We start from the raw sequence: 144,179 nt of genomic DNA on the forward strand, positions 1-144,179 counted from the left end.
ACAGTACAAAATTTCACTCATCAAAACCAGACTTGATGCCTCCTCCCTCACCCCTGCTTATGGACTTTATAGTCTGCTTGGTCAAGAAGGTGAGACTGAGGGGCTAGCCCCGTGGCCCAGTGGTTAAGTTCACGCGCTCCGCTGCAGGCGGCCCAGTGTTTCATTGGTTCGAATCCTGGGCGCGGACATGGCACTGCTCATCAAACCACGCTGAGGCAGCGTCCCTCATACCACAACTAGAAGAACCCACAACGAAGAATATACAACTATGTACCGGGGGGCTTTGGGGAGAAAAAGGAAAAAATAAAATCTTTAAAAAAAAAAAAAGAAGGTGAGACTGAAAACAACAGCTCTTCCCACCCTTGTCTCCTGGGGGAAATATACCTTGAGTATGTTTCATCCATCTGCGTCCTTTCAGCATTCCCTCCTTTCCTAGGAAAAGATTTCCTCTTTCTGTTTAAAGCTCTCTCTCCTTTGAATTCCAATCCTCCTCAGGAACCTTGTTCTATCAGTAAACTTCCTCCTCTTCCTCCTCCGCCTTCTTCTTCCCCTTTTTCCTCTCTCTCTCCTTCCCCCATCATCTTCTTTCTCACTCTCTTCCCTTCTCTCTTTTCCTGGCTCCCCTGGATATTTCCCTGAAATTGATGTGCACGTTTATGTATATATCGAGAGTTAAGTCTCTCCAATCTTGAATAAAGAAATACCTCTTGGGGCCAGCCACATGGTGCAGCAGTTAAGTTCTCACATTCCACTTTGGCTGCCCGGGGTTCGCCGGTTCGGATCCCAGGTGCAGACATGGCACCACTTGGCACGTTACGCTGTGGTAGGCGTCCCACATATAAAGTGGAGGAAGATGGGCATGGATGTTAGCTCAGGGACAGTCTTCCTCAGCGAAAAGAGGAGGACTGGCAGCAGTTAGCTCAGGGCTAATCTTCCTCAAATAAAGAAAAGAAAAGACAAGAAATGCTTCTCTGTGACCTCATACTCCCCTTTACCTCGAATTTTTTACCGTCAAACTCCTTGAAGAATTTCCTGCTACTTGCTATCTCTACCTCCTAATAAGAAATTTATTCTTCACTCTGCTGTGATCTGGTTTGTGGTCCCTGCCTCCACTGGAAATGCTCTTGCCAAGGTCACCAAGGACTTTTGTATTTCCAAAGACAATGGATCATTCTCGGTTCTTATCTGACATGACTGTCTGCAGCATTTGATCCATTTGACTAGTCTCTCCTCGTTCTGGAAATTTTGTCCTTTCTATGTCTCTGAAAAACCATACCTCTTGGTGCTTTGTACCTTCATAGATGCCAGGCCCTCCTGGCTTTCATTTGCCTTGATTTTCTTCTCCCACCTTGGTTTGACTGGTGCTCTGGTTCCAGAATACATGGAATAGAACTTAATTCCATTTTGTGCTTCCACCAGAGCTACCAATATATTCAACGTTCTTCTGTTACAACTGCTGTGTTCTGAACTCCTGCCTTTAAAAAAGGAATAGGAATAATGCAAACCAGACCCCTAGCCAGGGAGAGATATGGAAAAGAATGTAGGAATTGATCTATGTTCTGTAACGACTGGTGTAGAATTAAGTCTGAGCTATGAGTAATCAAGATGTTCTACTTGTTTGGCTCTTGATTCAAGGTCAGTAGCTGCAAAACGATGAGCAAGTATGGTGCAAATAAAGGCCCTTATAACATGGAGTTCGGCATACGGAGTTAAAAACAAAGAGTAATGAGAGGTAAATGTGGGCAGGTAGAAAGCAGCCTAACCATGAAGAGCCTTGTATGTTATGCCAAGACAGTAGCTCTGTGCATTATAAACAATGAAACAATGTATGGAAGTTGTTTAAAGACATATGGCAGACCTCATGCCCAGAGATTTTGAATCATTGGGTCTGAGTTGAGGGTCAGGAAAAAGCTCTCATGTAATTCTGAGGAAGATCTTTAGTTGAGAAACATTATGCTAAAGAGTTTGGATTTTAGGAGAAAAATTATGTAACTAAAATAATTGGCATAATTAAAAATTCATGATTACCAACATCAACAGGGCTCTCAGCACCACTTAGCAATCTAACCACCTCTCTCCAGATAGCTCCTACGCTCGCTCTCTACAAGCTGCAGCCATCAGATACAGACTCATGTTCCCCCGACCAAATTCAAGAAGTTTCTTCTCTGGATCCAGCTTTCCTTTTTTCCTTCCTGTAGCTATAGAATCAGTGTCCCTGTCTAAGACTCATCTCTCCATTTATGTTGTGAATGCCATTCCCTGCCACTCTTTCAGGGACTTCTTTGGTAATAACCTCCAATGCTTGATTCTTTAGATTATTTCTCTTTTTTCTAGTGGATATTTCTTATTGGTATTCAAATGTGCTAGCAGCTCTAGAAACCTTGAAGAAGAATAAGAAGGAGGAGGAAGAGGAAGAAGAGGAGGAGAGGTCCCATGACCTATAACTCTCTCCAATTACTGTCCTTTCTCTTACCTGTTTGTCAAAGCCAAATGACTTGAAAAGTTGCCTGCTTCCTACCTCCCATTCTAACTTCTCTCAGCACACAACTAAAACTTCTCTTGCTAAGCTCAAAATGACCAATTGTGGCTAAACATAATAGATACTTCCCAGACCACTTGGACCTCTCAGCAGAATTCGACACAACTGACCACTGCTTCCTCTTTGAAAGAATCTCTTCTCTTGGCATTTAGGACTCCACCTTCTCCTAGATGCCATCCTATTTCTTTAGTCCCTCCTTCTCAAGATCCTTTTTTTTTTTTGTTCATCATTCCCTACTTAACCTCTAATTGTTGGAATTACCCATGGCACCACCCTGAGCATTTTTTCTTTTTATTCTACATTTTTGTTCTTTCTATCTATGAGTTTGTTTCTGTTTTGTTTTGTTTGTTTGTTTGTTTTGTTTTTTAGGTTCCACATATAAGTGAAATCATATGATGTTTGTCTTTCTCTGGCTGAATTATTTGACTTAGCATAATACCCTCTAAGTCTATCCATGGTGTCACAAATGGCAAGATTTCAATGTTTTTATGGCTAAGTAATATTCTATTGTACATATGCCACATCTTCTTTATCCATTCTCCCATCAATGGACACTTAGGTTGCTTCTATATCTTGGCTGTTGTAAATAATGCTGCAACAGATAGGGGTTGATATATCTTTTTGAGTTAGTGTTTTCATTTTCTTTGAATAAATATCCAGAAGTGGAATTGTTGGATCATATGGTAGTTCTAGTTTTAATTAGTTGAAGAACCTCCATATTGTTTTCCACAGTGACTGTACCAATTTACATTCCCACCAACAGTGCACAAGGGTTCCCTTTCTCCACATCCTCACCAACACTTGTTATTTCTTGTCTTTTTGATAATAGCTATTCTGATAGGTGTGAAGTGATATCTCCTTGTAGTTTTGATTTGCATTTCCTTATTAGTGATGCTGAAGCTTCTTTTCACATGTCTGTTGGCCATTGGATATATTCTTTGGGAAAATGTCTATTGAGGTCCTCTGCCCATTATTTAATTGTTTTTTTTTTTTGATACAGAATTGTATGCGTTTTTATATATTTTGGATATTAACCCCTTATGTGCTATCATTTTCAAATAGCTTCTTTTATTCAATAGATTATCTTTTCATTTTGTTGATAGCTTCCTTCACTGTGCAAAATCGTTTTTGTTTAATGCAGTCCAGTTTGTTTATTTTTGCTTTTGTTGCCTTTTCCTGAGAGGACAGATCCAAAACAATATTGCTAAGGCCAATGTCAAAGTGCTAACTGCCTATGTTTTCTTCTAGGAGTTTTATGGTTTCACGTCTTATATTTAAGTCTTTAATCCGTTTGGAGTTTATTTTTGTATCTGGTATAAGAAAGCGGTTCAGTTTCATTCCTTTGCACTCTTTAGAGACAGAAAATAGAATAGTAGTAGTTCCCCAGTCGGTGGGCTGGGGAACAAGAATAAAGAATGATTGCTAATGGATACGAGTTGGGGTTTCTTTGGGGGTTTTGTAAATGTTCTAAAATTAGACTGTGAGGATGGTTGTATGACTCTGAATAAACTGAAAACCACTGAACTGTGAGACAAGCAAACAAACCCAGTTTGTAGTAAACAATAATAGAGACAATAACAAATATTTCAAAAACTCAACCCAATACCACGATATTTTAAACAGCTGAGAAAAAGGCAGAAACTGTATTTCAGGGCATGGAGGGTGAATACAAGCACCCATGGAGTGTCCAGGAAATCTAAATTGCTGATTCCAAGTTCCTTGATCTGGCAAGCTTCTCCCAAGAGCGTAATGTTTATCCCTCTGGCGCGTAAAATCAAGCCCAGACAAGCAGGCCATTTTCAGGGCTGCGTTTAAAGTCAAACAAAAAATACAGTTTCACAGCATCTTTGGGTTGTGGTTCCTGGATCTGGGTAGGATGCTGAGTGTCAGGGGCAAGAGTTTCTTTTCTGAGCCTTTAGTATCATAGTATTGAGCACTCTCAGAAGCGGCTGTTGGTAGGAGATGGTAGTAGGACAATAGAGGAGAAAGAGTACAGCTAAATGCTTCAGAGGAGAGCATTCAAGATGGTGAGCAAGATTAGAAGAAGCAGGAAAGAGAGAGTAAAGCCAACAGGATGCAGAAAGAATACTGGGACAGGAGACAATGAAGATAGAATAGTGACAGAAGGATAACAGGATACGTTAGAGAAATTTTGATAAGGTTGAAAAGTTTAGAGGAGAGGAAAAGTAGGAAAAAAATGGAAAAAAGACAACAAAGAGGTTTTTTTCTTTTAACCCTCCTACATTTTTTTCCTCCCCAAAATTGATAAATGTGGAGACAAACAAGACATTTGGCCCTGCCTTTTGCTCTTTGCTCCACCAATAGAAGAGGCACTTTATGCAATGCTCAAAGTGTTGGAAAAATACGCAGAAGAATTGGGTTAGCAATACAGCGGTCCAATCTTCTATAATACAGCAATTCTGGAAGAGCAGAGGGGAATTCATGAATTAGCTAAGAAATAAATACAAACTATTTTCTTCTACAAATACTTATTATTTATAATAAGTATTAACAGCAAAAATAATCATACAAAATAAAAATTACATATAGAAAAATTTGTTGACTAAAAGTTGACAGAAGCAAACTTTTTGATAAAATTTCTATCTGCAAAATTTGATTTGGAATAAATGAACTTGGTAGATATAATGTCCATCAAACAAAATTTCCAATCTGGTAGATGTTATCATTGTTGATATGACTAAAAAACTTGATTAGAATTATTTCATTTTCATTGAAAATTTTACGTGGAAATTAGTGACTCTGATGAGAATAATTTCAGCAAAATAAAAATCAACATTAAAAAATTGGGTATGATTTGAGTGCTAGGTAGGAAACTGATTAAGGAAGTAAATTGGCTTAACGGGGAAAAAAATCTTTTCAGTCTAGATTTCTTTTGTTCAAGTACATGCTTTTCTATGTGCTCTGGGGACACTCCTGGATGTGTGTATGCTGACACAGAATGAGCCCCTGGGTGCCTATTTTCTAAGGAAGCTTGATCTAGTTGCCCTTCTTATGAGCAGCGTAAATTCAAGAGAATATGCAGCCCGTATTCCCTGGGTTTGGCATGAGAAAGCAGCAGATGATCTAATAGATTTCGTTGCCTCTAATTTTTGTGACTAATATAGAGGTTCTGTTTTGAAAACACCCAGATCTGGCTCCATGCTTGTTGAGCTAAGAACAAATCTGGAACAAAATGTACTCTCTCCCAAGAGCCAGGCCATCAGAACCATCCTAAGGATAATTTTGAAAGGCATAGCAGACCAAGAATAGTTCAGAGTGGCCGTGAAGCTTGCCAAAGGCCTTAAGCAACTCGAAGTGGTCTTATTAAATTCAGGCAGCAGGGCTAAGAGAGTCCTTAAATGTTAAGATGAGGGGCTCCTCCTGTTCCCTGACTTGAGGTTTCCCTACAGAGAGACCATCACTAGACAAATAGTCCTGTCTCTTGCCTATGCGCTCTCTTATTCTTCCTCACATGACTAGTAAATTGAAAGAAGGAACTGGGAAAGCTCCTCTCATCTCCCTCCTCTGACTCTCTTTGGAAGTCAGTCTACTCTCAAGGAAGAAGCAATCTGTGTTTCTTGTCACCATAAAGTTTACAGCGGCATAGACTCCTCCTGCCACTATTTCCATGTTAAGAACACCATGATTTTCCTACCTCTGCCTGGTGAACAGATGGAGAAATCCGTCCCATTCTGGGATAGAGAATTAGGGAATCCATTTGCCACAAATGTAAGCCACACTCTCCAACAGACCTTTGTCTAAAATAAAGATATTGTGGTGATCATCCTGACTCCCATTTTTTAGATAGTTGAAAACTCAGATAGGAAGAGAGGATTGTTATTTATTGACTTTATTATTAAAGGTCCAACATAAACTCCATTTGCCCGCTTCTCCCTTTTTGGCTATTTTCTGTAATGGAAACCTGTGGAATTTTTGTTCACGGTGTGTGTACGCGTGTATTTTGTTTGTTTTTCCCTTTATTTTTAGGCAAAGGAAATAAAAGTAGGAATTTGGGATGCAGTTAGAGTTTCGGAGACTTTACAGAACTTACAAGCCACAGCTTCTTTAAATCTCAAGGACCACAAAAGTTCTAAGGAAAAAAAGAAGGATATGGGCTATGACAAGAAGCTGAAACAGGTGATACAGGGAGACATGTGTTTACCAGAAACTGGCTTATTTCATGTAGGAAGGACATTTAAAACAAATAGGACATATTTTAACATCTAATCTGTGGGTAACATCAAATAAACAACATTTTCTTGAATAAATCTCCTCTTCAAAGCTCAGAGCACACCCATATGTTTTTTGTGAAATTGATTTCAGATTTGGAAAATGCGTTTGAATATCATGAGGCTTAACTTTTAAATAAAATGGGCATTTACTAGTAGTATTATTACTTTGCAAACAGACTGGGAGGTTTCCCTGTAATTCCAGACCATAATTTATTCAATAATAAAATGAAAATACTCGACAAGGGAATTGTATGTACCGCAGGGATTAAATTTCTGTTTATGGTTGTATTTGCCATTAACATCAATAAACACCAAAAATTGTTACTGCAATTAAATGCAGAAAACAATAAAAAAAGATCTTTGAGAAACAAGTAGAAAAGCTCTGAGACATGAAAACGAAGGGTGCTCCTGTGACTACATGGAGTGGCCCCAGAGGAAACTGTAAAGTGGATGGATTTTGTCTTTCATCTTTTTCTTCCTCTGGTTCCTCTCCTTAGGCACTTTATAATCTCATGCCCCCTTTCAGGACTTTGAACTCTGCCTTTCTTGGCTGAGACAAGAAGAAGAAAGCACCCCTACCCACTTTTCCCCAAACACTCCAGTCCATTGGCTTACTTCTACACGTTCTTCAAGAATTAGTTGAAATGTTCCCTTCTCTGAGTTAGAGAATCTTCTCTCTTTCTACAGTTTCCTGCACATACCCAATAGGGAAGAATAGAAGTGATGTCTTAGCCCAAAGGGTAAAATGTGAGTGTAGGAAAAGTCTGAGCAGATAAGGCTTCTCATAACCCCACGGTCGCCACAGACACATTTTTCTGCTCTGCCTTCACCAGGCCTTACTAGCTCTATCACTCCATTCCAAGATGAGGGAAATGGAGAGATAGAAGCCCTCTCCATGGGTATTCCTACTGGTAAGAGAGGATCCCTATTCAGAGCTTCAACATGGAGATTGTCTAACTCATCGTCTGCCTTAAGGACAAGGCAGTAGGTGCACAGAGAAAATCCTCCAATCGTTTTAACCTACAACCTAACACAAAGTTTCATTGAGGTTACTAACAAGTGCAAAGCCAATTAACTGATTTAAATTTTATCATCATCATCGGCATTGTCAACAGACACTTAATGAGCATCCCCAGAGCACTGCACATTGCACTCGATGCTAAGAGCTCATCTTCTTTCCCCCTGGAGGACGTTTTAATGAACAATGAAATAGCTAAAATATTGACATGAAGAAGAAAAAGCCACAGAAATAAAAGGAATTAATAATTGGTCCCTAAGTAAAGAGCTGCCTGGACTTTCTTCATTCCTCCTTGATATCAACAGTCATAAGTCATCAAATATATAAAGAGATATATCTATACACACAAAATGAATATATATAGAGAGATGATGCTTTAGATTGAATGTTTGGGTGCCCCCCAAATTTGTATCTTGAAAACCTGATGCCCAAGGAAATGATATTAGGAAGTGAGGCCTTTGAGAAGTGACTAGATCAAGAGGGTGGAACCCTCATCCATGGAATTAGTGCCCTTATAAAAGATCCCAGAGAAGGGCCATCCTGGTGGTGCAGTAGTTAAGTTTGCTCATTCCACTTCGGCAGCCTGGGTTTCACCAGTTCGCATCCCAGGTGCAGACCTATGCACCGCTTGGCAAGCCATGCTGTGGCAGGCATCCCACATATAAAGTAGAGGAAGGTGGGCACAGATGTTAGCTCAGGGCCAGTCTTCCTCAGCAAAAAGAGGAGGATTGGTGGCAGATGTTAGCTCAGGGCTAATCTTCCTCAAAAAAAAAAAAAAGGAGAAAAGATCCCAGAGGGATCCCTCAATCCTTTTACCATGTAAAAACACAGTGAGAACTCACTGTCTAGGAACCAAAAATCAGACCCTCACCAGACACTGAATCTGCTGGCACCAGGATCTTGGATTTCCTAGCCTCTAGAGCTATGAGAAATAAATGTTGCTCATAAGTGACCCATTCTATTGTATTTTTGTTTTAGCAGCCCAAATGTATTAAGACAAATGATGATGATGATGGTGATGATGATGTTGATGATAGATACGGACAGATGTAAAGAACAAGCAAATCTACATGAAGCTCTATAGTCTAGACAGAGATATATAGGACATACCCATGTTCATAGATCTCTATCTAGATTTATATATGGACACAAATGTAAAAAAAAATTCTTATTAGCAGCTCTTAATATATTTAATAGGAGAAGCAGATAATACTTTTGATTTTATTGATTAAAATTGATTGGGTAGCATTAAGGATTTTCCTCAAATATCACTTGAATTTTCTAACTCAAATGTGAGCTCTATGGTTAGAAAGAGTGCAGCGATCTTGGATAAAATCCAGACAAGAGCAATAACCTTGATTGAGGAACTGAGTGAAGAAATTTCAAGGCTAAATTTAAATAGCTAAGGAAAGAGGCAAGCTTAGACCTAATTTGATTTGTAAGCTCCAGAGCAGTATGGGATTAGTTAACCTCGTGTAAATGAGTTCTCCAAGAGGGCTTTATCTTTAGCCTGAATAATGGGAGGTGAGTAAGTCCAGAACATGTAGAGATCTGAAACACTGGTTAATGAAAGAGTTTTTCCAAGCAGTATGTTAACACTGAGCACATTTTAAACAAAATTAAATATTGACACAGACCACATTCCTGGGATGCAACCCAATGTTACCTGGGTAGTGTATTGGATAACTAAAAAAGCTTCATACTTAATGTGTGATATATTTGTCTATTCATTTAAATGGTATACTGTTTTGTTTAAGGTGGGGTCTACTCAAAGACTGTCCAAAGGACAGGAGTGTTGCCTAAAGGTGGGGGTAGGTCATAGGAGACCTTTCAAGATATACATGTTTAAACTGGTTCTTGAAGAGAAAGGCGTTAAGAGGAGAACTGGAAGGGTGCTCCTAATTATAGGAGAGAAAAATATTTTAGACAAGGGGAATGGAATTAACAAATGCCCTGAGGCAGGAGAGAGCATGGCTTGTTTGAGAAACGTAGAAAAGTTAAGAGTGGGTAGATTATAGAACGCATGAGGGTGCATAAGATTGTACTCTGAAACATTATCCATTCCGTCCTAAAGAACTAGAATATCCACAGGCCTAAGAATCTCATCTTGGTGTTAGAAATCATGGGACTGTAGAGTATTTAATGTCTATATTTTCACCTCTGTTTACAATAGAATGTTCATCAAACCTGAGTGCCAGTTGGTAGACAAAACACTGTCTTGGTTGTAAAATTACCTAAAGGTTTTAACTGAGAAGACTTTAAGTAAAAAAAATATATATATATTTATCCCCCAAGAAGGTTACCTTCCATTTTTACCAAATTCTCTTCTCTGCCTATTAAAGGGCTAACCTCCTTACAAGCCCTAGGAGCATTCTATCTTTCCCACAAAAGAGGAAGGGGAGAAAGATAAATTTCCAGGGATGGTTTTGCACACAAATGACAGACCAAGGTTTCTAAAGGACGCTTTCCAACCTGTTAATAGTTTTCAATACACAACAGCTGCAATCCATGAAAGAGATAAATATTCATGGCACAAAGCATTTATATGTATCAAATGTATATTCATGAACAAATGGCTTCCCCTGCCTTTAATAGTGTTTGCTGTGCAGTCAGTAAAGAATGGACCAAGCTTCCCTTGACCGCTGTTGCTGAGTCTCTACCGCTCCATCTCTTGAATGTCAGTTCTGCAGTGGTTACAGACAGGACAATAGCTGTGAAAAAACAAAAATGCGCCCAGAATCACTCCCCACTCATTCCAGATTGCATAGCAGCACCTCCCTACATCAAATATTAACAGCGGGTTTTATATGGCTGCCAACTTATTTTTCAGGAGAAGCATTATATATTCAAGCCTTGTGTGGCCATATGTGCACTGTAATATCCATGGTTGATCCTCCTCTTTCAAATATGCTTTGTCACAGCATTGCCCTCCCAATGGGCTTTACTAAGAATGCTGGAAGGGGCATTTGCATACGCTGAATAGCATTCTCAGGTGATCCTCAGCATCCAGTTGTCATGGCCTCGATCAGAATGTTCTGTGCAGCATGGAAGCAAAAGAATGACAGTGCAAACGATTCAAGAAAAGTCTTTGTAATTTAGTAAGGTTTGGTGGGTGGTATGTGCTTTTGAAAATTGGCATATTGTTTGATCAAAGTGTTGTTTGCTCCATTAACTTCTCCAGGAGGGAGGCGAGAATAGAATCAGGTAAAGAAATGCACCTTTTGTTGAACAAGAATAAGGAATCATTATAAGGTTTTAGGGCACTGAACAAAGTCTGTTAAAAATAAAAATAATAATAATAAAGTCAAATCATTTACATTTTAATACGCGGGCAAAGGAATTCGGCAGCTCTGCCGACAGGGCCTCTTGGCTCCGTCTCTCAATTCTTCTTGGTCAGTTCCCAGCCCCCCTTTAGAGTCTCAAGGAAATAATTCCGACTCTATCAGAAATGCCAACTTTCCGCTTTCTCTCTCTTGGTATTTGCTGTCGATTCACTCTAAGAGATGTGCTTTTTATGACCATTGTCATAATATAATATAATATAAACTGAAACTAGAGTTTGATATCATTCCCTCCTACACATTTATGAGGATATCTACCTGTATCTGAATTTTAGTTTGCAAATTAAATTACACCTGATCCCTCTTGGTAGTCTATACAATATGTTGCATCAGAATCTAAGCTGTAACCTACTACAAAATATGTGCTGTGATACTGAGATTACCTATAATCATCCATGAGGAGGAAGCACCTTGCTTGGTATGCCAAGGTTCCAGAAATATCATGAATTGTAGCTGCACTTGGCTGGGATGAAGTCATTCCTCTCTATAAATGAAATGGTTTCATTATTTAAAAGCAAGCTAATTTTGCCTTGAATTGTACTATGAAAATTAAACCTTCCATAAGGAAATGTTCCTGAAATTTCCATAAATAAGTAGAAGAGGTTTTCTGGAGGGTCTACAATTCATTCCCTGGATCCCTCTCTCTTCCGATTATACAATTTGAGGTATGCTGCTATCATCGTTTTTCCCCTGTATCAATGAAGCACTTGGTATATGTGTCAGATTCCTGTGTCAACTTTGTACTAGCCCTACTAATGAAGAGCAGTCCATATTGCCATCCAATAGGCTACCACAATTGTCAGGTACGTTATCAGAAGTAAAATAATATAAAAGGCATAGGAATTGATTTCATCTAATACATTCATTTATTTGAATTATTTCTTCCATGTCTATCGTGTTTCAGTACTGTGCTCTTTGCTGTAGACACAGCATCTTCTCTCAGGATGGTTTTAGTCTGACAGAGGAACCCAATGAAGTAGCAATACAGTTAGAATGCATTGTACTAAGCGCCCCGGTGGAGGAAGTATAGGATGTTATAGGATTCGAAGAGTTGAAGACACTTGCCCAAGGTCCCAGCAATAAAGTCTGGATTTGAACCCAAATTTTTCAGGATCTTAACACTATACATACTGCTTATATGAAATACTGATTTAGCTGTACCCAACCTCCCTTATATAGGGGCAGACACTTAAGAACAGGCACAGGAAATACTCTTTCCCACTCTTAGGTAGGATTGATTACAATTACGTCACCTGTGGCTGATCTTAGCCACAGAGGAGACCAAAGCCGGGAAGCAGAAAACAGGAATCTCATGACTCATTGGGTGAGGGTTCCATTAGGAATCAGAAATGGCATAAAGCCTCTGGCTGCAGGTGGGATCTGTTCCTGTTCCCACTGAGTTCTTGAATCTCCTTCGGTCTTGGGGCCAGTCTAACTGCTCCCAACACGAATCCAAGGGCTGGAATGGGGCTCCCTCCACCGATTCGCTGACCCGTGGAAAAACTGCTGCCCACGGCTCTCCATTTCTGTACTTGATAGGAAGCTATTGTCTTGGGGAGAGAGGGGTGGTGGGCCAGACTCAAACTCCCAGTGGCTCCATTGCTTTGTGTTCCCCATGCTAATGTCTTTGGAATCCTTGCTGGAATCCCTGTCATTCCTTTCCCCACCCTCCCCAATTCCCATGGGTAGTGGTTAGATTCTCCATCAGTTTTTAGTCTAGTACCAACCATGATCGCCTCAGGTAAGGTAATCATGACAAGGAAACTAACCACAACACCTCACAATGGTTCACAATTGTGGCCAGCCTCCTAACCATCTCCCAAAACCTTGGATGTGGGGGATGACTTCTCCCATTGCCCAGAATTTCAGAATTAAGAGGAGAGCCGGGAAGGAATAGAAACTAGGATGGGGAGAGAAATGAGACTACCTCTAAGTCAAATACTGTGCTGGGCACTTTCTAATACTTTACTTCATCAACAACTCAAAATAACCCTTGCAGGCAGGTGTTATTGATTGAGAAAAGAAATAGTGAGGTTAAATATTATTTCTGAGGTCACATAGCCAATAAGTGCCAGATCCAAGATTTAAACTCAGTCATCGGCCCTTTTCATTACCGGCGCTTGCTCCTCAAGACAGATGTGTCCTGGCACTCAGGCTGAAAGAGAGGATGAATTCGCCTTTCCACAGAAACTGAATAGCATCTTGATGAATCTTTTCTGCTCCACATAGAGGACAATGAGAGATCAAATATTGAAAAAAGAAAAGCAAAAAAAGATATAAAGTACATTGAAAAACCACTCACGTACCACAAGGAGTTCAGTACTTCCAAGTCACCAGGACTAGCAGTCTTCTGGAGAGTCTGGAACTAGACTACCTGTCCCCAGCCCCGGGGAAAACTGCTGCCCACTGCTCCCTGGAGCTATGACTATGAGAGGAGCTGTTGACTTGGGGAAGGAGGGGTGGTGGCCAGACCCAGCCTGCACTGGCTCTGTAACTGGATTTACTACTTCCCAAATATCACCCCAGCACAAGATCCCTTTGTAAGCGCTGGTTCTGGACTGGGACCCCAGGGGGTTGGGGGTGGCATCAGCTAAGGCCTACTGGGGAGAGGTGAGCACAAAGAGAAAGGAAAGAAAAATACTGAAATGTGTGGTTAGCTTCTGTGATTAGTTCAGTGCGATTACCTTGCCCTGGGACATCATGGGCTGTTGACTGAGAATCCAACCATTAACACATTCTGAGTTCTAAAAATCTACCTCTATTACCGACTTTTAGAACTTAACCCTCTTGCTATTTAAGAATTTTATAGGTCTTTCATTTGGTATATATATATGTACATAATGAGCTAGCCTTGGAGAAATTCTAGAGAGAATTTGCAATTGAGAAGGTGTGAAGCAACTTAAGACCATTCATACTGGGAAATTTGCCACTTACAGTTCTCAGCAACCGTCTACAGGCATAGGCGAATATCATAGTTTTTCATTGTTTGGCCAAGAAAAGTTGGCTATTGAATTTAGGACAATTCAAAAACTATTAACAACATTGCAGCTTCCGTACTGATACCCTGAGTCAGTGTTCACTGTTTATGTTCTACTGACCACCACCCAAGCATCAGGCTTTCTGTGAAAGATGGGCCTTGATTCTTCTGTGCAGTGGAAGCAAAGCTTCCACATGCAAGGTGTATTAGTCATGGTTCTTCAGAGAAATAGAATCAATAGGACATAAATAGCTATATAGAAAAAGATATTATGAGGGACTGGCTCACATGATTATCAAGGCTGAGGAGTCCGAGATCCGCCCTCCAGAAGCTAGAGACCTAGGAAAGCCAATGGTGTAGTTCCAGTCCAAACCAAGGGCCTGAGAACCAGGGAGCCTCTAGCATAAGCCCCAGTCACATCTAAAGGTCCAAGAACCAGGATCGCCACCATCTGAGGGCAGAAGGTGGACATCTCAGCTCAGGTAGAGAACAGATCTACCCCTCCTCTGCCTTTTTATTCTATTCAGGCCCTCAACTGTTGGATAATGCCCACTCACACTGGTGGGGGTGATCTGCTTTATTCAGCTTACCAATTCAAATGCTGCTCTCTTTCAGAAACACTCACAGACACACCCAAAAATAATATTTTACCAGCTACCTGGGCATCCTTTAGCCCAGTAAAGTTGACACATAAAATTAACCGTCACACAGGGAAAATTTACTTTTTTAAATGTAAATCCTCACATGGCTATAAGTTACCTGATTGTAGTATATTTATACACCCATTTCAAATAAGCAATGGGGTTACTCAGAGCTGCCATCTTGAGCTCAGGCTTCCTTTATGTTGAAAATTCATCTCCATAGGAACGATCTGCCATAGGTCACCTAGGCTCAAGCCTTATCAATTTCTTGCTGACACATACCTCTGGCGTGTTAGGACTCTGGGTTTACTGTGGGCAGAATGATTTAAAATATGATTTTTGCTTCATTGAAAGAAGTGACTCAGGAGATATGGGAAAACTGCTCTGAGTCAATGCAACCTGACAAGGATCTTGTTCCCATAACGAAGAATCTGAAAGCAAGAATGTCTATATGCTTTTCCCATATCTTAAAACTCCATAAAGTATGCAAAAACAAGCAAACAAAGCCAAACACGATAACAAAAATAGGTGTTAATTGATTAATTGGGGTTAATTAATTAATCCTGTAAGTATTAATTACATACAACGCCATGATTGTTCACCAGTCTTGTGCAGGCGTGTGTCTTTGGAACAAAAGATTTCCTGATGAAGACTGCATAGGTGGTTGTCCACGATGGATGTGACTATGACCTTTTAGAATTAGTGGCTACGAAGCGCTGAGGGAACTGATATCAACCTCCACATCCAGCCCTGCCACTCGCCATTTTGAAAATTCCATTATTAGAAAAGCACAGTAAGCAAGCATTTCTTCAGGTGACTCCTGTCTTGGTAGGAAGCCCAACTGGGGCAGACGTGTGAGGTAAACCCTCTGAGCTCTGTGGAGGAAGCTCATCCTCCTCCGTCTGTTTCCTAAGGGGGGTTAGAGGCCCCGTCTCTGAGGCAGACAGGCAGCAGGCGTCAGAGCAAGGATGTTGATACAACAATATTGGTACAGCATAAACACTGTTTATTATACACATTACAGCTTTTGTACACTCAAGGTGAAGCAAAATAAAACCAGTTAACTTATCCATGTTATGGCCCTCTAAGAAATACAGAAAAATTCCCACTTCTTCCTAGGTTATATAGAATTCACAAAATCAATAAACCTAAGGGGGCTACCATTCAGGATTCAACACCTTCCCCCCGCCTCACATTCTCGGGTGAGTGAGTGCTTCCTTTATGTCTCTGTTAGTTTTCAGCATCAGCAAACTCTATTTTCATTTATATAAATGCACCCTTTACAACAGGATGTAGGGCAGTCTCAAAGTTTCCATCCACCATTATTTGAAGTAGATGTCTTCCCCTTTAATGATTTTTGTCAGAAAAAAAAAAGCTAATATGCTTTTTTCCTTCATAAAGCATGAGCCACTTTGGGGTGAATGTAGCCAAGTTATTCCCCAATATATAAATTACACATATATAGTACTTTTTGAAAGCCTAAGAGTGGAAAGTGGCTGAAGTGTATATACGGGTGCTATACTTCTAGTGGTTTTTTCACATGACTTTATTTATTCCTCACTAAATCCCATAGGTCACATTATTAGTCCCATTTTAATAATGAAGAAACTAAAGCACAGGCAGCCAAGTCATGTTACCACCTAGTCAGTGTTGTACCTGGAGTTGAAACCCTCCTGATCCCAAAACCAATGTTCCTTTCATAGTACCACGCTCTTTTCTTCCATTATAACACCTGCATTTATTTCTTCTTCTCGCACTCCTGCGCTATCCCACATCCATATAGGGTTAAGTAGACGATGGAGGCAGTAATTTAAAAGGGCACACAGAGCAAGAAGTGCTGAATAAGACACAAGTCCCCAAGATTTAAAAAAAGAAAAATTATAGTTAGCTGGGAAACTTGTAAAACAGGAACAAGAATAAGAGTGGGGAGAGACGGGATGAAGACGAGGCAAAGGGTGATGCTCGAAGCACTGAGGGCTGGTTCCAATTTACTTTGAAATGAAAGTCAATGGGAACTAATACCATTTCTTTTCAGATTTCTTGTAACTTCCCCACTGGTTGTGTTTTTGTGTTATCCTAGTCTTGTAGCTACTCGAAGAGGGAAAAAAAAATCTTTTCAAAGATTAAAGAATTCTGCCGTGGCCCTGCTGAGCCGAGGAAATATTGGAAATTGAATTAGGGGTGTAGTGGATCTGGCATCTGGAGAAGGCACCTAAATGGAACAGCAGTTAGTAACAATGGAAAGGGACAAATTTAATGATCCCTGAGACTTTGGGATAAGTAGAAAAGAGTGACTCCATTTCTCCTTCAATTATATAATAATAGTAGACATTTTTGAGTACTTTGCATGTTCCCCAAACTGCTTTAAACATATGAGAGCTGTTAATTTATTTAATTCTCACAAAACCCTATGGAATATGTACTGTTATTACACCATTTTATAGAGAGAGAAACTGAGATCCAGAGAAATAACTTGCCCAAAATTATACAAGCCATCTTTTCATTCCCTTTTTTCTCTTCTCTCCTCCATTTTTTAAGCTATTTCTTAAAGGAGAGACCTGAATTTACTTATCTGCCACTTACTTTTTTTTTTTTTTAAGATTTTATTCTTCCTTTTTCTCCCCAAAGCCCCCCGGTACATAGTTGTGTATTTTTAGTTGTGGGTCCTTCTAGTTGTGGCATGTGGGACGCCTCCTCAGCATGGCTTGATGAGTGGTGCCATGTCCGCGCCCAGGATCCGAACTGGCGAAAGCCTGTGCCTCCGAAGCAGAGCGGGTGAACTCAACCACTCGGCCATGGGGCCAGCCCCAAGCCACTTACTTTTTGACCCAATAAAATTTGGCTTCCATCCTCTCCACATCCCCCCACACACACCCCTCCACAACAATACACACAAATGGACCCACGGAAGTGTCAACAATGACCTCTTGGCTTCCAGCTCCAGTGACCTGCTTTTACTCCACATCCGACTTCACTTCTCTGAAGCATTTAATAATGTTAACACTCCCCTTCTTTTTGAATGCGCAGGAGCCTTCTGTTCCGGTTTTTCTCCTGTTTTGCTAGACACCTACCCTCAATCCTATTAGTTGTTTCAGCCACTTCTTACATGTCTGCACAGCTCCAGGCTCTGTCCTCTACCCTCCTCTCTTCTGGTTCCAACAAGCGGGTCTCATAAGATCTAGGAGTGTCGGTAGGAGGACATCAGAATCACCTGGGAGATTTTTTTAACTATTCATGCCCTCTTCCAAGATCCTAGGTATTCTGATACATCCCACATCTTTTTGGGGAGAAGTATGTTACCCGCTACTTTAAAGCCTAGTGAATTTAATCAAATAGATATTTGAAAAGGAGGAGCTCATTCTTCCTTTTTTTTCCCAAAAGATTGTACCTCCCTCATTTCCACCTCCTAATGGATACTACTCCTAAGAATCACTTTTGCCTGCCTTTCCCTGAATTTTAGAAATCTTTTCAATGGCATACACGGAAAATAATGAAAAGAGGGAACTAGAGGTGGGGAAGAGAAAAGAGAGGAGGGTGTGGCCCAGGCAATGTGTGTTTCATTGGGAAAGAGACATAAAGGAAGCTGCAGACTTGGAAGCCACGTGTGTTTGTTATGGGGAAATGGGCTGGGATGGGCAGCCAGGTCTGAGCGGTCTAGGATGTTCTGGTGCCAGGGCAGGAGGTCCCCAAGGGAAGATAGCCTGGGCTATGCCATATGTTGAAGTCAAAGGGATGTTTGGGATTGTGGCCTTTGTGTATACAAGAGATTCCCTCTTTTAATCCCCCCCATCTAAAAATAACAAATCACCTACTTGACTATTTCTGTGTCAATAAGCATAGTTCATTAAATAATCTTAATAGATAGTAAAACTGCTCTTTACTGGGCCTTGTGCTTTGCTAAGAACTCTATATATATTTTATCACTTAATCTTTACAACAACTCTGTGAAGAAGATACTAGAATTAAATTCCTTTTGCAAAGAAGTCAAAAGTCTTGCCGGGCAAGAAGCAGAGCAAGGATTTGAACCAGGGTCAATCTAACACTAAAACCAATGCTCTTAAGCACTGTTACTCTACATCTAAATGTGATTATCCAATAACATTAGTCATCAGGGAAATACAAATTAAAACCACAATGAGACACGAGTGTACCTCCATCAGAATGACTGAAATTAAGGGTGCGATATCAAGTGTGGAGAGGATAACTGTCCACATTCTAGTGGAAGCATAAAAGGCTATAAACACTTTGGAAGACAGGTTATTATCTCATTTTACAGGTAAAAGCATTTATACAATTATGGACCCAAGGCTAGAGGAATGAGAAGCAGCAGGGCCTGGAGAAAATTCAATTTTGGACTCCTTCTTCAGTTTTTTCTCTGCCAATCATTATACTTCCTCTGTGATAGGAAGAATTCTAAGACAGCCAGCAAGATTCCAACCCCCTGTGCATAACCCTGTTGTAATACCCTCCTCTTCAGTGTGGCAGGGCCAATGAATACACTGGGATATCTCTGGTTACAAATCATTTGACTTTGAGGTAATCAGAAGGGAGAACATCCTGGGTGGGCCTGACCTAATCAGGTAAGTGTCTTAAGAGAAGGTGAAGTATCAGATGGATGCTCTCTTGTAGGTCTCAAAGATGAGGCAAACTGCCATGTTGTGGCAGGTCCTATGGAGGAACCATGTGGCAAGGACCTGAGGGTGACCCCTAGGAGCTTAGAGCGGTCTCCAATTGACAACCTGCAAAAAAAAGTTCCTTAATCACACAGCCTCAAAGAACTGAATCCTGCCAACAACTATGTGAGCTTGGATGAGACCCCAGCAAACTCCATGATTTCAGTCTGGTGAGACCCCGAGCAGAGGCCTCAGTTAACTAACCCCTAGAAACCCTGAGATAATAAATATGCATTGTTTAAGCCACTAAATTTCTGGTGATTTCTTATGCTGCAATAGAAAATGAATACACCCTTCTTTCTTCTCTCCCTACTCCTCTCAATGCTCCGGGCCCTCTGAACTTTTCTTAGTTTCCTAATTAAAACATTGCTTCTATGACTGTGGTTTTGCAAGGAACATTCTTTTTTGTCTGGAATGCCCTTTTCTGCTTTTCTGCTTCTTGAACACTGCTCATCCTTCAGGATCCAGATGAGTTGTCATCCTCTCCTGGAAACCTTGACTGCTCCGTTCAGAGTTCCTTCCTCTCTGCTCTCTGCACTTCCGCCACACCCTGTTACTTCTCTCTCCCTCTCTGGCATATGACTCAGTTGAGAACAAGAACTTGTATTATTCACATTCACATCTCTTAGAACTAGGCCAGTGCTTACAGCTTAGCAGCCACTCAGTAAATAGTTAATGAGTTAATGTATTTATTGCTTTCCGTTCAAACGCTTCTGTAGTTTACTCAATTTAACAAATATTTCTCTTCAGGACCTCTTATAGCTGCCATGGACAATAAAAAGATTAGTGGGTCGTGTTTCGTATTTCAAACAGGACTAAGATTTGCACACAAACCATAATTATGAGAGGCAGAAGATGACCTACATCACCTAGGAAACTGAATCTGGTCTGTGGGGGTCTCAGGGAGGGTGAGATCAGCGTCTGCAGGGGGGAGGCGAGCATACCTATGTCTTCCAGCCCCCTCTGTATGTTTGAGAGAACAACGCTTTTCCATAATTATCAAGGAAGTTGGAACAAGGAAGGACAAAAATGGCTGCTCTTATCATCTTTCCAGTAGCTAGATGGGGAGCCTGCCCTCCCCCAGCAATCCACTGTTCTTTCTGAGCAGATTGGGCCATGACAGCTGGGAAATGCTTAGAGGAAAAGGCAGGTCATGGGAGGGGAGAGGGTTGTTGAGGGACCTCAGCTTTCCCCAAGAGCCTGTGGACAGCAGGACCATGAGAGACGCCGAGCCACAGAGTCTTGTTTGATGCTGTGTGTGGTGCTACTCACAGGAGCGGCTTCAGTTGCTGTTGGTGTGAAACCCAAGGAAAATGTCCCTGCAGCTGCTGAAGTCAACAGCCGCATCATGTGGCCTGCTTGCGTTGTGAGTCAGACACCCACATCCTCTTGCCTTACAATCACACAAATCTCCCTTTAAATGATAGATCAAAGAGGGTGGGTTTACTTTGGTTTTTTCCCAGGAGATGTCTATTTCAGCAGAAAGGAGATGTGTATATGGGTTCTACAGAAGTCCTCTGAATGTGGGTCAGTCTTATTTCCTCCATAGTGCTCTGAAGCTTGTGCCACACTCAACACACTTCCACATTTGACATCAATTACGCACTCTCTTCTTTCAGAAATTCTCGTCTACTTCGTTCACACCACTCAAATAAACTTGCAGAAAATTAAGTAGAACAACCCTAATATTAAAATCCACTGAAACTTTAAACCAATTCAACATTTTGATCCAGTTACTTCTCTGAGTTTACAAAATGCTGGGGATATAAAGCTTGATTATGTTTAATTCAGTTCCACGTTTTTGAACCTTATCCACTTAGTTAACCATGCTGAAATAAGCATCAGATCAATGGGTCAGTGTAGACACTCATATTCTTTATTACAAATTGAACATTTTTAGCTCTGGAGGAGAAGGGAGGAAGGAAAAAGAGTTCAAGATTTATTGGAAGTAAACCAAGGCTGTGGAGAAACTTACTCTGATTTTTCTAGTTTGGAATATTCCCTCTGTTCATACTGCTTTGAAACATTTATGGGCTAACTGTGATAGTACCCTGATTACCTGGGGTAAGGGTCACAGAGAAACAGCTCCCTTGGCAGCCACCTCACTGTGGGACTTTCCAACACTGTTCCCAGCCTCTAACACACTCACTACAGTGAGGATGACACATGTTTTGGCAAATGTCTCCATGTTCCGAAGTAGAACAGCTCAATGTTCTTGATTCTATTTTAGACTTGTACTAAAGTTATCTGCTCGCCACAGTCTAATTTCTTTAAACCTCATCTAATTTTTTTCAGACTTGGTTTGGTCAGCCACACTGATTTCCCAGACAAAGAGATAACATTGCCTTCTAGAGTTGGCGCTAGATATCAAAGACCATATTGTTTTAAGCCATAAATTTCCAAACACGGTGGTCTCATTTAACTTGATAGATGCTTATGAGGCTATCATTGGTTTTATCACCAAATGACATGTGAAACATAGTTTATGAAAATATGCTCATGACTTGGAAGGTATCAAGGAGTGCTTATGAAACGTTCTACATCTTTCTCCTGTTTATTAACTGGCTTTAACTTTCCTCAGTGGGATTTGTAATGAACCATGGGTTCGCCAAAGTAAATTCCAAAAGTCTGAAAGATAATTTGTGATGGGAAGCAGGACAAATAAAATAGATATTATGAAAAACAAACAATCCTTAACTTTTACAAGTTAATCTCTCAAAAAAAATGCCAACATACTTTCATTCACTATACATGAACAACTCTTTTGGAAGTATGTACATCATCTGATAAATGGAGAAATATTTTGAATTCTCCAGATGTGGTACTTGTTCACTTGTCAACAGTTCAGGTTTAAAAACACTTATTTTTGTTTGTATAGCTGGGTTCATTTTATCATACTCTGTGCCTATTATTTTATTAAATAAATGAAAACAATAGTATTTGTAAATTCAATATGAATGAAACAGAGATAAAATTATTATGACAAAATAGCATTGGATAGTTATTGTACTAAATCAAGTCAACAGTTCATTCAACTACTAAAGCAAAGTACAGAATTAAAGAATAGCATAAAATAATGGAAATAGATCACCAAAAATTATTCTAATAGCAGAGATTTACTTTGGAATATCATAATATTTATTTTAATCTCTGAAAATAGACTCATGTCTTCATTTTTCATGCTTTAGATGGTTGTGCTTATTTTCAGGAGCCCATAATATACAAAAGAGGGTATTAACTGTAGTTGTTTAAAAGAAGAAGTTTGAAATCAGACAGATCTGGTTTGAAATCCCAGCTCCTATACTTACGTAATTCAAGTTACTAATTATCATTGAGTCTTAGTTTCCTCACCTGAAAAATAAAGATCACAAAATTTTATTTCTTAGAGTTGTTTTTGAGGGGCAGAAAGATAATATATCTTTTTGGATGCAGAAGGGACCTATCATGGTACCTGGTATGCAATAGGCTTTCGTGAAATGTTAATTTTCTGTAAGAAGCTATATATCACATATGGACTAACTGTGAACTAATTTCTGAATACATTCCCAAGATAAACTGGATGGTATTTACTAAATACTAAATAACGTGACCTTCTTATGCTGGTAAACCAGGGAAAAGAAGTATAGTCATGCACTGGAGGAAAAGAGAGCTATCTGCTCTCAGCTGCCACACCAACACCCTTGAGAAAGGGTACCCTTGCTCATGGAGACCCTTCAGGCCCACCCAGATTCCATGACCTACAGAGTCACACCAGGCAAGCATACTCTGACTCATCTCTCAGCCAACTCACCTGAATGAAGAGGAGGAAGCATCCTGTATTAGTCAGGGTCTCCAGAGAAACAGAACCAGTGGGATATGTATTTATAGAAAGAGAGATTTATTTTAAGGAATTGCTTCATGTGATTACAAAGGCTGGCAAATCTAAAATCTGCAGAGTGGGCTGGCAAGCTGGAGGCTCAGGGAGCAGTCAGTGTTGCGTTTCAAGTCAGAAGTCCGTCTGTTGGCAGAATTTCTTCTTCTTCTAGGACTTCAGTTTTTGTTCTATTAAGGCCTTCAACTGATAGGATGAGGCCCACTTACCCTATGGAACGTAATTGGTTTTACTCAATGTCCACTGATTTAAATGTTAATTTCATCTAAAAGCGCTTGACCAAATATCTGGGTATCATGGCCTAGTCACATAAAATTAACCATCACACACCCCATGAACATCGTCCTCAACAGATGTTGACAAGTGCAGTGGTTAAGATTACAAGTTTCAGAGCCACGCAGAAATGTGTTCAAACTCTGACTTTTCAATTTGTCAGCTCTATGAAAACTATGAAAATTCTCTAAACTTTATCTGTAAAATAGGAACCAAGATACTCACAGCAAAGGATTGCTAGGATTGTTGTAGGAGAAAATTGAATCACGATGCAGTTGACATGTTGAGAATTGTACCTGGTATACACTATGCATTCAATACCTAATAGCATCTTTTCCTGCTGAAAACAAAACAAGAACTTTGTTTAAGAGAGGACGAGTCCAGAAGATTCTTTGATGGTTCTGGCTTAGTTGGCTCCAGACCCACATCAAATTGCATTTCCTCTAAGTAACGCATTTTTCCGTTGTTAAAATAAAATGAATAAAACACTCCATTTCATACTTTGTAATGTGCACTTTGCACCAGTACTTTCCCTTCCTGTACTTTTCCCTCTTTTCTGTCTGCTCTCAACTATTCTCTTCTGCACATTTTTGTCACAGAGAATTGCCAGGTATAGGTCAGTAGATGTCATGCAGATAACAAAGGAAAAGAAAAGCTTTCTGCACTTCTATCCTTGTAAACCCAAAATTGATTGCACTTTCTTTCTCAGTAAAGAGACCAAATAAGTCAGCCCCACACTTGACCTTATTCACCCCAAATAAATACTTGAGATAGGAATGTCGATTAATGTATTTGAACAGAAATGTATTAGTGTAGCTTTCGAAAGAGGACTGCTATTTCCATTTCTATAAAATTAGACCCACAAATATTCACACACGTACACGCACACACACACACACACACACTCATAGTTCATACCAGTGTTGCAGGATATCCTAGGAGTGGCACATTTCTACACAAAAGAAGAAGCAGCTTTCACATACATGCTAATCCTCAGATTAACTTTGCAAGGATCCATTTCCTAAACCAACCTACCTTTTCAGAAAATCTGCAAAGTGCGAATGACAAACAGAGTGAAAAATGCATTGACTTTAGACTTTACCCAAGTTTACTCTAATTTTATATGAATGCAGACATTGCTCCTAGATTAGGTAGTTCAGATAACAAATCACGATTATTCTTATCACCCTTGTAGTTTAAAATAACAAAAGCGATGACATCAGCAAAGTCTCCTAGAAGATCTTATAAAGACAACAAACAGCATCTGGGGTATGAGCCATCAGATTAATTGTGTTGCAAATGTATTATTATGTTTGTGTGGCTGAAAGAACCCTGGTCTCGGTGATGGAGAAGAGGGTTCCAGTTCTTGATCCGCCATCAACAGTTCCTCTTAAATAAGTCAACTCACATTTCTGGGCCTCACTGTTCATCCTGGTGTCAGGCTCCTTGCGAAGGTGCATTGAAATATTCTAAGTGAAAGGATTTTTATAAACTTAATTTATAGACTAGTAAAAATGGCTAGTAATAGTAGCTAATATTTATTGAGCACAGAGTATGTGTCACATTTTTTTCTTAATGCGTTGTGTGTGTCTTTCTCACTTAATTTTCAGAACAACACTGTGAAGGAAGAATTATTATTAGGCCCATACCTCAGATGAGGAAATGGAGGCTTCATAAAGAGAAAGTCACTGGACAAATTCACAGGAATAGTAGGTGCTAGAAACAGGCTTCAAAGCCAGGCATTTGAGCTGCAGGAGTCCAGGCACTAATTCCTCTCCTCTCGTCTTCGGGTTAGGACTTGAACAGTTGCCATTGGAGAACCCAGCCTGGCTCATTTTGCAGAAGGTGTCGCTGAGGCAAAGTGAACGTAAAATTCACACTAACAGGCTAGACACACGCACAACATTTCTCCTACTGTCAGTGTTCTCTGAAGGGAGACAATAGCCCGGAGAATAACACTTAGGAAATTGTTAACCTGAGTGGGATGTCAGACCCAGATAGGAAGATTAAAAGCTTCAAATGGGAGTGTTACAAAGATAGACTGTGGGGTTGATGGGGAAAAGAACATGAAGGATATAGCTAAGAAAAGCATATAGAAGCTTAGAGAGGTGAAGACTTGATTTCTTGGTTTGCTTTCTCTCTGTGTTATTCTAGAAGGGACAGCCAAAAGTTGGAAAGTTCAGTGTGAGCTTTGGAGTCAGGCCTGACCCCAAATCCCTGGTTTATGTGGATGATGAAGCAAGACATAATCAACGTGGAGAATTTCCACTCCATGCTTACATTAATAAATGGGCCTTTTTTTTCTTTCTGGATATACTGTTTTGAGCCCTTTCATACATATCTGCTACCATAAATACAAAGAGAAATAATGAGAAAATTAATGAAACAATGCTTCTAAGATTTTCCTGACAAGTTTCTAAAGCACACCTAACTGGAGATGCTTATCTGGGACGAACTGTTGAACCCTGGAGAGTATAACTGGTTGAACATTGCATACTGTGAACAGCAGCTATGGTGACCCAACCTATGACCTGTGGTGATCCACGGAAGTCACATGACGGTGGTTAAGGAGTAGCTTTCATTCCAGATAATCTATTTTGGTTTTAGCCAATTTATTTTGGAAATTTCTGTATTTTATGCCTAGGTCAGTAAAACATAACTCTTGAAAATTTAGAGAAATAGATATTGGTTTCATTTTAAAACTTCAGAGGTACATATTGGGGTGATAATTTTACATTATATACACATATCAAACCATGCTGTACACTTGAAACTAATATGATGTTATATGTCAATTATATCTCAAAAAAAACACTTCAGAGGATGGAAATTTGACTAACATGATGTGCTAAGTACAGAGAAAAAAATCAGGAGAAATAATTTAATCACTTATAATATTAAAAATCTACCTTTTCAGTTTTGTTCCAAATATCACAATGCAGGGAAGGATAAATCACTTGTGTTCGGTTATTCATTCAATTTTTAAAATAATGCCTTTTTCAGGACTATCCCCAGCCGTAAGTATAAAAAAAAGAAAGAAAGAAAAGAAAATATTAATTAAATTGTGTAATTGCCAATACTGTTATAATTTTACAGCTTAAAATAGTACATGAAAAAGCTTATTAAAATACTACCATATCAGAAGTTCCCTTCTTTTGGAGAATTCTAATTTTTAAAAGGTACTAAGCATTAGGCTCTGATGACCAGAAACTGGATTTAAGTCAAACTGACCCAGAGCTATAATCTTACTTCTGACAGAGAAGAATAAGAGCATGGTAATCATTGGGGTTATTTCACCAAGAACAGCAGAGCTGCACCTATTACCATCTTAATGGAGAGGCATTTTGTGAGCAGTATTGTTTATTTCTTTGCCGGCTTGGCTCCCTGGGGAAGGAGTTCCACCTGATCCCATCAGATCTCTCTCAAAGTGACAAAAGTCCTATGCAACGTAAGGCATAATACTAATAAGAATAACTATCGTTCATTAAGCACCTACTATGGGCCTGTAATTACATGCATTTCTCATTTAATCCTCATAAAAACATTTTAAGAGGGGCATTATTATCCTTATTGTACAGATGGGTAGACTGAGGCCTCAAGAACTTATATAACTTGCCTAATGGTGGTCTCTATCCCATAACTATTACAGTAATCAGGCCTATCATCATTATTACTAAATAATGAGATGGCTTGATCCTGGAATTGTGCTCTGATTTTGCAGAAGGTGGAAAACAGTTCTGGTAACCCAAGCAGGAATCCTGATATTTAGCGTTTCAAATATATAGTTTGATATGTTTCCTGGGAATAATAAACCTCAAAACTGTGCTTTAAAGAAAAATATCCATCCATGATATCAATAAAAAATTGCTCTCAAATATGAACTTTGCATTCATAAATAATCATTGTTCACTGTGTCTAAAAAGGAACTCTTCTAAGTGAACATGTTTTGCAATCAGAACTGAACAATGGCCCAGACTGTGCAGTGGTCAGGACCTACTTTCCACAGAAAGCTGGATGGGGTAGGTTACCAGTGAATAATGGAATCTGTGCCTCCGACATAATTTGGCTATTTAAGTCCTCATGCTCACACCTCCATGCCTTTCCCTGGAGGTCCGTCAAGAGATGGGATATTTTCTCCCTTTGAGAAAACGCAAAGAAAAATGAACTTAATTGAGAATGAGAATGGAAGTAAAATGCTTCCCAATGAACCACATGCCATTTTAAAATAATGTCTTTGACCAGTTTGACACGAAATATATGACATGTCACATGTGCTTCTTTCCTAATGACAAATGCAACACCCTCCGCCACGTCCCTGGGTCCATTCCTTTCTTCCTTTTCTTTCCTAGCTTTTATCTCCTTTGTGTCGAAGCTCTCATTGAGCAGTGTTAGTCTCGCTAACGTCATTGGTGCTTATTGTTGGTTTTTTACCATTTAAATAAAGCATTATGAAAAGCAAACATGTTTTTAAAAACCTAAGATCACTGATACTCACGTACACACACACACACAGCAAATGAAAAAGCGTTTAATCAAAGCTATGCTCTTTGCTGCTTAGTGTTAGATTGGCTGACGAAAGACTATTTTGTAATTTTATCTAATGCTTTTTATAGAAGATTTTTAAAACTCCATTCTTTTCTAATTCTTAGGAATGAATGATTATACTTTTTTGGAAAAGCAGAACTTAAACACAAATCTCTTGAAAGGAAAAACTATAGAAACATTTCAATCCCATTTCTAGATCACATTTCAAAACTAGTTTAAGAATGTTCTACTTCGTATCTTAGACTTGAATGCGCATTTTAATATCTCAATCTCTGAAAAGGAAATGTCATATTTAAATCTTCACCAATAGTTGAGAAATTATTCAGAAATACACTAAGTTCTAGAAGTGCCAGATCAACTATACCCATTCCTAACAAATCATTTCATAGGATTTAGCAATATATTCGCAGAAAAGCCATTTTAATTGTCTGATAGGGCCTCTCTAACTTCTCAGATTCCCATGCTATTTTTATTTCAGTCAAGGCAAAATTGAGCCTGGAACAGCACAGACATCAGGCACCACTCCATTTTTCCCTGGAACAGATGTTTTGGAATTCACGTAATGACAGATAGACTTCTTTTATGATAGGTTTCTAGAATGAGGGCTTTGGTCAAACTGGTCATGCCTGTATTAAAACCTTTCACTCATCAGGACAATGTTTGCATTTTTGCTTTTATCTCCTCTGGCAATCTCATCTCAAGAAAAAATTCAAGTTTCTTTTAACTTAGTTGTATACTCCATTTTTTTTCAAATTACATTCCTAACATTTGGGATGTTAAGTCATCAAGATTGAATGTAAGGTTTAATTTTTTTTTTTGAGTTATCATCTCAGATAATTGGCAAATGAGGAAATAGTGTCAATTGAAATCCATTATAAAATAAAGGCCTTTGAATAATTGGCACCCAGCAAATGACACAAATAGGGCCCTTTCCCGGGTTAAATTCCAGATGGCTCCTGGAGGGCACCATGGCATAAAAGGATCCATGTTTATTGCGTGCTCCTAAGAAAGTAAGACAAGTCATTACCTCAGTGTTTAAGACTGATGCCCACACGCTTCCTCACCAACCATGCAGCCAATCCCACCCGGATCTCTTGACCTGGATTGTTGATGAGATTGTTGAGAGTTTGGATGTTTTTTGTAATCAACTGATTTTGCTAATGTTTACTTAGCCTGATCCCTCTGGTCCCTGGGTGTGAGGTATTTTCAGAGGCACACTGACTCATTCAAGCACTAAAGTGCCATTTAGGACATTGCAGCAGTAATCTACTAAATGCCACCTGGGTCTGTGCTGAGCCAAGTAAACATCCCTGGTTCCCATCTTTGATTTCACTGAACTGGACGAGGGGAAACACATGGCTTTTACCATAAAGAGATCTGTATTCAGTCTTGTTTGAAGGTTGGAACTCAAAATTTTCCGGAAGTTTCTATTACCTAACTTTAACTTCCATTACCTAGTGGACTCAATACATTATTCTCTGACTTTACACCATTCCAAGGAGCAAATGTATAGCGCTCTGCTCTTGAAGCTAAATACACATATATATAACAAGATTTGCCAAAGGAAATTTGCTACTTTTAACTCTTCTCAGGTGATAAATAGCTAATCATTGAAACCTGCTTGTACGGTACTGGTATCCTTGAAGTTTTGCCATTTATCATTTCAGAGAATGGGCTGTAGATTTGACTGCTGGCGTCTAGAGTTTTCTCCAACAAATTTTTACAAATACGCATATTGTATAATTGTCATATTTGCATAATATCTGAGATGCAGGAAATCAATTGCAAAGAAGGCACAGTCCCTGTTTCTTAAAGAGGTGACAATTTAATTGGAGACAATTTAACTCCACGTCATAGTTATCATCAGCATGCCACTGGAGCCCCAAAGTTGCATCTCATTCAATCTTAGGGGATTTCAAGTGGAGAGAATTCCAGAAGAGTACTTCCTGATTAGTAAAATGATGCTTAAGATAACTTTTACTGTAGACAGCGTGACCACATGAAAAAGAGTGTTTATGTCATGCAGGTTAATTACTCAGATACTCGCTTCAGGCTTTACAGGGAATTTCTAGTTGGGTAAGCAGTCCTTGGTGGCAGATTTTCCTGTCAAAACCAAATTTAACCTTTATAAGCGAAGGGAAATCTTAAAACAATACAAATCAATCTTGACTTTCTAATGTAAATGTATAAAGCATAGAGTAATAAAGAATATAATAATAACAAAAAGAGGGAATGCTGGGTGTGACCTTGGGTAAGTCACTAGACCTCCTTGTTATCAGTTTTTGAGGGGAAATTACAAAGACTTTGCAATCAAACAAATCTAAATTTGAATCTGCTTTCTGTCCTGTATTAACAGGGCAAATTTAAATAAGTTAGAAATGTGTCTGTCTGCTTTCTAAATTTTTACCACGGAGGTAACAGGAACTATCTGAAAAAGTTGTTTTGTGAATGAAAATGAGATAACATATAAGCTTCCTTACATCACTAGCACTTGTAGGGGAGGAGGACATTTCCTCTCCCCAAATGGGGGTTCGTCTGGCTGGAGAACGAATTAAATTCACATGAGACAGAATAGCAAGAGAAAATTAAACAAAGCTTTATGAGGAACCACGGCCCGGGGCCTTTCTTCCCGAAGGAAGAAAGGGCACCGAAGAAGTGGGGTGCAGACAGTGGTTATATAGCCCCCAAACGGGGTGTTTCACATGTGATTGAAACGTCCCTCCAACAATAGTCAAAAGATTGCCCTGTCGGCACTGTGCTTGATGGACACAGCAGGTAATGGTCTGCTATCTCGGTGGGCGTAGCAGGAGGCAAGTCTATGTCCGGAGCTGGGAGGTCACAGGTGAGCGCAGCAGCAATTGGTTCCTAACCTAAGGAAAGATGCTTAATCCCTAAGGAATGCCAACGTTGGGAGGGGGAGGGAAGTCAGTTACAGGAGGTTACCAGACTAGCACAATAAAATGCAGATTTTAAGTCCTTGCCTTTGGTATTGATTAAGACTTTTTAGAGAGAAGGTCATCTCCTTTCTTCTTCCTGGTACAGAGAGGGAGGCACCTTTTACAGATAGAGATTTACCTTACAAATGTAAACGTGTCCTAACAAAGGGCAAGTTTCATTCCTCAGAGCCTCCTTGCCTGTCCCAGTTTATCAAAAGCAATCAGCCTCAAATAATCCTGATACCAAAGAGACATATCTTGGGGTGGCCAATTCCAGGTCCTCACACACTCTAAATAAATGTTAATTTCCCCTAGAAAAAAATCTAGATGAAAATATTTTGAAGAATTTATAAGCTCTACTCAAATGTAAGAGATTGCCATTAATGTTTACAGCCTATGCTTAATAACTAAAAATTAATAACAATGGAGAAGAACGTTTTTAGCCAAGAAGTATTAATAATTTTATGGCTGGGAATATAGCCTCAATATGTATTACCAAGCTTAGTCACCTGTTTACTTTTAAATGAGATGTTTTACCTTGATTAAAACAGCCATGCGTAATTCCAGTTAGTCTACATTTCAGAAAATGTCAAAATTCCACACCTTGCAATTCTCAACATGAAATCAGTCTCAGACAACATAAATGCCAGAATTACGTGCCTACATTTGCAGCAAGTTTTTAAATTTTACTTTAAGAAATGATTAGCTTAAACATAGACATTTGGATGTAATTCTAATCATTAATTGTTACATGCCCTGCTATGGACCATGGGTAGTATTTGGTTTTAGGGATGACTTTCATAAGATCCTGACTATGAAACCTTAAGATTCCATATTTTTTTTTAAAGATTTTATTTTTTTCCTTTTTCTCCCCAAAGCCCCCCGGTACATAGATGTATATTCTTCGTTGTGGGTCCTTCTAGTTGTGGCATGTGGGACACCGCGTCAGCGTGGCTTGATGAGCAGTGCCATGTCCGCACCCAGGATTCGAACCAATGAAACACTGGGCTGCCTGCAGCAGAGTGCGCGAACTCAACCACTCGGCAACGGGCCGGCCCCAAGATTCCATATTTTTGTATAATTTTGATTCGTCCCTGACCTAACTGCTTCTGCTCCTGAGTGTTCCAACTCCATTCTTCTCATTACCAGCTATTGCAGCCCACAAAAGCTCTGAAAATCTTCCTATCACTAAAAACGAGCAGAAATTACAAAGTATTACAGTCTTAGTAGTATCTAATAAATGTTTTCCCTCCTAGATGAATGGAAAGAAAACTCTTAAAAAAGGGAAAACTTTAGCAATGAATATTGGCAGCGTTCCCAAGCAGTTTGTGCTAGCAACTGAAGCATAACTAAGTCCCTAATTGTGGGCATCCCCAACTATCAACTCTTTAATATATGGGACAGTATCCTAAGTACGTCATTTGTAATACATTTTATTAAAAATGAAATTGTTGGTAAGGTTGTTGGATGTGGCTCAGTGAGCAGTCACAATGGCAGCATGTTCAAATCTCTGTTGAGTACCTATGAGCAAGTCTCTATTCTAGGTGTTATAAGACATACAAAGATGAGTAAGTCAAGGATTTTCCACCCAAGGAATGATAGACTTCGTCACAATTCACTATTATACTAGGTACCAAGTATCACTCAATAAGTGTTCTTTTAATGAATGCATGATTGCCAGTATTCTGATAGAAATATGGACACTACACTAAGAGAAAAAGGAAAAGTGAGACCTATGTACTGGAAGATCAGGGCAGAGGTGGCATTTGGACCCAGCCTTGGAGAACCAGTAAAATTTTCACAGGGAAAGATTGAATGGGAATATTATTCAGCTATAAAAAAGAATGAAATCTTACCGTTTGTGACAACAGGGATGGACCTTGTGGGAAATATGCTGAGTGAAATAAGTTAGAGAAAGAGAAAAACAAGTACCATATGATCTCACTTACACGTAGAAAGTTAAAAAAAAAAAAACCCAAGCTCGTAGATACAGAAAACAGATTGGTGGTTGTCAGAGGCAGGGGTTTAGGGGGTGGGTGAAATGCATGAAGGTGGCTAAACGGTACTGACTTTCAGTTGTAAAATAAATAAGTCCTGGGGCTGTAATGTACAGCATGGTGACTATAGTTAATAATACTATATTGCATATTTGAAAGTTGCTAAGAGAGTAGGTCTTAGAAGTTATCAAAAGAAAAAAATTTGTAACTATATATGGTGACAGATGTTAACTAGACTTATTGTGGTGATCGTTTTGCAATGCATACAAATATAGAATCATTATGTTATACACCTGAAACTCATGTAATGTTACATGTCAATTACACCTCAATAAAAAAAAAAAAGACAGACAGAATGGAGGGAAGATGTGCAGAGGCAGGAAGATGAGAGAGAGAGTCCCTTTAAATGGTGGTTTAACCCTGCTGCTTTACTTTACAAGCTCCGTGTGTCCTTCACTCATTAGGAAAAAATCTACCCTCATCTGATTGTTAAAACTGAGGATGATTAGTCTGCTGATTTGATCAAGCCTCTTTGAGTTCCAGTTTCCTTATGCATAAACTAAGGACCATAACCCACATTATTAAAGTGTGTCAGAGCGATAACTGAGACGACATGCTTATGACAGTGTCCTGCACCTACCAGCCTCCCAACAGGCTGTAACAATGGCCATTTCAGCAATGGCAGCTGTAGATTACTTGAAAGATTAGATTTGCTTCCAAAGAATAATTGTGGGAATGCTTAGACATAATCAAAGCAGCTATTTTTTCTTTGAATACAGCTTAGCTGTACTCTCATGGTTATTTTTAATTTTTCTCTTTTTTTTCTAGCCCTTCTAGATTTCCCATCAAGTTAAGAGGACGCATCACGTTCAGTTTTGTCCTCTCAGAGTCTTACATGCATGTTCTATCTTAGACCAACGGACACACATCTTAAAGATTAAACTCATGTCCTCATGATTCATGTAACGCAAAGATGGCTTCCTCTGATATTAACACATACTGGAATATTCTTCCATGGCGTTAACATTTTAGAGAACTTGCAGTGAAAGCTTTTCAGGTACAAGTATTTATGGTATACGTTAGAGAATGGCATAATATCTTTAAAATATATTTATAGCAAACTTATATCTAGACTCCAGGCTTGGCTAGACTGTTAAAGTATGAAATATATAACCTCAAAATGGCACGAATAGTATTGCCAAGGCATTCTCTGATTCATTGTTTAGCATAAAACAGCACTTTCATTATTAAATGCTTACAACACAATAAGCCATAGATCAATTGTTTCCTATGCATTAAAGTATATAAACCAAAATGGATTGTTTTGAAAATCATTACATTTATTTGTCAAGCAAAAGCGTATTTAGATTTCGGCCTAGAAATTGGAAAACATAAATCAAATGTAGTAGCTAAGAGTGGGACATTTAAATATAGAAACTTTAATAGGTGACCATAATAAAAAAATTTCCTTCCCTATTAAAAATATTCTTTGGGTTGGATGGGAGAAACTGAAAATTCGCTTAGACTTTCCCTAAGTACGGAAAATAAGAGGAGGGGCGCATATCCCCCACCCTTTGGAATAATTTACTGTCATTTGGGACCGACTTGACCTACACCCTTATACAACAGCAGGAAAAAAAAGAGATAGTTAACTGAAATTATTAGCGCCCCCATAAGTAAAAACAATAATGCTTACTGTGGGTAAGGAATCTTGACTAAATGTGGTGATTTTCTCTGTTTTTCTCAGTCTTTAACTTCCGCAGATTGAAGATGCCGCTTGCCCTGAAGGCTTTGGCCAAAGGACAGATTACAAAACAAGATACTGGGTGAGTCATGAGAAATGCAGGGAAAAGCTTATCATGCTTTTTCTGAAATATCTTTTTATTATAAAAACAGAAGAGGGAAATCTTAACTTAAAGAGCCTTAGTCAGAAAAGAAAGGCATATATATTAAGACTTAGTCTTCTAGACAATATTGCTTTGTTTAAATGTGGAGTCCACTAGCACACACACAGATATTTCTGGGGGTGAATATGAAAGCAAACCCCACCACGGTTAGCAGTAAAATTTCGCCCTTTTTCAGAATGACTTTACAATAAAAGGTGAAGACAGTGGTTCCTCCCCACTGTGGCTGATGCTCGCAATGAATTATTTTGGAAGGATTACAGAGTGATAATAATAGTGATTAAAATTTCAACAACAACTATCATCCGCATAGTATTTGACACAGCAATTGCTTCTATTTTGCCTCATTTAATCCCAGAATCCGTGTGGGATAGTTTGGGTAGATGTTGCTATCATTCCATATGTACAGATGAGGAACCAGAAATTCGGAGAGATTAAGTGACTTACCCGACGTCACGCGCTACCACTGGCTCTGGAACTCGGGACTCTGTCCCTGGCTCCAGCCTCTTCTAAGCCTTCAACGAGCTCCCACATAAAGTATAAATTCCTTCCCCTCATACATACAACACAACTTTAGAAGGTTTTTGAAAAATATTTGGAATATATGGATTATACTTAGGGATTCCTTTTCTTTTTCAGCAACTAGTCATTTTCTCCTCTCAAAAAGTTTATCAAGGGCCTGCCGGTGGTGCAGCAGGTAAGTTTGCACATTCTGCTTAGGGCGGCCTGGGGTTGGCCGGTTTGGATCCTGGGTGCAGACATGGCACCATTTGGCAAGCCATGCTGTGGTAGGTGTCCCACATATAAGGTAGAGGAAGATGGGCACGGATGTTAGCTCAGGGCCAGACTTCCTCAGCAAAAAGAGGAGGATTGGCAGCAGATGTTAGCTCAAGGCTAAACTTCCTCAAAAAAAAAGAAACCACACACAGAAAAATGTTTATCAAGCTTTCAGGGTACCCCAAGAATTGTTGTCAAGGTTGATCTCAAGTGGAAAACTTATGGAGAGGTATTCTAATAAAACAAAATTAATTTTTTTACTTTTAATTTTAATAAATAATTAATTTATACTAGTAAATACAATAATATGTATGTTATTTAATAAATAACATATAAATACTAATTTAATAGTAACTAAATTAACAATTTGCTTATGTTTTTTGTCTATCATTAAACATCAAATAGTAAGAGTGATATAAACCCCTATATTGAAATAATGAGAGCAGATGCTCTAAATTTGTGTTGTCTGATACAGTAGCCACTAACTATATGTGGCTATTAAAATTTAAATTAATTTTAATGTCAATGACATAAAAATGGTAGTTTTCAGTGACACTAACCATAGTTCAAGGGCTCTCTAGCCACAAGGGGCTAGTAACTATTGTATTGGATACCACAGACATAGAACATTTCCATCAGTGCAAAAAGTTCTATAGGACATGAGGTCGGCCTGGTGGCACAAAGGCTAAGTTCGCATATTCTGTTTTGGTGGCCTGGGGTTTGCTGTTTCAGATCCCAGGTGCGGACATGGCACCGCTTGGCAAGCCATGCTGTGGTAGGCATCCCACAAACAAAGTAGAGGAAGATGGGCACGGATGTTAGCTCGGGGCCAGTCTTCTTCAGCAAAAAAAAGAAGAAGATTGGTGCCAAATGTTAGCTCAGGGCTAATCTTCCTCAAAAAAAAAAAGTTCTATAGGACAGCACTGGTCTAAATTCAAGATGTTGTTATCAGCTTCCTTCTCAAGCAACTCTAACTCTATGCAGTTGTCTTCTAGGGTGAGTGGTATTGGGGCGGGGGGAGGCGCATGTATGTGTGTGTGTGTATAAAATGAATGGAGTCCATTCTTGCAAGCAATTCTGGGAAAACCAACAAGTCACAAATAAGTGGCCTCTATTTAAGTGGCCCCTCTTGATGTGGGAAGAGACCCAAATCTCTGTGTTGGTATCAGTCAATCCTTAGGAACATTTCAGTGATCTGCTGGTATATTAACAGTTCTCTGTGATAGAAAGAGGGCTGAGTAGAGCATCTCCCATTTCTGGAATGAATAGAGAGATCAAATGAGAGGGATTGGCCTTTGGAGATGGGGTAGTTGGGACAGGGACAAGAAGAGATCCTTCCCATGAGAGAGGCCCACGCAGAAAAGCACTGAGGAAATACATTCCATGAGCTGCACTGGATGATTTTCTTAAGGAACGAGATGGTTGTCGTGGCTGAGAGGGTGAAGATAAGGGAAAAGATGAAGAATTCAGGAGAAAGGATAGAATAATGTTCTTACTGCACTGCCTGCCGCAGATGGCCAGGCATTCCTAAACTCCTGAAGTAGGTTAATCTGAAGAGGCTGTGGTTCGGGGAACTGGCAAGCATGCAGACCAGAATCCTCCATCTGCCACTTTCTACCTCTCTAGCTTTGGTCACATTTACCCTCTATGAACCTTAGTTTCGAATCTTATTCATTCTATTGAAGGCTGACTATGTAAAATCCATGCTGATTAGGGAGGGTGACGCAGATGATTAAATACAAAGAACTCACACAAATGGAGAATTATCATATAATTCCACGAATTCAATGACAGACATATGCACAGAGACAGCATAGACAGGGGAGGTTTCAAAGTCTTGAAAGACTTTGTGTTGAAGGAAGTGGTATCGGGGCTAAGTCATCAAAGATGAAGAGTGTTGAGGAAGGAATAGGTACTTCGTGGAGAGAAGGGAATCTGAATAAAAGAGCAGAGGAAAAAATACACATATGAAAAACATTTAATATATACAACATTTATATATAAAACAATTTATATATAAAAAAACAGATCCTGTCCCAGTGTGAAAAAAAGAGAGATAGTTATAAAACGGGAAAACACTCTATGCCTGAATAGGTAAAGAGTTAAGGAGAGTAGAGAGAAATCTTTGCTTGAAAGGGAAAGAAAAGAAGGAATGGCTGGCCATACCAAATAGTCCTTTTCCACCAAGAAAGACCTTTTCTTTCTTTACATGCTTCCTCTGTGTTAGTGGTTTATTTGCACCTGCACGAGACAGTTGAGCAGCTGTGTTCACAGAAACCCCCTCTCCCTTCCGATCAGAGAAGTTGCACCAGTGAATCCATGAAAACAAACACAGGAGGCAGGCAACTGTCTCAGATCCCAGCAGCAACCAGCACTCCCCGACATGGAGCTTCTCGCTGCCCTGCGTGCTGGATCATCTTCCACCTGCCCTGGGAATCCCTCTCCCATTGCTCTTAAAATTAAAGTTGGACAATGTTTGGCCCCTCTCTGGTATGGCCAGTTCAACTGATTGAGAGAGAAGCTTCCCTTGGATGCCCTTAGATTTAAATACTAATCAGAACCTACAGACCCGTTAGTTACTTCCTTCTGATTCCAGAAGTCTCATGAGTCTCCAGTCTGTGGTGTCTAGACATCTCTTATCTGGAAACTTAGGGTTCCTGGGCAATGTTCGGAAAACAGAAACTCACTATCTGATCCCCTGGAGAGGCTACCATGTGAGTCATTGACTCTCACGGAGAGTTGCCCCACCCTGTGATCTTCACTTAATTTTTTATTAACAAGAAAACTGAAAAACACTAAATCATTTCCGACACTATTTGCTACTGGTTATTTTTGATGCTTGAACAGCAACACTTAAGGCTGCCTGAGACTGTCAGCAAGTTTGGGCATTAAAAGGAAGATATGCGTATTCTCCCTGGGATTGTTGGTGGAAAGGGAATTGTGGAGAGAGAAGGTCTATATTCGCCATCACAGCTCTCTCTACTCTCCCCACCACCGCTGCCACCCAAAAGCAGCAGGGACAGACCAGCACCACGTTCACATTTTGGGAGGGGACTTGTGTCTATGGCAAATGTTAGCGAACTTTGGCCTGCAGGCGAGATCCAGCCCATCACCTGTTTTTGTAAATAAAGTTTTGTTGCAACACAGCCATCCTTATTTGTTTACATACCATCTATGGCTATTACCATGCTGGTAACATTGAACAATTGCAACAGAAACCATATGGCCCACAAAGCCTAAAATAGTTACTATCTGGTCCTTTACAAAAAACATTTGACTTGATCCAGGGTAAAGCAGAGACATACATAGGAAACAGTTTGCACAATATTTGTCATGCTTTAGTTCATTAGACAAATACTTGTGGAACACTCCCAGGGTGCTAGGCTCTGAGGAGACAGCAGGGAACAGAACGAATATAGCCCTTTGCTGCAAAAAGTGTACAATTTTCTCAGGCTTTATTGCAATGGTCTCTATCCAACTTTTCTTTCTTCTATGTTTGTTAGAGACACAGAGAGGTGCCGTAAGATTGTAATCGGCATAGACCAGGGTATCAGCAAGGGTCCCCAAATAAAATACAGGGCACCCAGGTAAATTGAGCAAATATGTACTAAAATGCAATAGCAAATATGAATGAAGCCAAATGCTGTAAGATTATTCTCTCCCTGAATGATGCATCAAGAGAGGGCCAAAGAGAAGCGTTGAGTGGATTAGAGTATTTTTATCTCATCATCAAGGCAACGTAGGTTAGTATTGGATGGAGACGATGGACTGGAAGCATTAGGACAAAGCTATCTCTGGTGTGAGATGTCTGTGTCAAGCTATTTAAAAATGATGTTAACAAACATTCCTTTTTTTAAATAATAATAATAATAAAAAGAGTAGATATATACAAAAAAAAGAGAGAGAACGCTCTCTCCTCTTTTCTGATAGAAGAGAGAAAAGGAGAATCTGCACCTATTGCACAGAGGAAAAATCCAAGTTGAATAATTCATGAGTGTTGAGAAATGGGAGGAGTGCTCATGTGTACATGTATATATTTCACACTAAAATGCCTGGCTTAACAAATCCGGGTTCTTAGTCTTGTGATAACAAGCAAAGAGAACGGGAGGGTGAAAATCCGGTAGTGGCTGAATTTGTCACATATGTGCAAAATCTATACCCAGAGTATTCACATGGGCAGAATGGAAATCCTTGTGCAGTGTAACAGCGAGTCCTGCACAGCCAGTTCCCAGAGACGGAGAGGCATGCCAAAGGAGGCATGGTGCTTGCTGTCTAAAATAGATGAAAGCATTAATCCTTCTCATCGAACTAGCGTTTGTGTTTACGGCAGCAGCAAATATTTAACTCATGTTCAGAGATGATGTATAAAACCAAACACAGAGAAGGATTTTGTTGTGGGTGTTTTAAAAATCGAACCTGGACTATATTAGCTAAATCTTAAGCAATCCCTAAATTTAAAACATAAATGAGAAGTGGCTTGTTTTCAGGTCACCCCTGAAGCGCCTTCATCGGGTCTTTAGTTTGTCACAGTAGCAGACTGCAGACTTCTCCACCCAAGCATTCCCAAGAAGGGTTTTCTGATTTGTCACACATGTTCCCATTCATTGGTCCAGTGCCCTGGCAGAACCAGAGATGCTAAACTTGTCCAGAAATGGGGTTTCATAATTCATCATGCATACCACTCTGCTTGGTGCCAAGAGCCGTGGCCTGATCCAAGTACATGCTCTTAGACGTTCACGGTTGACTAAAGGGACCAGATTTTTGATAAGCTAATGTAGGACAAAGGGGAAGATAGCACAGACCCTGTGGCTGAGACGGACGAGGGAGGAAGAGAGGGAGAAAGAGAGTGAGGCTGCAGTGAGTTGAGGGGTGGGGTCTCCCCTTTATGGGTGTCTCATGAAGCAAATATGTGATGCACTGGCTGAGAAAGGTTGCTCCCTGCAGCAAGAGGGGTTTGTGCTAGAAGAATGGTGAGAGCCTACGAAGGCTAAGAGAGGGGAGGACAGGAAAAAGAGAAAAGGAAAGCCTGGTGAGAGAGCAACTGTTCTAGGACAGATCATTTTGGAAAACATGGTGCCTGCCAGCCAGCCCGGGAAGTTCATGTTGAGGCCCATCCTCTATTTAGGCTATCCATTAACTTTTGCTTTCATAAGGCTGGGGAGGGAGAAAGAAGGTGATGGAAATGACGCACGGGGCCCACATCATGCTAATGTTCTTTGAAAGTGCTGATTTGTCTACAGAGGTAAAATATTCTGAAAAGTTTTTTGTTTCCACTGTGTTCATAATAATTTCAACAGTGAGCTATCTGAATTCAAAATTAAGATTTACTTTGTTTGAAATGTTTCACCTTAGAAAGATGGAGCGGAATCATAAGAAAGGAATATGTTTAACTATTGTTGTTAAATCTAAGTATTCAGTCAGCCTGGTTCTGCTGCGGAATATTCAAATTAGAAAGCCACATAGGACAAAGAGAAAAATAAATGCATTTCTGATTAGAAAATGCAAATTAATGCCTGCATTCTGCCTAAATTCCTCCAATATATCCTTGCAGTTGTTTTCTTTCATTACCATCTAACTAGAAGACTTATGTAATTTTCTTTTGGTAGGTAGGTGAGTAGGAGTCTATTTGTAAATTTCCTGGTTTAAAAAAATTGCACTGGTAATTAAAGAAATGCAAATTAACACTACAGAATAACAATTCCCCTATCAAAATAGCGAAGCTCCAAAATCTTCACAGTTCCCCAGGTTGGTATAGTTGTGACAAAACAGAAACTCCAAATAGTTTTGATGGCCTTATTAACTGATATCACAGTTTGCAAGGACAATTTCAAAATTGATCTACACTTTAAGTTTTTTGTCCCAAGAATTTTACGTCAGTGGATCTACTCTACTGAGATAGTTGCCCAATTGATCAGACATATATGAACAAGGATGATCACTACTGAATATTTCATAGGAACAAAGAACTGGAAATGATGAAAATGTCCACCACAAGAGAACTGGCTTATTAAGTTGGGGTACATCCTCTCAACAAAAATCCTGAACAGCTTTTAAAGGAAGGAGCCATAGTTTCACAGTTTAGCATATATCATATATCCTTTCAATATACTAGATTCAGGGAATAAAGAGTCACAGAACACCATTATAATACGATGATTCTAATCTTATTTTTTAAAATGTGTCATTGGATAGATTTCATGAATATTTTATAGGATTATTATGCAAAGGAAACATCTGGAAGGATTCACAACAAAGTATAATCAGTGGCTACTTCTGGAATGCAGCAGGTTGAGTTTGGCAGAGAGAAGGGACTTTTACTTTTTGTTCCTACTATGCTGTATTTTTTACTTTGTTTTTACAGGCCTGTATTCTTTCATAATTCAAAAAATATCAATGTATTTACAGTCATGCGTCACTTAACGACGGGGGTATGAGAAATGCATTGTTAGGCGACCATAGAGTGTACTTATAGAGTGTATATCATAGAGTGCAAACATCGTAGAGTGTACTTACACAAAGCTAGATGCTATATCCTACTACACACTTAGGCTCCATGGTACTAATCTGATGGGACCACTGTCGTGTACGTGGTTCGTCGTTGACTGAAACGTCGTTATATGGCGCATGACTGTACTCAGATATTTTAGTTCACTTCTTTTCAGGAAAATTCTAGGATTTACAGATTCCTCCAGTTAAGTGTCATCATATCTGAAAAGTATAAGGCTTACCATTCAGTACTGATCCTGTCACTTTCTTGCAGTGATTTTCACTCCAGGCCCCCAAAGGTCCCTGGAATCCATGACACCCTCTCAAGTCAGCTCTGCCATCACTGCTCCTTCCCTTCACCAGGGGTCCTTCTACCAATTTCACATACAAGGTTTTAGGGATTCTCATATAAAAAGTAGGGTGAAATTCCAATCCTCACTTCCAAACTCTCATCATGGTCAAACTCTGCAAATTTCATCTCCAATAATAAAAGTTGATGATCGACCATTATATAAGAAACATTGTTGAACCTTAAAATAGCATAGCTAGAAGTCTAACCTTATCCAGTTGGGTGGTTCTCAGCCTTCACTGCACGATAGACTCACCCAAGGAGCTTTGAAAGCATAGAGATGCTCGGGCTGTCCCCAGACCAACTGAAATCAAGTCTATTTTGGGTGCTTAGCAATGATTGAGAAACTTGTCTAACCTTTTATCAGAAAGTTAAGGACACTGAGTAGCAGCGAGGATGAAGGACCTGCCAAAGGTCATCCATGTGCAGGTTGAAGATGTGCTCTTGACAAAATTTTAATTGCTTGTCTAGGCTGCATGGTAATGAATAACCCAGAGAGTGGAATTAAGCATAAACTTATTAAAACTAGAAAATCAAAGGGTATTTTTTTCTATTCCAAGACATGTGTTGCTAAAAAGTAACATTATTGATGACATTTGTTCTCGTTAGTCCAATATGAGAAAAATAGATCTCATGCTGCATTGATTGTAAGTAAATAATTTCTCAGAACATTGTGTCTAGCAGAGTTTAATTGCCTTAATTGCTTACATCATAACTCATCAGCCCTTCAAACACATTGATAGGAAGGTTCAACTGCAGATTTAAATGTCTTAATAAAAGAATATTATAACAATCTGTATTATCTCTGGTCATAGCTCAGCATAAATTAGGTCAGAAAAGTAATTTTTAAAATTATCCCCTTATGTTTAAATCTAGGAAACCATATAAAATGTATCAAATTCCTACAGGAATTAATACACAAGTCTTAAGTTTTGAATTGTTCTGCAAACAAATCCCAGGGCATGCCTAATTACTAGGAATATTTTTTAGAAGGTATTTTACTCTCAGAAATTATATTCATATTTCAACCTTTTAATCAATGAAGAATTTGAATTCTCTTCAAGTTTTCATGCCAAAGGTAAGGCACCTCTCCCTCCCAAGCCACACATATATTCACGTCATTGTTGCACAGACCAGAAATTATAGTTATTCAGCTTTCCCCATAAAGGAGTTTGGGAGCCAGAGGTTGCCATTTGAGTGTTTTCAGGCAAAATTCTAAAATGTCCCCTGTAGCAATCCCAGCTTCAAAATTTCTGGTCCCTGCTCCATGAAGCCTGTGCCGTAAGTATATTCCCAGTTGACTCCTGAGAGACTTACAGAATATAGAGGAAAACTTCTAACCCTTTCTAACTCTTTGGGCTATCTTGCATCAAATACATCTTAATCTAAACATGGCTTGAGCTAGAACAAAGGGTAATAACACAAGAAAGGATGAAAAGTGCATAGTGGAATCATAACACACTTAGATGCACACAGAGATCTGAAAGTCAATTTCTAGCACTTGCCTTAACATGTAGGAATCAGCGATTCTAGAAATACAGGAAATGTCTTTGATCTGCTGCTCCTTTTTGTTTTTTCAGAGGAGACATCAATCCTAATGAACTTTTCAAAATTCTCCATGAACAATGTAAATAAAGCTAGATTCTAGCTGTAAGCCAGAAGTACTTAGAGTTTCCCCTTCTTTGAATGGGGCAACTTTAGTCAACACCCTGGCAGAGTCCCTGACTTAGCTGCTGTTTTGTATTAAAAATTCATTGTTTTCATTTATCTTTGTTTTTGTTTGTTGTTTTCCCACATGAGGAAACAGTTCATTTAAAAATGAGCTTCTCTTGGTGTACTTGGGGCAGCCTCACTAAATCTTGCAGAATATTAAATTCTCCATCTTTTATTTTCCTTTCAATAATGTGATAAATCCTTTGGGTTTTTGCCTGAGCTCCACAATGTGGCATTTATTTATTCAACAACATTTCCCAAGAACCACCTAAAAAGTTTCTAAATTCCTTAATAATATTCTCCTAATCCATCATGTTGCCTGCTATTTGCATAGTCATTTCATTGGATAGTTTATGATAAATGGAAGTAAAAGGATTTTCTTACACAGCCATTTTTCATGAGACTCGCTTTCTTAGTAGAACAACGTTAGATGCAGTTTCCTCCTGAGACCCCCTTCAGTTGGTCCCAACTTCCTGAAGAGCCGCAGGGCTGTCCCCGCAGCCTGCTGATCTCATATACTGATCTCTGCTCAGCGCCCCTCCCACACTAACTCCCTGAAGATGGTCCTCTGGAAAAAATGGTCATGAGAGCTTCCATTCAAGTCTGTGCAGCCAAGGCCACAAGTGCTCAAGATTTTGTCATACTCCAAGCTTCTATGAGTCATTGAATTTTTTTGTCACCTTTTTTGCCACCTCTTCTTGAGTACCTTATGACTTTAATGTGGCCTGTCCAAACTTCACAAAGAAGATTCCTCAATGGCTAAAGAATATTGTTGTTATGGACTGAATTGTGTCCCTCCAAAATTTGTGTGTTGTAGTCGTATTCCCCAGTACCTCAGAATGTGACTGTATTTGGAGATGATGTCTTTAAAGGTAATTAAGGTACAACGCGGTCATGAGGTAGGCCCTAATCCAATGTGACTATTGTCTTTATAAAAGGAGATTAGGACACAGACACAGAGGGAAGACCTCGTGAGGACACAAAGAGAAGACAGCCATCTACAAGTCAAGGAGAGAGGCCTCAGAAGAAATGCTGCCAACACCTTGATCTCAGACATCTAGCCTCCAGAACTGTGAGAAAATAAATTTTTGAGTCCCTCAGTCTGTGGTACTTTGTTATAGCAATTCTAACAAACTAATACAACAATTTTTCCCTAATTCAAGTGTGAGCACCTATTAGAGTCCAAAGGGAAGTGTAGCAAAAAGTAAGAATTAGAGGGGCCGGCCTGGTGGCACAGCGGTTAAGTTTGCATGTTCCAATTCTAGGCGGCCCGGGGTTCACCGGTTTGGATCCCGGGTGCAGACATGGCACCACTTGGCAAAAGCCATGCTGTGGTAAGCATCCAACATATAAAGTAGAGGAAGATGGGCATGGATGTTAGCTCAGGGCCAGTCTTACTCAGCAAAAAGAGGAGGATTGGCAGTAGTTAGCTCAGGGCTCATCTTCCTCAAAAAAAAAAAAAAAAGAACTGGAGAGAAAGCCTGGGTCAGGATCCCATATAGTCTTAAAAGTATGGGAAGGAATTAGAATTTTTATTCTAAATGAGCTGTAAGGGGGCTATGGAATTCACTAGTAAGGACAAACTCCTTTGAGAAGGTAAGGTTTGAGCGGTGTTGACAGAGAAGTCATGATGTCAGCCAGATGTGCTGGGGGTTAAAACTAAGTGGGTAGGAAGAACAAGACCTCAGGGAAGGTGGGTGATGAAAGTGCTGTGTCTCCCCTCCAACAATAACCCAGGTAATGATGGCTGGTATTTAATATGAGAAATGAAATACAAGTTTAATGTTGCGATCTGATACAAACATTTCTGCTTCTTCAGTAGAAAAGAAACAGCAGTGACCTGAGAGAGACTTACATCTATTACCTGAGTAGGCGCATTCTTTTCTCTTGTAAAGTTGCCTATTCATAGAACAAATTATAATTTCTCCACATCTTATATTTAGGATAATTAAAAAATATGTTTTCCCTGGAGACTGCTCTTTATGGACTTGCACCATTATGCTATATAGACGTAGAAAGTTAGGAAACAGTAGGTGAGGAGATTTTTTTTCTGTTTCCATAATGCATTGGCTACCATTAGCCTTATATCACTAGTCATTGATGTTTCACAAGTGAAAGCGAAAAATCATATTTGCGCTCCCTTGTGACTTTTCTTGCTCACATCAAAATTCTCCAGTGAATATGTGAGACCTTATGTAGGTCATAATGGCCAGAGATTATCATCTGCTCCGCAGTGCGATGTTGGAAGATAGCACTCCACTTTATAAATAGGAACTTTTGCTTCAGCTCACCTAGCTGAGAGTGGTCAGAAAACAATTGGGATTTCGCTTGAAAATTCGCAGTGATAGACAGAATCAATTCTCCAGGTTTCCCTGAGATGCTGTCAGAGTATAAGCATTGTTTTGCTATTTCATGGTTGGTTGTGGTTTAGACTTCTAATTAAAATTCAGTGAGACAAAGTATGCAAAACATTCAGCGCAATGTCTGGTAAACACTCAAAAACTTTATAGTGAATGAGTTATTAAATGAGTCAATGAATGTACCACAGTTAGAGCAGGAATGCAGGTGGTTATCAAGGAGCCTAGAACCATGTCCTAGAAAGTTGTCAGGAACTCAAGTTACACCTTTATGTCTACTTCAATGCTGTCCTTCTCCGCTAACTGACTTTCTCTGCTGCTCTGTCCCCTTGGGTGTCTCAGTGCTCCTGAGCTTTAAATCTTTTTAACACATTAATATGTTATTATTTATCCACTCCTCAGAGACTATCTTTTGTTCCCAGTTCAAATCTCTGGGATGATTGGTTCAGCTTAAACCATGCGTCCACCCAAAGTCCAATTGGCCTTCAACAAGAGGACAGGCTTACACGTGAAAAACACGACTCCTGAATACATTCTCTAGGTAAATGGAAGGCCAGTTCCCAGAGGAAAAGGAATTGTTGTAAGTTGGGCAAATAACCAAAAAGTGTCTTCTGATGATTGGGTGAAGGTGAAATTTTACTGAAAGATAAATAAATGAAAGGATAGCAGGAGAAGATACAAAGAAAGATAAGAAAATCATGACTTTTCATCAAAATCGAAGAGAGGTTTGGAGTCAATATCACAGAAAAATAGTTATAATTTAGTGGGTCATCTCTCTGATCACGGTCCCACCTGGACTTTGATTGTATTTTGCCAAATATATACATTTCAAAATAATTGTATTTTGGATATTCTCTTATATTCATCTCATTAAGATACATAAGTGGTTTGTTTTCAAGAAATTTATACACATAGTATATACCGACATGAGGATTAGAAAACATGTAAATTCAACCTGTGAATATTCTCACATTTTCTGTTACTTTTTGTGCATTTATAAATCAAGAGTTGCACAAAAATCCACTTCAGAATACATTGTTGACATTCTTTCATCATTGAATGGAGAGTAGCTTATATTTTTTTTTAAAACAGCTAAACTTGGGTTTCTGCTGAAGCAGCTGAGGATCTAAGATGCTCAAGGCTACAGGCTGAAGTTTGGAAAAAATTCAACCTGCTGATTTTTATCCCCTCTTTTGGACAAGATGGCTGTGGGTAATTTGGGCCTCTGGCTATGAAACATGAACCTGTCTATCTGCATTATTAATGGATGTTTGATGGGATGAGCTAACAGTGACTTTGGTTTCATTGCAAAAAGACTAAAAGGAAATTTCCTGAGATGGAAAAAGTCAAATGGACAGAAATATGATGATATTAACTAACATTTATAGATTGCTTATGATGTGCTAGGCATTGTGTTGAGTACTTTAAATGGTTTATTTGATTTAATACTTATGGTTAACTGATGGCACAGACACTATCATTACCCCATTTTAAAGATTAGAAAACCAAAGTTTGAGGAAGTTAAGTAACTACTCAAGGTCACAGCAGCTAGGAATTGGGTGGAACTGAAATTTCATCCCATGTTACTTTAAAACCGTCATTCTCCCATAGGGCTTAACTTGTACTTCACTGCATCCTTCATGTTTAGGATTAAATGCTAGGCAAAGCCAACAAGTCATGGAACTATTGGGCTGAAATTCCTCTCTCTGGACTGAACCATTCCCTGATTCTTTTAAGCATGAGATGAGGAAAAGGTCATAGGAAAAATGATGCTGGATATAGATAGAATTAAAACCACTTTATAAAATCACCCAAACGAAAATGTTTTATGTGCATGTGTTCCTTGGTTAATATAACGCACAAACAGCATTCAGATATTACTTGTACTTCAGCTGTTTGAATTGTTCTGAGCCCAAAAGCTGAAATTTCTCATTCATAGTAGGGAGAGAAGCTGATGAAGGGGTTATGCCAAGACTATAATTAATTCTCTGCAGGAAACACCAAGTTTCCATTCCATAAGAGGGGAAGACATTTCTGACCTTTCTTCCTCCCTTACTCTGCAAGAGGGGAAGAGTGTTCTGGGTAGATTGTAAACCCAGATGAAATTTACTTACAACCTCCAACCATTTACGGTAAAATCCAACTATGACTTCTGTCCATGGTGAAATGATATTATAACTTTATTTTGCTTTGTTTTGGTTGGAAATAGGCACATTTCTGCTTCATCTATGTGTATAAATATAGATATGTATATATAAAGATACAGATATATCAAAAATATGATAAACAAAAAAGGAATTTGCATACGCTATTCATTACCCCTCATGAGATAGGCAAATATCTTACAGATGAGATCTCAGTGACCTTGATTGTCATACCTTGTTTAAAGTAATGATTGTAATTTATTATTTTCATCTATTTGCATGAGAAGAAAAAATTAATACATGGGTTTTCCAGGAATTTCAGGCCCATTTGTTTATTTTCCCAGTGATAACCATATACTTTCCTCCCACAAACTTCCAGATTCACTCCTTGTGTGTGACTGGGAATAAAGGGGAGACAGAAATCTTCTCCCAGGGGCACGTTAAATATGGGACAAAGGAAACAAGGTCAAAGAGATTTTCATGGGAAAGAGCAGATGGTTTTAGCAGTTAAAACCAAAATCCTGAACCACAGAGTCTTTTAACCCCACTATAGAAGTCTTCATCAAGAATACTCTGTTTGGTCTTAAAGTAAACAGCACTCATCCTAAACCTTCTTGAAATGCATATTTTTTCTAGATTAATGTATAGATTCAGAATTGGAAAGCATAATTAAATTGTACTGTATCAAGTATTTTCGAGGATCTCAGAATCCAAATTTGAAGAGAATTTGAATCTATTTATTGGCTTTTTAGCTTCTTTGTATTATTTTTTAGTGAATGCTTTTGACTTATAATATACGCCTTTAACCTTTCACAGGTCTTCTTAAAGTTAATATTTTGCCACTCCACAAAAAATACAGAAAATTTTACCCATATAGGTCCATTAATCCCTTTCTCCTGTCCTTTATATTGTAATTGTCATATATATTACATCTTCATACAGTAAAAACCACATAAACAATATTAGAACTTTTCCTTTAAACAGCCATATATATTATAAAGAAATTAAGAATACAAAATAGTCTTTGTGTTTATCCAGACCTTTTCTAATGCTCTTAATTCCCTCCTGAGGATCTGAGTTTCTATCTATAATCATTTCCCCTAATTCTGAAGAATTTCCTGTTGCACTTTTTGTAGCACAGGTCTGCTGGTAATTGACTCATTTCATTTTCTTTTATCTGACAATGTCTTTATTTTGTTCAATTTCTTGAAAGATATTTGGATTTTCAGGGGGGGTATAGAATGCTGGGTTAAAGTTTTATTCTTTCAGTACTGTAAACGTGTTGTTACACTGCCTTCTGGCCTTCATAGTTTTTGTTGAGAAATTAGTGGAATTTGATTACTGTTCCACGCTGAATAATGTGTCCTTTTTCCTTAGCTGCTTTCAAGACTTTCTTCTCAACTTTGACTTTCTAGCAGAATGCTTCTGATGTGCATAGGTGGGGTTTTCTTTGCCTCTGTCCTTTTTAGATTCACTGAGCTTCTTCCAACTGAAAATTTATGTCTTTCACCAAATTGGTGACATTTTTGGCCATTATTTCTTAAAATGCATTTACTGTCCCATTCTTTCTCCCCTCTCCTTCTAGAACTCCAGTTACACATCTGCTATACCCTTTTATATTTTTCCACAAGTCCCTGAAACTCGGTTCTTTTTTGTTTTTTATTGTTCCTCAGATTGGATAACTTATATTCTTCTGTGTTAAAGTTGAATGAGCCAGGCCTGATGGCCCAGTGGTTAATGTTTGGCATGCTCCACTTCTGTGGCCTGGGTTTGGTTGCCAGGTGCGGAACCACACCACTCGTCTGTCAGTAGCCATGCTGTGGCAGTGGCTCACATAGAAGAAGTAGAAGGACTTACAACTAGAATATACAACTATGTACTGGGGCTTTGGGGAGGAAAAAATAAATAAATAAAGTTGACTAATTCATCTCTTTATCATCTCTATTCTCCTGTTAGCCTATCCAGTATATTCTAATTTCAGATTTGAAGTTTCCAATTATAGAATTTACATGTGGTTCTTTGATAGAGTTTCAATTTCCCTGCTGAGTTTTCTATTTTTCATTTCTTGTGAGTATATTTTCCTTTATTTCATTGTGCTTCTTTGTAATAGCTGCTTTAAACTTCTTAGTCTGCTATTTCCAACATCTGTTTTTCCTTTGGGTTGGTCTTGGTTAATTATCTTTTCTCTGGTGACTGGTTCATTCTTTCCCAAGCCTGTGTACATCTAGCAGTTTTGAACTGTGTCCTGAACATAGTGAATGACTCGAGAATGATTTTTGTTGTTCTTATTTTAGCAAGCAATTCATTTTGTTTCTTTTGAACCAGAAATTCTGTCTTTTGGGTGGCAACTAAAATTTCAGTTTTATTTTATCCTCAGCTGGACTGCTTTAAGTCTGTCCCACAAATGTATGAGTCAAGAGTCAGTCTAAGATTTTGGTGGAATTTTTACACAGAATTTGGACCTTCTCAGCCCTGGATGTCTCCTTTTCTGGATTCCTCCTTCACTTTCCCAGCAACTGTGATTTTCCTGATCTCTGTTCCCTCATTTTTCAGGCCAGAAAGACTGGTGCCACCTATAAAAATGAGACACTCACTCATATCATTTCATTCATCCAAGAGTCTACTTCTGCCCAGAATTTGCCCGATTTTCTTCGCTCTATAGTGCCATAAAAAATTTTTAAAATTTGGTCCACAGTTATAATTATTATCTGTAGGAGGGTTGGTCCAGTAAGTGGTTACGTGGCTGTACTAGAAGTCAGACTTGAGGTTATAAAATGTACACACTGATTGCTTTTGTTATTTCTTTCTTTCTCTTCTTATCATTTTTTTTCTTTTTTTCTTGCTTTATTTGATTATAGAAACAAACTTTGAAGGATATAGTTTGAGGATTTGGGGGGGCTTGTTGTTATTACTTAGTTTTTCTTCTTTTTTAATAAAATAATAGCTTCTCTCCTTCTCAAACATATGAGGCAAATTTATTAAAATAATTGAGCAGTCTGAGGAGATTTTAATCAAAGAAAAGGAAACTTCATGACCGAGTAGGAATGAATTCCAGATACACTGATGACACATCAGATAATAGAAAAATGATGGATGTGAGAAAAGAGAACCAAGAAGAATTTGGCCAGAACTCAAACCCAGGTTTGAATTGCTCCAAGGTTCATGCTTTTGATCACCTATGTTATACTGAGGAAGATATTAAAACTAAAGACAGGAAAACATCATTTAACATGGAGGAGACAGGGGAAACCGGTGCAGAATTTTTTCAAAGAACCTGAGGAAATTAGCAAAAAAGGTTATTTTAGAAAATGGTGCTGTTTGTATTGTCTAATAAAAGAAACCAATTTCAAAAGGGGTTTCTGAACTCTAAAATTGAAATGGCAGGCTCTTTATATGGAATTTGGTAAGGATCTTGAATATTGTATAGAAGGAACAATGAAATTTATTAAATATATTTAAAGAAGCATCCTTTCTCTGGGATGGCATCTTTATTGCCCTTTATGATTTGCTTTTACAGTGGAAAATAGGTAAAGCATTTTGACCATCTCCAAGAGCTTCAGAAATATTGAGTCCTGAAGATAGTTGCAGCAACTTCTGCAGGAATACCTATTAGCTTACGAATAGAAACACACTTTCTGACCACCCATTTACACACATACTCTGCTGTTGAGTCATTGACACATTAAGGACCACATTGATGTAGGTTGACAGAAACAACGTACTGCTCAACCTGAACAAGTGTTTGCATTAAATAATAATTTATACTCTGCATAAGCAAAGGTAGGGACATTCGCTGTAAGGTGGCAGACAGAGAGACTAGCAATTTCTTGTTTAGACAGAAAGACCTGACAAGGAAGAGCTCATTAGGGTCTCTGGAGAGTGGCTGACAGCTGAGGAGCTGTCGGCTCTGTCAAAAGACCTTTGAAAATAATTCTTGTTTTTGAGTCAGAATTTTCTGAATCACCAGCAGGATGCCAGAATCACATTGTTTGCTTCCTTGCCTGCTTCCTCACCCTCAGTGCTATTAGAATTTGCCCAAAGCCTGAGCTGCCTTTGAAACTTCTTTGCTTTGGCACGCATGCCCACAAACAAACTGGGATTTGTTTTCTCAGAAATCCCTTTATTTGTCCTTGCTTCTATTCTGGCTAATTAATGTAAGAAAGACACACACATACACACACAAATAGAGACAGAGACAGAGAGAGGCATTGACCTTAACTTTGTGTCTCTAAGACGAACAAAATGAAGACAGCAAGAACAGAGCGCTGGACTTACAAAAGGAAGCGCTTACCAAATGACTATTGTTCAAAGATACAAAATCCAAAAAATCTCTGCACACAGATCCAACCTAGTTTACATACTTTAACGATCTATCTCTCAGATTTCCTCTGCCTGGGCATAGTGGATCCTAATTCTCTGTCCCAGAATCAGAATCTAATTCAAGATGCACACGTCCCTCGTCAGCTCCACCATTCCCAACCTTCATGTTTATTCAGCTTTGGTATTTGACCTTGCCATGCATCTCCCTCCCTGACCCCAACATGCCTATTCTCAAAATTGTCCTCACAGCAGTGTTACACAGAGCGCCAACCACTACTTGCAGCTTTGTATTGTCTAACAGCTTAAACTAGCTCTTAGCTGAGGCAGGAAGAACCATGTTCATAAATATATGTTTACATATCTTTCCGTATGTGAAAAAAACACATTATTAACAGTTACCATAAAAGGTATAAGAATGATTACCCTCATTTGACAGTGGACAGAACTGAGAAATATTCAGCACTGGCTCAAGTGTATATAGTCAATAAGAGACAAAGTCTAGATTCCTACTCAGATCTGACTCCCAGTCTTTGCTTTGTCTTAACCACTATACTGGACTGCCACCCCTGAAACAAGTCTCTCTAACCTTGGTTGGTGGGTGTAGCTTTCCTGAAGTTACAGGATGTATGGGACCTGCCTCCAAGATTCAGAGTAGATCAAGAACGTCTCCTAGGTAACCCTACCACAACTGGATGAATTCCTTTAATGAAATCATGAAACATCTATCTCATCTTTGGTGTGTGGTTACTTTGATTTTCCTGACTATCTGTTTCAAAGGTGTGCTAGTGGTTGAGCTCCTGGTAAACCTGAAACAGATAGAATCATTATTTCCACTTTATAGGTGAAAAAAAACCAGGCTTAGTAGGGTTGTTATAAAGCCAAGATCAAAGTCAAGGTCTGCTTGCCAACACAACTACTTGAGGATGAGAATCTCATCTTGGTGTCACCCAGTTCAGGTCCACACTCAATATATTTGTTGATTTCAATTGCCCTAAATAACTACTTTCAGTACAATCTCTTTCCTGTGTCAATTCTGTCATGCTGCGCAGGACCCTCCTACCAAGAGTGCTCCAACATATTCTGACATGTCTGAAATTGTCCTTTTTTCCTGCTTTATCTTTCACAATCAATACAAGAAGAGACAGTATACTCAAAGATTTTAGATTTTTGTAGAACAACTATTTTCTCAGGGATGTAAATAGGGCTAAGAGCACTATGCCAGATGGAGAAGTGGCCAAGGACTAGCAACAACAAGCATCCATAATCACCTATGGGGCCTAAAGAGGCAAAAGGGAAGGATGGTGCCAGTGGGACTGGTGAGAGTTGGAGCCTTGGAAGAGGGGCTGTCTGACAGGAGCTATGGCTGTAGAAGAATGGAGCCCCTCTCTATGGCGGTGAAGCAGAGAGACAATAGAAGCCTATACTCTGATGTCTCTCTCTCTTTCCCAATTCCCATTCTCCGATCAACTGCTGGGCTTCCCATTGGCTGAATCCAACCTGGATCGAAAGTACAAAGGAACTAGGATGATTAAGGGCACAGAGTAGGACAGAGAAAAACAGAGAACAGATCTAGACAGGAAAACAGAGAACCACCAGTACACCTCCCACCAAAACTACCTTCCCGGGAAACAATTTGGCCATTTTCTACTAAAGCAAAACATATACATACCCTCTGATCCAGCAATTCTATTCCTTGGTATATATCTAAGAGAAATGAGTGCATATGTCCACCAAGCTACATGTACAAAAACGTCCATACCAGCTTGACTTAAAATAATCAAAAACTAGAAACAACTTAAATGTCTGCCAACAGTAGAATGGATAAATTGTGGTATATTCATAGAAAAGTACACAGCAATGAAAAAGAACAAGCCACTGATAAATGCAACAACATGAATGAATGTCACCGATATAACGTGAAGTTGAAAAAGCTAGGCATCAAAGAGTACATTTGGAATGATTCTATTTATGAAAAGTTCTAAAATAGGTCAAACCAGGCTGTAGTGATAAAAGTCAGAGTGGAGTTTGCTTTTTAGTGTGTTTGGGTGGGGAGACAGAGCTGGGTATTGACTGGAAAGGGACAGGAAGGAGCCTGTGGGTGGTGGTGACCTGGGTTTACACACATGTAAAAATTTATTGAGCTGAACACTGCTTCACTTCACGCAAGTTATATCTCAGTTTAAGCAACAATAACAACCACCGTTACTATTATTACTACCCTCCATGTAGCAAAGGAGTTCAGAATTAGATTGTCTGCCAGATGATAACAGTAAGTGATAGACTTAATCAGAAAACAGTCTCTTCTGGTTTGTAAACTGGATATTGCTCACTGATGACAAAAAAGAACAGACGACGGAAAAGCAAATGACAAAGACAAAAAGGCTTTCAACTCCAGAAGACAAGTAGGCAGTGAATCCAACTTTCATAGGCAAGTGAGTAGAGCTAATGTTTGGGGGCAGGTAGCTCTTGGGTCCCCTCAAATCATGCCTGGCTGGCTAACGCCTGTGTAAGTCTGGCTCACAGCACTGTCTTAGAATGTTACTATGTCACACAGAGTTAAAGCTTCAGAGAACTGTGACCGATAATCCATTTTTATGAAAAGTGGCCAGAAATATTGCATGACTGATTTTTAAACATAATTTATATTTTGTTTGGTAAATTGGGTAGAACATAGAATTGAGTGAAATTATACAAACCCTCCTGGCTTGCTGTTTTCTCATTTACTACTAGATCGGTTTTCAATGCAATAGTTATTAATATTTCTAAACAGGAGCTCCAATTACATGGCATTTTAATATCCTGACCCATAGATAAGAATTTAACAGATGTCTTTGCTATCTCAACAGTCTTGATCCTATGGTGAAAAAAACCACACCCTGAGAATAAATTGTTCCCCATAAGAGTGGGATTAATGTTTCTTAGCACCATGGCTCCATTTTGTAAATTGTTTCTCCACGGTATGTTACTGGGCAACCAAAGAGAACTACATAGAATTGAAACACAAGAGAAAAGACAACTGGAGTTGGCACTATAGGGAAGCAAAGATTTTAAAGATGCTTTCAAGACCGGAAGTGAATCAGGGCTATTATTTATGTGCAACTTGCATAATCCATGAACCCAGGGCCACAGTGGTTTGTAGACTCACAATATACAATTGGAATTGTATATTCCCTGACCTATTCCCGCTATATCTCTGAGAACTTCACCCCAATTCCTCTGGGAGTCCCAAGGAGTCATCTCATATGTACACCATGAAAAAACCCCACAAGGCTACCATATGTCATTCACCATTTTCCTCCTGTCTACCCAGCTCCATCTGGGCAGGTCTCCTGTTTGGGGTCAGTGCTGTTCTCTACAGCGCTTATGTCTGTGGGGAGGGCACTGTCTTTAGTCAGAGCAGAGTGGTGTGCACGATATTGCTGTTCATGTCTTAGTCCTCTCTCAATGTCACAGAGAGATTTTAGTGAAACCACTGTTAGATATTTTTAGCTTCTCATAAAATATATTATACATACGAAAGAGTATCATATGTAAATATTCTTAAATAATGATACTAATAAATTAAATATATAAAATAAGCCTCCCATACTCACCATTCCCATAGCTTTGAAGCCTCCACTCCGTCCTTAAACCCTTTCCTCTGCTCCCAGTGTTCACAACTAAGCTTTATCCAGGACATACCATTTTGGTATTGTTGATTTTTAAAGTGAGGGGAGATCTTTGTGACTTTCCCAGAAAAGGGTTAGTCAGGACAGAACTAGAGGGGAGCATGGGCTGAAGCAACTGGGAGGTGGGTGGGGCAGCTTGCCCTAAGCATGGATCCCATTAGCACCATGACAATTGGGATACCGAGCCTAGGGCCAGCACACAGTTGGCAGGGTCAAGTCTGATACTCTAGTGCTGAGCCTAAAACTGTAGGCAGGCTGAAATCATCCCAAATCAGTGTGTCTCCTGGTGCTTGTGAAAACAGAAGCAGAAATAGAAGCAAACCTTCTCTGGAGAAAAGATACCATCATGTAGATGGATGGACGTCACACATGTTAAAATCAAGCAGCAAGTTCAAACCAAAAACACCAAGCACACAAGAAGGCAAGCTACCATGAGTGAGCATCAACAGAAATAATAAATAACAGTTATGGACACCTCCGCCTTCACGGTACTTCACAGGACAGTAGATACTGGAATTAGGTAAAGAATATAAAACAGGCACATATGAAACGTTTACAGAAATCAAGGGCATAAAAACCAAAGTAAGCAAACAATAAGGATTATTTATTTTTTTGTGTGTCTGAACCTAGAGTTTTTAACCCTTTTTGTGTGTGAGGATATTTTTAACTATTATTTCAATTTCATTGATATTTTAGGAGTATTCAAGTGTCTGTGTCCTCATCTATCAGTTTTAGTAATTATATTTTTCTATGAGACATTTGCTTTATCTAAGTTTCTGGACTTATTGACATAAAATTTTCATTGCATCTCTTACCTTGTTGCATCTTTACTTTTTTTTTTATTTGTAATATTGTTTCTTCTTTCTCCCTTTTTGTTACTCAAAGTTTTGAGAATTTTATTTTATGTTTTCCCAAAGCACCAAAATTTTGTTTTGTTGGTCCTTTCCATCAAATGTTCATGTCCTATTTTAAATAATTCTGTTCTTCCCTTTATTATTTCTATTCTGTACTTTCTTTTGGCTTATTCTATTGCTATTTTTCAAACATTTGTGCTGAATAACGTGCCAGGTATTAGATTTGAAATTTACTTTCTTATGCTCTGCTTTGTGATGACAGTTCTGCAAACAACAGGCAATTCTCTGTGTCAGAAAGTCTACTGTTAGTTTCCATCAATAGGAGGAACTGGGAGGAGACTGGATGAGGAGAAGAGGAGAAGCGACTTGTTTATGCTTGTTTATTTTTCCTATCAGGTCACCCTACCATGGCCTTTTATCTTGGCAGCAGAAGGATAAAAGCTTACAGCTTGCAGCTTGCTGGGGCACTCCCTCTACCAGCCTTACTGTGCCCCTTCATGGCACCAGCTAGACAGTGCCTACTCATGGTGTGTCTGAGTCGCAGCAACACAAGAACTCTCTCAATCTTCCGAAGTACCAACATCAGCTGGGCAGCATCACTCTCTCAGAGATTAGAGCCCCATTCTGTGAGTCCCTCCTTCAAGACCCTGAGATACCAGCAGCAGCCAGATGGGTGGCACTTTCCTTGGAATTCTGAGTTCTAACTCTGTAGACTGCTCCATGAAGTTTCTAGTTCTAATCATCTCAGCCTCTTCTTTTTCTTCCTCCACCCCTAAGCATGGTACTATTTTGTAACAATCTCTTCTAACGTTCTCTTTTTCCTTGTTCAGCCCTCCAGCACTTGATTAAAAAATTTGCTATATTAAATTCTCTCTGTTGAAATACCTCATGTGATTTGTTTCCCTTATTGAATTCCCTTATTTATTTTTCTGCTTTTTCCTATTATAAACGTTTAAAGATTATGCTAGATTCTCTGTTGCCACTCCTTCCTTGCCATACCTGTATAGCAGAGAAGAATCTGAGAACTACGTCTCCCAGAATAATCTTCTCCATATGTTCTGTATTTGAGTTTGGATTAGAGTCTCTCTCTCTCACTAAGAAAAAGAGAGGCTATTACTAGAAGCAAGTGCATATACCTGATACAAAATTCACAGTAGCTTCTGGGTGAGCTCCCCAGTTTCAGTGCTTCAGGCAGCTGAGATAATCAACAGGAGCTTCCTGAACATTTTTGAAATTTTTAGGGGCTTCTGGAAAAGTCTGAGAACCAACTGGAATTCCTCTTATCTTTTTAAAAAATTTTCCTTTCATTACAACTGCCTAGCTAATTCTCAGGTCACACTTACCACTTCGTTAGTGTCTTTTTTTCTTTCCCACTAAAATATAATCATAGTGAGGTAAACTGATTGATTGACATCTGTTTTACTTTTTCTCTACTAGTTGACTTATCAGTGAACAGATTTCTAAATGGCTATTGACAAAAAAAAGTCTACTATGTAGACCGTTTTGAGCATTTAGAATTCAGACTAAAGAAAAATTATTAGCTCACTCTTCAAGATTACACATACAATTAAAATACACAGATAGGCTCCTCATAAATGAGCTCACAAATTCTTAAGCAGTGGCTCTAAACTGAAACTGATCATCAGAATAAGCACAGGAGATTTTTAATAGACAGATGCCTGAGACTTTTTCCTAGAAACTCTGCCCAGAGTTGGGTTCAGGTATCTATAAATATTTAAAGCTTTTCTGGTGAATTTGGATGATCAGCCTTGTTTTGGAGTCACTGCTTTGTATTACCTTTTAAATAATCTTATGATCTTGTATTTTTATCATTAATCCCAAGTTTTTCTCCCTTGTTTTTCTTCTTCATTGGTCTCAGTATTAAAGTATATTTCAGGGGCTGGCCTCGTGGCTGAATGGTTAGGTTCATGAACTCTACTTTAGCAGCCCAGGGTTTCACCAGTTCGGGTCCTGGGTGCGGACCTCAGCATCAAGCCACGCTGAGGTGGTATCCCACATAGCAGAGCTGGAAGGACCTGCAGCTAGGATATACAACTATGTACTGGGGGACTTTGGGGAGAAGAAAAAAAAAGAGGAAGATTAGCAACAGATGTTAGCTCAAGGCCAATCTTTAAAAAAAAAAAAACAAAAGTATATTTCATGAAGTCACTTGTAAGCTAGTGCTTTAGTAGGCGGGAGTTTAAAAAACAAAACAAAACAAAAAAAAACTCCTCCTGCCTGACATCATCCCCCTAAACAAGGATCCTTTATTTTGTACATGATGTCCCTGACTATGCTTATTTCAGAAAGAACGATAATGATAGGCTTGTGAAATCAACATGTTGGCCTACGTAGTTCTATTTTATAAATGCAGAGTAAGTCAGGAAGGCCAAACGGCAATGTCACAATCCTTCTGTTCTCTGCCAACTTACTTGCCTTATGGACTCAAATATGTTGCTCTCAAAGCAGATGGCTCTCCCTACCCTCCAGGTTATTACATAAGAAGGTGAGGTGCAGTGGATTGGGTATGCTTGATTTCCAGGAAGACTAGCACAGTGCATGTGGCCAGGCCCCAGGTGTGGGAGAAACAACAGAGCTCCAGAGCCAGACATGCCAGGATTTAAATCCTGACTCTGCCTCTTTCCGATCATGAGAACTCCGGCAACTCAGCTTATTTGGCCTCCGTTTCCTCTTCTGTGAAAACAGAGATAATAACATCTCTTTTGTGTGCTTATGAGAAACTGTAGTACTATGTATATAAAGCAACTGACAAATAGAAGATAAACAATGACAGATTTTCTTTTTTAGAATTTCTATGTGAATAAAACAGGATTTCTCCTAAGCTTCCTCCTGAATGGCATTTGTTCTGAATTAAGGTCTCCTGATATGATTTAATATAAGCATAGGCCAGCAATCCTTTTTCAGGAAACTGTCACAGTGGTTGTTAAAACTTGATGCACACAGAGACTGAAAACTCAGCCTGTAAAAGGATGATGCTTATCTGAGTTTGCTCTCTCAAAGCACTGGAATGTTGACTCTGGTAGTTTACCTGAGTTCAACCTTTCAATATCTAAAACAATCTAAACCTAGGTGTGTATAGATTGTATGCCGTGGTGCTGGGGGGATACTGAGGACTCAGAAAAAGCCCAACAAAATTTGATGAAAATTACTGAACCCACTCAACAGAATGAGAGCTACAAGAAAATATTCAAACAATTCATTTAAATATAGTTATATTTAAAAAAAAGAGAGAAATAATAAGTAATGGGGAATTCACTCCTGAAGAGGAATTAATATTCAAAGGAATGGTTCAATTAAAATATGTCTTCTTTCATATGTTGCTCAGTATTTTGTGTGCCCTGCACACTTGTCCTACACAAGCAAGAAGATGTTTTATTGAATTAGAGCCTTCGGATTGTTTTCAAAATTCTCACCTTTGCTTAAGCAGGTTTTTAAGGTGATATTTGTATCAAGTAGCTGCACTTCAAATCTTTTACTCCATCCATGGCTGCCACATCAGCCTTGGACAGGTAAAAGGTGTCAGCACCCTGTCTCAGCTGCACCCACTTCTCTTGCTTTCTGCCCTCAGACTTCTCTGACCCCCGACATCAGATGCCTATGGGAACCAGATTGGTTCCAATGCATGCATAAATCTGGATGATTGACTTCCTGTGGGGGAAACCTTGGTCAACGCAGAGCTGGAGACAGTGGGTAAATACCTGCTCTTCTGCTTCTCTACTGACAATTCAGAGGTGCATTCTACACGACCCCGCAGGGAGTCACAGTGGAACCAAGCCTCAGCTGCCCACAGCAATGACCAGCTCTAAGATGCATCCTTATTTTGGCAATCCCTCCTACCCCATTTCACTCTTCTCAGTCTTCCACTCATGGCCCCCAGTTTGAGGGAGCTGACATCCTCAAGTAAACTACTTTCATAAAAGTTGTGTCTTAGATGCTGCTTTCTCATGGGAACCCAGGTGAAGATGGTATCGCTAAGATCAAAGAATAGTCAGGCAAAACTGCTGAGGCCTGAGTTTACACACTTCTGCAAGAAGGGCTGGGCTTTGCTAAGGTGAGCAGCGAGTCCCTCTAAGATGAGTGCCCCGTGTTTTCTCCCTATGCTTTCTGTTTCTCTGAAATGACAGAGCAGCTGATGCGCTACATGGTGCAGTGGTCAGAGCTGATGTTCCACTTCTATTGGGGTCTAAGATTCACACTTGGGCAGAAATTGTGAAGTCACAACCATTCATATGTAATACCCCACCTCGGTTCTGGCAGAATTAGCTCTGAGACTTTCCTGGTTAACCACTTTACCCACGATGTCACGTAGCTGAAAAATTTCCCCTCAAACTTAAGGTCCCCAAATGTATCTCTTACATCCTTTTTCACCACTTCCAGTAAAACGAGAATATTTTGCCATATAAATTTTACTCAGTGTGGCTTTTGTGTCAGCTGTGCAATATGACCAAACACTCAGAAATAGAAAATGATGGCACCAAGTGGCATCTTCTTAGCAAAATTCTCCTTTACCTTCTTTCACTTTCCCGCTGGAGGACTTTCCAAGACCTGCTCTCCGCCCGATCTGCCCCGAGCCAGGGAATGCTGTCTTGGCCATGTTCACATTTCTACATGTTGCTACGGGTGCTGTGCTTTTCCCTGGTGACCCCTTAGGGGTGGGTGAGGAGAAGGAGTCTGCAAAAGGGTAGAGCCGCCCATACTCTGCATATCTAGAGCTGGCCTTGAAGAGATGGCTACAGATGGGCCTTCTTTCACTCTAAGCTCTATTATTACCCAAAATATCTTCTGTTCTCTAGTGAGGCCAGCTTCGCTCCCTCCTTTTAATCAGCCATATGTCTTTTCTGGGTTTTGTTTTGTTTTCACCACAGGCAGTTCCCACCCCCCGCTTCCTTCCAAAAGACTGAAGAATTTTCCCCCTGACAGTTTTGTTTATCTTACTTCATCTCCCAATACGACCTCCCTGGTTGAATGCATCTTCCTGTTCTTTACGGTAGCACACAGAAGTGCAGAAAGACAGTGAATTTGGGAGTCAGACGGGCTCGAGTTTTCTGATTGGAGCTCTGTCATCTACCATCTGTGTGATTCTGAGCAGGTGTCTCGACTTCTGACCTTCAGTGTCATTCCCTGTAAAATGAAGATAACAATGTATATCACAGAACCACAGAATTTTTGTAAAGAATAAATAATATACAAAGTGCTCTGAAAGTGACTGTTTCTTTATCTCTCTGTTAGTAGCTATATTTTTCCAGAAGATATAGTCAGTTATGCCTCATTCTACTTGTCCATTACAGCTAAATCTAATTTTCCCAGCCAACTCTGATTCCTTTCTCCTGGGTTTCATGCTCATATTGTTTGGGTCTGCCCATTAATCAGTTTTTAATCAATGCCTTTGACCTCTTATAAAACGTCTTGTATATTATTGAAAGAATTGTTCATTGCTGACTAACAACAAACATTTATTACTTCCTAATAAAGTTTCTGAGGGTCAGGAAGCCAGGAGCATCTTAGCTGGGCGGTTCTGGCCCAGGGTCTCTCAGGGGGATGTACTCAAACAGTTGGCTAAAGTTACAGAGAATCTCAAGGTTCTACAGGGGCTGGAGAACACAAAACATAGTATGTGCCAGAGAACTCATCTCAGCAATCAAGCAAAATGTGTGACCCCAAATTGTGGTCATCCTAACGTTTGTTGATTTACTCATTGTAGGTTTACAATCTGGCTCTGCCCACCTAGACGAGAAATCCCTAGATTTGGATCAAATTGTTCTTCTAATTTGGGGACTTACTGGTTTGAAGTTCACAAAACCTAATAGTATTTTTGCCTGGTCAAAGTTTACCCTGTCTCCACATGATAATGACCTGCAGGCAAGCCAGGATCTTCCCCATGGGGACACTTTGCATGCACTCCTGCTGACGAAAATGTGCCTAGTGGGTCCAGAGTTTTGCACCATCTAGTTGAACAGAGATGGTCTGGACTTGCAACATATTCGAAGTCAATTTTAACAGTTCCCTCCTTGGCTGTGGGAAATCCTCAATATCTACTATGCTGGCTGTCTTCTGCTCTTCCAAATCCACTCTTCAGTGTTCTATGTTCTAGAAGACTGATCTGCATGGACTTCATCAGCAGGCTCCCTTGACCTCAGGCTTCTCAGCTAGGGTCTGGCCAATTGGAAGCACAGGGAGGGGCTTAAAAGAGCAGGAAGAGGGTGAGGTTGGGGGAGTTATCCCCCAGCTCCTTCCTGTCCAGATCACAGCATTAACTGTCTCGATACCAATTGCAGCCCCTGTCCAGAGGTCCTCTCTGCACAGCTGTTTATTCTAGGTTCCTGAAGCCTTTCCACCACCCATCCCGGCTTACAGGTAGTATCTGCTCCCCCACATTTACTAACTCTAGAGTACTTCGTTATTCACTTTTCCCCCCTAAACCCTGCCCACAACTTTGTAAATAGTCCTTTACTAAACTCTTCTCCATACCCCGTTTGGACGCGTCACCTGTTTCCTGCCAGGATCCTAACTGGTAGCTACTGTGAAGTGGTTGGTTTTAAACAGCTCAGCCTCCCAGGCTGCCTGCAGGTGTACATTAACCGTAAAGTATAGTCACAAGTAATTAAAAATAATTGGCTATGGAATTTCCTGGTTGTTATTTGAAAGAAACTTAGTGACTGGCAGCAGTTTTTCAATTCTGGAAAATCTGTGGACATAATCATTCATTGCCAAAAGCTACAAAAGGTGAAAATTAATTTATTGGGGATCATCGATATTAAACCAAGCAAAATGTTTCATGATTTAAAATAATAAATAACTTGTATCAAGTGCTATGTGACAAGCATCGCATCAAATGATTTACACTTTTTTAAATGCTCTTAGCCCTCACCATTGTTTTGTGAGGGATATTATTTTTGCCACTTGACAGGTGTGGAAACTGAGGCTTGGGGAGAAGAGTCTTGTCCAATGCCACACGGGCAGCCATTAATGGAGCTGGCATTTAACCACAGGCTGTCAGAATCCAGAGTCGGCATGCTACTCAATTTCCTCCTTAGTTAATGAATAAATAACTAAGCCAAAATGACAAAGGTAAGCCTTTGTTTCACTGGAAAATATTTGCTAATTTCTGTATGGTATAAATAGGCTGTTTATAATTATAAATTATACTACTGCTTGTAAGACGTTTATTTAGTCCAAGCTTGTTAGTTGATTTTGTGTCATAAAGGGAACCAGAGTTACTGTGAATTTCAAGCGTGGCCCACAAATGTAAGTAATTCTGAATTCACCAAAATACACACACACATAAACATACACACACGTACACACACATGAAAGTCTAACTGTAATAACCAGCGCTTAGCAGCTCCTCCACTGGGAAGTGGTTAGGCTTGGGTCTTCTTATAAATCTCCTTATAAATAATGGTTGTGTTTACACAACCTGGAAATACCGGATTTTTTCCTGAATGAGTGGTTGTTTCAGAATAGTGTAAACAGAGCCAGTGTTAAGGAAGAGGATTTCTTTGTCTGGTGAAACTCTGAGCATTTAAACAGCTGCTTAGTTTCACTCTGGGGGTGTCTGCATTTCATTGACAGATGGAATAATTTCCAAATGGGTTTCAATCAATATATACTAGACAAGTGGTTGAGAATTCTCTCCTAAGGGGGGTGGGGGGACGAACCAGAAAAAATGTAATTTAATCATGGTGTCTTATTTATTTTTTTTTTTAGCTTCTGTTAGTAAAGAACTACCACAAAAACCACATGTTGGGATGTGAAATTCCATGCAGTGGTCCGTATTTAAAGCTGTTTATTTTCATGCCGCAGGGTAGTTTTTGTTTGTATGTTCTTGTAATTTTTTTTTTCTTAAAGAGTAGGCACTAGATGTGTTTAAAGCATAATTTCTGCTCAAATTTATGCCCATGTTACCCTTTACTTTGCCTTCTCTAGGAGGTGTCAAATTAAATTTTTCAGTGTTATATATAATCCAAATATTAGCAATAGTTCCAGAGATTTTTAATTAAAACCCACAAGACATTATCATTGCTATTTTATATAGCCAATGTTCACTTAGATTTACCCACATATTAACCATATTCTTCTTGCATTCATCTCAGACCATTTTCCTTTTGCCTAAAATACATGCTTTAGAATGAATTGCCTTAGTGAGAGGTTGCTGGGAACAAATTCTCTTTTTTCCGTTTGTGCCTGAAAATGTTTTTATTTCACATTCATTCATGAAGTGTATTGGATGGACATAAAATGGCTGTTTGACAATTCCTTTCTCAGCACATTTTTTATATTATACCACTGTATCTGGCTTCCATTGCAGCTGTTGGTAAGTCAGCTGTCAGCCTCACTGCTTTGAGCCACAGGGGGCTCTGTTTAGTGCTGCCAGGATCCCTTTTTGGGACTGAAGGAATTTTACCCTCAGATGCTGAGAGGGGTGCTACCAGCTGACAGCCTGTGGCTATCAACATTAATGGAAATTGCTCTCAATTGAAGAGACACCCCCTCTAGTTCAAGTTCATTCTTGGAGGCTACCTGTATCTGAACACTGCTCTGGCCCATAAACCAGGTGACAGGAAAGGCTGCCACCTTTGAGTGGAGGCCAGAGCAGGAAATGCTGTGGTGCAGGTGGTCTTGACATTTGGGTCATTTGACTCAACAGACCCTAAGTTATTAGATGTATCAAAGGTAAGAAAAGCTGCAGTGTGACTTTAAGGCAAGCCACAACAGGAGAATCACCTTTAGGGTTCTGAAATAAGGCTGTCCCTCTGCAGCAGGAAATTAATATACCTTTCCAAAAACTGCTTCTGTGTGGGACTTGACCCTGGAAAAGACTAGATGCCTGGCCATGAAGCACAAAGTGACTATGAGTACAAAAGTCCCAACAGGATCTGGATTCTGTCAGGCATATCAAATTGATTGCTTCTTGATGCCTTGCATTGTTACTACCATCATAGAGTATCTTCCAAGGAAGAGGCACTAAATAACCAAGTAGAGAGAATGACTTGGGCAACTGACGTCAGTCAGCCTCTGTCATCCACTACCCCAGTGATGGCACAATGGGCTTATAAATGTAGAACCATGGTGGCAGGGAAAGAGGCTATTCATGGGCCCACAGTCTACTCACCAAGGCTGCACTAAATGTCCAACCTGTCAGCAGCATTGACTAATGCTAATCCCTTTGTACAGGATCATCTCTCAAGGACACCAACAATCTACTTGGTGGGATAAGTTTCCTCCATTGGACCCCTTCTGTATTGGAAGAAACAAAGAATGCATTTTGACTTGACAACACATATTCCGGGTATGAGGTTGACTTCTTATCCTGGGGGTCTCAACTAGCACCATTACTTGAGGGCTTAGAGAATTCAAGCTACCCAAATGAGATTCCCACAAAACATTGCAGCAGATTAATGAACCCACTTTATAACAACACTATGGTATGATATGATATGGTATAACAACACTATGGTATGGGCAAATACTATGGGATCCAGTGGATTTATAACACGTCACTCACAGGCTACAGGCCTGAGAGTGATGTACATGTTGAGGGGTCCAGGGGATTGGAGGAGGTCTAGGATTGGAGAAAAGAAGTTTCAGTGGGTCCACATCTTGTTGCCACAGGGCATGGGGAAGGCTGTGGATTCCAGTAGAAAATTCTGGTACATTTCCAAAGGCCTGGCTAATGCAGTTCAGACAGATATAGCAAGAACCAGGTTTACACCAAAAGACCAAGCAGAGGTGGTGGGGACCTGAGAAGAATGTGTGGACCAACCACACCTACCCCAATGCCATGATGTTGGTAACTTCCTGGGATGGAGGGAAGCAGTGGAGAGAGCCAGGCCTGGAACAGCCCTAGGTGGCAACTTGACCTTTGAATTAATGAGTTTAAACCCTGAGTGGAATTAACAAGTTAACTACTTGTTACTGTTTAAAGCAGAAGAGACTGTATTACTTTTCAGTGGCAAGATTAAGAGATTTTTAACATCAGCAGAAATGGAGGCACCCGAGCTAAGTCAATCTCTGTAATAGAAAAGGTAAAGTTATATTTCTGCCCAGCTAAACCGTGACCATTTCAAAACACTCCACATGTAATCTTCTTACATACAGGTGCCCTGACAAGCAGCTTTCAGAACTTCCTGGGACCCAACTCAAAATTAGCCATAATCGTCCATTCTCATCCCTGGGGGAGGGCAAATTTAACCTGGAAGGAGGAGATAAATTCAACTCATTTAAAAAATGTGAATCAGTTTTCTTTTACCACCATCCAAATGTCATTTAATGATTCACTTATTGGCACAGACACCTTTACAAAACACTCTCAAAATTCTCCAAAACTCACCCTCATACATTACTGGTGGGAATTTAAAATTGTTTAACTGCTGTGGAAGAGAGTTTAGCAATTGCCCAATAAGTTAAATATAGAATTACCATGTGACTCAGCAATTCCACTCCTAGGTATAGCCAAAAGAATTAAAAACAGATGTTCCCTCAAAAACTTGTACACAAACATCATAGCAACACCACTCACAATAGCTTAAAGCTGCAAACAAGCCAAAATGTCCATCAACAGAATGGGTCAATAAAATGTGCTGGACCCAAACAATGGAATATTGTTCACCCATAAAAAGGAGTGAAGTACTGCTCCATGCTACCACACAGATGAAGCTTGAAAACATGCTAAGTGAAAGAAGCCAGACACAAAAGGCCATGTACTGTGTGATTCCATTTATTGGAAATGTCCAGAATAGGCAAATCCATGGAGACAGAAAGCAGATTTGTGGTTTCCAGGGGCCATTCAGAGAGGAAAATGGGGAGTGACTCCTAGTGGGTGTGAGATTTCTTTTAGGGGAATGAGAATGTTCTGGAATAAGATAGTGGTGATGGTCATACAACATCATGGATGCACTTAACGCCATTAATTTTGTATACTTTAAAATGATTAAAATGGTAAATTTTAGGTTATGTGTATTTTACCACAAGAAAAAAGATTCTCAAAAACTCAGTCGATATTTCCCTTGTTCCCCCAAACTGTTTTAGGGCTCAAGGAAAGTTTCCTGCAATACTAGCTGAAATGGGTCACCAGTTTCTCCTCGTGGGAGGCAACCCAAGACTCTGATTGCGCTGAGTAAAGCTGGTCAGCTATTTTACAAGGAAAACACCTGGCACCGAATCCTGGGCTCTTTAGAGAACTGCTAGCTAAGCCTCTTCCCTGGGGTAAATTCAGCGAGAAGCGCTGTGAGTCTGAGCTTGCCAGGATCGTGTGGGCCACACCCAGCAGTTAATAAGTTGTTCCGAACTCTACGTGCCCCATCTTAATAGCTAGTTCTCCTCCCAATTTGTAGGTTCCCATAATCATGTGGCTACTCAAATGAGCACAGAGGAAACCACTAACAATTTGGAGACGAGACAGAGTCCAGAAAAGGAAGAAAAGTCCTGAAAATATAAATTTAGCTTGAGGTGTTCCATGAACACGAGACAGAGAGCTAGAATTAGGGTTTGTTCTAAATTTCAAAATCGACAAAACAGTGGCTTCTCTGAAAGCAGAGTCATTTGGATAAGGAACTCAGTCAAGCTGGCGTCTTCATGAGTGCAAGGGAACTGATCAAAGAATGCAAAACTTCTGAGACTCTTTGGTCCATCTGGTGACAACTGGTCAGAACAGTTTGCCATGACAGCCACCTGAGAAAAGCATTCTGCAAGTGGCTAGGGAAACTAAAGCTTTCTCTTCCCCAAAATGATAGTTTCGAGCACTAGCGTTTAACTTAGAACCAGCCCAGCAGTCAGCAGGAAAGAATATAAGTATGGAGAGGGAAGCAGGAGACAGACGATGTGAAACTTTGAAGTCTGGGATTTCTTCTAAGCCAAGTTAAATGATATTGCAGAGTTTTAAGCAGGAAAATTGACATCATATCAATTACGCTAATAAAAGGTCGCTCTCTCTGGTTTCGATGTGGAGAATGGACAGTTTGCAGGAACTTGAGAGCAGAAGCAAGAAGAGTTGCTGGAACAAAAGCTAGATGCTAGTGGTTTGGACCAAGGGGTGACAACAGAGATCTAGGGAAGTGAAGAGATTCCAAAGGTATTTAGGATCAGAGTCTATAGGGCAGGCTGATAGAACAGAACGTGTGGAAGGGGAGCAGAAAGGGAGGAGTCAAGAATTACTTGTAGATCGAAAGGAAGACTGCAGCACCCGGACTTTTTGTTGCAATGGGCAAAGCCAGTGTCCACCTTGTAGAAAATCTAGTCTGCATTTGCCCCTTCACTCCTACAAGCTCGGGCTATCCAGTCCAACTAAGTCAATGCTATATATTTGTTCTAAATCTTTGCCAATATGAGAAATGAAAATGGCATCTTGTTATATTTTTTAAATTAATAGTGAGGTAAACCACTTGTTCATGTGTTTGTTGGCCATTTGTGTTTCTTATGTGTGTTAATTGTCTGTTCTTTCTATCCATCTTTTCTTACTGGTTGGTAAGTCCTGACCACCAGTCCCTCAGAAGCCCTTTGTGTCCCATAGCTTTCTTGGCATTGTCCTCCTCTTACATCCCTGACAATTTCTGCCCAGTCTATTTCGTTGCCTCCATTTCCTCGCTCCTCAGCCCTAGCTCCACTCCTGCCTTGCCAAGCCTCTGTTCTCAGCTCTCTTCCCTTCCTTCTATATGTTCTAGATGATCTCTCTTATATTCACCAAATTAAGCTATTTTCTCTACATTAATCATCCTAAAATCTCCATATCCAACCATGGCCTCTTTCCAGATGTTCAAACCAGTGGTTCCAACTGTCCACTCTGCATTTTCATCTCTATGTCCGGCAGACACCTTCACTAAAACATGTCTAAAATAAAATATCAACCACTCATTTCCTCCAGCCAACTTCTCCTCATTTCCTATTTCTATCCATAGTACCAAGCTTATCTGAATTTCTCAGACTATAACTTCCTTCATTCATTTATTCATTTTTTTCCAACAAATATTTATAAAGCATCTGCTACGTGTCAGGCACTGGGCTGGGCCCTAAAGTTTTTACTCCTTAACCTCCTTCCTAGTGTTACTTCTATTATTGACTCTTGTGGATTTTTCCTTAGTGATAACCTGTCAAATTTATTGCCTCCTTTTGACTCCTGTTGCCGCCATCTTAATTCCTAGTCTCTCCAGCAGGTCTCTTACACCTCATCCACAGCCTCATCACAGTTCTTACTTCTCACACCTGAGTCAGGTGAATCAGCCTAGAACATAGCTCTAATCATCTCATTCCCTCCCTCAACATCCACCTTGGACAGCACATGTACAGATAAAGAAAAATCCAGCTCTTCAGTGAACATTGACGGCCCTCAAGCCATAGCTCTCATTCATCCCTGCTCTCCATCCAACTCTCCACGAACACACTTGCATATTTGGCTTTCCTTCTTCATTTTACATCTTATTACTTTATTGAATATATCTTTCTATTAAGACATGATTTATATACCTTAAAATGAAGAGAGTTTGGGTGTACAGTTCGATGAGTTTTGACAAATGTGTACACTCATGAAACTCATACCCAAATCAAGATGTAGAATATTTCCAGGACCAAAGAATTCCCTTGTGCTCCTTTCCAAGCCGCCCCAACCCCAGCCACAGGCAAATGTTGTTCTTATTTCTGTCAACATAGATTAGTTTTGTCTTTTCTTGATTTCTGTATAAATAGAAACATATATAATCTACTCTTTGTGTCTGGTTTCTTTAGCTAAACATAATATCTATAGAATTTGTCCATGTTTTTTATGCATCCATAGTTCGTTCCTTTTTTATTGCCGACTAGTATTCCATTATGTGAATGTACCACAATTTGTTTATTTGGTTTCCTGTTGATAAACATTTAGACTGTTTCCAGTTTGAGGCTATTATGAATAAAGTTGCTATGAATATTCACGTACAAGTCTCTTTGTGGACATGTTTTCATTTATTTGGGATAAGTACTTAGGAAGAGAATTTTTTGTTTCTATGGTTTGTATATATTTAACTTTATAAAAGACTGTTATACAGTTTTCCAAAATGGTTTTGCCATTTTACATTCTTACTATCAATGTGTGAGAGTTCTACTTGCTTTGCATTCTCACCAATATTTGCTATTGTAAGTCTTTTTAATTTTAGCCATTCTAATTGGAGTGAAGTGGTAACTCAAGGTGGTTTAATATGCATTTCTCTGCTGACTAATGATATTGACCACCTTTTATATGCTTATTGTCCATTTGTACATCTTAGTTTGAGAAATGACACTTCAAGTCTTTTTCCAGTTTTTATTGGGTTTCTTTATATTATTGATTTATAGCTGTTCTTTATGTATTGTGGATACAAATACTTTAAGAGATATATGTATTGCAAATATTTCTCTCAGTTTGCATCTTACCTTTTAATTTAACATGCTTATGATTAGCAGAAGTTTTTCATTTAGACAAAGTCCAATTTATCATATTTTTCCTTTCTTTTCTTTCTTTATTTTTTTTGAGGAAGATTAGCCCTGAGCTAACATCTGCTGCCAATCCTCCTCTTTTTGCTGAGGAAGACTGGCCCTGAGCTAACATCCATGCCCATCTTCCTCTACTTTATATGTGGGACGCCCACCACAGCATGTCATGCCAAGCAGTGCCATGTCCACACCCAGGATCCGAACTGCCGAACTCCAGGCCGCTGAAGCAGAGTATGTGCACTTAACTGCTGCGCCACTGGGCTGGCCTATTTTTTCTTTTAATGTTTGTGCTTTACAGAGTCCCTCTAAGAAATTTTTGCCTACCTAAGTAGGCAAAACTTCTGATGCTTTTTTAAAGATACTAGCAGGCTTTTTATAAAAGTTATGAAAATGGAAAGTATTTAGAATATCCAAAAATGATCTTAAGAATGAAAAGCAAGCAAATTTTGGAGGACATAAGCTACCTACTTTCTACCTAACAACAGTAATCAAGACAGTGGTGTGGTATGTGTGTGAGGTAGACTAATAGATCCATGGAGGAGAGCAGAGTCCAGAAATAAACCCACACAAATAAGATCAGTTGATTTTTATATTTATTTATTTATTTATTTTGAGGAAGATTAGCCCTGAGCTAACATCTGCTGCCAATCCTCCTCTTCTTGCTGAGGAAGACTGGCCCTGAGCTAACATCCATGCCCATCTTCCTCTACTTTGTATGTGGGATGCCTGCCACAGCATGGCTTGACAAGTGGTGCCATGTCTGGTGGCACAGCGATTAAGTTCACATGTTCTGCTTCAGTGGCCTGGGGTTTGCTGGTTCAGATCCCAGGTGCCGACATGGCACCAGATCAGTTGATTTTTGAGAAGGAAGTCAAGACAATTCAATGGATACAAGAAAGCCTAGTCAACAAGTTGTTCTAGAATGACTAGATAGATATATGCAAAAAATAAATATTAACTTTTAATTTATACCACACACAAAAATTTGTGATGGACCATACAGCTAATGATGAAAACTAAATAATAAATCTAGAAAAAAATTTTATTATTTTCTCCTTCCTAGCATTTCCTTTTGACAGACGATCCATACTTCAAGGCTGAGCCAAAATATAACCTTCATAAAGACTTTCATAATCACAAGTATCAGAAATAAGTACTACTTTATCTAATTCTTACAGCACTTTCCTTATGCCATGTTAAACAGTGTGTTACAGTCAAATGTGTACTTGTGTGTACATGTACATCACAACCATCCTTCAAAATGGTGTGTTTCTTGGCAGGTCCTGTTCTTCACTGAATTCCCCGAACTATGCAGCAGAGTCTTCACCCATAGTAAAATATCAATAAACAATTGATCTCAGAAATGTAATTCCATACAGAAATATCGAGGAAAAAAAGAAAGGAAGAGAAAGAAGGATTTGCTGCTTGCTTGTAGGGTAGAGAGAATGGTGGTAGGATAGAGGGAGAGAGAGATCAAATACAAATGATTTTAATAAATGTGTCAACATACATTGACACATTTGCTAGCAAGAACAAACTCTAGCAAGAATTCAGTTGCAACATTGGACAGGACCTTTGCATGAACAACTCCAAAGCCTTTATCAGAAAATAATGGAAACTTTACAAGTTTTGCTTTTGATACAAACTAAGAGCATTCATAAGTAACGGTCTCTGGAGAAATCAATTGGGACTAACTGAGATCTTCCTCGAAATGATTTATGATTTTTTATATACTTTGATTTACAGCCAACTTCCATGAGACCAGTATTGTGAAGAATTGTATTATCATTGCCACCATTGAATATTTTGCTCCAAAAGCAAATTATATATATAATTCCAGGTTCATTTAAAAATATATTTATTGCTTTGTACCTCTTCTTACATTGTGTCAAACACAATGCAGCCAAGAATGTACTCAGCTTCACATATCACGCTAACTCAGGAGAGGGTATGGCGTGTCGAAAGAACGAACAGTTCTAATGAGAAAGACAAAACAGGGAGGAAATAATGATAGGAGATTCAAAGAACTTCTCAGATTTTTAATTTCAGTTGAACGATATAATGAAGCCCATTAAAATCTCAACTTATTTGTGAGATTCAATTTATACTTGTCTCAATAGAGCCCTATTTATTCTCTGAAGTCGTACCTTTATTTCAAAGACTGTGAGTCATTCCAATTCCATCAGTACCTTAGAATTGCCTTTCTTTTCATTTAAAAATATATTTGCATTTGTAGGTAAGTTATTTTAAAATGGATAAGTAAAAATAATTGAAGAATGGCTGCCGCTTTATTGCCATGGTACGCTTATTCTAAAATACATATGATCTATCAAATACATAGGAGGATAAAGCGATTACATCCCGTTATTATTGTTACCAAAACTGCTGCGAATAAGATTCTGTAGAAGCACTGGAATAAAAGGCAAGGCCATCACTAATAATCTTGATGTGGTTTCACAGCCCTCAGCCATCTGCCTGGTAACTCTGTCTTCCTCCCCCAGACTGGGCTTCCCCCAGAAAATCCAGATGTTAGCCGGAAGAGGTGGGCTGAGTAACCGCACCATTCAGGAGCCAGTCTGCATAGTCCAAAACAGCCCTATTTGGCTTTTCCAGGGAAGTTTAAAATATTCAAAACTTTTATCTCTCTCTCTCTCTATAGTCCTCTTTTTTTCAGAACAAAATTCCAAGTTCCTTTATCTAGTCCTCGTCTGACAAGATTTCTAGAAGTAACTCCTCCTAGCTTCTCATTTATACACAACATAACTTTTAAAGCAAAATTTACCTTTCTTTTTATTTACTTTCCATGTTATATGTTAATATATAGTCTATCGATAAAAATTAGTTTAATTTATGTAGCTATTAATTAGGAAATAAATAGATTGAGCATTTGCCACCAAAAAACTCTTCATTTATTCTTGATTTTTTTTTTTTCCTGAGGAAGATTCACCCTGAGCTAACATCTGTTGCCAATCTTCCTCTATTTTGTATGTGGGTCACCGCCACAGCATGGCTGCTGACCATGCCCAAGAAGCAAACCTGGGCCGCCAAAGCAGAGCATGCTGAACTTAACCACTAGGCCATGGAGCCAGCCCCCTTGATATTTTTGATATAAGGTTCTAAACTATGTTTTGTTCTTTTGTTCTATTCCCAGTAAATAATGAAGAAAAGTTTTGTCATCTTTACATACGCAAGAGAAAATTCAAAAAATTAGGATTGAGTACATTTCTGAGAGCATCACTTTATAAATAAAGAACATCCACATAATGGATGACAATGTAATTCATTTTTTACATACAAATATACTCTTGCATTACCTGAAATACTTCCATAACTTATACTTTTATTATAAAAAGCAAACCCTGCTCTGTGCTACCATTAATGAAAAAAATCATGTTTTTTTCTGCAACCAAAGTAATTCTGACTTTTGAGTAGAACATCTCTATAGATATCCTTCTGTGCCTTTAGATATTTATTTGTTCAAAGCAACTTTTAATGGTTGAAGAAGTGTACTCTGAATAAGTGTACATATTCCTTCAATGGAAGTAAATATCTCTGCTACAGTGTTTAATATCTGCTCTGGCATGTGACTAGTTTGGGGGCTGGATCAGGGAGGAGAGATGGAGGTGTACATGAAAATTGCATAAGTATTTCTTAACATGAATATAGAAAAAGGTTGAGAATTTTCATCTGTCAAAATTCATATGACTTTTAAAGCACAAACTTGGATCTGATTTCAGTTTCAATGCTTATTTAAATATTTTATACATTTCATACCATGAGTTACAACAAAGTATGTTTTAAGAAAGTCATTCAGAGCATGAAGTCACATGACTGAAGTAGCTAATGATTTCATTATCAGTCTCCTTGTTCACAGAAGGAACGTTCAATTATTATTTTCTCTTAATGACAAAGGGAGGGAGCTCCCAGGAGCTGAATGACTCAGGCCAAAGCTGGGGACACGATGATTTACTCACCCGCCCCTCATTCAGCATTAGTTCATTATTACAGTTAAGCTATAATGAGAATCTTAGCCAGGCTGAGTGCTTCATAGGACCAGATACTAGATATGCACTCATTTATAAGACATGATTTCTCAGTCTATTTAATATATCTCCACCGCAATTGAATGTTACAGTTCCCAAGACCTCAGCGTGTCCTATTTCTGGATGCTGAAAATATCTTTAGCCTAATCTTGTATTTTCACCTGAGTCAGATAATTTATTCTTAAGTATGACATACTTCCCTCAAGTTATAAAGGAAAACATTTTCAAAAATAGATGTAGCAAAAAAGGAGAAAACAATCTTGCGCGTCTACAAGTAAGTCGAGGCTATGAATTTCCCAAATGATAAACTAGCTACCTGCTTGGGCCTAATTTTTATAACTAGGACCTAATTTTTATAACTCATCATATAATTAGCCATGTTCAGGGACTTTCAGCACTGTGTCAGACTATATGTCTTGACAAGGATGGTTTAAAATTTATTGAAGTTTGCTTCCAGGAAACAGTGTACCTTATAAGTAAAAGAGAATGATTTTACACAATAATAATGAGAGCCAGAAGTGGAAAGGGCACTCTGCTGGGCCAAGAGTAACCAAAACATGGCCTTTTTTTCCAATGAGGTTACAGTCCAGTGGAGAAATGGGAACGAATATAAATCATTATGATAAAAAGCATGGGCTACATGGCAAAAGCAATGTCTAAAGATTGATTAATTTTGACAGGGTGGAGGTTGAGAAAAGCTCCCAGAAGGAAGGACCATTGAATTTGGCCTCAGAGGATCAATTAAGCAGAGAGAAGGGAAAAAACCCTGAAGACTGAGATTGGTAATTCAACTAAGACGCTGAGTCGGGAAAAAAGAAGACATATTTAGGGTGCAAAATTGTTTATTATGCGTAAAATTCCTGGTGACTCAGAGAGCATAAAGACAGACATTAGAGTAGAAAGGGTGTTGAGATGAGTTGTTGAAGGGTGTTGAGGAGCAGACAGAGGAATGTAAACTGCATTCTAGAATCAAGGTTCTAAGAAATACCACGATCAGCTTTGGGTTTGGCAAAGACGATTCTAATGGCAGTGTCTACAGAGCAATTAGAAGGAAGATAGATCAGAAGCAGAGAAGTCAGAAGTCAGTTGCAATTGTCTGAGAAAAAAGAAACAAGGTAAAGTGGCAATGGGAGTAGAAGAGAGTGGATGATTGAAGAGACTTTGTAAAAGTGTGACCAATAGATTTAGTGACAGATGTCATAGGAGTGAGGGTGAGGCAGAGTTGAAGAGAATCCCAAGGGTTCTTGCCCCACGCGGATTGGGTGGACCAAGATCAGACACCCTTACACCATTGTGACTTTGTAAGCCCTTCCTTCGGACTGAACTTCTATTCCCCATTTACCTCCCGTAGGCCCTCCAGCCCTCTTTCAAAGCTTGAGTCATAGTCCACTTCCTGCAGAGGAGCTTCTCAGATTCCCCGCCCTATACTCCACCCACCCTCAGAATTCATCACTTCCATACTTGCATAAAATATTTTTACTTTTGCTTTCTGTCACAAGTGACTACTTACCTGTCTGCTTCCCCATGGGTATGTATGTGCATTGAGAAACCACGTTCCACTCATCTTTGTATTTTTCATAATACCCAGTATAGTCATGGTCAACAAATGACCTCCATTCCATTCGTGATGTTTCTATACTTGTCCTTGATTAAGGTGGTCCAAAGAGAGGTAATATTGAGCAGTGATTCTCAAAGTGTGGTACATATGTTATTGATGAAATATGGAAAATAATTTAAAGTATGGAAATATTTTTAATAGTTTCCATTTTATATTCATAAAATGGAATAATACCCAGAAATAAAAGAATGAACTAGTGATACATGTAAACAACATAGATGAATTGCAAAAACATTTTCTTGAGGAAACAAGCCAAACATGAAAGAGCACACACTGGATGATTTCATTTCTATGAATTTCATAAACAGGGAAAGTTAATCTATGTTGATAGGAATCAGAGTAGTGGTTGCCTAGAGAAGTAGGATTTGACTCGAAGTGTGTGCAAGATAACTTTCTAGGGTAACGGAAGTATCCTATATGTTTGGTTAGGGCATTGATTTTAAAGATTTTTTTTTCAAAAGTCTCTATATTGTACCTTTAAGATTGATGTGTTTCACTCTAAGGAAACTTTATCTCAGTTAAGAAAAGAATATTCAGGGAAATTTGAATATCCTCTTGATATTACTTGATACCAAAGAATTATTCCTATTAATTTTATTGGAGTATGAGGATAGCCTTATGTAAGAACATGTTCATAATATTTAGAAATACTTACTGAAGTATATATGGGTGAAATGATATGATATCTAGATTGCTTTAAAATAATTTAGCAAATACAAAAATGAATCAAAAGCAGATTAAAACAAATGTCTCAAAAATGTGATAAGTGGGACTCCGTGTGAGGGGTATATGGGAATTCATTTTACTACTCTCTCTAATTATGTGATATTTAAATTTTCAGAATAAATTTTACAAGAACTACTTAGTAAAAAGTCAATTACCACATAGATAATATCCAGCCCCATACTCAATCCAACAGCATATTCTGTTGCCTCCAACTTGAAAATACGTCCAGATAACATCAATCCTTACCCCTCCACTGCTACCTCCCAGAATTAAGCTACCTTCATCGCTCCATTGGACTATTACAGTAGCTTTCTAATAATCTGCCCCACATCCGCAGTTTCCCCATGGTGTAAATATTCCACACTAAACTCAGAACCGTCTTATTAATACACAAGTCAGATCACGTTATTCTACTGCGCAAAACCCTCTGATTTCCCATCTCTTACAAAGTAAAATTCAAATTCCTTACCTTGGCTTTTGAGGACCTAAATGTATTTGTTTCCTGCCTCCTCTTTGAACTCATCTCCTACATTTTCCCCTTTCAATCACTCTGCTCCAGCCACCCTGGCCTCCCTGTAGCTCTCCAGAAAATGGCAGGCATAGGCCTGCCACAAGGCCCTTGAGCTTGTTCTTCCCTCTATGTAGAAAACTCTTTCCTGAGGTAGCCTCACGTCTCACTTCCTCACTCTGCTCAAATGCCACATGATCGGGGCATTCCTTGACCCCTACATGAAATGGCACCATCCCACCACACTAGGCACACTCTATTCTCCTTCGCCTGCTTTGCTTTTCTTCCTATCCTTCATCACTATCTGAGATATTATGTACTTTTTTGTTTGTCTCCTCTGACTAGAATTCAAGCTTCTTGGGGGCAGGGTCACTGGTGATTGCCAGTTTTCTTCATTGTGGAATCCTTAGCACCCAGAATAATGTATGGCACACAGCTGATACTCAAGGAGTCAAATGGGTCATAGCACCACTTTTAATTTTAAATTTAGAAATTCAGCTTAGACCCCTGAATAAAAGGAATTCTGTATTACTTTCACCCTAAAATAGTGTTACCCACCCAAGGGCAGGATGGAGAAGCCATGACTAACTAAGTCACCTATTGCATGGCAATAATATTAGGACATAGAATACACAAGATCTCAAATTAAAGAAGGGCAAGTCCCACGGGACTCTCCACTGGGTCGGCCATCCTTCAGGCATATGATTCACTCCTCCCCGGGCAAGGAGGAGTGAATCTGGGGGTGAGCGGTGGTGGAGGGAAACACCCGTGTTATCTTCCTAGTACAGTCAAGAAGGCCAAGTACCTATTTTTGGGCCAAGGGAGGGGGCAGAACATTTCCTACCACAATGAAGATGATAATGATGACTATAATAAAGAAGATAATGATGTCCCTTTTTCCATCCCCAATTCCCTCTAAGCCTATCAGAAACAAATTAGATTACAGCAAGATGGGCAGAGAGCATTATTTTTTTTTTGCCTCTCCACCCACTGGGGTTTCCATAATTTATACTTCGAGCCCAGGAACTCTGCCCACTCACCCACAGAAATGCACACAAAGAGAATTGGGTGCATTGTATTGAAGGAGATAATGATCCTTTTTAAAAAGAATATGGCTATATGTTAGATAGGACAGTGATGGTTAGAATTCGTGGCAACAAGAGTGAGAACTTTGTCTCAAATCCTTGCGAATTTTCTAGAACCAAGCCAGATAAGCCTTACAATTTACTAACTGTATAACCTTACACAAGTTACTTAACCTGTCTGATTCAGTGTCTTATCTACAAAACAGATAAATTATACCCCCTTCATATGGTTTTTCTAAGGAATAAATAATATATATAAAACACCTTAAAAAATACCTGGTACATGTAAGGACTCAACTAATATTAATTATCAATATTTAGTTTTCTACAATCAACATTAAAACCATGTTTTATGAGATTCTAGAAGATGTGATGGTGTACTTTTTCAATACAAATAATGGAATATTTTTCCTTGGAGTAATAATAAATAAAAATTGTGTCTTGTGATTATTAATACACAGGCTCTGGTATATCCAGTGGAAAGTGGCAATGTTCTTATATTCCTCATTAAAAAATGAAATATATTTAACCCATTTAACCCTTTCTCCTGATAATTCTTTGCTGGGTGTTCAATGATGAAAGAATAAGCCTGATGCTGGAACATGAGGTTTAGTTAAATATTTACTTTACATTGCCTTTTAATGAAGACATTAGGTAAAACATTTGTGAGGGAGGAGATCAAAGACAGTAGCTGGAGTCAGATGTATAAGTTCCATCTGCAACTGAGCTATTTGGCAAAGATGACTTTATTTTGACAATTTGTGAAAAAAAAAAAGAATAATGAGACATTAGGTGCTAGGATACCACTCATCAGCTCTAGAATTCTAGCATAAGATTCATCCTCTTCAACATTTTCTGTTAATGATTTGGCTAGAGACTAAGGTGGTGTGAATATCTAATCTGCCAGTTAGAGAATGGCAAGATAATGAATAGCATTGATGGTCAACTGGATAACTAAAAAGAGCAGGACAGCCTGGAATGTTGGATTAAAACAAACTAGCTATAATAAAAGAGAAATGTAGAATGATATTCAGGAAAATGTAGAATGATGTAAATAGCAAATTTCCATATAGAGGTTAAGCATTCATCCAGGTCTTCTGCTAGGAGATATAGATGCAAAATAATTTAAAAAAATATTTTATCCCAGTTCCTCACAATATTCAGTATATTTGAGAGAGAAGCACACACACACACACAAAACAGTGCAGTGATAGGCACGTTCATACAAGCACAGAGAAGTAATAGCTAAGTCATCCAGCGGAGAGTGAAAAGATAAAAAGGCAAGTGTCCCAGTGAAATAGGCTCTTGAGCTGAGAGGGGTTTTATTCCAGCCAGAGGACACAATATGATAAAGACACACAGCTGAAAACTAGTACGGTGTATGCAGAAAATTTTGAGCACTAAAATGCAGAGCAAGAAATGGTGAGAGATGAGACTAGAGAAGCAGAGTGAGCCACGGGGACACTAAGTCATGTAAAGGACCTGGACTTGATCACGTAGGCACGAAGAGCTAAAGCAGAGATTTAACCAGATGGGTACATGTTCAGACTTGTATTTCACGTGGATCACTCATGAGGACACATGGAGGATGATTGTGATCGGGGAGGAAGGAAGGAAAGAGGAAGGGGGGAAGACTGGAGGCCCAGACCCTGGTGAGAGAAGTCAAAGACTTTAATTAGTCCATTGTTACTGTGTGCCCTCCAGGCTTTAAGAGCCAGAAGGAGAAACAGAAATCCATAGAGAAATAAGAGAAGATTTCTCTTTTTCTTATTTCAGAGAGATACAGGGAAAGCTACAAGAGTCGTGGGTCATGGAAGCCATGGAAATAGAATTTCAAGAAGGAAGAAGTGATTTACAGTATCAAATACCACCCATAAGAGAAGGACTTTAAAATGACCAAATTTCACAGTCAGACCAATTGTTAGACTTAATAGGAACAATTTCAGTAGAGTGGTGGAGATGAAAGACAAATTAAACTGCATTTTAAAAAATAAATGAGAGGTGAGTAAGTGTAGCATGCACTTTCTTTAAGAAGCTTGGGGGGCCGGCCCAGTATTGCAGCAGTTAAGTTCACACATTCCGCTTCTCAGCAGCTCGGGGTTTGCTGTTTTGGATCCCAGTGCAGACATGGCACCGCTTGGCAAAAGCCATGCTGTAGTAGGCATCCCACATATAAAGTAGAGAAATATGGACATGGATGTTAGCTCAGGGCCAGTGTTCCTCAGCAAAGAAAGGAGGATTGGCAGTAGTTAGCTCAGGGCTAATCTTCCTCAAAAGAAAAAAAAGAAACTTGGTAATAAAAGGAAGGAGAGCGGTAAGGTAGCAGCTACAAGAGAGATGCTGTTGCATTTGTAATGGAAGAGATTTCGATACAGTAGGTGGCAGAGCAAGTAAAAGAGAAAAGAAGAAAAAAAGAGATAAGACAAGATCACAGGGAGAAGAAAAGAATGAATTACATGGGTAGAGAGATTAGTTTTGATTTTAAAAAAAAGAAAGGTCATCTTATCCTGTAAAAAATGGAGCGGATATCAGGGTAGGTTGTGGCTAAGTTGATGGGTTAAGGGCGTATGGAAAGTTAGAGGTGACCAATTTTCTCAATGATATATTATTGTTGTAGGGGTAGTTATATAATTCCTATATTTCTTTTTTATTATTATTTCTTTTTTTTTTGAGGAAGATTAGCCCTGAGCTAACATCCACTGCCAATTCTCCTCTTTTTGCTGAGAAAAATTGGCCCTGAGCTAAAATCTGTGCCCATCATCCTCTACTTTATATGTGGGATGTCTACCACATCGTGGCTTGATAAGCAATGCATAGGTCCATGCCTGGGATCCGAACCAGTGAACCCTGGGCCACCAAAGCAGAATGTACAAACTTAACCACCACGCCACGGGGCCAACCTCAGTCCTACATTTCTTTTCTTGTTTTAATACCCTAATACAAGATTCAGGAGTCCTGACTAGACAATATAACATGTGAAAAAGATCTTAAAAGCCAATAGGGTGACAGAAACATTAAGAAAATAAATATGGTCCTAATATGCTTCCACAGAGATAGATGTCCAGGTTGCGTTCCAATTATTATGTTCAATTTTGAAGGGAAACATTAAAGAAAGACATTGTGAAATCAGGTCATGTTCAAAAGAGGGATATTAAGTAATTCTAACTCTGTAATGGGTTTACAGTTAAAAGAGGTTGATATTATTTATCCTAAGAAAAGAAAATTTAGAGATGAAGCTATCATAGAGCACAGGGAGTATATTTGCTCTCAAGCGCTCCACTGAGCAGAATTGGTATATGGCAAAGAGGTAGGTTTTATTTTAAGAGAAGCAAACACTCATTAATAAAGCTGTGCAACTCTCCATCACTGACAGTGTGTAAGAGGTTAGATGAGCAAAAAACAGGAATGTTGTAGCAGGGACACTTGCATTTGGAAAAAGTTGGATATCTTCCAAATCTGTTTCCATAATTCTGTTTTTAAATATTGTTTACCTATCCTTGAGAGGTTATGGGATGAGATATGGTGTGTATCAGTTTTGGTATCCAGTGGGATGTTGAATGCATTGGAACAAAAACAGATGAAAGTGGAATGTTTAAGGTTTACATTATAGAGATGTAGCACTGAATTTTACATTTGGTTTAACTGCATGAGCCACCGAAAAAGTAATTTACTGTTTCAGAGCAATGAATTTCAACCTGCAGTAATGATGTTTGAGAAGGATGACTGGAAGCTTGTCAGGACCTGGAACATCACAAATGTAAGAATAATAGCTCGTTGAGGGGGCTGACCTGGTGGCTGAGGGGTTAAAGTTCCACACACTGTGCTTTGGCAGCCTGGATTCATGGGTTTGGATCCAGGGTGTGGACTTAGTGCACTCATCAGCCATGCTATGGAGGCATCCCATATATGAAATAGAGGAAGATTGGCACAGATGTTAGCTCAGGGCTAATCTGTCTCAAGCAAAAAAAATAGGAAGATTGGCAAATGTTAGCTCAGGGCAAATCTTCCTCATCAGAAAAAAAAAAAAAAAGCTATTGATGAGACCTGCACAGCATGCATGGGAGAGTGGGTTATGTGCGGGTGTGTAGAGATGGAGAGAGCGGGTGAAGAGGTAAGGAGATATCTAATTGAGCATCCAAACAACCAAGTTTCCTACAGAGGAAAGGATGGGGAAATAGAGTTGATAGGACACAATAGGACCCTGGGCAGCCAGAGAAAGTGGTCATGAGTACAGCTATCTTAAGTGAGAGCTGCTGAGTTGCCTGCAGATGTTTTCCATCAACCAGTTGGTGGGGGGGGGGGGGGGGCTGTGATTGATTGGATTGATTGCAACCAACTGAAAACCATTTAAGCCTAACTTAAGTGGAAAAGGGAATTTATCACAGAGACATAAGGGGGTCCTAAGAAGTAGGGCTTCAGGAAGGAACTGGAACCAGGACCCGGAGTAGGTCAAGAATTTGCATTTCTAACAAGTCCCCAGGTGATGCCCATACTGCTGATCCAGAGACCTTTTTGAAATCCATTGCTTTAGAGTTGGAGAAGCATCTTCAGAGATATGACCTCATTTAACCCCAACTATCACTCTGTAGGAGAGGCCTTTTTAGCTCCATTTTTCAAGAAAGGAAGCAGAGGAATAAAGAGCTTTAACACCCAATCTCTTACAGCCTCCAACTGGTAAAACTGAGGCAAGAATTTGATTCTTACATTGGTAAGTTCTAGCTTTTCCCTGTATTCCTTAGCTGTTTGGTGTAGGGTTGATGACCTATATCTATCAGAACTCAATGAAAATAAATAGTTAATGGCACATCACTAATTCCACTTGATTAATAATGATGCAGCTAATGAAGATGTTGTTATACTCTTTAAAGACAAGGGCTGTTGTATTTTTACACCACCAAGCATGGAACTCAAAACTATTTGTTTGTTGCTGAGTATGCCTTTATATCAGAAGGCAAATTCTGTAAGCTTAAAGAGAGCATTGGGACAGCTACATTAATAGACTAACTAAATTTCCTGTAGTTATGCTGGCTTTTTTCTTTTCAGCTGCTTTTTACCTATACCCTGTACTAGCAGCCATAATTATGTTGAAACATTATTAAGCTTGCCCTCAATGAAAATAAGTTTCTGTGTGTAATGTCCTTTGACAAAATCAACCTCCTTATTCTGTTCCTTCATAAGTTTCAACAAACTATTATTAAAAGTTAGTCGAGATATTCAGGCTATTTTTACAGACTATTTACCATATTTTCTAACTCAAGATCAGGCCTGATTTTTAGTAATTTGGCATAAAACAATGCTACATATTTGAACTGTCTAACCAGATGGCTTAAAAACAGCAAACATCATGGTTCTTAAAACTTTCAAACTGTTTTTAAATGGTTGGGGATAGGTAAGAAGAAGAATTAGCAAAAAGGCCTTTAGACATTAATTTCTAGAGTGTCAGGTGTCAGCTTTAATTTTTTAATTTACAAATAATTTAACAAAGGATATAACTTCATTATCAAGAAACTTTCATATAAACAAATATAATTTTTAAAGAACACATGGAATATAAATAATCATAAGAAACAACTAAGGCCAGTAAGTTCTGAAGAGTTTCTGGCCTATGAAAGTGGTGTTCATGAAACCTGATTCTGGAAACTTTTATTCAACAAGCACTTATTTGGCACCTATTCTGTGTGAGACACTATACTAGCATTGATTCAGTACACCACACCAAGCAAACTTCCCCATAGAAAGCAGGACCAAGGCCCATTCAAGGCCATAGATAAAAACAGAGTACGTCACCAGACTCTGCAGCCTTGAGCCTGTACCACCTACAGGACCTGAATTGATGACCCAAAGAGGATGGAAATTCCAAGCCCAGAACTTGAGCTAATGCTGGTCTGAGACTATGGTCTTCCCCAGGGCTGCACAAAAGCACTTATGACATTGCTCCGACAGAAACTCTACACAACTTAGGGCATACATGGGATGCTAATGTAGCATTATCCATGCCAAAATGTGCTCACAGTCAAAACCTACTGTGCCCAAAGGAAACCAAATGGAAAAAAATCAGAAGAAGAAAGAAACAAATCACACCCATTGAACTTCAGAATAGAACAAACAATGCTTTTAAAATGAGTTTTTAAAAGGAGTATATTTAAATATTCAAGGAGATAAAGAAAGGAACAGAAAGTAAAAAGAGTAATTTAAAAAAAAAGAAGCTAGCCTGGTAACATACTGGTTAAGTTTGTGCTCTCCACTTCAGTGGCCCAGGGTTTGCAGGCATGGACCTATGCACTGCTCATCATTCTATGCTGTGGCAGTGACCTACCTACAAAATAGAAGAAGACTGCCACAGATGTTAGCTCAGGGACAATCCTCCTCAAGCAAAAAGAGGAAGATTGGCAAGAGATGTTAGCTCAGGGCCAATCTTCCTCACCAAAAAAAGAAGAAGAAGAAGTATAGGAAGCTTTTAAAAAGAACCAAACAAAAAATTCTAGAAATAAAAATTAGACTAGGCACAGCTAAAGAAAGAATACATTAAAATAGATCTGAGGGGCTGGCTCCATGGCCCAGTGGTTAAGTTTGTGTGCTCCGCTGCAGCGGTACAAGGTTCACATCCTGGGCACGGACATGGCACCGCTCATCAGGCCACATTGAGGCGCATCCCACATCCCACAACTGGAAGGACCTGCAACTAGGATATACAACTATGTATGGGGGGGTTGGGAAGGTAAAGCAGGAAAAAAAAAAAGAAGATTGGCAACAGTTGTTAGCTCAGGTGCCAATCTTTAAAAAAAAAATAGATCTGAGAAAATCACCCAGGAGGCAGGTGAAATATTTAACTGAAAAACTAAGTGATGGAAAAAGATTATTGAGAATTTGAGACATGAGGTATAGAATGAGAAGTTCTAACATATACTTAATAGGAGTTCCAGAAGAGGAGAATAGAGGAAATGGTGGAAAAGAATATTTTGAGTGACATTAACTTCAATTTATATGTGAGTATCTAATTCGAAGTGGTTGCCTAATATCAAACATAATAAAAAAAGGTAAATCCCTATATCAATGCATAATAGTGAAATACAGAACAGCAAGGATAAGAGAGGATCCTAAAAGCTACTGGAGAGAAAAGACAGATGGTCAACAAAGGAATGACAATCAGAAGGGCATCAGCTCTCTTACTTGTAACAGAGTCTCCCCCCAGCTAAGCCATCATTTAGGAATGAAAGGAAAAATAGAGAGTTTCTCATATGCACAAAATATCAACAACTTTACTCCTCACAGGCCCGCATGAAAGAACTACTGAGGGATGCACATTGGCAAGAAAGAAAATCAACCCCATGAGTAAAGGGTACAGGAAGCAATTATCAGCAAACAAATCACTCTAAAGAAGAAATGGTGTCAAGATGGTGATGTAGGCGGACTCTGAATTCACCTCCTCCCACAAACACAACCATGTTACAACTATTCTTGGAATAATTACCCCTGAGAGACAACTGAAAGCTGAATAAAAAGAACCCCCACAACAAAGGACAGTGTTGACTGAGGTGAAAGAGGCAGAAATTCCTCTCTGGAGAGAAAAAAGCCACCTTTGAGCTGTGGTGCTTCACAGCCAGCCAGGAGCAATGCTAAGGTACAAAGCCTTCCCTGGAGGAGTGGGGGATCTGAACTGGGGAGCATTACCACAAGAAGCAGCTTTTGGACTCAGCACAACTGAGACAAGTGTCATAATATCTGGATTTTCTGGCTGTTAACTACCATAGGAAATACCTCCAGAAAAGCTATTGGACATAAGGAGGAAAAAAAACCTGTTCATAAAGGGCCCATGTACAAGTTCATCTGTTTTGGAAAGCAACCTAAAATCACCAGAAAGGAAGGTGCACACCCCTTTGATGAAAAGAGACTCACTTGATAGGATCTGGATGCATCTTGGTGAGAGGTGAGACCTCTCCAGGGACTGAGACATTGATGGCAGCCATAATTGTGACCTAATACAGATGTGCTGACACAGACGCAGGCAAAAGCCATTGGAGTTCTTCCCCTGGCCTGTTAGCCCAGGAGTCTGCTCCACCCACTAGAGCAGTCATAAGGATGCCACTGATCTTGGGAGGAGAATGGATGAACTCAGTGAGAATGTCAATAAAGAATTGGAAAATATAAAAAATAACCAATCAGAAATGAAGAATTCATTATTGAAAATAAAAAATTCTCTACAGGGATTCAATAGCAGAGTAAATCATACAGAAGAACAGATCAGTGAGTTGGATGGAAGACTAGAAGAAATCACCCAGGCTGAACAGATAAAAGAAAAAAGAATTTAAAAGGATAAGGACAGTCTCAGGGACCACTGGGACAACATCAAACACACTAACATCCATATTATAGGTGTCCAAGAAGGAGATGAATGAGACAAAGAGGCAAAGAATCTATTTTAAGAAATAATAGCTGAAAACTTTCCTAACCTAAGGAAGAAAACAGACATCCATGTGCAGGAAGCACAGAGAGCACAAACAAGATAAACTCAAAGAGATCCATGACAATACACATTATAAGTAAAATGTCAAGAATTAAAGATGAAGATAGAATCCTAAAAGCCACAAGGGAAAGGCAATAAGTCACATACAAAGGAACCCCATAAGGCTATCAGCTGACTTCTCAGCAGAAGCCTTACAGGCTAGAAGGGAATAGCCCAATATATTTAAAATTTTGAAAGCAAAAAACCTACAGCCAAGAATACTCTATCAGGCAAGGTTATCATTCAGAGTGGAAGGAAAGAAAAAGAGTTTCCCAGAAAAGCAAAGACTAAAGGAGTTTATCACCAAAAAAGCAGCCTTAGGAAAAATGCTAAAGGAAATTATTTAAGTGGAAAAGAGAAGACCACAAACAGGAATAAGAAAAGTATTTTTTATAAAAAGCAATAAAATCACTGGCAAATGCAAATATACAGAAAAGGTACAGACCAACCACTGATGAAGCTAATATGAAGGTCAAATGACAAAAGTGCTAAAATTATCTATTTCCATGATAAGAGGGTAATGGAAATAGATGCACAAACAAAGAGGTTACATATGATATCAAAAACACAAAATGTGGGAGGAGGAGAGTAAAACAGTAGAGCTTTTAGCAAGAGGTCAAATTAAAAAGACCATCAACTTAATATAGATTGCTATATACATAGGTTATTATATATGAACCTCATGGTAAACAGAAACAAGAAACCTATAATACATACACAAAAAAACTAAGAGAAAGGAGCCCCAAGATAATACTAAAGAAAGCCATCAAACCACAAGGGAAGAGAGCAAGAGGAGAAGAAAGGAACAGAGAAGAACTATTAAAACACCAAGGAAAAAGTAACAAAATGGCAATAACTACATTCTTCTCAATTGGTACTTTAAATGTCAATGGACTACATCCTCCAATAAAAAAGGCATAGGGTGGGGGCCAGCCTGGTGGCGCAGCAGTTAAGTTCACATGTTCTGCTTCAGTGGCCCGGGATTTGCCAGTTTGGATCTCAGGTGCAGACATGGCACCACTTGGCAAGCCATTCTGTGGTAGGCATCCCACATATAAAGTAGAGGAAAATGGGCATGGATGTTAGCTCAGGGCCAGTCTTCCTCAGCAAAAAGAGGAAGCGTGGTGGCAGGTGTTAGCTCAGGGCTAATCTTCCTCAAAAGAAAAAAAAGGGCATATTGTGACCTATTGCATAGAACAAACAGGATCCATATATATGCTACTTACAGGAGATACACTTCAGATCTAAAGACACTCACAAACTGAAAGTGAAGGGATGGAAAAGGATACTCCATACAAATGGCAATGAAAAGAAAGTGGGTAGTAGTACTTATCTTAGACAAAATAGACTTTACAATAAAAACTGCAACAAGAGAGAAAAAGCAGTACTATGTAATGATAAACTGAACAATCCAACAAGAGCCTATAAGACTTGTAAATATCTATGCACCCAACATAGGACTACCTAAATATATAAAGCAATTATTAACAGACCTAAAAGGAGAAATAGACAGTAACACAATAATAGTAGGGGACTTTAACACTCCATTTACATCAATAGATACATCATCCAAACAGAAGACCAATAAGGAAACATTGGCCTTAAATGACACATTAGACCAGACACACTTAGTAGATACATATACAACATTCCATCCAAAAACTGCGAATACACATTCTTTTCAAATGCACATGGAACCTTCTCCAGGATAGATCACATATTAGGCCATAAAACAAGTCTCAATAAATTTAGGAACATTGAAATAACACCAAGCATCTTTTCTGAACACAAAGGCATGAAACTAGAAATCAACTACAGGAAGAAAATTGGAAAAGCTACAAATATGTGGAGATTGAAACAAAAATGCTACTGAACAACGATTGGACCAATGAAGAAATCAAAGGAGAAATCAAAAAAATACCTGGAGACAGATGAAAATGAAAATACAACATGCCAAAATTTATGGGATACCTTAAAAACGGTTCTAAGAGCAGTTTATAGCAATACAGGCCTACTGCAACAAACAAGAAAAATCACAAATAAACAATCTAACAGTGCACCTAAAGGAACTGGAAAAAGAACAAAGCCAAAGATCAGTAGAAAGAGGGAAATAATAAAAATCAGAGCAGAAATAAATAAAATAGACACTAAAAACACAGTAGAAAAAAAATCAATGAAACTAAGAGATGGTTCTTTGAAAAGATAAACAAAATTGACAAACCTTTAGCTAGACTCACCAAAAACAAAAGAGAGAAGGCTCAAATAAATAAAATCAGAAAGAAAAGAGGAGAAATTACAAAGAACACCTCAGAAATGCAAAAGATTATACGAGAATACTACAAAAAGCTATACAACCAACAAAATTGATACATTTTTAGAATCAAACAACCTTCCAAAACTGAATCATGAAGAAGTAGAAAATTTGAATATACTCATCACCAGTAAGGAGATTAAAACAGTAATCAAAAACCTCCAAAAAAATAAGAGCCAGGACCAGATGGCTTCCCTGGTGAATTCTACCAAACATTCAAAGAAGACTTAATATCTATCCTTCTCAAACTCTTCCAAAAAATTGAAGAGGAGGGGAAGCTTCCTAACTCATCCTATGAAGCCAACATTACCCTGATACCAAAGTCAGACAAGGACAACACAAAAAAAAGACACTGGCAAGCCAATATCACTGGTGATCATAGGTGCAAAAATCCTCAACAAAATACTAGCAAATTGAATACAATATATTAAAAAGATCATACACCATGATCAAGTGGGATTTATTCCAGGGATGTATGGATGGTTCAACACTTGCAAACCAATCAACATGATACACCACATTAACAAAATGAAGAATAAAAATCACACGATCATCTCAATAGATGCAGAAAAAGCATTTGACAAGATACAGCATCCATTTATGATAAAAACTCTCAATAAAATGAGTATATAAGGAAAGTACCTGAACATAATAAGGCACATATATGACAAACCTTCAGCTAATATCATTCTCAATAGACAAAAACTGAAAGCTATCCCTCTAAGAACAGGAACCAGACAAAGATGCCCACTTTCACCACTCTTATTTAACATAGTATTGGAAGTTCTAGACAGAGCAATCAGGCAAGAGAAAGAAATAAAAGGGATCCAAATTGGAAAGAAAGAAGTGAAATTGTCACTATTCATAGACAACATGATTTTATATATAGAAAACCTTAAAGAAAACACCAACGAAGGTTTATAAATAATAAATGAATATAGTAAAGTTGCAGGATACAAAATCAACACACAAAAATCAGTTGTGTTTCTACACACTAACAGCAAAGTAGCAGGAAGAGAAATTAAGAATGCAATCTCATCTACAATTTCAACAAGAAAAATAAAATACCTAGGAATAAATTTAGCCAAAGAGGTGAAAGAACTGTACACTGAAAACTATAAAACATTGAAAGAAATTGAAGAAGACATAAAGAAATGGCAAGATATTATATGCTCTTGGATTGGAAGAATTAGCCCCATTCAAATGTCCATACTTCTTAAAGCAATCTACAGATTCAATGCAATCCCTATCAAAGTTCCAATGACATTTTTCACAGAAATAGAAAAAAGAACCTTAAAATTTATGTGGAACAGTGAAAGACCCTGAATAGCCAAAACACTACTGAGAGAAAAAAACAAAGCTGGAGGTATCACACTCCCTGATTTCAAAATATGCTAAAAATCTATAGTAACCAAAACAGCATGGCACTGGCATAGAAACAGACACACAGATCAATGGAACAGAACGAAGAGCAAAGAAATAAACCCACACATCTACGGACAGCTAATTTTCGACAAGGGAGCCAAGAACATACAATGGAGAATGGAAAGTCTCCTCAATAAACGGTATTGGAAAAACTGGACAGCCACATGCAAAAGAAAGTAGACCATTATCTTACACCACACACAAAAATTAACTCAAAATGGATTAATAACTTGAAGGTAAGACCTGAAAACATAAAATTTCTAGAAGAAAACATAGGCAGTACACTCTTTGACATCGGTCTTAGCAGCATATATTCAAGTACCGTGTCTGACTGGGCAAGGAAAACAATAGAAAAAATAAACAAATGGGACTACATCAAATTAAGAGCTTCTGCACAGAAGAGGAAACCATCAACAAAACAAAAAGACAACATAACAATTGAGAGACTATATTTGCAAACCATATATCTGATAAGGGTTAATCTCCAAAATATACAAGGAACTCACACATCTCAACAACAAAAAAGCTAACAACCCAAAAAAGATGGGCAAAAGATTTGAACAGACCTTTCTCCAAAGAAGATATACAGATGGCCAACAGACACATGAAAAGATGTTCAACATCACTAATTATTTGGAAATGCAAATCGCAACTACAATGAGATGTCACCTCACGCACATCAGAATGGCTATAATTAACAAGACAGGAAATAAGTGTTGGAGAGGATGTGGAGAAAAGTGAACTCTCATACACTGCTAGTAGGAGTGCAAACTGGTGCAGCCACTATGGAAAACAGTATGGATATTCCTCCAGAAATTAACAGTAGAACTACCATACCATCCAGCTATTCCACTGCTGGGTATTTATTCAAGGAACACGAAAACTTGAATGCATAAAGGTATATGCACCCTGATGTTAATTGCAGCATTATTCACAATAGCCAAGACTTGGAAGCAACCTGGGTACCCATCAAGGGACAAATGGATAAAGAAGATGTGGTATCTAAACACAATGGAATTCTACTAAGCCATTAAAAAATGGGGAAATCTGGCCATTTGTGACAACATAGATGGACCTTGAAGGTATTACGCTAAGAGAAATAAGTCAGATGGAGAAAGTCAAATACTGTATGATCTCACTCATAAATAGAAGATAAAAACAACAAACAGAGACTGAGATTGGATTGGTGGTTACCAGAGGGGAAGGGAGGAGGGAGGAGAGTGAAAGAGATGAGGGGGCACATGTGTGTGGTGATGGATGGTGATTAGTCTTTGGGTGATGAACATGATGTAATCTACACAGAAATGAAAATATAATGATGTACACCTGAAATTTATATAATGTTAGAAACCAATGTTAACACAATGTAAAAAAATAAAATTAATAAAAAAACAAAATATAATATTAGTCTTTCTTAAAAAAAGAAAATATGTTGACATTTAACATTATACAGGTTTTCATGATATATATATTGCAGCAGTTTCAAAACTTTTCTGTATTTCTGTAATATAATTATCTTTACAATTTGTTTTTTTCAAAAGCAATAATAACAGCAACAGTTAATATTTACAGCTGCTTACCACTTTTTTTGAGTTTGGTTTTTTTATTTTCATTTTACTGAGGTCATATCGGCTTTTAACATTGTGTAAATTTCAGGTGTATTTTATTGTATTTCAGTTTCTGTATAGATTGCATCATGTTCATCATCAATAGTCTAGTTTTTTGTTTGTTTGTTTGTTTGTTGTTGGTGAGGAAGATTGTCCCTGAGCTAGCATCTACTGCCAATCTTCCTCTTTCTGCTTGAAGAAGATTGTCCCTGAGATAACATCCATGCCAATCTTCCTCTATCTTGTATGTGGGATGCTGCCACAGCATGGCTTGATGAGTCATGTGTAGGTCCGCGCCCAGGATCTGAATCTGTGAACCCCAGGCTAGCAAAGCAGAGTGCAGCAACCTAACGACTATGCCACTGGGACAATCCCCCAGATAGTCTGGTTTTTATCTGTCACCATACACATATGCCCCTTTAAGCCTTTCACACTCCCCCACCCCCTTTTCCTCTGATATTCACTGATTGGTTTTCCTTATCTTTGTGTTTGTTTATCTGCCACATATGAGTGAAATCATACAGTATGTGTCTTTCTCTGTCTGACTTATTTCACTCAGCGTAATACCCTCAATTTCCATCCATATTGTGGCAAATGGCACAATTTTGTCTTTTTTATGTCTCAGTAGTATTCCATTGTGTATATATATACCACATCTTCTTTATCCATTCATCTGTTGGTGAGCATTTGTGTTGCTTCCAAGTCTTGGCTATTGTGAATAATGCTTCAGTGAACATAGGGGTGCATCAAAATTGTTGAATTGTTGATTTCATATTCTTTGGATAAATACCCAGCAGTGGACTGGCTCAATCATATGGTATTTCTATTTTTAGTTTTTGAGAAATCTCCATACTGTTTTCCATGGTGGCTCCACCAGTTTGCATTCTCACCAGCGTGTGTGAAGGTTCCCTTTTTTTTCCACATCATCTCCAAAAGTTATTTCTTGTCTTATTAATTATAGCCATTCTGACAGGTGGAGGTGATATCTCATTGTAGTTTTGATTTGCATTTCCCTAACAATTAGTGATGTTCAACATCTTTTTATGTGTCTGTTGGCCATCTGTATATCTTCTTTGGAGAAAGGTCTGTTCAGATCCTCTGCCCATTTAGATAGGTTTGTTCATTCTTTCCTTGTGGAGTTGTATGAGTTCTTTATGTATTTTGGAAATTAATCCTTTGTTGGATATATGATTTACAAATATTTTCTCCCAGTTGGTGGGTTGTCTTTTCATTTTGTTGATGATTTCCTTTTCTTCACAGAAGTTTTTTAATCTGATGTAGTCCCACTTTTTTATTTTTTATATTGTTTCCCTTGCCTCAGTAGACATGTTATTCAAAAAGATAGCAATAAGACCAATGTCAAAGATTGTACTGCCTATATTTTCTTCTAGGAGTTTCTATGTTTTCAGGTCTTACATTCAAGTCTTTAATCCATTTTGAGTTAATTTTTGTGTATGGTATAAGATAATAGCTTATTTTCATTCTTTTGCATGTGACTGTCCAATATTTCCAACACCATTTATTGAAGAGACTTTCCTTTCTCCATTGTATGTTCTTGGCTCCCTTGTTGAAAATTAGCTGTCTATGGATGCATGGGTTTATTTCTGGACTCTCAATTCTGTTGCATCAATCCATGCGTATTTTTTTGTGCCAATACCATGTTGTTGTTTTTTTTAAAGATTTTTTTAATTTACTTTTTTTCCTCTTTCTCCTCAAAGCCCCCCAGTACATAGTTGTATATTCTTAGTTGTGGGTCCTTTTAGTTTTGGCATGTGGGATGCCACCTCAGCGTGGCTCGATGAGTGGTGCCACATCCACACCCAGGATTTGAACCAATGAAACACTGGGCCACCTGCAGCGGAGCACATGAACTTAACCACTTGGCCACGGGGCTGGCCCCACCATCGTGTTTTGATTACTATAGATTTGCAGTATAATTTGAATTCAGGGGGTGTGACTCCTCCAACTTTTTTTTTTTTGCCTCAGGATTGTTTTGGCTATTCAGGGTCTTTCATTGTTCCATATAAATTTTAGGATTCTTTGTTCTATTTCTGTGAAGAATGTCATTGGCATTCTGAGCTGCTTGCCATTTTTTATGGATAGTCTCACTTATTACTCACAATGATCTTACAAAATGTATCTACTTATCCTGTTTTACAGATATCAAAACTGAGGCATAGAGTAGTAATTTTTCCAAGGTCATATAGATGTGTGGTCAAATGAATTTGTGTTACCTAAGGAAGATCTTTTAGCATTAAAGTGGCAAAATCCAATTTCCTCATCTATGAAATGAAGATATGGATAGTTGTTCTGAGCATATTACAAGATTATGTGAAATGAAATAATACTAACACATGTTAAAGTCCATTAGAAATGTTAAAGTATTCTACAGTTTGAAATTATAATAAAAATAAAATAGAATATGTGTGCCAAATTTTAAAAAGGCAATTTGGCTGCATAGTTAATAGAAAATAGCATTTTTTATTCATCCATTCAAAACATACATTTAATACGGCTTCCATAAGTAAATATAACTTGAAATTATAAAGTAGGAGTATTTCACTTAATTATTTGTTTGCTAATTTCTAACCGATTTCATTCCAGAAAAGATTTTCAGGCAGCTAGCAAGGGTATGCAAAAAAAAATTTAATATAAAAGAATCCATTTTGTTTTTTCTACTTTAAAAATATACTTAGATTTAACTTCTAAATATGCAAACACTTTGCAAAAGCAACTTGTGATTAATTTAAAATATCACTCCACTCTACATGTCCGCTTACCACCCCCACTCTGACACACACACATAAAACACATTTAAGCAGCAGGAAAAGTTCACATTGTCTCTTTTAAAGAATGAAAATTGCTCATTTTCATACTGCTTTGGCATGGTTCAAGTTAATGATGTGCTAATGTGATATTAAAGTAGTCACTCCTGCAGTTCTAACAGCCTAATCGGGCAGCTGACATCACAACAGTATTACTAAAGTGTCGGCTTTTACTCGATTTCCATAAGTAAATGGAATCTGAGACTCATTGCATGTTAATCACTGCAGTTTTGTAGGTCCCTTATTTATTTTGGATAAGCATTTCACTCACAAATAAAGCATTAAGTGAGAAAATGGGCCAGAATTCGATAGAGACACTGGTGGGTAGGCATTTCCTTTGGCTCCCAGAATAGAGAATTTTTAAGCCTATAGAAAATGAGAACAGATGTGGATAATAACACAATTTGTTATTTATGAATGCAAGCTTTTTCTAAAGATTTAGGAATTATCATGAGAACTATTCACTGAACCTCAAAAAAATCAATAAATATTAATGTCAGATGGCAAATGTTTGCACTATAATTTGAAACATGAAGGGTATTTACCCATTAGGCCTTTGAAAAATCCAGGATGCCCTGAATACTTATGAACTGTGTGTCATCAGATGATTCAGAGAGCTTCTCTGAGCCACTTGGAATTCTTGAGCAGAACAGTAACACGTTCTCCATAAAGAAAGCTTGTGTATTGTTCTGCCTCAATTTTCACTGGCTCTGTGGCTTAGTAAAAAGAGGACTGGATATAGAATCAAGAAGTCTGGGCTCAAATATTGGCCTTGTCACTTAACAGCCAATGGGACTTCAGATAAATTCTTTCAAGATGAGTTACATTTTGCACTTCTATAAAATGACAATAATGGCACCTCTTACAAAAGGTTGTTTGAAGCTAAAATTTGAAGCTAGAGAACAAAGTCTAGCACACAGTTAATTAAATTTTATTTAGAATTGAAGGTTTGCCACAAAAACTTTAATTAACCTTATTCACTTTGGGAATTCTGTTTTGACCTGTATAAAGCTGATGTCACCTTTCTGATGGAAATGAAGAGACAGGTTAAAAATATATATATTGGGGCCAGCCCATGGCATAGTGGTGAAGTGTCAGCATGCTCTGCTTCAGCGGCCCTGGTTCATGGGTTCAGCTCTTGGGCACAGACCTACAACACTCATCTGCCATGCTGTGGCAGTGACCCCTGTATAAAGTGGAGGAAGATTGCTACAGACATTAGCTCAGGGCTAATCTTTCTCAAGCAAAAAAAGAAGAGGATTGGCCACAATGTTCACTCAGAGATGATCTTCCTCAGCAAAAGAAATAAAAATAAAGAAATAAATATATAGATATATATCATGTCTTCACATTACCAGCTATGATAGCTATGGTTGTCTGGGGCCTGATTTGAAGCTTCTGTATATATCAAACTGTTATGGTGTATTGATTCATTCGTTAATAGAATGAGTTCTGAGCAACAGATTAGGTCACTAAATTTGTAACAAAACGAATTATGTCAGTCTATCACTTTTGTTTATAAACAAGGACTATCGTTCGGGCCCATTCTGAGAGAGACACAAAAACAACTGGTTTAATAAAAACTGGTACACTGACCAACATCAATAAAGCAGAAACACTTGTTCCAAAGCATCCTAGGAGGGGCCTCGGACAGCCCTGGGGGGCTGAGGGCATGGTGCCTTCTCCACTCTCAGTTCAACCCCAGCAGCTCTGCTTCTATCACTTTCAAACACTGACCTTTTGTCTAGGATTCATTTAAACAAATGGTTTGGTTGCTATAAAAAGGTTTAAATAGCTGATCTATTTCAACTTCCTCATATTAGCGATGAGGAAATTGAAGGCCAGAAAGGTGGCACAAACCACCTAAAATCCCTCAGAAGTCAATCCTCCAATCAGGACCAGAGAAGCTGTGTCCACGCTCCCCATCCAGGTTATTTCCACCCTATTGTTGTCTTGGATAAGATTAACCCCTATCACGTGTTGCTAGTGGTTCCACCTGTGTTTACTAATGAATCCAGCAAAATCTCTAAACGTTTTCCCCATTTGAAGCTGAGGTTCAAGAGCATGTAGCAACTTGCACAAGTCTACTTTCAAATCCAGTCTAATTCCAAATCCTGTACATGTATTTGCCAAGTGCAGTTAAACTTGAGTGTTTCCTGTTGGCCATCAAAACAACAGACCGTCGTAATTCGACCCAGAGGGACAAATAATTGAATGCTGGATATTTAATTGCCAAATTTTGGCCCTACTCTTTATGTGTACTTTATTAAAAATGAGGCATGATGAATATGGATGTAGAAAGGCCAAATGAAAACCTTATTTGAGAATTGCTCTCATCTCTTTCTGGACTGGGATTGTCAATAATCACCTCTTATTTTATATTGGTTCTCTGTTTTATTAGAACAAACATGTAGTTTTTCCATTCTCTGATGTATCATAGATCATGCATTTACATATACTAATTTCTTTCCTTGTTCAAAAGGTCTGCTGCTTATACTGCAAATCAAATTTGTACATGTACTCACAGAAAGGGAATATTGCAAAGATATTTTCCCACTGGCATTATCATTTTTCAAGTTAGATGCTTAAAACAGGTTTTTTGCCTCTGTTTTTGTCCTATTTTATTTTTCTTTATTATTTTTTTTCTGCTGAGGAACATTTGCCCTGAGCTAACATCTATTGCCAATCTTCCTCTTTTCACTTGAGGAAGATTCTCCCTGAGCCAACATCTGTGCCAATCTCCCACTAGCTTGTATGTGGGTTGCAGCCACCAGCATGTCTGCCAACAAGTGGTGTAAGTCCACACCCGGGAACTAAACCCAGGGTGCCAAAGCTGAGTGTGCCGAACTTAACCACTAGGCCATGGGGCCAGCCCCAATCCTATTTTATTTTTCTTCAAATGTAAATCTGCATTTCATTTGTACAGAATGTCAAGGTACATAGTCCTTAAAAATCACTATAATATGAAACTACTGCGGGCAGATCTAAGAAGAGGCTATTGAAAGAAAAATCGTCCATAAATGAAAAGCAAATTAAAAAAGCAGAATGATAAACATTTTATACTGAATTGAGTGAAATGACCAGAAAGAGGATATTTCTTATCCAATTATTAATTATATCTTTTTTTAAAAGTTCTTTACATGTTGTCCTAAGGCTTAAAATGTTACTCTTTAATTGATCAGAGTCCACCTTCAAATAATATTATAACACCCCAACCTGTAGTATAAGCACCTTATAATAGTAGATTACCAATTCTTCCCTCTCATTCTTTGTGCTATTATTGTCATACCTTTCACTTTTACAAACCCAGAATCAATTGCCACTATTTTTGCTTTGGACGAGTGTTGATTTCTTAGTAATTAGAATAATGAAAATAATACTTATATTTAAACTGCATTTTCAGCACTCTTCGTCTCTCTGAAGACGCAAGTTTCTATGCAGTATCATAGTCCTTCTTCTGAAGACATTCCCTTAATACTTCCTGTAATACAGTTATCCTGGAAATAAATTCAGTCTTTCTTTGTCTGCAAAAGTCCCTAATTCTCATCTATTTTTTTAAGAATATTTTGCTGGGGGGCTGGCCCCGTGGCCGAGTGGTTAAGTTCACACGCTCCGCTGCAGGCGGCCCAGTGTTTCGTTGGTTCGAATCCTGGGCGCGGACATGACACTGCTCATCAAACCACGCTGAGGCAGCATCCCACATACCACAACTAGAAGGACCCACAACGAAGAATATACAACTATGTACCGGGGGGCTTTGGGGAGAAAAAGGAAAAAAAATAAAAAAAAAAATCTTTAAAAAAAAAAAAAAGAATATTTTGCTGGGTAAAGAATTCTGAATTGATTTTTTTTTCCTCAGCACTTTAAAGATGTCACTTCATAGTCTTCTGCATTATGTAGCTTCTGATGAGAAGCCCACTGTGACTCTTACTCTTCAAGTTTTTCTTCCACATTCTCTCCCTTTCTCCTTCTAGATTTCCACTGCACATTTCTTGTCATCTGACATTTCCCAGAACTCTGAGATGTTCGATGTTTTCTTTACTTTTATATTTTACTCTTCTCTCTTTGTGTTTCACTTTGGGTGATATCCATTGACCTATCTTCAAGTTCACTAATTCTTTTCTCGTCTACATCTAGCCTCCTGATAACCCAGTCAAGGGTGATCATCCTATCTGTCACCGTGGTTTTTCCTACGATTTTGATTTGATTCTTTTTTGTAGTTTTCCATCTCTCTGGTGAAATTCCCCAGCTGTCTATGATTTTTACTCATCTTTTTCACTAGATCCTTTTACATAATAATCATAGTAATTCTACATTCCCTGTCTGATAATTCCAACATCTTGGTCATACCTGAGTTCTGTAGTTGCTTTGCCTCTTGATAATCGGTGGGATTTTTTCTTTTTTTTTTTTTTTTGCTTTTTTGTGTCTATCTCATAATTTTTAGTTGAAAACTACACATTGTATGAAGGACAGGAGTAACAGGTAAATATTATTTATGCCTGCAAATGGGCAAGGCTCTTCTTCTGCACACAGATGTTCATAGAAGCTTTATTCATAATTGCCAAAACTTGGAAGCAACACCCTTCAGGAGGTTAATGGATAAATATAAATATTCCAGACAGTGGAATAGTATTCAATGCTAAAAAGAAATGAGCTATTGAGCCATGAAAAGGCCTGAAGGAAACATAAATGCCTATTACTAAGTGAAAGAAACCAATCTGAAAAGGCTACATACTATAGGATTCCAACTATATGACATACTGGAAAAGGAAAAACCATGGATACAGTAAAAAGACCAAGGTTGCTAGAGATCATGGGGAGGGAGGGATAAATAGCACAGAGGATTTATAGGGCAGTACAACTACTTTGCATGATAATATAATGGTAGATACACCCCATTCTACATTTGTCTAAACCCATAGAATGTTCCACACCAGGAGTGAACCCTAATGTAAACCCTAATGGACTTTGGGTGATAATGATGTATGAGTGTAGGTTTATCAATTATAACAAATGTACAGCTCTCATTCAGGATGTTTATGGTGGGGAAGGCTGTGCATGTGAGAATGAGGGCTGTGTGGGAACTCTATGTAATTTCCATTCAATTTTGCTTTGAACCAAAAACTTCCCTGAAAAATAAAGTCTACTTAAAAGGGGGAAAAATGTAACACTTAGGCCTAAGAATCTAGACAAATTTTATGACAAACCCTATATCTTCCTAAAATATATTATAAAAATGGAAAACCAAATTTGAGAAAACTGGTAATTACCTGAACAAAACCACACAGCCAGGAAAATGTAAAATACGCTTGGAGAGTAATAAGCAGGCAGTAAGTGAGAATGTCTCACCATCCAGGAATTTTGGAAACAATGCCAGAAAAATAGACAAATTAGACCAGATGTGCAGAGTCACCAATCAGATGTGGGAATCTCCAAAGTCGGCTAAGGAGCTCAAACTTAGATGCTGGGAGAAAGCAATAAAAATTCTGTGCAGGAGAGTGATATGGAGAAGGTAGTCCTTTACAAAAATGTGTCTGGTGGCCTAGTCAAGACAGATTGAAGGTAAGAAAAACCAGAATCAAGGAAATAAAATATTAAAGTCTGTGTGTGTGTGTGTGTGTGTGTGTGTGAGGAAGATGGGCCCTGAGCTGACATCCATTGCCAATCTGCTTCTTTTTGCTTGAGGAAGATTGTCTCTGAGTTAACATCTGTGCCAATTTTCCTCTATTTTGTATGCGGGACACCGCCACAGCATGGCTTGATGAGTGGTGTGTAGGTCTGCACCTGAGATCCAAACCTGCAAACCCCGGGCCACCGAAGCAGAGCATGCACACTTAACCACTATGCTACCAGGCAAGCCCCAAAATATTAAATTATTATAATAGCCTAGGAGTAAGGGGGTCAAGGCCTAAATTAGGATGCTAGCAATGCAAATGGGGGGAAAAAGGGAATAATTTGGGAAACATTGTAGAGAAAGAATTTACAAGACTGGTTGACTGATTTGATAAGAGAGACGAAGGGTAAGGAGAAATCAGATATGCAAGGCTTCACACTGGGATAATAGCGGTACAATTTTCTCACCGGTATCTTCAATTCCTCCCCTCCAAGAGCATTCTCCTCCCTGCTTCTAACCTTGGCCATGCTCGAATTAGCATAAATGTTTGGAAAAGGTAAAAAACATTTATCCTCAAAATGTTCTTGAGGTAAACCATTTCTGAAATATGAACCTGTTTGCCAGCCAAAACTCAATTTGTATTCAAACTGTGGTTTAAACACTCTGTCCAAATATGACAGATGTTGGAATCAATTGCTTTGCAAGTCTTATTCTTTTTTTGTCAGCTTCAATAAACAAAATCTTCTTAAATTATCTTCTGTCAAATACATTTACCAAATCCTTGCAGTGTGTATAGACCTCTATAAAGTTAATTGAAAATTAAACTCTTGACCTTAGGAGCTAAAAAGAAAGATAATTTTTCAAAAAGGCAGAGGAGGCTTTAAAAAAATGCAGAAGAGTATCCCGCAAAAAACTCAAACAAACAAAGAACCACACACAAACACACGAAAAAAATTTTGTCTTCTTGCATCCTCTCTAAAATTGTTTCCAAATATTTTTGCCTAAGGTTCCAAACAAATTTTGAGGTTCCAGTCCTAGGATCCTTTGGATTTTTTTTTATCAGATCCTATAGATTACATAGAAAAGCTTGCCATTTTTATAGTACTGTATTCTAATTCAATCATTTGAAATATCTCTTTATTTGCTCACGTTATCTCTAATATGCTAGGGTCTGCTAAAGGTAACACTGTCTAAGTGCAATGATTCTGAAACTGTTCCTATATATTATCATAAACAATAAATGTTTACTGACTCTCTCCTTGATCAAGATAATGAGAATAACAACAGGCTATGAGTGAATGCAAAAGGAATTCAGACAAAACCTCAGCCCCAAGGTCACCTGGCCTCTCTCTGCCTGTTTACTCATCCATAAACTAAGACTCTTAATAGAATCTAGTTTAAAGGATTGTGGGAATTAAATGAAATAATATGCACTAAGTATACAGCATGGTGTCTAGCATATAGTAAATGTTCGATAAATATTATCTAATATTATTACATTATCACATCCTTTTCATTTATTATATAATTATCTTCAGTTTTTAGAAATATCTCTTCATGTTTGCTTCCTATTGGGATCTTAACATTTCAATTCAGATTTAGTATGTTCTTTGTGTATTAAAATATTAACCCTCTGTTATATTTGCTGCAAATACATTCTCAATATTTTTTTCCTTTTCAGCATAATAATTATTGTTTTGCTTTTAATAGCGTTACTTCTCTTAATCTTTTCTTCTTGGTATTTACCATTGTTTTCAGATATGGAAAATCTTCCCTGTTCCAGAAACACATAGTAACATGTTTATTTGAAGTGTTTTTCCTTTTTTTTGTGGTACTAGCTGGAGTTTTAAATTTAGCTTTTTAGTATAGCTTGAATTGGAGGAGGGGGAAGGAGGCCAAAATTTAATTTTTTATCAAACATTGCTTATAATTCAAGCCCTATATATTGAATAATCTTCTTCATTATTGATTTATATTATGTGTTCAGCCTTGCTCACTGGCCGTAAAAAATCCAGTTGCTCCAACCCCAACTGTAAAAATCTGGGTTCTGGGGCTGGTCTGGTGGTGTAGCAGTTAAGTTCGCATGCTCCACGTTGGCGGCCCAGGGTTCTCTGGTTTGAATCCTGGGCACGGACCTATACACCACTTATCAAGCCATGCTGTGGCAGGCATCCCACATATAAAATAGAAGGAGATTGGCACAGATGTTAGCTCAGGGCCAATCTTCCTCAAAACAAAATCTAGGTTCTGCCTCCCACTCTCCATTCTGAACCAGCTCCCTCTGGTCTGAGCACTTGGTCTCGTCCACTGCCTCACACTTAGCTTTCCTTCTCTCCCTACACCAAACACTGATGTTTAGTTTAGGCTGCGTGGTCTCTGACTTCACTTGGCTTCTACTGACCCATCTGAGCTCTATCATATGTGGTGGTGACCAGATCTGGTGCCCTGGGAAAGGAACCAGATGCTACCACATTAACTGTGGATTTGGCAAGTTTTTGGCAGTCTCTTTACTTCCACTTCCTTTTCCCTTTATACTGAGCCCTTCAAACCCACAGCTGTGTTTGACAGCTTGATGCAAACCAGGTTGGCAAATATCCTCAGGGCCAAAGAGGTGGTCTGCTCACCTCTCTAAATCCTAGCTCTTAACTAACTCCTTACTCTTCCATGTTAGATCCTCAATGTTTTTTTGAAAGGATTTTGTATTTTATCTAGTAATTTTCATTGTTTTTAGCCTTCCTTTACTAGAAATAGATTTGCTGTGCATTACAATTTATCTTTTCAGTTAAATGCATGTGTGTTGATTTCAGATCTAAATCATACGTTCCTTCAATGCAAAATCATTCTAGGTACCCAACACGGTGCTCAACCATGGTAGACACTCAAATTATATTTAATAGAAATTATAAAGACAGTAATGACGATCTCAGCCAATCAGAAAGCTTCAAATTGCAAAAGTGGCCAAATAACTATAAAAGTTCTGAAATACAGACTTTAAAAATGACATTTCTTACAATAGAATACTTTGAAATGATTATGATTGTAACACGTTTGGAAAAAAGGAGAAAATCTAGACTCTGTCTATAATATGCCTCTATTTAGTCAATTCCAAAATATTTATGAGGCAAATATAAAAGAAATAAGTACAAATTTGAAGGTCACGGAGTGAAAGGAGGCATCATCAGAAGTATGATTTTTCTGTTCTCCAGCAAGAGTTTAGGAATAAATTACTTTGCATCCTTGATTTTATTAACAGTGTGGAGCATGCCTTGATGTTCCAAATGTTTGTGAAACTAGGCAATTATGTTTTCATTTACAATATGTCTACATTCTTGGCTAGACCATAAGTCCACAAGGAAAGGCATGGTTGGTTTGTGCATGACTCTATTCACAATCCTGAGTTCATTGCCTAGTCTATAGTAGGTGCTAAATAAATTTTTAATAAATGAATGAGTGGATTCAGTGTGTCCAGAGGCATGAGACCTGGCTCTGCCTCAGGGAATTCAAAATCTACATAGGGTGGAAGATTCTGGAAAGATAGCAGCATAGGAGGACTGAACGCATCTCCCATAGACACAACAAATCTGCAACTACCTGTGGAGCAATTTCCTCTGAGAGAGATCTGGAAACTGTACAAAAAGAACCCCACAACAAGGACAGCACTGACAGGGGCGGAAGAGGCATAAACATACCTGAGGATATATGCTGAGGAGAAGAACACATCCAACTGCAGCGCTTCACAAGCAGGAGCAATGTTAAAGGTGGGAAGCTTTTCCCAGAGGAGCGAGGGTCTGAGCAGTAGATTTATGCCACAACAGACATCACAACCTTTGAATTCAGCATAGTTGAGATGAGATCTCATAATACATGGCTTTGCTGGCTTTGAAAACCAATGGGAAATACCCCCAGAAAAACCATCAAACTTCAGAGAAAGAAAAACCTGCTCTTAAAGGGCCCATGCACAGATTCCCCCATTCCAGAAACCAACACAAAAACACCAGAAAAGTGCAAAGTCCATTGGCAAAAGAGACTCACTTTTGAAGCTCTGAGTGCATCTCAGACAGGTGAGAGATGGCTGGGCCCAGCCCCACAGGGACTGAGACACAGCGAAGAGCCATTATTGTGACCTGGTTCAGTTGTGCTGACATGTATGCTGAAAGATGCCATTACATTCCTTCCTCAAGCCTGGTAGCACAGGGGTTTGCCCCACACACTAGAGCACCAGTTTAATCAAGTGCAGCCAGAGTGTGCAGCCCACCTGAGGGATCAGCCCTGTCCACCAGCAAGCCTGCAGTGAACATGTGGGCCTACATAGGTGGGGTATGTGGGGCCTCTGCAGTGGGGCATGTGGGTCTGCCTTGGCAGGGCGTATGTATGGGTGAGCCCTTGTTGGCAGAGTATGTGGGCCTGCAGGAGGTGAGGCATGCCAGCTGCAGCAGACTTTTTGCCCTGGCCCTTTCAAAGAGCAACACAGGGCAACTGCACTGCCTTCCAATACCTGAAACGATTATGTGCTGCTATGCCTAAGGCCAGTCCCACCCATCTATGCTCTGGAAAGAGCCGACAATAGCTGCACACTGCAGAGAGCTACATCAAAGTTGCATTGCAGCAACTGTGAGCCTCTGAGCCTAGCAACCAGTCACTCTGGGTACATTACTCACTTAACAGTAAAACAACAATAGTTGTGTGCTATTAAACCTATCAAGCAGCTGTGCCAGGACTTGTCCCACCCAATAAGGTGATCATAGCAACCACACATGACTGGCTCTTACAATCAGCTGGCCCAGGGGTCAGTCTAGCCTCCCCATGTGCCCAGCGACAACAGAAGAGCACACGTAGCCCACACAGGGTAGACTCCTGGAACATTTGGAACAGGTGACTAGAGGGAAGCACACTGCTGGGCCCCGTAAGACATCATTTACTTAAGGCCACATTTCCAAGATTGGGAGACATAGCTGATTCACCTAATACATAGATACAAGTACAGAGAAATTGGCAAAATGAGAAGACAAAGGAACATGTTCCAAATAAAGGAACAGGACAAATTTTCAGAAGAAGAATGAAACAAAACAGAGATAAACAATCTATTGGATAAAGAGTACAAACTAATAGTCAGAAAGATGCTCACTAATCTTGGAAGAATAGATGAACACAGTGAGAACTTCAATGAACAATTGAAAAATATAAAAAGAAACGATCAGAACTGAAGAATACAATAAGGAAATGAAAAGTTCACTGGAGGGAATCAACAGTGGAGTAGATGACACAGAAAAACAGATCAGTGATCTGGATGAAGAGTAGAGGAAATCACCCAACCTGCAAAGAAAAAAAATTTTTTTAAATGAGGACAGTCCAAGTGACCTTTGGGACAACATGAAGCATACTAACATCTGTGTTATAGGTGACGTAGAAAGAAAAGAGAGAGACAAAGGGGCAGAAAGCCTACTTGAAGAAATGATAGCTGAAAACTTTCCTGACCTGAGGAAGGAAACAGACATCCAGATACAGGAAACACAGAGAGCACCAAACAAGATGAACCCAAAGAGGCCCACATCAAGACATTATAATTAAAATGTAAGAATTAAAGATAAAGAGAGAACCCTAAGCTACAAGAGAAAGCCAACAAGTTACATACAAAGGAAACCCCATAAGGCTATCAGCTGACTTCTCAGCAGAAACCTTACAGGCTAGAAGGGATTGGCACAATATATTCAAAGCACTGAAAAGAAAAAAACCTACAGCCAAGAATACTCTACCTGGCAAAGTTATCGTTTAGAAAGGAAAGAGAGAAAAAGAGGTTTCCAGACAAGCAAAGACTGTAGGGCTTTATCACCACTAAACTAGTCTTATGAGACATTTTAAAGGGATTTATTTAGGTGGAAAATAAAAGACCATAAATAAGAATAAGGAAATTATCAAAAAAAATCACTGGTAAAGGCAAACATCCAGCAAAGATAGTGGATCAAACACCTATAAACCTAGTATGAAGGTCAAAAGACAAAAGTACTAAAAATATCTATCTCCATGATAAGAGGTTAAGGGATACACACACAAACAAAAGAGGTTAAATATGATATCAAAAACGTAAAATGTAGGGTGGGGAGAGTAAAAATGTAGGGCTTTTTGTAAGAGATCAAACTTAATAGACCACCAATTTAATATAGATTACTATTTACATAGGTTATTATATCTGAAGCTCATGGTGATCACAAACCAGAAACCTATAATAAATATACAAAAAGTAAAGAGAAAGGGCACCAAACATAATACTACAGAAAACCATCAGGTCACAAGAGAAGAAAGCAAGAGAATAAGAAAGGAAAAAAGAACTACTAAAACACCCAGAAAAAAAGTAACAACATAGCAATACGAACACACTTATAATAGCTACTTTAAATATCAATGAACTAAATGCTCCAATCAAGAGACATAGGATGGCTGAATGGATTTAAAAAAAGACCCATATATATGCTGCATATAAGAGACACAATTCAGACCTAAAGACACTCACAAAGTGAAAGTGAAGTGATGGAAAAAGGTACTCCATGTAAAAGGGAACGAAAAGAAAGATGGAGTAGTAATACTTATATCAGACAAAACAGACTTTAAAATAGGGGCCAGCCTGGTGGCACAGTGGCTAAGTTTGCATGCTCCTTTTTGGCAGCCTGAAGTTCGCCAGTTCAGATCCCAGGTGCAGACCTATGCACCACTTGTCAAGCCATGCTGTGGCAGGTGTCAAACATATAAAATAGAGGAAGATGGGCACAGATGTTAGCTCAGGGCCAGTCTTCCTCAGCAAAAAGAGGAGGATTGGCAGCAGATGTTAGCTCAGGGCTAATCTTCCTCAAAAAATAAAATAGACTTTAAAATGAAAACTGTAACAAGAGACAAAGAAGGGCACTACACAGTGATAAAGTGAACAATCCAACAAAAGGACATAACACTTGTAAATATCTATGCACCCAAAATAGGAGCACCTAAATATACAGAGCAATTATTAACAGACATAAAGTTGACAGTAACACTAATAGTAGGAGACTTTAACACTCCACTTGCGTCAAGAAAGAAAATCCAAACAGAAGGCCAATAAGGAAATATTGGCCTTAAATGACACATCAGACCGGATGTACTTAGGCAATATACACAAACTGCAAATCCAAAAGTCCAAAAACTGCAGAATACACATTATTTTCAAATGCACATGGAACATTCTCCAGGATAGATCACATAGTAGGCCACAAAACAAGTCTCAATAAATTTAAGAAGATTGAAATAACACCAAGCATCTTTCCTAACCACAATGGTATGAACTAGAAATAAACCTCAAGAAGAAAACTGGAAAAGCCACAAATATGTAGAGATTTAAAAAATACTACTGAACAACAATTGAGTCAATGAAGAAATCAAAGGAAAAATAAAAAAATACGTAGAGACAAATGAAAATGAAAATACAACATATCAAACTTTATGGGATATGGCAAAAGCAGTACTAAGATAGAAGTTTGTAGTAATACAAGCCTACATCAACAAAGAAGAAAAATCTCAAATGAACAATCTAATAGTACACCCAAAACAACTAGAAAAAGAATGCAAAGCTCAAAATCAGTAGAAGGAAGGAAATAATAAAAATCAGAGTGGAAATAAATGAAATAGACACTAAACAAAGAGAAAAAAATCAATGAAATTAAGAGCTGGTTCTTTGAAAAGATAAATAAAACTGACAAACCTTTAGCTAGATTCATCAAGAAAAGAAGTGAGGAGGTTCAAATAAATAAAATCAGAAACAAAAGAGGAGAAATTACAATGGACTCCACAAGAATAAAAAGGATTGTGAGAGAATAAGCACTGTAAAAAGCTATACAACAACAAATTGGATAATCTGGAATAAATAGATAAATTCTTACAATTATACAACCTTCCAAAACTGAATCAAGAAGAAGCAGAGAATCTGAATACACTGATCACTAGTAAGGAGATTGAAACAGTAATCAGAAACTTCCCAAAAAATAAAAGTCCAGGACTAAGAAGATTCCCTGGTGAATTCTACCAAACATTCAAAGAAGGCTTAATACCTGTCCTTCTCAAACTCTTCCAAAAAATTGAAGAGGATGGGATGCTTCCTAACTGATTTTACAATGCCAACATTACTCTGATTCCAAAACCCAGTAAAGGCAACACCAAAAAAAACAAAATTACAGGTCGTTATCACTGATGAACATATACGTAAAGATCCTCAGCAAAATTCCAGCAAATTGAGTACAGCAATACACTAAAAGGATCATTCTCCACAATCACGTGGAATTTATTCCAGGGATGCAGGGATGGTTCAACATCTACAAATCAATCAACGTGATACACCACATTAACAAAATGAAGAATAAGAATCACATGGTCATGTCAATAGATTCAGAGAAGCATTAGACAAGATACAGCATCTATTTATGGTAAAAACTCTCAATAAAATGGGTTTGGAGGCAAAGTACCTCCATGTAATAAAGGCCATATATGACAAACCCACAGCTAATAACTTTCTCAATGGTGAAAAACTGAAAGCTATCCCTTTAAGAACAGGAATAAGGCAAGGATGCCCACTTTCACAACTCTTATTTAACATAGAATTGGAAGCCTTAGCCAGAGCAATGAGGCAAGAAAAAGAAATAAAAGGGATGCAAACTGGAAAAGAAGAAGTGAAACTGTCACTATTTGTGGATAACAAGATTTTATATATAGAAAACCCTAAAGAATACACCAAAAAACTATTAGAAATAATAAACAAACTAAAGCTGCACAGTACTAAATCAACGTAAAAAATCAATTCCATTTCTTGACACTAACAATGAAGTAGCAGAAAGAGAAATTAAGAATACAATTCCACTTACAATCACAATAAAAAAGAATAAGATACTAGGAATAAATTTAACCAAGAGGTAAAAGTCCTGTACACTGAGAACTATAAAACATTGTCAAAAAAAATAGAAGAAGACACAAAGAAGTGGAAAGATACTCTATCTTCATAGATGGGAAGAATCAACATAGTTAGAATGTCCATACTTCCTAAAGCAATCTGCAGATTCAATACAATCCCTATCAAAGTCTCAATAACTTTTTTCACAGAAATAGAATAGAAAATCCTAAAATTTATGTAGAATAACAAAAGACCCTGAATAGCCAAAAAAGTCCTGAGGAAAAAGAATGAAGCTGGAAGTATCACACTCCCTGATTTCAAAATATACTATAATGCTATAGTAATCAAAACAGCATGGTACTGGCACAAAAACACACACACAGAGATCAATGGAACAGAATCAAGAGCCCAGGAATAAACTCACACATCTATGGACAGCTAATTTTCAACAAGGGAGCCAAGAACATACAATGGAGAAAGGAAAGCCTCCTCAATAAATCATGTTGGGAAAACTGGACAGCCACATGCAAAAGAAGGAAAGCAGACTATTATCTTACACCATACACAAAAATTAACTCAAAATGGATTAAACACTTGAATGTAAGACCTGAAACCAAAGAACTTCTAGAAGAAGACATATACAGTATGTGCTTTGACATTGGTCTTAGCATCATCTTGAAACCCATGTCCCATCAGGCAAGAGAAAGAAAAGAAAAAATGAACAAATGGGGCTGTATCAAACTAAAAAGCTTCTGCGGAACAAATGAAATCATCAAAAAAACAAAAAGGCAATCTAACAATCGTGAGAATATATTTGCCAATCATATATCTGATAAGGGATTTATATCCAAAATATATAAAGAACTCATACAACTCAACAACAAAGAAACAGCCCAAATAAAAAATGGGCAAAGGATCTGAACGTATGTTTTTCCAAAGAAGATATACAGATGGCCAAGAGGGTACATGAAAAGATGTTCAACATCACTAATTATCAAGGAAATGCAAATCAAGACTACAATGAGATATCACCTCTGCCCATCAGAATGACTATAATTAATAAGACAAGAAATAGGTGTTGGAGAAGGTATGGAGAAAAGGGAACTGTCATACACTGCTGGTGGGAATGTAAAATGGAGCAGCCACTATGGCAAATAATACAGAGATTCCTCAAAAAATGAAAAGTAGAACTACCATATGATCCAGCTATTCCACTGCTGGGTTTTTATCCAAAGAACACAAAAACATGAGTGTGAAAAGATACACGCACTCCTATGTTCACTGCAGCATTATGCACAATAGCCAAGACTTGGAAGCAACCTAAGTGCCCATTAAGGGATGAATGGATAAAGAAGATGTGGTATATATACACAATAGAATACTACTCAGCCATAAAAAAGATGAAATCTTGCCATTTGTGACAACATGGCTGGACCTTGAGGGTATTATGCTAAGGGAAATAAGTCAGATGGATAAAGTCAAATGCTGTGTGAGTGAAATCATACAGCGAAGATAAAAACAACAACAAACACATAGGCTCAGAGTATAGATTGGTAGTTACCAGAGGGGAAGGGGGAGGGAGGAGGGTGAAAGGGGTGACTGGGTGCACACGTACAGTGATGGATGGTAATTAGTCTTTGGGTGGTGAACATGATGTAGAAATCAAAATATAATGATATACACCTGAAATTTGTATAATATCATAAACTGATGTTATGCTATTACAAAAAAAATCTACGTAAGGTAAAGAAGGATGAGAGACTACCATTTGTTTAGCATTTACCACATGCCCATTATCGTACATTACATCAGATCTTGCATACAAGGACTCATGAGACAGCCATTATTGCCATAATTTGTGAGCACTACTATCTGCTTTTCCAGAGGAGGAAACTGAGGCCCACAGAGGAAATGGAACTTGCCGAGAGTCACATCGTTTTTAAGTAGTAAAGCCAGTATTTGTCTGAAGTTAGCCTTCATACTCTTTCTTGTATGCCACAGTGCCTCTCGATGAGTGAGACACAAGTGATAAAATCCCACATATAATTAAATTTTAAAATTTCCAGGGGTGACTACAAATGATCTAGAAATTCAAAGAATGAGAAGAGTGAAAATAAAATAGTCGGAGTAGGCTCACGGAGGAGTTGGGATTTGAGTTGACTGCTCGCGTCACTAGACAAAGAGTAGAGCAGAGGTCATTTCAGGAAAAGCAATTTCAGGACTCTTTAAGTCAATAAATGTTTGCTTGTTTTCCAAAGATTGGCACCTGAGCTAACATGCGTTGCCAATCTTTTTTTGGTTTTGTTTTTTTTCTTCTTCTCCCCAAAGCCCCCCAGTACATAGTTGTATATTCTAGTTGCAAGCACCTCTGGTTGTGCTATGTGGGATGCCGCCTCAGGATGGCCTGTTGAGTGGTGCCATGTCCGTGCCCAGGATCCAAACCTGCGAAACCCTGGGCGACAGAAGTGGAGCACACGAACTTAACCACTTGGCCATGGGGCCAGCCCCTAAATGTTTTTTTTAAATAGTATTGGTTGATTAGCACTATAAATAATGTGGAGGTGAGAAATGGTGTACTCACAAGCCACATAACATAGCATAGACGTTACATGGGCACGTGAAGAACAAGATTGAGATAGTCTTGGCTTTTGCCTCATAAAGCTATACTGAAAAATAATTGAATGGGAAATGCTTAGGCTGTTCACACACTACTTTATTAATCTAAATGATAATACTCAAGATCTGAGTCCGTGTCATGCCTAATGATGACTGCATAGAAAAGCATGAAGAGCCAATAATACATTCTGATTCCTGCAAAGAGCTAACATGGTAATTTCACCACTTGATGAGAAGGAGGATGTTAATTGTCCATTGCAAAATTGGCAATGACCTCTATGATGCTTTGAAATGACTGGACTCTCTGGATTCAGATAAAATGAAGACAAGATATCTTATTAGTTAAGCATTTCTTTTTTCAAAGCAATGCTTCCTGGCATTATGCTGATTCGAGAAACCCCACTCTGACTGTTAATGAAAACCTAATGGAGCTGACATAGTAAGATGATCTTGAGCCTGCCTCACTCTCTAAATTGCTTTTTTTCTTGCCTTCTGGAAAGTGGCTGGGTCATTGAACACTGATGTCATGACAGGGTGTGGAAGAAAAACTAGTAAACAACACTGAGAAGGAGAAGAGGTCCAGAATGCAGCCAGGGAGATTGTAGGATCATACAAAAGATGAAGAAGTACGAATCAGAAAATCAGAATAAGGGCTAAGAAAGTAGTAATTTGGAAGGGATCAAGGCGGACCCAATTTGGCTTCCCAACTCTACCATTGAATAGCTTTGGTAACTTGGATAAGTTACTTAACTTCTCTGAGATTCAGTTTCCTGATCACAAAGACAGATTACAAAAATGGTATCTAAATAAGTAAATAAAAATAGTATCTACTGCAAATGATTATGTGAGGACGAAATGAGAAAAGTCAGGTAAAATTCTTAGCACTGCGCCTGACACATAAAATTTCTAAAAAGATTATCGCTTTCTCTCATCACTCTTGTCCTTATCATCATCATCCACACTAACAAAAACACAATAAATGCATATAAAGTAAGATATGCCAAAGAAAAGGGAGGAATGACAAATTCTAGTGCCTCAAGAAAGGGAGGAATCAGAAATCTCACACAGTACGTCTTACAGTCAAAAAACATTGAAAAAGAATTTAGAGACCATCTGGTCAAACATCGTTTTACAAATGAGCAACGCAACATTCAGAAATTTCTCCGTGGTACAATTACATTTGAAATCATTTTGGCAGTTTTTTATGACGCTCAACGTGGACTTACATGGACAACCTATAAAACCATTCCTATTTACCCAAGAGAAATAAAAACTTATGTCCACACAAAGATGTGCACATAAATGTTCACAGCAGCTTTATTCCAAACAGCCCAAAATGGAAACAAACAGGAGAATCTATAAATAAATTTCGCATTCAGCAACAAAAAAGAATGAACTCTACTGGTACACACAACAACATGGATGGATCTCAAAAAACGTTTTGCTGAGCAGAAGCAGCAGTACAAAACAGTACTACTGCTTGATTTTATTTATATGAAGTTCTAGAAAATACAAACTAATCTAAAGAGATCCAAAGCATATCAGTAGTTGTCTGGGGCTTGGAGGTGCAAGGATCTCGAGGTTTCACTATGAAGGGACACAAGGGAACCTTTTGGGGTGATGGAAATATTTTCTATCTTTTATAAAATATTTTCAATCTTGATTGTGCTGTGGTTACACAGCGTGTAACTTTGTTAAAACTCATTAAAACTGTATACTTAAAATGGGCATGTTCAGGGTCCCGCCCAGTGGCGTAGTTGTTAAGTTCATGTGCTCAATTCCAAGGCCCGGGGTTCACAAGTTCGGATCCTGGTGGGGACCTACGCACTGCTTATCAAGCCATGCTGTGGCAGGTGTCACACATATAAAGCAGAGGAAGACAGGCATGGAAGTTAGCTCAGGGCCAGTCTTCCTCAGCAAAAAGAGCAGGATTGTCATCAGATGTTAGCTCAGGGCTAATCTTCCTCAACAAAGGAAAAAAAGGGATATGTTTTATTGTGCATTAGTTATACCTAAATAAAGTTGATTTTTTTAAAGAGAGAGACAGCTTGATGCCTTATTCTTTTCAGAGGCAGAGCTAGAATTCAAAGTGAGGTCTTTGCCAGCTAGTTAGCTAAGCTAGCACTTAGCTAGTGCTCATTGAGCTGAGCTCTGCTCACTAATTAGTGCAGCATCTTGCTATGCCAGCTCCTACTCTGAAAATCAGCCTGGTGAAATGGCATAGCCTTGGCTTTGGAGTCACACGGATGCAATTTGGTGTCATGGTTTCCCCTCTTACTAGCTGTGTGGCCTTGACCAGGTTGTTAGACATCTCTGAGCTGCCTTTGACTCATCTCTCAATTGGGGTAAAACTCCTATCATAGGATTCCAATAAGGATAAAATGACACCATGTAACAAGTGACCAGAAAATGACAGGCATTCAATAAATTGTAGCTATGGCTGCTACTAATTTCCTTCAAAAATCTTGGGAGACCTGGAGCCGTGCCATAGATAAATCTTGTCTTGTGAGGTTGAGAGAGAATGCTTCCAGACTACATTTATTCATTCATTCAGCTCAGTGCCTGTGATGAACCAGGCACTGTTCTAGACTCTTGGAATTCAGCAAAGAACAAAAGAGTTCATTCTAGTAAGAAGAGACAGCAAATCGATAGGCCAATGCATGTATAATATCCCAGGTGGCAATCTATGCCAAGAAGAAAAATAAATTGTAAGAGGGAAAGAGAATAATTAGGGATAGGAAGATTCTATTTTATAAGGGTGCTTAGAAGCAGCTGATTTACTGACATAACATTTGAACAGAAATCTGGAAAAAGGAAAGGAGGAGTTATTCAGAAAAATAACTGGATGGAAAGTATTCCAGATAGAGGGAAGGGCAGGGAGGAGGGCCTGATACAAGAGTCTGTTTGGCACATTTGGGGATCAGCAAGAAGACCTGGCAAAATTTAGAGCAATCCAGTTACTTGTGCAGCATGTGATGACATATGCAATTTACCAACTGTTCACGGTGTTGAACTCTCCCTCTCCATCCATACAAGTTTGTACTTGTATTTTCCACATAGACACAAATCTTCACAGCAAATTCCTATTGCTATTGTCACGCTTAGCTAATGGCTTTGGTGCCAGGAGGAAGTAGTTACTTACCTATGTACAGTTTGTAAATAGTAAACATTTATTAAAACAAAATGAAAATAACTAGATACTCGTCCAAATCAGTTGCCTCTTTGCCTAAGACAGATGTAAATCCACACACTCAGTGTGAGGAGGAGCAGCTGAACCCTAAGGTACCGACATGGGAAATAACGTTTTCCATTCCCATCATGCACTTGGGTGCAAGGAAGAAACTGAAGGAGGGGATGGAAGAAAGAAGTGCACAGTTCCGCCACTTCTCCTCTTTCTAATTTTCTCCTTTGCAGTTCTTACGTTAGCTCAGTCATTCTCTGTTAATCTAGGTCCACAAAGTGGGGTGCAGTGGCTCCAGCACTCAAAGAGCAGAAGGTGACCATCAAGGCTGAGGTCAGCCATGGACATTGGTCTCCTTCAATAAGTGGCAGTAAGCCTTGAACATAGTCTTGATGGCAACCAGTGACTTCTCACAGAGCAGCAATTCCTAGTCATCCAAGATTTCCTTCCAGGAGAAATCTACAGAGGAGGACAAAGACTCGAAGTGCTTCCTTATCTTGTGGTACCAGCACAATCCATTTGAATGCTCTAACCCACTCTTGCCACTACTGGGACATGGGATAATGCAACAGAGGTCATTCCTGGGCAGCACTAGTCTAAAGCCAGTCGGGTAATGACCTAGTGTGGTTAAGGAGTGCAGCCAGAGTGTTAGCAGGCAAACCACAAAAATCACAGAAAAAAACAAATGTTGGCCTCAGTGACGGATGTGAGTAGAGTCAGGATCCATCCACAAAAGAAATGAAGACCCAGGTGGAGACTCAAGAGAACGGTCCTCCTTAGTTCTCAGGGAAAGAACATTTTGGTGAGGATCTTTTTTTAGGGGTTCTCAATTCTACTGCTTTGCACTTTAAAGTAACTTTTCACGACGGATCGCATTCACTTCAGTAACCCACACCTAAACTCTGCTTTCATTAGTACAGACAGAGAAAGCTAGTTGTGTTAACAAATATTCTAAAGGAAGAATAACTGAGAAAGAGCGCAGGGAAGGACCCCATCTTTCTGTGGGAGCGTCTTGAGTGGTTTAGTCCATTCAGCCCACGAGTGTAGACTAAACATTAAATAAACTGATTGCAGTTTATTTGGCTGTTGCTAAACCACAAAAGCACTGAGTTGAAATCCAAATCTAATTTTAGACAAGCATGAAGACATGACACTACTTAGTTTCCGCAAGTTCACTGAATGTTGCCTATAACTGACCCACACATGGGCCAACCACTGGGGACCAGGGTGCTTCTCAAACCTGTGAGTAAAAGTCTAGAAGAAGCCGCTGCTGAATCTACGCTGATTTGTACATAAAGTTATCAAAAGTCAGAAAATTAAGAGAAAATAGAAATATTATAAATCATTACCTAAGGTCAATGATATTGCTTCTATAAGAAACAGTGCACAGAAAGCTCTGTATTTTAAAACTTTAATTCAAAATTGAAATTGAAGGGTCACAACACTATTGATGAATAGTGATAGATATTGACTGTGTTTTACATTTTTATAAGTACTCCACATACCATTTATCAAAAATAGCCCATATTTGTCAGTGCATGACGGTTTCAAAGTCTTGTCAGAGAAGTTCACTCATTTAATCCTCATAAAAACCTTAAAAGATAAATATTATTATCATGCCAGCCACTTTCCTGAAGAAACCAAGACTTTGATATGGTAAATTATTTTCCCACATTTCTACAGGCAAGCACCAATGGCACACCAAGATTCACACAAAAGGCCTTTGATTCCAAAATCCTTTTCAACTTTCCCATTCTGCCTTTTTCAGGAAAACCTCAAAACAATTTGACACAAATAAAACTGATGAGTGAAGACTCGCCCCATATGCAATGCATATTTCGTGGTCATAAATACTAAATATGATTGTTTATGTGTGTGTGTGTGTGTGTAAGAGAGAGCAGAAAGAGGGCGCAAAAGGGGCCCACCAGGGAGGACAGAACTGTTTCATTTAGTCTCTCATGCTTCTCTCTGCACTCCCTCCTCCTCCATTCTTTGTTTAAACATTTTTGTATTTTAGACCTACCCATTGTCCTTGCCAAACTCCAACCTAGTTAGTTAGCATTTTCTGAATACAATAAAACGGTAGTCCTCAACATTAAAGGGATTTGGCTGATATCTATTCTAATACGGACGTTTCTGGAATAAATTAAATGGTGCATTTTAACACTGGGTAATCCAACCAATGATAACTTTGCAGTCTTATTTAACTATGCAGACTTGACATTTTTATTAGTTTTAAATATATTATTTTTTAAGGCATATGATATATATAGGGCAAGGTGTGAAAACCTCCTGCTGTTATATACATATATATATATATGTATATAACATTCTGTTATATTAATACTATATATATACATATATGTGTATGTATATACATATGTATATGTGTATATACACACACATATGTATATACATACACACACACATATATAGTAGTAACGTAAAACAGAATACCACATGGTAAGGAGGTTTCAATTACAATCCTACTCCCACAGAGTGGTGGTTGCCTCCTGGAGCGCTATTTTATAAAGTATTCTGAGGCCAAGACCAGGACCAAAGACAAGGAGTGCAGAGATTGATTAACAATGTCTGTCATGGCTTCAGAGGGGGGAGGGACACTTATTTCCCATCCCGAAGGTATTATATCTTGCCAGACTAAGAAATAAAATATTAAAATGTCTTTCATTAAAAGGCAAATTCATAATTTACATGGCAGTCTATAAAGAGAATCACATACTTATTTCTAACTCCCTGAGGTAGACCTCAGGATGGGCTCCCAGTGATGGTTTTAATCAATGGCACATGGGGTAATTTTAGAGCCCGAGACAGCCCCAGTCTGGCATCTGACTGGTGTGTTTCAGGATATGCGGCCGGAAAGCAGAGATGTTGGGAAACAGAAAAAAGAAGGGAAAAGATTGTCCTTCAAGACCGATCAGGATATTTAGAAGTGTGTTTGCTAAATAATGGCAGCATCTGACATGGGTGTTGCCACATCAAAGTTCAACCCTGCTGGCCAGTCCCAGTGTTTAGCATGACGCTCTTCCCTTCCCACATCTGTCCCTGCCTTCTGTCCCTCAACTCTCTCCAATTCACTTTGACCTGGGTTGAATCTACAGAGGCTCCGTGTGAAGTTCCTACATTAACATTGAAACGGCAAACAGTGTCATTAAATAAAAATTGCAAAAAAATAAAAATACTCTTATTTTTTCCCTCCTGTCATTTCATTAGGTCCCTCCAACTTGGGTTTCCTTTTCTGAAACTCCCTACATTTGCAGGGTTAGCCTTTAGCTTTCACATTGGTTTGGACAGAGGCTGGGTTATTTGTTTGCAGTATCCTAACACCCAGGAGACAAAGAATATAAAAGGAAAGCTGAACGACTGTCCAAGCCCTCCATGCCCTTCCAATGACCAGGAAACTGCAAGAGCCTCTGCCCCTTATTTGGCATTCACAAATAGAAGCAAATTCTTTCTAGGAGTTGGTGTGAGAGGATGAAATCACTGAGGTGTCCGGACGTAAGTCTCAGACATGCTACCTTGACCAGTAAAGGACCATTTCAGAATTCAATCCCCGTTGGATTATTTCAGCTTTCGAGATCTGTGGTGCTGTAGGCACTTACAGGAATATTCAGTAGACAGATGCAGTCATTCCTATCTGTAAAGTTCCTGAAGGAAGAGAAAGTAGACCGGGCTCCCTGCTGTGGAGTGTGTATTGAAATATATTTAGCCAAGGAAAATGCAACCCACAGAAAACACTGGAGAGAGGGGATAGCTTGTATTTCTTGGCCGGGAAGTCACTGTGCCTTGAAATGCAAGGAGTTAAGAGAAAAATTTGTTCACTGCAGTCCCCTCCAATTAAACCCACAGGAAAATGCTCCCATTAATCACTTGTCACTTCAGATATGACTTTCTAGTCCATTGTTTGGCGTTCCTACTCATATTCCTCTTTTCATCATACAACCATCTTTTGGGTACTGTAAATCCGGAAGCATGTTGGGGAGACATAAATAAGCCAAGCCCTGTCTTTTAAAAGAGATCACATTTTTTGTGGTGCAGAAAATAATGTCATTTAATCAGGTCTCTGCCCATATGTCCCCTCCTCAGAGCAGCCTTCCATCACTCTGCCACTTAAAATAGCAACTCCCTGATGTCCTCTTCTCTTCTTCTGTATTATTTTTCTTCACTGCAGTTTCAACTTCCTGGAATTACATTACATATTTATGCATTTGTTTATTGTCAGTCTCCCCCAGCAGAAGGCAAGCTCTGTAAAGGTAGTAATTTTATCTGTTTTGTTCACTGTTGTATTCCCAGGGCTGTGAGTTTCCTGGGATATAGGAAGCTCTCAATGAATATTTGCAAGATGGATAAACGGATGAATGCATGAGCTGCAGGCAGCTTACACAGTGGTTAAAACTTAGGTTGTGAAGTCAGACATCTGGGTTTGAATTTTGTTTACACAGATAACCTTGGGAGAATTACTAACTTACCTGAAGTCTTAGTTTTCATCTGTTACATGGAGATAGCAATAATTACTTAGCTCATAAATTAGTTGTGCCTGATGTGTAATTAGCGTTCAGTAAATATCAGGCATTATTATTACAATAGAGGCATCTTCACAATACAAGGAAGCACAAAGGCAGAGAATGATCCAGCTGTGTCTTAAAGAGAGAGAAGGGTGCAACTTGAAGAGGGGATAGTGTAGACAAAAGTGCATAGTCATGAAGCAATTCAATGCTTTTTTTTTTTTTTGGTGAGGAAGATTGGCCCTGAGCTAACATCTGTTGCCAACCTTCCTCTTTTTGCTTGAGGAAGATTGTCCCTTAGCTAACATCTGTGCCAACCCTCTTCTATTTTTTGTATATGCGGTGCTGCCACAGTATGGCTTGGTGAGTGGTGTGTAGGTCCACGCCCAGGATCTGAACCCGCAAATCCTAGGCCACCAAAGTGGAGTGTGCGAGTTTAACCACTACACCACTGGGCTGGCCCCTCAATGCTTTATAAGCATTACTGAATGTGGGACCTGAGGCCGCAATACAGAGTGCCCCATCCTCCAAAGCTGCCCAAGAGCAGTATCAAAGCCCAGCGATATCAGAGCCTTGTAACATGCTTTCACCAATCACAAAAAGAAGATGCTATCTTCTCTCTTCAACAACAAGACTCAGTAATATTTAACAGCTTGAGAAGCTCTCAAAGAGTCTTTTCTATAGCTAAATATCATATCTGCTCTTAAGACTTAAGATGATGTGATGGAGGGTGGGCAAAGAGAAAGAGTCTGAGCCTGCCCCGCTGATTAGAAGCCTTTTAAGCTTGCTTGACCTCCCCAAGCCATGCAGCACACATCTGAGAGACGGGAGTTACAAAGAATCACGATAACTGAGAGTCATCAGGAACTCCCTCTTGCCCATTCTTGACCTGCTTGCCCTCTGAACTGTCTTCGGCTAACTCTGAATTCTCCCTGCATAATTCATTCTCACCACCTACCTCTTGCTTCTCTGACCCCGCAGTCTTATAAGCCACCACCGGGATTTGGGCCTCCTCTACTTTAAGGGGACCTTGGTTTAGTCATTTGGCTCTCAGGATCCTTTACTACGTTGGGCAGAAGCATCCGGCTGGAGCTTCAGGCCTCAGACTCCAGGGCCTACCTCCATCCATGCAGTCTATACCCAAACAACTAACCCCAGCTGCAATGAAGAATGTAGAGTCAGGCGACAAGGGTTCAATTCCAGTTACATCTCTTATACTTATATCCTAAGGCTTATAAGGGTTTTCCCCTGTTAAGAACTACACAAGAGACAATGCAAGACCATCCTTCACTTTGGAGTGTGGCAGGCCCTGAGACCCAAGAAGAGGGACCCCAATTGCCTGTGCTTAACGGAAGTCCAGTTGAGCAGGCAGAATATGGTACCCTAAGGAGCTGCCACAGGGAGCAGGGGAAGGCTTATGTAGCAGTGGCCATCAGGGGACTTCAACACAGAGTGAGAGAGGCCCAGGAGGCTGGGCAGCCTGGGATAAGAGGCATCTGAGTACTGCTCAGATAGTGAGATGGGAAAGCTGGGAAAACAGAGCAGTAGATCAGTAGGTAGTAGAGCTCCAGCTTCCTGGAGACGTGAAAGATCTAGCTCTTCCCTTGTGGGATTGGAGGAAGCACTGGAGGGCACTAGTTTGAGGTACCATGTTACCAAGTAAAAGACTCCAGCACAGGGGGCAACGTTGAAGTTCATTTGCAGGATTGGAACACGTAGGTGACGCACAGAGATGATAATCTTTATTACCCTGGGTCACCTACTCCACCTCTTGGTTGTGGTTTCTAACCTCACTGTCTCCACTTCCTTATATCTATAAAATAGACTCAAAATATTTTCCATCCTGCTGAGTTTTGGCAGATTTAAATGACATTCAGGTAAAAGGCTTATAACAGTGCCTAGATTATATAAGCAGTCAATAAATGCTCGCTCTGATTATCAGTATGGAAGATACATATCATTAATTAAGATTTAATTAGCCATTACTTTTTGCCAGTTACCCTTCCAAGTGCTTTATATGAATTACTCCATTAAATCCTTAAACAACCGTATGAAGTCTGTACTATCATCATCTCTGTTATGTAGATGAGGGACCTGAGGCACACGGAGAGAAAGCAACGTGTCCCAGGTCACACTGTTCGCAAAAGGCAAGCTGGGATGTAAGCCCAGGAAACCAATTTCAAAGCCTGAGGTCTAAACACTCTACTTTCTCCACTGCCTCTCTAAAGGGTAGGGTATCACCCTCTGAGAGTTAAGCTATGAAATCAGCACAGAGAGATGCAAAATCTCTCCAAGGAGAAAGAATGGCCATCTGGCTAGAGCAGGCTTTCCCTGTAAACTCATTAGAGTTATTAATGTGATGATGTTAAAAGGGGAGTTGGTCAACCATAGAACACGGAAAAATGAGGGTCCCAGAGACAAAGACTATCAGTGCATGTATGACTCTAACCAGGGGAGAGGGCCTTTGGCCACCAGACAAAAACGTTCATGCAGGCCAGGCTGGTACTCCCGTAGAAGAGAAAAAGGCCCCCAGATACCTCAGTTGAAGTCTATTTCTTAAGATTGACCAACTTCCTTTGCTCTGCTGCCATGCTCACCTAGCAAACGTTTGATCAGTGTGCCTCTGGGGAGAAAAGTGTGTTGTTCTGGGGATCTGAGTATTTTGGGTAAGTTTAAAAAGTAGGATTCTGACTTAAACACCAGTCTTTTTCTGTATTTATTTGGTATAAGCTTCCTCTGAAAGCCGTCTCTACTCACAGATAACACACAATCAGGACTTTGCAGTGGAAGGTTAGACATATACAACAACACAGAGAGCCCACTAAGATACAGGCCACCTCACAAGGGCTCTGACAGCCAGCTGGGCAACCTCCCCTGGTGAAATACCTTCATCCCCGTCAGCCATCTTTGCGACGTCATCATAGCTCCAGGGAAGGCCAAGCCAGCCACAAGATGCTTATACTGAATCCTGATGTTAGACTAGGGCATTGTAAGTCATTATAAGGGACTGTCCTAAGATTAGAGTTGGTGAGGCTGAGCCTCTGCGTGGCTTCTTGTGGCTTCAAAAATGAGCTGTGGGGCTAACAGGGAGGAGGAAATTTAAAACAGGGAGGACTAGGTCCCCACTAACTCAGTGGCATTGGGCAAGACATTTAACTGCTCTGAGCTTCAATTTCCTCATAGAAAACATTTTAGATCAAATATCTACTTCACTCACCTACGGGCCTCTATAAAAATCAGAATCCAAGTGGAACTATCTTGTACATTGTATGTAACTACATAAGCCTAAGAATTGCTAACGTGAACCTTGAGTAAGTTACAGCTCTCATTGGTGCAGCACTTGTCACACACCAGGTACTGCTCTGAGCACATTTTGTCTAATAACTTAACTCAGGCTCATAATAATCCTATAGTAAATGTTGTGATGTGTCACCTGAAAACTGCCTGCAAGACAGTCTGCCTCTTCACTGAAGGTTATGACCGCTCGCCGGGGGCTAGCCCACTTCCTATGACTAGTTGTTGTGGTGAGAGGTGACAAAGGCTCAACCCCCCTTGCCTTGATATGAAACCGCTCTGAAGGGCCATCCAGCTGCCTCAGGATGAGGTGAGCCCTCAGGGACTCTTGGATCACAGGTCAACCTCTCTCTGCCCCATCCTGTTCCGCTCACTCCCTGACAGTACTATTCCTGACAGCCCTCCCCAGGGAACCACCTGTACACACATGTCCACCTCATAGTCTATCTGGGGGGCTACTAAACTTAAGACAGACACTTTGGAGTATTGTTATTCTTATCCTCATTTTATAGAGGTGAAGTAACTTGCTCAAGGTCACACAGCTAGTAAGTGGTAGAGGCAATATTTGAAACCAGGCCATGTAGAAAATATTCTTACTGTAACATATGTCATTGGAATGTCTCTGAGTGAATGGACTGTCTGTGTTTGACAAGTCCTTTGACTAATGGTTGGCCTAGAAGCCGAGCCTAGAACCTAGATGTTGGTTGTTGCCGCAACTTGAGAGGAAAGGAAAATCTACTCTAAAAAGACAGCAGGACAAATTTGAAGCTGGGTATTTAGATTAACCTGGTATGGAGGAGCTGAGAAAGAGAGGGTGGAGAGAGAGATGAGGCAATTTAATTGGGGGGATGCTGTGGGCTGTGGGCCATGTGATGTAATTCCTCCCTGTGACATGCCTCCCTTCAAATATCTTCAGTAAAATCTACCCAGCTCAGGAAATGCTTGATGGTGTGTTCATCTGCCAGGGCTGCCATAACAAAGGACCACAGACCAAGGGGCTAAAAAACCAGAAATTTATTATCATGGTCCTGGAGGCTAGATTTCCCAGATCCAAATGTCAGCGGGGTTGCTTCCTCGGAGGGCTGTGAGGGAAAGATCTGTTCCGCGCCTCTTCCCTCATTTCTGGTGGTTTGTTGGCAATCTTTGGCGTTCCTCGGTGTGTGGGAGCATCACCCTGACCTCGGCCTTCATCTTCACAAAGCGTTCCCCCTGTGTCTGTATCGGCATCCAAATTTCCTCCTTTTCTAAGGACACCAGTCATATTGGATTAGGGGTCCACCCACCCCTGTATGACCTCATCATAATTTAAATGCATTTGCAACAACTCTATTTCCAAATAAGGTCACAATTCTGAGGTATTGGGGGTTAGGACTTCGACATATGAATTTTTGCAGTACACAGTTTAACCCGTAACTGCTATGGATTGACTTTCTTGTGGAAACCTGTGAAGGATTTGACCTCTACATCTGGGATGACACAAAAGTAAATAGAAACCACGAGATGTGGAAAATAGGACTGTGCAAAGAAATTTTGGAGTGACGTAGTGCTTTCTTGGTTTGAGGGATTGGGGTTAGAGTAAAGCCTGCCTACGTTTCAAGGACTGGCAGTCCCAGTTGAAATCCGGATGACAGTGTCTTGAAATGAAGTAATTTCAAAGGCTTCTATCAATTGCCTCCCCGCTATGACCTTCAGATCTTACAGAATCAACTGTATCCTCCCAACCCTCCAAAAAGATCATCTCCTCCTACAAATCTTCAGGTCCAGTAAGAGGGAGTATTTCTTCTACTTCTTTCACATCCTCAACACGTCTAGCAGGCTGGGAAACATGCTGCTGAAGACTGATTACTAGAATATTTCTTGAAGGGAGTTCGTAATACATAGACTGCTTGTAAACACATACGATTTTTGACGATGGAGCACTGCTATGACTAGACTGATACATTTAATTTTTCTCGGTATCTGACTTAAAGAAAGGCTTATAGTGCAAGAAATATAATAGTGAATAGTATAGGAATTTACTATTCAAATGAAGAGAGCTAAAAATCCAGCTCTCTTACTAGCTATATGACTCTGGGCAATTTACTTAACCTTTCTGTGCGTCAGTTCCCTTGTCTGTAAAATGGGGATAATAATAGATCTCATCTCAATGGGCTGTTGTGAGGATTAAATGAGTTAAACCAAGTAAAACACTGAGTGTGTTGGTTCTTACATAGTAAGCTCTCAATAAATGGGAGCTATTATAATGTTCTCACGCTAGCAACTATCTTTCACACTATCAAAATGTGACCCAACTGGAACAGTTATAAGATGTGGTCAAAATAAGTATAGCACTTAAAATTAAGTAGAACACAGGAAATGCTCTGCCTTGTAAGACTCACTATAACCATTGACTGGAGCTTAAATTGTTGGGTCAGGGGCCAAGCAATACTCACCATATACTTAGGCCATTGTACATAGTTAAGACAGCAATTGCCTGAGCCCAGAACCTGCATTATCAGCCGAGGCAACTATATAATCAAAACTAAAAATTCACGGCTTAAGCACTGATGATAATTTAATTATGTGTTTAATCCATTATCATCATCAAATAGACAATCTGATGGTTTAGAAACATAAATACTAGGCCAAGATGTAATTTCAAAGTGACCATTATCCTAATCTCATTTTAAAATGTCTTGGGGAGAAAAAGAATAGACAATAGCTGTTATGAAACAGCTTATAGACATAGGCTCTACGAAACCTCACAGACAATAGCTGTTATGAAAAATTGTAATGCTAGATAATAAAAGCCAAAGATCTGATTTATTCACCAAGTTTGACTCTTTTAAAGAAAATTCCAATATGGTGGAGTTCCTATCTTAGCAAAACTCATTCATTATCTCAGCTTTATAAATACCTCCGTTTAGAAGACAGCAGAGGTTCCTCACCTGCAAAATGAGAAGATAAAGAAATGCATTTCAAGGCACCACTGGAAAATTTAACTAAAATTATTTATTCAAAAGCAATTTGAAAACTGTAAAATGTACATATGGTAGTTGTTATTATACTTATAAAGGGAGCTATGACTTCTCAATGATTACTAGATACTAGTATGTGAAAACAAAATAAATTGAGTATAATGTTCAAAAGAAGGAAGATTTATAAACCACTTCCTACTTGACAGAGCATCTTTGTATTTACTACAGCTGTTCATTCTCATGGCCACCTTTGAAGGGCGGCTGGCAGCTATCGTTATACCTGATGGCCAAGAAGACCGAGGCTCAAGATAACATACGCATGTGGCAAAACCAGGACTCAAGCATTCATTTTCTTTTCTGGTTTCAGCTCTTAGCTCTGTCTTTTATGCTTCCTTTAGTAAAAGACTATGCATGTATGTTACCTTGAGTTTTAGTTTCTAAACTTAGCATTTCCTGTCGTCATTGTGCACATCTTTCTGTCATCAGTAAAATAAAGCATAATACAAGCTAAACGCCTCCCCTTTTTGTTAAGTAAGAAGCAGCTCAGAAATATGCAAGGGGTAGCAGAGCCCACGCCACACCCATAATATCTCAACTACCTTCTTCTGGGGAGAACTTAAACCAGAACCATTTATCTGAATTCAAGCTCTGTGTCCAGAAGGCCATCATGCCACTTAACTGCGCTGCATAACCAAACACCCCAAACAAAGAGGTTTAGGAGGAGTTCACGGTTGCTCACAAGTTTGTGGATGAACTGGGCAGTTCTAGTCTCAGCTAGGCTCCCTCGTTCATCTGTGGTCAGTGGTGGGCTGGGTAAGTAACTCTGTAGCTCTTGGTTAGACTTTCACGCATATGCTCACTGTAGACTGGTATAGATTGGCCTCAGCTGGGACAATTCGTCACTCCTTGTGATCATTCATCCTCCAGGAGGCTATCCCAGGCTTGTTCTTCTGGCAGAAGCAGGGGTCTGAGATCGGAGACAGAAGTGGACAAGGTCTCTGGAGTCCAAGACTTAGAACTGGCACATTGTTCCTTCCACTATGTTCTATTAACCAAAGCAAGTCACAAGGCCAGCCCAAAGCCAGGGAGTGGGGAAAGAAATTCCGCCTTTTCATGCGATAAACTGGAAAATCACATAGCTAAGGGAATGGATATGGGGAGAGTTGAAGAATTGGGGCCATCTTTGCAAGCATTCTACTGTAGTCATCACCATGTTATATCACAGAGGAGGAAGGACTAGCATGTTAACGCACATTAGACATTTGGGTAGATTAGTTGGTTGTCACCTTGCAGCATGGAAAGCTCTCAGTTAATCAGGCAAGGGGTTCGGTAATAAAATATGATAATTTACTCTACTTTGTATTCCCAACACCTAGCAATGCATCAGGCAAATTGTAGCATTCCATAAAAATAATTAATAATGATAAAAAAAAATGATAGTCAGAAAATTACTCTATTAGAAATCACAGTTCAGCTATGCCAATTCCCTGTGAGGTTTTGGAAGAGGGTTAATTCAGCCCCCCTTGGATTTTCTAGAGACAGACAGGGCATTCTCCAATTTCTTTCTTTCTTCTTTTTCTTTCTCCCTCTCTCCCTTCCTTCCTTCCTTCCTTCCTTCCTTTCTTTCTTTCTTTCTCTTTCTTTTCTTTCTTTCTTCTTTCCTTTCTTTCATTTAAAAACATGAAGGCTGTAAGAACACTAGAAATTATGTAGATCCAACCCACTCATTACATAGATGGGGAGATTGACACTAAGAAACTGGTCACTCGGCTTAAAAACACAGATGGTTAATATGAGACACTAGAACTCAGAGCCCATGGCTCCCAGCCTAGCCGCCCCCCACCCTGCCCCCACTTATTACTCTAGCACATTGCTACTCAGTGTGTATTCCATGGACCAGTAGCATCAGCATCCCATGGGTGCTTGATAGGAATGCAGAATCTCAGACCCTTTCCCAGGCCCACTGATTCAGAATTTGGATTTTAACATGATCCCCAGATAATTTATATGTGTATTAAAGTTGGAAAAGCTCCAGGCTTCCCAATAAATACTTAATAGCTGAAAAACGTAAAATAACTTGTTTAGTTAAGAAAATGTTCCTTTAGGTATCTTAACACTGAAACCATCTTTTTCTATATATCTCTCACTAATTCATTTAACACATGCCTCCTGAGTCTTATTCTGTCCAAGGTGTTGTAGAAACATCGAGAGCAGGTCTTTGCTCACCTGGAGCTCACAATCCAGAAGGGAGTCAAGTCCTTTCCCACGTCCTCCTTTCTTCCTCTGTGCCCTCTCTCTGCTCTTTGCTTTCCCAACCTCCTCCCACTCCCCATCTTAATGATGCCATGACTGAAATCTAATTTCGGAAGTTGTTGGTTTAAGAGCAAAGTACTTTATTAATTTGAAATTCCAATTTCAGAATAGTGATTTAAGATGTTGCAAAAATTTTATTTGGCTCACTTCCAAGCAGCCTACATTATAACATCAGTATGACCCCAAAACTGTCTAAAGAAGCCTACAGCGCTCTGAACACTGGGGGAAATTCTTCATGAATAGAGTACAGGTTAGTTACACATTTTAGTCTTTGCTTTTGTATTTTCCTAATGCAGTCTTTCCTCTGACAGATAATAGGTTGGGAAGCTGACATACAAAATAAGATTGTAATTTTTTTCCTGAAATATTCAGAGCCTGCATACCTACATCTATAATAAAAAAATTATCTTTTCATTGAGAAGCAAAGGGAAAATTTTCAGTACCAACAGATTAACTCCATTCAAGAATTTGGTATTAAAAAAAGACAGTTAAACAGAAATCCAGTACATTAACAATTTTCTGATGTGTAATATGTCGGATGGAGATTTTACATTAAACAATTGGATGATAAGTAACGGCGATGCGATGCTACTCAATTCTTTTGAGGCTTATATGCCTGGCATTTTAAGTTCCAGTGATTGCAAGTATTATATCTTTCTCTCTCTCTTTTTTTTTACACTCTCTCATAGTCCTGAAAAGCTCTGAGCTCATTTCATTCTTCTTTCCTCCCCTTGTCTTCTCCCTCTTCAAAGATATTACGTGACGATTCAGCTTTTCAAAATCAAGACTGCTTGAACTTTAGCTGAGAGTAATGAAATTTCAATCTTTCATACAATGGCAACTACATCCTCTTTCTGTTCTCTTGCTGTAGTCGGAACAGCAACTGCCCAGCGTGAACAATAGGACTACTTTTCAGTTCTAAGGGATTGGCTGTTGCTGAACAGCAGTGCATAGAAATAATCCTTGGCAATCCCATGGGTATCATTTCTCATTCCTTATCACCCATGCTGCACACAGCCAGAACTCGATAAGACACCCAGAAAGAAGATAATGGCTACTATCAAGCTGTCTAGGTAGAAATAATAATAATAATCTGTTTATGGAAAAGCAGCTGTCCTATTGTTTTGGATTTCATGAAATCCCAGAGTCAGATCCTCTCTTCCATGCCAGCCCCATCCCCATTCTGCGTGCCAACCCAATCACTTTGGAGCTTTAATAACAGGCATTTTTTTTTTTATGATCTTTTGATACAATAGACAAGGATGCCATGTAAATATCCCATAATCATATTCAGTCGTGGGATGTATTGAAAGACAAGAGCAGAGGCATTTTATAGGAAAATTTGGAGGCTGGGAGGACTTTGTCATGGATATAGGAAAGCCCAGTTTCCCTTTTAAAAATATGCACAAAACACAGAATTACTGCAAATGAGCAGCTCAGTGATCATTCAAGTCTGAAATCTTAACCCCCACAATTTCAAAGTGAGGTCTCAATTTCTCAAAGCGAAACCTCAAAGAATTGCGATGCTGTGGTTGCCAACAATGCGGGTTGCCAACAGTGCGGGTTACATCTATGTTCACTGCTTTTCGTTCGTCCTAAACACAACAGCCTGAGGCTCGGGTCATCCTGGCTATAACAGCGCTGTTTTTTTTTCCCCTTGAGCCGGATGGCTCCTCTGGCTGGGACTGAATAGGGGTCGCTTTATTTCCCAGTGTTCTGATAGAGCATTGCCTTTATCACAGTCATCGTCATGAAGGATTGTCTCCTTTCTTTATCTGTCCCCCTGTGAGGGGATGCTACTTTCCTTTCTTCATGTGTCCCTCTGTCTCTGGTGAAAGAACTAAGCAACCATGCCTTTCAGGGTGAGACAACACAATTGAAGACAACTAAGTGTATCAGGTCCTTATTTCCTCCTCATGGTACTAAGATCCAGCCAAGGCCTGCATTTGGCCTTCCAGGGCTGGGAGACACCTTCATGCCCAAAACAGTCATCCCATACGAGTCCCACCATTGCAGCGAGCAGAGGGATGTGGTTACCTTTGTCTCTCTTTCCTGTGGCTTCCCTCACAGTCGTCACCACCTCTAATTTGCTCAGGCTGCAATCTCTTTCTCCCTGCGTCCCCTTTTCAGAAGGCGTGGCAATGCCGTGGAGGACAAAGAGGACAAAGATATGGACTTGGTAAGTGGAGAAGCAATCTTGAAGACTTTCTCACTGCTGAGTTCCTCTATTTTGTGTCATAGAATCACTCTGTAAGCCAGAGATCTCTTTGTCTCTGACTAAGTCCGGGTCTCTCCCTACACAACAAAGCGCACCCAACTGAATTTCTCTCTGTTTCTCTCTCTCTCTCTCTCTCTCTCGTGAATATCCTACTCCAAAGAGGCATAGTTCAAGCACTGCTTTCTCTGTGGGACCTTCCTCTACCCTCTGCCACCTTCTCCCATCCTCCAACAGAATTAGTTAATCATGGTACTTTGTACACAGCTGTGTTATAACCTCTTTCATTCTGCATCACATGCCTTTCTCGCCAACCAGAATGTGAATTCCCAAAAATTAAGTAAATGCCTTTTAGTTGTTGTTGTTCACCTTTAGGAAGGCAATTCAGCAAAATGAACAAGAGAATGGGTTTGTGTCAGACAAATCTGGATATGAATCCTAGGTCTGACATTAACTAGCCATGTGCCCTTGAGTTTCCTGGGACTCAATTTACCATTGTGTAAAATGGGGCTATTTCATAAAGTTTTTTTTAAGGATTAAGTGAATTAAAGCATGTGTATGTAAAATCTTTAACATAATACTGACACTCAATAGGCTCTCAATAAATGGTAGCTATTATTATGATCGTAATTAACTTGGTATCCGCAGTCACCCCACAGTAGACTATCTTATTGTTTCTATTAATCTATATTAATGTATATTAAAGAGCAAAGTAGAAGAACAGACAAAATACACATATATATATACAGTACATATACACACACTGTCATCCTCTCACTATAAATTGCATTGCTCTCTGCTTATCTGAGCTCTCAAGATGGGATAGTCTGTCGATCTACAGGGTATATGACAGAAGGGAAGAAACTGATCACAAAAGAGTTTGCAGGAATTCTCCTTTCTAACCGCTTTACCATAAGTAGTGGCCTCACAGAACCCACAGGCTTTCCTCTGTGAGTGCCGAATTTGCCCCTCTCCTTGTGACATCCAGCTAAAAACACAGGTGTGGCAGGTGGCAAGAGCCACATCCAGCAGGCCTGCAAAGGGACAAGCAGAAGTCATCGGGTCTACCTCTGCTTGCCAGAGTGAGTCATAGCAGAATTCAGGAAACAAGGAGATGTGGCCTTGAACTTGCACTTCCTTCTCACAATAGTCCTTTTCTGCACAAGTCATTATAAATTGCCTGGTCTCACACCGTGAGTGACTGTAAAATCTTGGAAGTGTCTGGATTCAGACTTGGCATTTCCCCCAGAAGACACCAAAGGGGTTAATGTCTGGCCAGTCAGTAATCAAAGTCTGGCAGCTCTTACCCCACACATAATGGGCATTGTTGTTCCTGAGAGTTTGTCTGTTTTTTCTGGCAGGCTTGACTGTTTGGAACTGATTCTAAAACAGAAAAGGAAAAAGTCAGTCTGCTTTTTTGAAGCACACATGCAACAAAACATAAGGCCGGTCATAACTGCTGTTTTGCTAGATTTCCAGGAAAGTTGTTGGCTTACTGTTCAGAGAAGATGAATTATCGACTTAAAATACATTTATCTCAAAAGGAATTCATTTATATACGTACATAAGACACACATAATGTCCTGAGGTGGCCGCCTTCTCTCAGATATGAAGCAACACATTACAACTATATTAGCTGATAAGTGAACTGTGGCGGGCCCATCCATCTGCATATAAAATCCATTTGCATGACGTTATTAATGGGCTCACTCATCAACCTTCCCAGGTCACTTGCAATCTCAGGACCTGTTCATCACTCCCACCTGATGGGCCCCCAGATGTTCCCGTGTGAGACCATATGAATATGTCTTACTAAGTTACCAATACAAAAAAAAAAAAAAAAAACCCATTATGAATTGCTAGATTCTATTCCAATGTGAAAGGCCAGAATTTTTTTATTTCCAATCTGTCATAAACCAAACTTTTGCATAAACCAAAATCATGCATTTGGATGTCAACAGCACATCCAATTGCTATAAATGCTTTTAAACACTTAATTTCTGTACTTACCTTGATCAGTAACAGTTTGTGAATCACACGGCCCACAGACCACACTCTGCTGGGCCATGGGCTTAATTATATTGCTGATAGATCATATTCTAGACTAAGGTTCACAGACTTTTTCTGTAAAGGGCCAGGGAGTAAAATTTAAGGCTCTGCAGACCACATAGTCTCTCGTAACTACTCACTTCTGCTGTTGTAGTGAGAAAGCAGCCATACACAGTAAGTAAATGAAACGGCATGGCCGTATTCCAATAAAGTTGCATTTACAAAAGCAGACTCCTGGCTGGATTTGGCCCACAAGCTGTAGGCTGCCAACCCTGGGTAATGACGATGGTGATGATGATGATGGTGATAGCTAACACTTACTGACAAGCTATTATGTGTCAGGCCCTTTCTATCCTCCCCCTATAACCATAGATTAGGAAACATTGGTTTCACTTTACAGACGATGAAAATGTGATATCAAGAAATTATTTCAGTTTGTTCTGAAAATAGATGGGTGGCCCAGGATCCAAACCACAGTCTCTAGACTCATACCGTACCGCATGTATAATGAGCAGGGCTTCTTTTTCAATATGAACAGAAAACTTAAAATATTAGTCATCTTTTTCCCTTTCTCATCTCCCCAACCATGGTCCACCTCTGTAGTATCAATGTCTTACTGATCGACCACGCTGCGGAGTCCATACAGGGTTGGGCCCAGGCACGGAGAGCCCACAAGAAGCAAGCTCATCCAAATATTCACTTACTCAACAAATAAGTGTTGAGTGCTTACTCTGTGCCAGACACTAATCTAAACAATGAGGCTACAGCAGTGGATATACACAGATTCCTGCCCTCAAAAAGCTTACATTCTACTAAGGGGATGTGGACAATAGGTAAAGAAGTATGTATCATGTTGGGGAGTAGAGGAGTCAGGCTTTGAAGAAAAATAAAGCAGAATAAGAGGATAGAAAGTAACGAGATGTTTCTCTTTTATCCAACTCTTGTATCTTTTCTTCACTAACTAAGATATGTAAACTTCAAACAAGCTATCCTTTTAAACATATCTACTAGGAATAAACATATTACATATACAGGATCTTTTGTATCACATTTTTACCATGATATTCCCCACAGGTATATAGGAAAGGACATAGAGGAAGAAACTAGTTCATTCATTCATGCTGCAAATATTTATTGAGCAACTACTTTGTGCTAGCTGTTATTTTAGAACAAAGACTAGAACAGTGAGCAAAACAGACGAAGATCCTTGCTGTCATGGGCTTCTGTTACAGCCAGGGGAGCTGGAGAATAAATAAATAAATAATAAATACATGTTAGAAGGTAATAAGTCCAACGGAGAAAAGAAAACCTACAGCAGGATAAGGAAACCCGAGTGTGTAGGGGAAGGAGCTGGGCTGTAATTTTAAAAAGTTGAACGGCGTTCCCTCCATAAGGTAGTAGGCAACCAAAACAGTGCCTATTTGAACAGCAGGCCCTGGCTTTTAGATCACCCATTACTACAATCAGAGTGTCATCAATTAAAAGAAAACACAGGATGTTTTGCGTTGAGTGTTCTATTTAAGTCCATAGAAAGAAATGTTATTCTTTCAAATGTTATTCATTTTTGCCCTTCCCTTTCCCTTGCTTCATAGAAAATATTAAGGGCCTGGCAGCTGAAACAATGTAGGGATGGGAGAGGGGAAAGGAAGGAAAAACTAAGGGCCAGCATTCACGCCGGTGACTGTTTTAACAAGGATGTAGCTGTGACCCAGCCCTCCTGGGTCCCACGATGGCCTTGCTAAGGAGCCCAAGAAAACAGAGCTGGCAGATGCTGAGCATTTTCCATTAAGTGACATGCTCATTTTTTTCAAAAAGTAATGAGATGTTAACATAGATTTGAATTTTAATCAGCTCCAACTCGGGAGCGGAGTGTTTTTCTGCAAACGTGAAATACTTCTAGGCTTTTAGGAAAAAGTCATCCATATAGAGGCTAACTACTGTTTTACATATAAAACTGCCATTCTTCATTGGTTCTTCAGGAAAGAGAAAAATATGATAATAAAACGAAACTGCCACAAAGATTTTTTACTTTCTTGTGAACATTAAGTGTTTCCAAGGGTATTTTTTTAATAATTCTTACAAACTAAGAAGAAGCCTGGTATGCTTAAGGCAAGAATTAGGGGATTTCAGTTCATAAATCATGAAAACAGACGTAACTGAAATCTATTTCTTGATAATAAAAGTATTAAGAAATCTCAACAAATTCTCTAAAATATTATTTGGCTTTAGTGCTAGGCATATCAATATCAGCAATTCTGCCTAAAATCAAAAGAGATTCAAAGTCAAGTCTCCTTGCCTGGAAAGCTTGTGCTAGTAGCCGCCACACTCTCCTACAAGCAGGAATGATGCTATTGGCTCAGATGTCCGGTGTTAAGAACTAATCTATTCCAAGCATTCTGCGAAGTGCTTTTCCAGAATGTACTTTAGCAAATCCTCACCACAACCACGTGAGAGCGATATTATGCCCATTTCACAGATGAGAAGACTGGCTCGGAGATGTGAAATAACTGACTAAAGGGCACACAAGTAGGAAGGCTGGATCCCGATCCACATGTCTCTGATTTTAAAATCAGCACCCCAGCCCAAACTTTCTCCCTTCTTATTTTTCCTCCACTCCTCTTTTTTTCCCATTATCTCTTCCATGGGTATGTACTATTTCTTTTACATTTAAAAACTTTCTTTTTGGAAAATAACTGTTGTATATTTACTATGCTTAGTTGATTCATCAATCCTTCTACTCTGTAAGCCTTGGAATAAAGTCCTCTGGAGTGTTACGGGGCGGGCTGGGGCCTGGGAGGAACTATTACCTGCCTTGGCTAAATCAAGCTGTTTTCCACATGACAAGTCTATCCTGTGATCCTTTGGTCAGAGGACAGGAACTCCCCCACCCCAAATCTACTTCCTACCTGCTCCCCTGAGAATTCTCTTAAAGTCACTAAAAATCAAGAAGACAATGTCAGAGCCAGCAGCTGGTCGAAGGCTAGGGACAAGAAGTCCTTGAACCTCCCGCACTCATGTCTGATTTCCATATTCCGTAGAGAAAAACAGAGGCGAGTTCTGTTGAGTGCCCATGTTTGGAGGATGGGCCTTTCCTGCAAGCTCGACATTTTCCATCTGTGCATATATATGGATGTCTAAACATGTGTTTATAACACACAATTCTATTATTAAACATCCAGAGTAATAGGCCAAATGCATTGGAAGGAGGGCATTTATTTACTCTATTAAAGGATGGTTCACATTAAAAATTAGATCTCAGAAGATCCAAGATGGCGCCGTGAGTAGTCCTCTTTGTCTCTCGCCCTTCGAGTCTACAATTATTTGGACACTTATCACTTGACAAAGGATATCCAGACAGCATCTCAGGACGTCTGAGACACCCACGCGACTATACATCGGAAGGCGGACGGACTTTCCTCCGGGAGGATGTGGAAATAGGTGAAAACTCTCCGACCCCGACGGGCAGCCTAGTACCCGCAAGCGGCTTTCTTCCAACGGACGCCCCCAGAGGATCCACACACATCTAGGGCAGGAGCGAGAACACAACAGAGGAGCGACGGTGGAAACAGGTGACCAGAACCCTACCTAAACCCCCCGCAATTACTCCTAAACGCAGAGGGAAACTTTGGAGTTGCACACCTGAGCCCGCGGGGAGAGTCTCTCCCCGCCATTGGCGGGGAGACCCAGCCTGGTGCTCGGGGCGCCCGGAGGGTCCCAGAGAGAGACACGGAGGGCACGGAGGTCTCCCAGCTGCCGTTGCCCGCCCCGTGGGACTAGGGATTGCCGGAGATCTCGGAGAGGACCGGGGCTGGGGGAACTTTCAAAGGCCGGTTCGGCGACCCGGAGGGGAAGCGCTGGAGCTCCGCCCGGGCAGCAGACAAAACTCTCTGTGTGCCGTTAGCAGAGGGGCCACGCTGAGCATTCACGGCTCCGGGAGAGGCCCTGAGAGAATCCCAGAGGGCGGGGCGACCCCCAGCTGCCGTTGCCCACCCGGTGAGGCTAGGGATTGCCGGAGATCTCGGAGAGGACTGGGGCTGGAGAGAGTTCCAGAGACCCAGCTTAGTAGCCTAGGGGGAAACCCTACAGGCTCACAGAAGCCTTAGGGAAAGCCTCTGCACAGCACCAGTAGAAGGCACCCAGCTGCCAGCCACAAGGCTGGAAGACCCCAGGGCAAAAGCAGCATAGCTAGGTGTACTAACCACAGACTGTAGAAGATGCCAATAGCTCTCCTGCGACCCATAGAGGACAAGTGAGATTTGGTGGGTGCCGACAGCAACGGAGCGACAAATATAAGTGATCCCACCCCTGGCCGCTGGAAAAGCCCATAACACCGTTGCAGACCCCAAGGAGAGAGCGCATCTAGGTGGGCAACAACAGTAGGCACCTGCAGCCCGAAGCCCCCCGTGACGGCCCCCACGGCAGAGGAGGGAATCCAAAGGGCCACTGTGGCTACGAAGAGGGGCCCAGGCCCAGTTAGCAACTACGGACAGGGTTCCTGGTTGGTGAAGTATAAACAGCTGCTCCCCCCACCGCAGCAGCTGAAACAAGTGAAAGGAGCAACTAAACTCTATCTCCATGCGGAGGCACAAATCAACATCATCAAGCAATATGAAAAAATACATTAAATCTCCAGAACAGAAAGAAAGTAACAAATACACAGAAAACAATCCCAAAGAAAATGAGATATATAACCTAAATGATGATGACTTCAAAACAGCCATCATTAAAATACTCACCGAGTTAAGAGAGAATTCTGACCAACAACTCAACGAGTTCAGGAGCTATGTCACAAAAGAGTTTGATACGATAAAGAAGAACCAAACAGAAATATTGGAAATGAAGAACACAATAGAGGAGATTAAGAAAAATCTAGATGCTCTGAACAGTAGGGCCGATAATATGGAGGAAAGAATTAGCAATTTGGAAGATGGCAATATAGAATTGTTGCAGGCAGAGGAGGAGAGAGAAGCAAGACTTAAAAGAAATGAAGAAACTCTCCGAGAATTATCAGACACAATTAGGAGATGCAACGTAAGGATTATAGGTATACCAGAGGGAGAAGAGAAGGAGAAAGGGGCAGAAAACCTATTCAAAGAAATAATGGCTGAGAACTTCCCAAATCTGGTGAGGGAGATGGATCTTCAGGTGACAGAAGCCAATAGATCTCCAAACTTTATCAATGCAAGAAGACCAACTCCACGGCATATAGTAGTGAAGCTAGCAAAAGTCAACGACAAGGAGAAAATATTAAGGACAGCCAGGCAAAAGAAACTAACCTACAAAGGAACCCCCATCAGGCTATCAGCAGATTTCTCAGCAGAAACTTTACAGGCTAGAAGAGAGTGGAATGATATATTCAAAAATCTGAAGGACAAAAACCTACAGCCGAGAATTCTCTACCCAGCGAAAATATCCTTCAAATACGATGGAGAAATAAAAACTTTCCCAGATAAACAAAAATTAAGGGAGTTCATTGTCACAAAACCTTCTCTACAGGAAATCCTCAGGAAAACCCTCATTCCTGAAAAATCCAAAAAAGGAAAGGGGCTACAAAACCAAGAGCAGAGGAGATAAGTAGAAGGACAACAACAGAGAGTAGCAGCTCTACATCAGAACAGATTAAACCATGGGACGAGAAACAAAGGAAACTGAAGAAAACCGGAAAACAAGACACAAAATGGTAGTGGTAGGCCCCCACGTCTCAATAATCACTCTAAATGTAAATGGATCGAACTCCCCAATCAAAAGACACAGAGTGGCAGGATGGATCAAAGAACAAGATCCAACAATATGCTGCCTCCAGGAAACACACCTCAGCCCCAAAGACAAACACAGACTCAGAGTGAAGGGATGGAGAACAATACTCCAAGCTAATAATGAACAAAAGAAAGCAGGTGTCGCTATACTAATATCAGACAAGGTAGATTTCAAAGCAAAACAGATAAAGAAAGACAAAGAGGGACAGTATATAATGATAAAAGGGACTCTCCACCAAGAAGACATAACACTTATAAATATATACGCACCCAACACAGGAGCACCAAAATTTGTAAAGCAACTCTTAATAGAACTAAAAGAAGACATCAACAACAATACAATAATAGTAGGGGACCTCAACACACCATTAACACCAATGGACAGAACATCCAGACAGAAAATCAACAAGGAAATAATAGAATTAAATGAAAAATTAGACCAGATGGACTTAATAGATATATATAGAACACTTCATCCAAAAACAGCAGGTTACACATTCTTCTCGAGTGCACATGGAACATTCTCAAGGATTGACCATATTCTGGGAACCAAAGCAAACATCAATAAATACAAGAGAGTTGAAATAATATCAAGCATCTTTTCTGATCATAACGCTATTAAACTAGAAATCAACTACAAGAAAAAAGCAGAGAAAGGTGCAAAAATGTGGAGACTAAACAACACGCTTCTCAACAAACAATGGATCATTGAAGAAATTAAAGAAGAAATCAAATATTATCTGGAGACAAATGAAAATGAGAACACGACATACCAAATCATTTGGGATGCAGCAAAAGCGGTCCTAAGAGGGAAATTCATCGCAATACAGGCTCACCTCACTAAACAAGAAAAAGCTCACGTAAGAAACCTCAAACGACACCTAACAGAACTAGAAAAAGAAGAACAAACAAGGCCCAGAGTCAGTAGAAGGAGGGAAATAATAAAAATAAGAGCAGAAATAAACGATATTGAAACAAAAAAGACAATAGAAAGGATCAATGAAACAAAGAGTTGGTTCTTCGAAAGAATTAACAAAATTGACAAACCCCTAGCCAGACTCACCAAGAAAAGAAGAGAGAAATCGCAAATTAATAAAATCAGGAATGACAGAGGAGAAATCACAACAGATACCAATGAAATACAAGAGATCATAAGAGAATACTATGAAAAACTATATGCCAACAAATTGAACAACCTGGAAGAAATGGACAAATTCCTAGACTCCTACAATCTCCCCAAACTGAATCAGGAAGAAATGGAGAATCTGAATAGACCAATCACAAGTAAGGAAATAGAAACGGTAATCAAAAACCTCCCCAAAAACAAGAGTCCAGGACCAGACGGCTTCTCTGGAGAATTCTACCAAACATTCAAAGAAGACTTAATACCTATTCTCCTCAAACTGTTCCAGAAAATTGAGAAAGATGGAGAACTCCCTAACACATTCTATGAAGCCAACATCACTCTGATCCCCAAACCTGACAAGGACAACACAAAGAAGGAGAACTACAGGCCGATATCACTGATGAACATAGATGCAAAAATCCTCAACAAAATTTTGGCAAACCGATTACAGCAATACATCAAAAAGATTATACACCATGATCAAGTGGGATTTATACCAGGGACACAGGGATGGTTCAACATCCGCAAGTCAATCAACGTGATACACTACATCAACAAAATGAAAACCAAAAACCACATGATCATCTCAATAGATGCAGAGAAAGCATTCGACAAGATCCAACACCCATTTATGATAAAAACCATCAGTAAAATGGGTATAGAAGGAAAGTACCTCAACATAATAAAGGCCATATATGATAGACCCACAGCCAACATCATACTCAATGGACAAAAGCTGAAAGCCATCCCTCTGAGGACAGGAACAAGACAAGGGTGCCCACTTTCACCACTCCTATTCAACATAGTTCTGGAGGTGCTGGCCAGAGCAATTCGGCAGGAAAAAGAAATAAAAGGAATCCAAATAGGTAACGAAGAAGTAAAACTCTCGTTGTTTGCAGACGACATGATCTTATACATAGAAAACCCCAAAGAATCCACAGAAAAACTATTAGAAATAATCAACAACTACAGCAAAGTAGCAGGGTATAAAATTAACGTGCATAAATCAGTAGCATTTCTATACACTAACAATAAACTAACAGAAAAAGAACTCAAGAACTCTATCCCATTCACAATCGCAACGAAAAGAATAAAATACCTTGGGATAAACTTAACCAAGGAAGTGAAGGATCTATACAATGAAAACTACAAGACTTTCTTGAAAGAAATAGGCGATGACATAAAGAGATGGAAAAACATTCCTTGCACATGGATTGGAAGAATAAACATAGTTAAAATGTCCATACTACCTAAAGCAATATACAGATTCAATGCTATCCCAATCAGAATCCCAAGAACATTCTTCACAGAAATTGAACAAACAATCCTAAAATTCATATGGGGCAACAAAAGACCGCGAATTGCTAAAGCAATCCTGAGCAAGAAAAACAAAGCCGGCGGAATCACAATCCCCGATTTCAAAACATACTACAAAGCTACAGTGATCAAAACAGCATGGTACTGGTACAAAAACAGGTCCACAGATCAATGGAACAGAATTGAAAGCCCAGAGATAAAACCACACATCTATGGACAGCTAATCTTCGACAAAGGAGCAGAGGGCCTACAATGGAGAAAAGAAAGTCTCTTCAACAAATGGTGCTGGGAAAACTGGACAGCCACATGCAAAAGATTGAAAATTGACCATTCTTTTTCACCACACACCAAAATAAACTCAAAATGGATCAAAGACCTAAAGATTAGGCCTGAGACAATAAGTCTTTTGGAAGAGAATATAGGCAGTACACTCTTTGACATCAGTTTCAAAAGAATCTTTTCGGACACTGTAACTCCTCAGTTGAGGGAAACAATAGAAAGAATAAACAAATGGGACTTCATCAGACTAAAGAGCTTCTTCAAGGCAAGGGAAAACAGGATTGAAACAAAAAAACAGCTCACTAATTGGGAAAAAATATTTACAAGCCACTTATCCAACAAAGGGTTAATCTCCATAATATACAAAGAACTCACACTGCTTAACAACAAAAAAACAAACAACCCGATCAAAAAATGGGCAGAGGACATGAACAGACATTTCTCAAAAGAAGATATGAATATGGCCAATAGACACATGAAAAGATGTTCATCATCGCTAATCATCAGGGAAATGCAAATCAAAACTACGCTAAGATATCACCTTACCCCCGTTAGATTGGCAAAAACATCCAAAACCAAGAACGACAAATGTTGGAGAGGTTGTGGAGAAAGAGGAACCCTCATACACTGTTGGTGGGAATGCAAACTGGTACAGCCACTATGGAAAACAGTATGGAGATTTCTCAAAAAGTTAAAAATAGAAATACCCTATGACCCAGCCATCCCATTACTGGGTATCTATCCTAAGAACCTGATATCAGATATCTCAAGAGTCCGTTGCACCCCTATGTTCATCGCAGCATTATTTACAATAGCCAAGACGTGGAACCAGCCTACATGCCCAGAAACTGATGATTGGATAAAGAAGATGTGGTATATATACACAATGGAATACTACTCAGCCATAAAAAAAGACGAAATTGGCCCATTCACAACAATGTGGATGGACCTCAAGGGCATTATGTTAAGCGAAATAAGTCAGTCAGAGAAAGACGAACTCTATATGACTCCACTCATAGGTGGAAATTAGTATATTGAGAAGGAGATCTGATCGGTGGTTACCAGGGAAAAGGGGGGGTGGGGGGAGGGTACGGAGGGGGAAGTGGTGTACCCACAACATGACTAACAAAAATGTACAACTGAAATCTCACAAGGTTGTAATCTATCATAACATTAATAAAAAAAAAAAAAAAATTAGATCTCTATTGCATTCATTTGCAAAGTTAATTTGCCTGACACTGTGACATACCATTTTTTTTTCCTGACCCAGACAGACAGACAAACTGGGAAACTAAGCATGAGTAACGATGG

At 39.2% G+C, this 144,179-nt stretch overlaps 1 long non-coding RNA gene across 1 annotated transcript; it reads right to left on the reverse strand.

Moving 5' to 3' along the window:
- Positions 1–23,277: 23,277 nt before the first annotated feature.
- On the reverse strand, positions 23,278–88,002 carry LOC139080300 (uncharacterized). Its single transcript, XR_011534695.1, has 7 exons — positions 87,952–88,002; positions 66,749–66,873; positions 62,572–62,757; positions 27,594–27,703; positions 26,475–26,570; positions 23,791–23,905; positions 23,278–23,502 (listed from the first exon to the last, which is right to left on the reverse strand). It is a non-coding gene; the product is annotated as an uncharacterized lncRNA (long non-coding RNA).
- Positions 88,003–144,179: the final 56,177 nt, after the last annotated feature.

This window comes from Equus przewalskii, chromosome 29 (assembly GCF_037783145.1).
Source record: "Equus przewalskii isolate Varuska chromosome 29, EquPr2, whole genome shotgun sequence".
Classification (NCBI taxonomy): domain Eukaryota; kingdom Metazoa; phylum Chordata; class Mammalia; order Perissodactyla; family Equidae; genus Equus; species Equus przewalskii.